This window comes from Telmatherina bonti (genome assembly GCF_933228915.1).
Source record: "Telmatherina bonti genome assembly, chromosome: 18".
In the NCBI taxonomy this organism is placed as follows: domain Eukaryota; kingdom Metazoa; phylum Chordata; class Actinopteri; order Atheriniformes; family Telmatherinidae; genus Telmatherina; species Telmatherina bonti.
Genome location: NC_136616.1, coordinates 11,197,393 through 11,341,571, shown reverse-complemented (window position 1 = coordinate 11,341,571; position 144,179 = coordinate 11,197,393). Strand labels below are relative to the sequence as shown.

The 144,179-nt window shown below is 41.3% G+C and overlaps 4 protein-coding genes across 4 annotated transcripts in view; 3 read left to right on the top strand and 1 right to left on the bottom strand.

Moving 5' to 3' along the window:
• usp12b (ubiquitin specific peptidase 12b) overlaps positions 1–6,467 on the bottom strand; it is a 26,174-nt gene extending 19,707 nt beyond the window's left edge. Inside the window, exons 1-3 of the mRNA XM_079257408.1 lie at positions 6,336–6,467; positions 1,876–1,956; positions 858–941 (exon numbers count right to left, since the gene is read on the bottom strand). Coding sequence (XP_079113534.1) covers positions 858–941; positions 1,876–1,956; positions 6,336–6,383 — 213 coding nt within the window. The 5' untranslated portion in view covers positions 6,384–6,467. The remainder of the gene's footprint in view (positions 1–857; positions 942–1,875; positions 1,957–6,335) is intronic.
• Positions 6,468–12,543: 6,076 nt separating this feature from the next.
• On the top strand, positions 12,544–29,306 carry rasl11a (RAS-like, family 11, member A). The gene is made up of 8 exons (XM_079257963.1): positions 12,544–13,052; positions 20,447–20,503; positions 20,622–20,704; positions 23,003–23,043; positions 23,148–23,277; positions 23,511–23,586; positions 26,224–26,300; positions 28,773–29,306. The coding sequence occupies exons 1-8, from the start codon at positions 12,896–12,898 to the stop codon at positions 28,917–28,919; spliced, it is 768 nt and encodes a 255-aa protein (XP_079114089.1). The 5' UTR covers positions 12,544–12,895; the 3' UTR covers positions 28,920–29,306.
• A 25,464-nt stretch (positions 29,307–54,770) lies between these two features.
• On the top strand, positions 54,771–87,141 carry gc2 (guanylyl cyclase 2; the record flags this gene model as incomplete). Its single annotated transcript, XM_079258084.1, has 23 exons — positions 54,771–54,965; positions 56,255–56,383; positions 56,527–56,706; positions 56,877–56,994; positions 57,179–57,480; positions 57,583–57,714; positions 57,841–57,944; positions 59,451–59,569; positions 59,759–59,843; positions 59,978–60,074; positions 60,176–60,298; positions 62,028–62,108; positions 62,385–62,561; positions 63,326–63,482; positions 63,599–63,748; positions 66,254–66,402; positions 66,500–66,663; positions 68,012–68,204; positions 68,292–68,466; positions 69,503–69,601; positions 70,124–70,218; positions 70,317–70,402; positions 87,012–87,141. The coding sequence occupies exons 2-23, from the start codon at positions 56,360–56,362 to the stop codon at positions 87,139–87,141; spliced, it is 2,940 nt and encodes a 979-aa protein (XP_079114210.1). The 5' UTR covers positions 54,771–54,965; positions 56,255–56,359.
• Positions 87,142–104,982: 17,841 nt separating this feature from the next.
• On the top strand, positions 104,983–130,690 carry irs4b (insulin receptor substrate 4b). Its single transcript, XM_079257611.1, has 2 exons — positions 104,983–109,387; positions 130,583–130,690. The coding sequence occupies exons 1-2, from the start codon at positions 105,313–105,315 to the stop codon at positions 130,585–130,587; spliced, it is 4,080 nt and encodes a 1,359-aa protein (XP_079113737.1). The 5' UTR covers positions 104,983–105,312; the 3' UTR covers positions 130,588–130,690.
• The last annotated feature ends 13,489 nt before the right edge of the window (positions 130,691–144,179 follow it).

Genomic DNA, 144,179 nt, shown 5'->3' with positions numbered 1-144,179 from the left:
CATACAGATATTATCGGCATACCGATAATTTCGGTTGAAATTGACATTAAAATGCAATATTGGAAATTATCGGTATCGGTTTTTATTTTTTTTAATGACATAACTTTTACACAGTGTGCTCATTTTATTTATTAAACTCTTCAGCAACGTCTCCTCAAAATGACAAAATATAAGAAATTTAATATTCATGTTGCTCCAAAAATAAGAGTTGGACAAAATGGGTATATCGGACATTGTAGAAAATAAGCTAATATTGAACATCCCTGGTTTCCACGCGTGAGGACAGGAACAACAACTACCATACCACCAGTCTCAGAGGGAAATTTTGACCAGATCAGAATCTTCCAATGTGTTTATTTCCACGAAGCATTTTTCTTCAGATGAGGCTTTAATCTGAATATTTGTGTTGTTATCAAATGGCTCGTGATCTTTCTGCAGTTATTATCAACCAAATCATCTCATTTTGATCAGCAGAAATTAATTTTCAGCTGTTTAATCAAAGCTTGAAAAAAGTATTTTTTTTATGATAAAATCCTTTTAAATCCAACTGTTCCCATTTTAATAAATCATTACAATCAGTCTGCCACAGAAATAAAAGTTTGATCTGTAACTGTAATAATAATCTCCAGGCTAGTTAGTGATGTGAAAACTAACAGGATGAATTTGGGCTCAGAATGAGGAAGAAAGGTGGAAAAACTAAACAGAAAACCTTCCTTAATCCATAGTTTCACTGTGGGCAGACGGATCATTAACAGACGTTTAGGTGTGTCTGCTATCTGCACGGCTTCTGAAGGACAGCAGATGAATTACCAGCCTGCTTGTCTGAAAGCTTCAACAGAACGTCGATGATCTCTTACCTTGTATGCCAGCACCTTCTCTCTGAACGGCCGACAGAAATACAGAGCCTGCAGCACCGAGTTGCAGTAGCAGGTGTTGCCAAACTGGAAAAGGAGACAAAAGATGGAGGTTTTCCATTTGATTTGTCTTTATTTGCAACAAATAAACTATAAAACCAGACAGACTCAACGACCCCCGACTGCAGTTTGGAGAATGGGGCGGGACTGGATATTGGGCGTGGTTGGATGTCAAATGGGCCTGGTTAGGGTTCGGGTTAGTCATAGACTGTTTATAGAGATGGACGGAGCCTCCGTGACATCACCCATAGGTTTCTGAAGAGCTGAATTGAAACTCAGTGGGCGGTTCCTACCATCGCCATCTTGGCAGGGGCAGGCGTCTCAATATACAATACAAATAAGGGCAAAGAGGTTGAGCTGAGAGGGGGGCCGTGAGCATCAATGGTGGATGATTGACATCGAGCGAACTCTGAGCTTTCTGTAGCTAAGAGCTAACCTGGAGATAACGGGAGCTAACCAGCTAACTGGGATAAAACCGGGCTTAAGCTAAGTCATGTTGTTAACCGGCCGAAAACCGCGGTTGTTCTACGTTCTTACTTGAAGCGGGAGATCGGGTACCTGTCAATTAAATTACCTTCAAATGGGCGAGTTAGAAAAAAATTCACTCCCCCCACAGTTGTCATGAAGGTAAACCTGACCTATTAAACCAAAAATGGATTTTTTTGTACCAGGCTGTAAATATGCTGAAGGAGTTGAAGTGGATGAAGGAGGAACTGCAGTTTTATACACTTCCGCATAGGCTTCACTTTTAACCGCCAGGAGGGGTTAGTGTCAGGGTTAATCCAATCAAAATGTTGAGGGGCTGGGCTGGATGTCCAGCCCCTCAACATTTCTCCAGTCTGCAGCCAAGACCCTCTCGACAGACTGGGCACCATTATTAGAAGTGTGAGAGGGTTACTCCCGGTTTTACGGATGGAAGTGCGTCACTGCTGAGTCTGTTGTGTTTCCTAAAGATACTTACATTTACCAATCCAAAGTAGTGTTCATTTACGGGAAACTGTTCCGGTCCAATCTCCTTTTCCAAGGCAGAGGCATTGGCGCCCTGACGGGCAAGAAAACAGGACAAACGTTTTCACATCGGTCAGGACAGTCAGACCACTGACATGCAAGATGATTAATGCAAACCAGTACAGCCACGTAGCCATTTCTCACACCATCATCCAACCTTTCTGAGCACCATATTCCACAAGAAAACATCCATTTCCCTTCATTTCCTCTCTGCTTCTGGTTTCCTGCTCTATTTTCTCCAAGCTCTGCTGGAAGAAAAACCATCATTTTCTTCCCTACAACCTGTTTCTCCTGTTGTGTTAGATGTCATTGTCTCCAGCTGATTACTGCTGGTCTGTTGCGTGTTCAAACGTTCAAACTACAAGTTCGTGTCCAGGACATCACTCATTAAAGATTTTTGCACAAAATTACAAAAAATAAAATGTTACAAGACAACATATAGTTTAACTTAATGTGTCTATGTGTAAAAAGATGGTGTATTATCTGTAACTGAGGACATCAGGCATTGCCACAAGCCACAGGTGTCTGAAGCCAGATGCAGCTGACAGGCTCGTATTTCTTGCCAAAGATGTGTAAATTAAACAAAAAATAGCAAGAATGTCATAATACATGTATGTTAGAAATAAGCTTTAATTAACATTCAGGGATTTTTTTTCCAAACAGTATTTTGTATGAAAGAGATAAATTTTCTCTAAACACATGTTAAGTGGAAAGAAACGTTCATTTTTATGACCTCATTGTCAAAGTGGGAAATTGTTTTGGTTATTTAATGTCAAAATACTCTAAAAGGAATAACTATTTTTCTTCCAAGAGGAAACGCTTTTAGTTATTATTTATTTGTTTTTTTTAAATTTTAGAATAAAGTTACAGACATGAAGTGAGGTAAATGTATGATCAAAACTTAAAAACTATCTCACAGTGGAAACGCTTGAAGAGCAAACATGTTGTTACTTATAATGTTTACAGCGGCAACGCCTGCATCTCTTTTTACAATATTGTTTAACAGCTTGTTTAGTTGCACTTTAAATTCAGGTGAACTTCGAGGCTGACTGCAATAAAAGCATTTTTTTTAAAAAAGAATAATTTTTGACGTCTGTAATTTATGACTATTTTTTTCTTGACATTTGGGGTAAAAAATAGATTAAAATCAAAAATCAGATTTGGTTTAAAAAAAATCGGAAATTTTATTTTTTGGCCATATCACCCAGCAATTTATATATACAAACAAAAACAAGCAGGATCCGGCATGAATTCGGTCATTCGTGGATAATCAGGTCATGTTAAGGTTTTTAAAATGTGACTTGATGTTTTAATGACACCAGACAGGCAGTTTTGACTGAAGTGAATCCGTAAAACGCTAAAAATTCGTAAAATCCTGATTTTAATCTAAAACCAATGAAACGTTCAGCCCGTACTGTGGAAAGGTGGTCTCCTGCTGCTGTAGCCCACCTGCTTAGAGGTTGGACGTGTTCTGAGACGCTATTCTGCACCATAGAACTGTGTGAGTTGTATCTTTTATTTATTTTATTGTTCCTTTTATTTTATTCTGTATTTATTTGTTTTTAATTGTTTTACCTCTTTTTATTATTTTAACAACATTACTATTTTGTGTTATTTTTATTTTGTGATGTTTAACTTTGTGCGACATTCTGATTTATAAAATAAAGTGGATTGGATTGGTTGGATCCAGTGGTTTTCTGACTTTTTGTTGTCTTCTTATAATCTCCAACCAGTTTGCCCATTCCTCTCTTCTCTCTGGCAACACCAGATGGTTGTGTGTGAGAATCTGAGATGTCCGATATTATTATCTGCCAATCGATATTATCGGCAAATATCGGCATTCAAATGATACATTGGATATTACCTGTATTGGTTTTTACTTTATTTTACACAATATGCAGATATTATTGACTAATTTTTTCTGCAAAGTCAGTTTTCCAGGTAGTTTAGAGCAAAATTTGCTCCAACAATATCAGTTTATTGGTTTCAGAAGTTAAGAGCTGGACAAAATCTGTGTCGGATTTCAGTAAAAAAAAAAAAAAAAAAAAAAAGTCAATATCAAACATTCCCAGTGAAAATCCCAGTAGGTCACCAGTTTCTGAAACAAACATGCCACATTCAAAGTATTCCTTACTCAGTTTGAAGTTCAGCAAGTCGTCTTGACCATGTCTACATGACCAAACGCACCGACTCGTGTGATTGGCTGATGAGTTATTTGTGTAACAAGCAACTGAACTTAATGAAGAATGTGTGTTTGTATGATTAATGTTCCACAAAAAGTTTTATTCACCACTTAACATGCATGTCTGAATAAATCACATTCTTTAACAGGTCTAACACATTGCATTTGGTTTAAACGCCACTTCAGCTTCCAGCAGAACGGTTGTGTCTCCTTTTGTAACTTGATTTATACTTTTATCTCATCAAGTATTTCAACCTGGAGAAAACGAGCACGTTTTAGAGAAAGTCCTGATCTGCAACGCTACCTTTCAGCTCTGCCCGGCTCTAATTCCACAGCTTCATCAGCCAAATTGATTTTCTGAAACAACAAATGCCTCCCAGGAAGCAGCTGGTGCGTCGCCAAAGTGGCGAACAAACCAGCACGCTCACCAGTGCCGGCTAATTTCAAGCCCGGCTTGTGTTTGACTGATAAGTGATGCTCGGCGAACATGGTGCGATGTAGAAACCCTCGCATCAGCTGCAAACTGAAAAAGACCACAGCAGACTTCTGGTGGTCATCTGGCGTGTCGACGGTACAGCTACATTCAGAGGCTTCCTGCTGCAAGGCCTCCAAAACACAGCTGGCACATCTGGAGCAAATAAAGCAAAGTCAAGGTGTCCAACTTCTTCAAGCTGGAGATCTGCACTTGTTGACTGACTTCTGAAGAAGCTTTTCCTTCTTTTCACTTGTCAGGTTACCAAACAGCTCAGAAACCAGCTTAAAAGGTGTGTTTTCTCTCCAATGAAACTCTTGTAGTGGTGCGTGTGTGTGTGTGTGTGTGTGTGAGCGCAGCTCAGCACAAACAGACTTAACTGTGTAGAAAGACTCATTTTAAAGAGACACATTCATCACTGCACTGTGCACTGTTTCCATCCTGGGAGAGGAGGTGGAGGTGGTGGAGGAATACAAGTATCTTGGAGTTCAGCTGGACAACAAACTGGACTGGAAATGCAACACTGACTACATCTACAAGAAAGGTCAGAGCAGACTGTACTTCTTAAGGAAGCTGAGATGGTTTAACGTCTGCACCAAGATGTTGCATATCTTCTAGAAGTCTGTTGTGGAGAGTGCAGTCAGCTTTGCAGCATCTGCTGGGGTAGTAGCATCAGAACCAGAGACTTGAAGAGAATCAACAAACTGATCCAGAAAGCTGGTTCTGTGCTTGGAGTAACTCTGGAGCTGCTGGAGCTGATTGTCCAAAGAAGAATGCTGCACAAGCTGATGAAGATGATGGAGGATTCTTCACACCCTCTCCACAACACTGATGAAACAACAAAGTGTGTTCAATGAGAGGCTTCTTCAGGTCCGATGCAAGACTGAAAGATACAGAAGATCATTCCTGCCAGCAGCCATCAGCCTCCCGAACAAAACCTCCTCAAATTAATTAGTATATATTACAATATTGAATTTCCCTTTGGGGATTAATAAAGTATTTTTCATTTAATTCATAAAACTTTCTAGTTTCAAATACCCTGATCTAAAATGAGCTTCTACAAACTAAAATAGCTGCAAATTTGGCGAACCATGACTCGGCATGAGAACCATGACTCGTTCTCAGCACGAGAACCCTGACTCGGCACGAGAACCCTAGCTCTGATAGTGAACCCCAACTCGGCACAAGAACCCTGACTCGACACGAGAACCCTGTGCAGAGAAAACATGCAGGCTGCGTCTTTTGACAGGACTCGTATCATTTTTCCATCAGCAACATGTAAACACACACAGCAGTGTTACCTGACTGGAGTGTTTCCGTACACAAAATGCTTGTTTTGATAGATATCAGTCATAAAACACATGATCAACAATAATTGACACAACTTTTACTTTGAAGTGTTAATAATCACATTTTGGGGCAAAGCGGTGCAGCCAAGCTAGCATGCTAAGCTAGCTGGTTTAATCCTGTCCTCACGTAAACAAACCAAAACTAGCTGATTAACTCTCCCACGCGCCTGCTTTAACCCTAAATATGCCCTGTTGTCGCTTCAAATACGAATATCTGAAAAGCTGAGTGACGTTCAGGACAGAGTACAACTTTCTGAAAGACTGGTTGTTTTTAACATGTTGTCCTGCGAGGTTAGCCGACAGGCTAACGGGGCAGCTAGCTCCGCGTCCAGGCTCTCCAGCCCGGCCAGCGGACACCTCCCCCCGCGGAGCTTTAAGACCAGCCGCAAGGACGAGTCTGACCTCCTTACCATCGTACAAATCGAGGCGATCTTTCGGACTGTCATCAGTATTTCCATCCGTAAGCCGCCATGCTGGACCGAACCGCGATGGTGAAATAATCAGAGCCGATCCGGCTGCAGAGTTCCGGAAGGGAGAGTCTGTCACTCCGGTCTGATAGTAGCGCCAAGCGCAGGAAATGACAGGACTCCCTTCCGGTGTTGGATTTCAAAATAAGTTGTTTTTTTAAAAAAAAATTTTCACACATCACATTCTTTATTATGTACGGAAGAGTATGAGGGTCACTGAATAAAAAAACAAATCTGTGAATTTTGACTTTAACCTCAGAATTCTGACATTAAAGCCAGAATTCTGAGATCAATTTAATTCAATTCAACTTTATTTATATAGAATCAAATCACAATGTTGCCATCTCAAGACGCTTTACAGACAGGAAATAAAAAACTAAAATGAAAGTCAATTCATAATAGCCTATAAAAGGAAACCAACAGATTGAGTTGGAGGGTCCAACTCAATCTGTTGAGTTGGAGGGTCCAACTCAATCTCCCACCCTGAGCAAGCACACTGGCGACAGTGGGAAGGAAAAAAACTCCCTTTTAACAGGAAGGAAACCTCCGACAGAACCCGGCTCAAGGACAGGCAGCCATCTGCCTCTGCTGTGTGGGAGGAAGAGGACAGAAAGACAACAGACAACAGGAACTGCTACTCCCGGCCAGGGAGACCTGCTGACAAGAGACATACAAGTTAATGATGCAACACTGTTATTGGGAAGGGGAAATAAGAGAGAGATAAAGAGAAAGACGCTCAGTGTATCAGGAAATGTCCTTCAGCAGTCTAAACCTATAACAACATAACTAAGGAATGCTAACCATCCCTAGCTATAGGACTTATCAAAAACATAAGTCTTCAGCCTAGTCTTAAAGGTGAGGAGGGTGTCCCTAACACTAACTTGGAGCTTATTCCATAAATCAGAATTAAAGTCAGAATTCTGAGGAGCCACGCAGCGCAAAATAACGCTGCGTGGTTACCTTGCATAAGCAGCAATTCTAACATTTCTGAACTGTGGCTTACACACTATACACAGCTCAATGGAAACACCTGCAAATCGCAATTGTTTTTTGTCAAAACTGTCAAAGGTTGCTTTCATTTTGCAAAAGAATGAAATGGGAGCACAGCTACTGGAAACCCAGGCGTTAAAAGTGTATTCTTAACTTGTAGTTAAACCTTTTAGAAAAAAAAGTCAGAATTCTGACTTTTTTCACAGAATTATTTATTTTATTCAGTGGCCCTAATACTCTTCCGTAATTATACAAGCAGTTTGCAGTATAAAACTGAGAAGTACAAAACTGAACAATACATACGCTATGGGGTTATAATTTCTTAGGAGCAGCTATTACATAAATAACAATAGTCACATAAATACACAAAAAAGAGTCTTAATGGCTTTCATGTTAGTGGAACACTTGATAGAATTAATATTTTGTTTGGCCTCATTACTAAGAATAGAGAAAAGCGGCTTTTGATTATTTCAAAATAACTCAGCTAACACGCATTTCCGTACTCGTCAAAAGTATATACACACCTTTGTTATTTTTTATTTATTTATTCATTTATTTATTTTTGTTTCCAGTACATTGTTGTGGTTTTCCCACCATTATCGATCTATTATTCTTTTCCTTTGTAATATATTGTTTAGAGTTTCTTATTCTGATTTTTTTGTTGGTTTGAGTGAATCTGAAAATCCCACAGGATCTTAACCCTTTCATTCTCCACCACCTTGGGAGGTGTCTCCCATTGGGACTTGGGGGTTTCCAGTCCATATTCTGCACAGATGTTTCTGTACTCGATGTAGCTACTTAGTTATGGTGTTCCATGCGTTCTTTACTTGGTAGTATTTTGGACCCTGTTGTGAGGTGCTGGATTGTTTCTGGGTTTTGTCTGCACCTGAGTCCTGCTGGATGTTGTAGATCTGACTATCGATAGTCATGGTACTTGCGCTTGTGCTGCCATGATTAACACCTCTGTGCTGTCCTTCAGCTCGGCTCTTTTTAGCCATTGGTAGAACTTGTTCATATCAACCATTTCAGCTGTCAGTGGACCATCCTATGCATGGCCTTTTCCTCCCATGATGGTTCCTCCATTTCATTCTCCTCCAGGTTCCTGTGACTGAGACGTTCATTGAGTGGTTCATCCTTTTGGGGCCCTCTTCCGGATGTATTCATGAGGTTGGATGTTTCAGGCTCACTAGTCCTCCTCCCTCATGGGATGTTTGGTGGAACACAAAATGCATGGTGAACAGCTTCTGTGTTTTAATGTTAAATCACTTTAAAAATGTTACTTTCTTGTCAATTATTTAATTGTAGTCTACTGAGATTGTTACACGTCATTAACGAAGAGAAGCAAAAGTCCAAGAAGTAGCACCCCATGTTTTATTTTGAAGGTGAAAGCGACAGACTTCCGGTATTGCTTTGGGTTACTTTGCAGTTTCCTGCTGTCCAGATGCGAGGGAGTGCCGCCGACGCACAACTCAGTTCGATTCCTGACACAGGGCTGGAATCGGTGGGCGGTGCGAAAGCGTGACAGCAAAGGAATTTAATAGCTAAGTACTTTCACTCAGCTAGTTCATTTCTGGAGGTATTTATAGATGTATGTATGCAGCATTTAAATAGTATTGTCTTACCAGCTGCCTCTGTGGGTATAACTTTCATCTGCCCACACCGTTCATATTTTTTAAAGTGGACGTAAAAGTTTTAAAAACCACTAGAAGTGACAACTAAGAGAGGTCAAACAGTCTTTAATACTGAAAAAACAAGAATAAAACTTGTGATTTGGCTTGTTATCAATGAAGTGTAAGTCTGTCGCTGTGATAAAAAACATGCAATGCAGTAAAAAAAAAAAAGTGAATGAAAAATATAATTTGATGTTTGAATTTACAAAACTGCCTTTACTTTTTACATTCAACAAAAACTTTAGTTGTAATAAACAATTATTTAAAGCAATTATTTCCTATAATCTAAGCATGCATGGACAAACTGCAGCTGTCTGATGGACTTTTTTTCCCCTAAATCCTCTGAGACAGCAGTCCTTTAATCCTCAGCATGTTCGGTGAGTGATAAGAAGACAAATTTCACATCTGACTTAACTGCTAAAATTCAGGTCTGAGCCGTACAACAGCTGCAGTATTACTGTGTTGCTACAGATTTATAGAACATAAATGATGGAGCTGCTGTTGTAGTTGAAGCTGAAACCTCAGATGGCCGCCGGATGCTGGTTCTGAAAGAGCTCTGGCCCCGATAGAAGGTACATTACACTGCAATGCATGCTGGGATGAGGGCGCTCTCTTCTGCCAGTCTCTAGAGGTGTAATGGCTCTGCCACTGTGGTCTCTGGTCTGACATGGTTCCATGCAAAGAGAAAGCTCATTTCCAGGGTCCTTTTGTAGTTTTGAAGCAATTTGTTGGTGTGATCAGAAGTTTGTCAACTCAGACACAAACTCAGCTTAAGTTTGTTGCAAGGCTGTTGAGACTCTCAGGCACATGCTTCAACTGGAATTTCCAGAAAAAGCCAGTGCAGAGACAAATAAATATCCAGCAACAGAGAGAAGGGACATTGTTCTCAAATGTAGTCAGGCTAAAGAACAGGCTACATCCATGGTGGTCACTCAGGTAAATGGAGACTAAAAAATAGTTATATACTGTATAGAATATGGCTGAATTATAATTTAGGAAAATAAGACAATGCTTTTGAATGTAATTGAGTTGAAAAGAGTTATTAAAGACAAACAAACATAACTATCCCAGACTAATTAGAACACCTTGCTGGTGAGTTATGGGCCAATAATGGTGCGCAAGTCTGAGAGTTGCAAACACACTTACACTTGCAGTGATCGCCACGAAGGACTGTTCTACAAAATATTATTTTAAACATTAATATGATTACATATATACATATATATATATACATATATATATATATATATACACACACTGCTAAAAAAAAAAAAAGTAAAGGGAACACTAAACTGACACGTTGTAGATCTGAATGAATGAAATATTTTTATTAAATACTTTGTTCTTTCCATAGTAGAATGTGCTGACAACAAAATCACACAAAAACTGTCAATGGAAATCAAATGTATCAACCCATGGAGGTCTGGATTTGGAGTTATACTCAAAATGAAAGTGGAAAAACACACTACAGGCTGATCCAACTTTGAACAAATCAAAATGAGGCTCAGTAGTGTGTGTGGCCTCCACGTGCCTGTATGACCTCCCTACTCCCAACTCCTGGACAGTCTGTGGTGCAACTTGGTGTTGGTGGATGGAGCGAGACATGATGTCCCAGCTGTGCTCAGTTGGATTCAGGTCTGGGGAACGGACGGGCCGGTCCATAACATCAATGCCTTCATGTTGCAGGAACTGCTGACACACTCCAGCCACATGAGGTCTAGCATTGTCTTGCATTAGGAGGAACCCAGGGCCAACCGCACCAGCCTATGGTCCCACAAGGGGTCTGAGGATCTCTTCTCTGTACCTAATGGCAGTCAGGCTACCTCTGGCGAGCACATGGAGCCATTACTGACCGACTGCCAAACTGGTCATGCTGGAGGATGTTGCAGGCAGCAGAACGTTCTCCACGGCGTCTCCAGACTCTGTCATGTCTGTCTCATGTGCTCAGTGTGAACCTGCTTTCATCTGTGAAGAGCACAGGGCACCAGTGGTGAATTTGCCATTCTTGGTGTTCTCTGGCAAATGCCAAACGTCCTGCACGGTGTTGGGCTGGAAGCACAACCCCCACCTGTGGACGTCGGGCCCTCATACCACCTCATGGAGTCTGTTTCTGACTGTTTGAGCAGACACATGCACATTTGTGGCCTGCTGGAGCTCATTTTGCAGGGCTCTGGCAGTGCTCCTCCTGTTCCTCCTTGCACAAAGAGGGAGGCAGCGGCCCTGCTGCTGGGTTGTTGCCCTCCCACGGCCTCCTCCACGTCTCCTGATGTACTGGCCTGTCTCCTGGTAGCGCCTCCATGCTCTGGACACTACGCTGACAGACACAGCAAACCTTCTTGCCACAGCTGGCATTGATGTGCCATCCTGGATGAGCTGCACTACCTGAGCCACTTGTGTGGGTTGTAGACTCCGTCTCATGCTACCACTAGAGTGAAAGCACCGCCAGCATTCAAAAGTGACCAAAACATCAGCCAGAAAGCATCGGAACTGAGAAGTGGTCTGTGGTCACCAGCTGCAGAACCACTCCTTTATTGGGTGTGTCTTGCTAATTGTCTATAATTTCCACCTGCTGTCTATTCCATTTGATTTTCAGTCAGTGTTGCTTCCTAAGTGGACAGTTTGATTTCACAGAAGTGTGGTTGACTTGGAGTTACATTGTGTTTTTTAGGTGTTCCCTTTATTTTCTTTGAGCAGTGTATAAATATGTAATTTTAAATTATGATTATTTTAGTAAATTTCTACCTATTTCAGTCACAGCTGTCCCCATCCCCTTTAATAGGTTTGGGTAGAAAGCTTTAATTTATACCACCCAAATAAATAAAAATCATAATGGATTCAAAACTGTCATTCAAACCACATGTAAAAAGGGTCTGTAATGTAATTTTACTCTTTTAGGGTGCCTTTTAACATCTGTGTATGGACTGCAGATGAAAAATAGCCTTCTGGCTAACTCTGGTATTTTGACAGATATGGTTATTTCCCAGTATTAAATAAGTAAATGAAATAAATTATTTGAATCCATATTTGCTGTATTGCTGGTGCTCGTGAATCTGTATCTTTTAAGGTTATTTAAGGGACCCTGGTTTTTTTTTTTTGTTTGTTTTTTTTAATTAGCCTTAAATAAAAACCAACAAACTAAAGATAAAAAGGAAACACATGTTGACTCTAAAATGCTACTTTAAATCGTCACAAATAGGTTTCCACACATTTCTCACACTTCAGCGAATAACGGTACAAAGCAAATCATGTGATTTGTTATGTTGATCTTTGTTGTTCCTTTTGCAGTTTTGTTATGATAAAAGCTTTAAATCCTGTCCTGTTTTTATGAAGTTTTGCTGTTTGAGTCCGGCTTAAAAGCGGAGCCCCATTTAAAGTGGTCTCACGGGAATACTTGGAGGGGACGGATCAAAGTCTACATCCCTCCCTCTCATCTGTCTTTCTGCCCTCCGTCCACAGCCAGAGGCATCTGGAACCGCTGCAAACCGGATTACTTTTCTCCTGGTTTCATTTTTTATTCCACAGGAATTACAACAACAATAACACGAGGTGGATCCCGGATCCACGCAGCGTCTTCTGTCATTCACTGGAGGGAAAACCTGGAAAAGGAGCTGGGATGTTTGGATACAAACTGGGAATTTAGGTCGTCCTTCGGTTTTTGAAGCTTTTAGAAACCATCTGAGGCTTCTCGGTTTCCGAGGAAAAGCAACAGGAACGCTTCAGCACCTCCGCAGAGCCCCTGCAGGAGTACCACGGAGGGATTTCTCCCATTTGATCGCAAGGAGTTTTATTCTTATTACTTTTCAACCTGTTGTGGAGCCGATCTGAGGGCAGAGGGGGAGCTAAATGCGGCTGACTGGCGACCCTGCACCGGGAACCATGAACAGCGGCGGGTCTGGCAACTTTCTGCTGGTCCCCATACCGGAATACCCCCTTCTGGACTGCGTGCCCAACAAGACCGTGAAGATTGTGGTGCTGGGAGCGAGCAACGTCGGGAAAACCGGTATGGATGGACGGATGGTGGGGGGCTTATGTTGTAAACTGTGGGAACCAAAGTTCAAATGTATGGGAGGCGTTTTTCCAGAGGAAATGAAGTTGATCTGTGGAATTGGGGGGATTAAATTGGGAAAATTGTGTCTAAGATTTCATGCATATCAACATGACATCTAACAAGCATAGTTAGTAGTAGCCTGCCTTATTTAGGCAGTAAAAAGCAGCCTTTGATTGAAATTATCTGCTTGCAAGCTAGTACATCAAAATATTGGAAATAAACTACCAATCCTGTACGGCAGGGGGCGACAATTCCTAATGTTCGTGCTGAAGGATTCCCAGTTAATTAAAATGCTTGATGTGTTTTTAACCAGCACGTGCAGGGGCGGTTCCAGAGGATTTTTACTGGGTAGTGGTGCCCAAACCTCTCCAGGCTCCACACTTAAGCCTGTTACATCCTCCACGAGAAGCAAGAACTGAGTTCTTGTTCTCGAGGCTGCAAGAACAAGAAAAAACTTCTTGTTCGTCAGGTCCATACATACTACATGAGAAGCACGTCTTCAGCTGGGAGGGATCACTGCTGGGGGCAGATGTCTGCTTTATGTGCAATGAACCCGGTTGTTACCTCCGCCGAGGAGGTTGTTTTTCTCTGCGTCTTTTTGCTTAAGATAACTTAAAAGGCTACGGAGGGATTTTATAAATATTTCAAGAGTTGTTGCAAACGTAAAAATGAAGAACTGATTAAATTCTGGTGGTGATCAGGATCATCGTTTGGATCCAGGAATGTTTTAAAAGAATTCTTAAACATTGTGCTTGGCGGAGGTTTCTGCTCTCCGAGTTTCCAGTTTCATATTTAACGAGCAGCTTCGTCCGCGGCAGGGCGGGTCGTGCACGCGGCTGGGTCCGAGTGTTTTAACGCGACGTGTAAAAATGTTCGTACTTTCTCACCACCTCGATAAGCTGTTTTATCAAAACAATCCGTTTTGCCGGCAACAGCAAACACACGGAAGCAGCAACTCCGCTTCATGCTTTCTCTGTGTTAACCACGCCCACCTCCAATGTCCGACCAATCACACGATACTTCTCGCAGCCCCGCAAGAAAAAAGTTCTGCCAGCCCGGTGTGTCAAGAACTGTCCTCAAACACGTCCGTGAGAACAAAATGACATCATTTTCTTCTCGGAGCCTCGAGAACAAGAAAAAAGTTCTCGCTTCTCGTGGAGTATGTAACAAGCTTTAATGGAGGAGATTACAAATCAAACTATGTAACAGAAAAAATAAAAATACAGAAGTTGTAAAAAGCTAAGAAGGCACTTTCTTACTTGCTTGTGATATTTTAGATAGTAGTTTTATAATAATAATAAATACAATAGTTATTAATTAATTATTAATATCTATTAACATTTTCATTTGTTTGGAGTTTTTGATAATGTTTCAACATAATGTGGTGCTACTTAAAGCCCGTCTAAGGCATAAAAAATAAACGTTATGGTGGGATAATTTAATTTCTCTATTATGTAGATGAAGAATAAAAACTTTTTCTCAGTAAACATATTGTGTTAAAATATGGCTTCAAATGTTCTTCCCAATAGTTTTTTCTTTTCAACAAATTTGGCAATTAGGAAAATTACATTTAAACAAAATAGGGAAAAACTAACTTAATACAGTTTGAGCAGACATGTCTATGAATTGTTCCTGTTTTACATGTGGAAGTTTTTCGAACATGTTGAGAGTTTTCAGTGCCTGTCATCAGTACAGATCAGACTAAACACCAGCATGAAGAGAAGCCACAGAAAGCTGCGCTACAAGTGGCTCATTTATCTGACCGGGAGAAAGTGGGACATTTCCAATTTATAATAAATAATCAAAGACAATAGTGGATAAACTAAACTCTGCACGTTTTTGCTCGTTTACACAAGTAGAAGTCCATGAAGTTCAAGGCAAGGCAGCTTCAATGTAAGCAGAACAACCATCAGTGACAGAAAGTAATCATCGCTTATGCTATCCGTCTGGGCTTGTCTGACATGATCTGAAAAATTGTTTCAGGTCTGTGAAGCAGACTTCCACTTCACTGTCTTTGGTTTCAGTGATAGACAGTCAGTACACCATGTCCCGATGACGTTGCAGCTCTACTTGCTTCATGTTTCACTGGAAGATATTGAAGCAAGTAGCGATTTTTTTCTCACCGTGGCAGGTGGCCAGTGTAACAGCTGTAAAACTGGAGTAATGTGATCAGATATCTTAGTTCCCATCCGTCCTCTGCAGAAACACACAAACAGCTTGTTGTGAACACCCTTTAAATAAATCCCTGGTAGAAACAACACATCCTACCAGTACCAGATTCAACCCCGTTTTTTATTAACAACTGCCTTCATTGGTATCAGATTCAACAAGATGTTGGAAACATTCCTGAAAACATTCATGAAGCATCACACAGTTGCTGCACATGCATGATGAGAATCTCCCATTCCACCACATCCCAAAGCTGCTCTGTTGGACTGGGATCTGGTGACTTTGGAGACCATTGGAGTGTGCCCATCACACCACTGGGATGTGGTCTACCCATACCACCAGTTGACTTTTTTCCAGATTCAATTGTTTAGTTTTTGTGAGTCTGTGTGAATTGTAGCCTCCCGTTCCCTGTTCTTGGCTGACAAGAGTGGCACCGGTGTGGTCTTCGGCTGCTGTAGACCATTGGCTTTAAGGCTGAACGTGTTGTATGTTCAGACTGCGTTATGAATACCTTAGTTGGAACCATAGAATGTATAAAAAGAGATGGACAGAACCTCCGTGACGTCACCTGTAGGTTTTTGAAGAGCTGAATTGAAGCTTGGTGGGTGGTCCCTACCATCACCATCTCGGCAGAGGCATGCACGTCGTCTCACCCGGAAAATACATATATGGGCAAAGAGGTGGAGCTGACAGGGGGCCTGTGAGTGTCATGGTGGATGATTGACATTCAGCGAACTCCAAGCTTTCTGTAGCTAAGAGCTAACTGAGCTAACCTGGAGATAACAGGAGCTAACCAGCTAATGGAGGTAAGCGGGCTAAAGCTAAGTCATGTTGATAACTGGCTAAAAACCACGGTTGTTCTACATTCTTCTGACTTGAAGCTGGAGATCGGTACCCTTCAATCAAAAGGACACGCCCCTAAATATGCTGAACTTCAAGATTAAATTCACTCCCCCCACAGTTGTCATGAAGGTAAACCTGACCTATAAACCAAAAATGGATTTTTGAACCAGGCTGTAAACATGTTTATTCCTGCTGTAAACATGTTTATTTCTGCTGTGAAGTTGGCCTTTTTAACATGGGAGTCTATGGGGATTTGCTATGTTTTGGAGCCCCTAGCGGATAAAGGGGGAACTGCAGTTTTATGCACCTCTGCATGGGCTTCACTTTTAGTGGAGGTTGCCACTTGGTTGGAACCAATGCTTATTTGACTTCCTGTTGCCTTTCTATCATCTCCAACCAGTCTGACCTCTGCCATTGATAAGCTGTTTTTATGCAGACATCTGCTGCTTACTGGATATTTCCTCGTTTTCAGGCCATCCTATTTTAACCATAGAGATGGTTGTGTGTGAAAATCCCAATAGAGCAGCGGTTTCTGAAAGACTCAAACCAAAAGCAGGCCACGTTCAAAGTCACTTAAATCTCCTTTTTCCCTCATGCTGACGCTCATTTTGAACTTGAGCAACTTGTCTTGGACATGCCTTCGTGGCTAAAAGCACATATTTGCTACCATGTGATTGGCTGTTTAGCTATTTGTGTTTGCAAGGTGGACCTGATGAGTGGAATCTGCTAAATACAAAGACGTGTGAATCTCTTTTAATTTTTTTTTAATCTAAATCTGCCAATGTTTTTAAGAATTACCTTAATCTACTACTGCAAAAACAAAAAAAAAAATTTCTTATAAACTCTAACTTAAAAGTAATCTGATTACAGTGTTTTGTTACCACATTGTAGCTTGATGAAACAATGGATAAGAAGCTGAACTAAACACATTTAGACCTTTATTATATCACCTCCCTACACAGTTTTTGGACATCTTGTGCAGTCCTGAATGATTTGGAAAGTTTTATGCTATGATTATTGCAGGTTACACCCCTATCTGGCAGAACACACAGACACAGAGCAATCTCAGACTGTGAACTTGGAAGTCAGACTTTTAGAGTTCCCAGTTGGAAAAATAAATTGAAACATTCCTCAAAGTCAGATTTTTTACCCAGAAAGTCAGAGGAACAACACCAACCTTGACCCTAAAATCAAATATTGGTGCTCCATGTATAGGAAGTGGTGATTACTGCACAATAATGAGCCAATCCTGCCACTAAATAGTTGTGACATTAAGAGCAAGTGGACTGTCGCATTACACTGGCGGTGACGTCAAGGTGACTAACATGTCATCAGAAGTGTGACGAAGTCTTTGTGTACATGACCATGCATTCAATATCAGCTGGCCATAATGTCCAAAGCTCTACAGTTTCCTGTACAGACACAAAAATAACACAAAAAAGTTGGCTATAAGGATGACTTGAGCATATTCCAACCCCAGGTGAGACATTTATAAGAGTAAATCAGTGGATCCATGAAGATCCATGTTTTTATTAAACATCAGTTTTCCTGATCAATGCAGCAAACATACAGCATCATCACACCAAGTGACCACATGTTTATAATCTTTTCCTGTCCAAAATGTTTATTTTGGACAGGAAAATTCATTGAGTAAATGTAAAAGTACTAAAACCACCAGAGGTGAAAACTATGCAGTTAATTTGGTGATAAAACTGGTAATTTGGTTTTAAAGTTTTTCTTGGATGGTGGGTGGCTGTAGTTCAGGAGGAAGAGCAGTCATCCTTCAACTGGAGGGTTGTGAGATCAATTCCAGGTTTTCCTGACTACCTGCCAATGCATCCTTGGCACACTGAACTCCAGTCCACACCCACATGGATGGTTGAATGTGCCATGTAAAGTGCTTTGAGTGGTCAACATGACTTATTTTGTGTCTGTTTATGTACTGTACTAAGGGCTGGGTGAAAATGGGACAGATGATATAAGACTTTATTTCTGCTGCTTCCTACATTGGAGATATTTTCTCATTTTGAGTTAGAGGAGACTGAGCTGAAGCGTTTTATTTATGAAATGTGTGTGTTGTGTCAAAGTTGTGTCATTAAAAAAGTAATAACCGATACTGATACTGCCTGAGATAGACAGATAGATTGATGTGGCGTCTGCAGTAATGCAGACTCTGTGCCAGTCTGTTGTGGAGAAGAAGGAGCTGAGCCAGAAGGCAAAGCTCTTGTTTTACCAGTCGATCTACGTTCTTACCCTCACCAATGGTCAAGAGTAGTAGGTAGTGACTGAAAGAACAAGATCTCGTATACAGGCGGCTGTAGTGAGTTTCCTCCGCAGGGTGGCCGGGCTCTCCCTTAGAAATAGGGTGAGGAGCTCGGTCAGCCGGGAGGGTGTCAGACCTGAAGAGCTGAACTGGCTCCAGTCGATTCTCCTCCGCATCGACTGGAGCCAGTTGAGGCAGCTCTGGTTAGGATGCCTCCTGGATGCCTCCCTGGTGAGGTGTTCTGGGTACGTCCCTCCGGGAGGAGGCCCTGAGGAAGACCCAGGACACGCTGGAGGGATCATCTCTCTCAGCTGGCCTGGGAATGCCTCGGGATCCCCCCCACGGAGTTGGCAAATGTGTCTGGGGAGAGGGAAGTCAGGGCTTCCCTGCTTAGGCTGCTGCAGCCGCGACCCAACCCTGGATAAGTGACAGAAAATGGATGGATGGATGGATAAATGGATGGATGGATGGATGGATAGACAGATGGATGGATGGATGGAAATGGATGGATGTCAGCCAATATCGGTATGCCGATATTGCTAATCACACTATATTGTATTGTTGCACCAGTATTGTGATACATGTTGTATCACCAGATTCTTTCCTTTACACACCTTTAGCAAAGCTACTTGAACAGACTGCCTGTTCAAGTAAAATGAGCAGCAAGTATCTAAGAATGTTTTTTTTTTCTTTGCCAATGTTGACTTTATGGTTAACTTGTAAGATGTGTGTGTTTGAGTGATTAACAAAGTTGTCTCTAGCTAGCTGAGATCTCCTGTGTCCCACTTAGTAAGGAAAATGAACTCAAACACCTTAAAGAAACTTTACAAAGATCTATTTCAAACTGCTAACTTCAGAAGATGAGCAGGTCTATGTGCTCCCAATAGTTTATTTTTATTTAGTCTGGAAAAAGAGGTCGGTTATACAAAACACAAAAACAATATCTAAAATCTGTTTTTCGAGAGTGTCCTGGCTCAGTTCAGCAGGAACAACAGAATCATTAACGCAATGTACACTAAACAATAATAAACCTTCCTCTAAAACAATGTCATATAAAACATAAAAACTTAAGATGCTAGAAAAGAAAATTTGATTGCAACCATCATCTGTCAGTGGCATTAATCTATAAATTAACTGATTAGTCAATGGTTGATTACTGACATTTCTGGCTCTAATGTGTTTGAGTTGTGCTTAAATAAGACTTTTTAGTTCATTTTTCAGTAAATTCCAGAAAGAAAATGGTGTTTATTTAAACCACTTCCCGCCTCAGGTCAGTGTGGACATTCAGTACAGATCAGAAATAGTAAAATACATGAGAATATGCCAACGTTGAAATATCTGGGAAGTTTCCAAGGGGTCATTAAGGTTAGTGATGAAACTTTATGGTCCATGTTGAACTGTATCCAATGCACATAAGCATTGCAAAGATGCGTGTGTGCAAACAAAATGAACATAACTCAGTTCGGAGATGAAAGTGGTGTAAATAAGTCTTTGTTTTTGGGAGATTATTGTACCTGGAACTCTAAGACTGCTCTAAAAGTTTTAACCTTTCTATGAACCTTCTTATACCTGGAAAAAACATGAAAAAACAATGCAAAGTACTGGGTCGTTGCCATTGTTTGATGGTTACAGTCTGTTAGTTGAAAAGATTATTCAAAAACTAACAAGTCAAATGTCAAACCCTTGTGGAGAGCTGAAGCTTGGTGCGAGAATGATACCTTGAAATTTGGAAGGGGAATCTGGAAAAAGGAAAGAAGTAGCATAACCAGTTTCTTCACAAACACCATACATGTTAAAAAATATATTGAAATAAGAGAAAGAGAAAAAATTCTCATACAAGGATTAAAGATAAAAAATATGTGTCAAGCAAAGGGAAATTCCTTCTGCACATTGTAAAAAAAGTGTTACATTGGATACTGGAGACGGCAGTAGTTTAGTGGTTTTATATGCTGTTGGAGAGGTTCATCACTACCATGTTACACAGATACTCTGCACATTATGCAACATTTCATATCACTATGTTATCCCTTCCCTTGCTCGCATCTGACTGGGACATTTTGTTTCTTTACAGCTTTGATTGTCAGGTTTCTGACCAAGCGGTTCATTGGTGATTATGAGGCAAATACAGGTGAGTGTGTGTCCATTTGTCTGCAGTTTCCCTCTACAGAACATTACAAAAAAAAAAAATCCATTATTGATCAATTCCATCTATTCATCCATCCATCCAAACCCCTCTGTCTCTACAGGAGCGCTCTACTCCAGAAAGGTCACCCTGGATGGGGAGGAAGTGTCGCTTCAGATCCAGGATACACCCTGTGTGGCTCTCCAGGTAGCTAGAAACGGACAGTAGAAATCTCACTTGTTTTGGCTTCATGTTGAACTTGCTTCTGGTTAAAAGGATCCATTATGAATGAAAACATTCAGTTCCCTCTATTTTTTCTTTAATTGTTCTGAATAAAAAACACAATAGGATAGGATAGGACAGGATAGGACAGAATGGAATGGGATGGGACGATACAGGATAGGACAGGACAGTATTAGCTTGCAGTATAAGATTGCACACCAGTATCTGTGCGACTCTCATTTACGCCTTTGTTTACATTGCATCTATAAACAAAGTCTAGATTGTGCTGGCGCTAATCTTGTTCAAATGTTTTTTTACAAGCCTGGAGGTTTGGCTTGGCTTCTGACAGTAGGTCTGTTTAGATGACCATCAAAATCTGATAACTGGAAGTAATAACCCAATTTGACCCGTCTACATGCATTTTGATATGCAATACTGGAAATTTTTTTCTCTAAATTTGTCTAAATTTTCTTGTCTACTGTTGGATTTCTTTGGTACAACACAGCAGCCAGACCACCATTCTGCTTGCTATGATGCTGAACAGGACAAGTTAGAAGAAAACAAAATAATCATTTGAAACACATTAACTTAAGTGACTCTTTCTAACTATTTTTACAAAGTAAAGCTGGAGTAGGTAATGTTGGGGAGCTAGCATGATGTGAAAGTAGCACCCTGTCTTGCCTCTTCCCCCTCTGGTTTTGCTCCTTGCTTGATACAAGGCTTTCTCACTTGCAGCTTTTTCCACCAACGATTTTCTCTTTCTCGGCTGTTTAGCAGAAGGAGGCAAATAAACCAAGCTGGATGCATTTTCTCAGCCATCTTTGACTTCAGAATTTCTTCTTCACTACTTAGTATTTTCATGCTAACATGCTATTTATATGAAGGGTATGGCTATCAGGTATGCACTGCGGGAGGGGAAGGAGGGGAGCCGGGAGAATAAACTTATAAAAATTGAGAAATGAACAACTTCAATTCGACCCGAACATTTTGATTGGTCAGAGTTTTTACAGATTTACAGTAAACTGAGAGGTCTAACTGTGTTTCTTATTATTCGTGATTACAAAATGTATAGACTACGTCAGGACGAGGAACCACTTCATCCAGACTAAAAATTGTCTGAGCAAGAATACCTACTAAAGCTTTAATGAGCAAAAGCTCAGAAGATCATCAACTTTGGTAGATACCTAGCTAACAGCCACTTTGCTAGTTTTTATAGTCTCTTCCTGTTTCCACTTTGTCTAATTTTTTTGCCATTTGCTTCATTAAAAGCACAGTTGGAGATGGTTCTGAAACATGAGGTGGTGGTTTTAAGTAAATGTCTTTTGACTTAAATGAATAATTGAATTAAACAGTACTAGTAAGACGCAGTTAGCAAACTTCTGGTATAGAATCGGCTAGCTCAGTGAATCAAGCTAGCTCCTTTCCAATCATTTTTACACGATTTCTAAATGTTTTTCGGAGTCTGAGTCGGTTTAAACAGGAAATTGACTTGTTTACCTGCCATTGGACATGAGATTACATTAACTGTAGTGTAAATGTGAAGACATGACAGGTTCAGTCAAGACACCTGTTTAGTATATTTGAACCAGTTCTGGGGAATTATTCGTATAGTTGTGTCTTGAAGCCTCTTGCATTTCAGGATTTATTGATTCAATAAAGTTTTTCTTTCACTGTACTTAGGCCTATTTGTAAAGGTTGGCTTTCACACACACACACACACACACACACACACACACACACACACACACACACACACACACACACACACACACACACACACACACATGATTAAAAAGATAAATCCAACAGAAACATGCCACTTTGCAATTTTGGAAAATGAGCTTGCATTTCTGGACGGTTTTTGTGAATTTGTTGTTTTTTTTTCTTTTCTTTTATTCTAATCAACATTTCTTTCATGAATCTTGAGTTTTAATAATAAAATGCAATGTTTCTCACTGCGTACCCTTTGCTGCACAAGCAGATAAACAGACAGACCACATAGGTGCTTTCTCACACAGGAGATAAGTGAGGGTGAGGAAGGCAGACATTACACATAAGTGTTGTGTGGAATTAGGAAAAGGTATGTGTGCAGTCAAGCACTCCAACATTTGTTGCTAAAGTATGTTGAAAGCTGAACTTTTTCAACATGTAGAAGGAGAAAAAGTATTGTATGTGTTCAGCTCGTATGTGTTCATACATTTGGCTTTACGATGAGTATTTCTGCAAAAAAACGTCCCAAATTCATGTGGTCTATAACTGTTCACTAACTGTATGTCTGTTTAGGATGATGCTGAAGGCCTGTACTGCCAGGAGCAGATCAACAGGTCAGACTGATATCCTACAAATGAAAACTTGGCTGAAATCCAGTGATCTGAGATGATTTTCTTTAATAATCCTGTAACTTTTTAAAATTTGTTTGGACATTCAGGTCAATCTACTGGGCAGATGGGTATGTGCTGGTTTTCTCCATCACAGACCACAACAGCTACCGTACCATCCAGCCTCTATATCAGCACGTGAGGCGGATACACCCATCAGGAAACATACCAGTTATACTGGTCAGTATGTGTGTTAAGCCATGCAGATGAATAAAGACATCATACAAAAAATTTTATAGTCTAATGTTGTGGAATTCTCTATTACGACAATTGCTTTCAAGAAAACTGATGTCTTTTTTTTATTAGTTCGTTTATCAGTGTAAAGACATGTTACGTCACTACAGAGCAGACAAGACATCCACTAACCCTAATCTTATAATCTAATCTATGTTATAATCTATAATCTGTTGCAGGTTGGTAACAAGAGTGACCTGCTCCGAGCCCGACAAGTGCCTGCAGATGAAGGCGAGACATTGGCAGCTTCACTAGGTGGGGCAGCTTTATGTTGTTCTGTCTTCATGGCATCTATTGTCATGATTAACATCAGCACAGTTATCAAAACAGATGTTTCTAAATGAGATCATAACGTCTGAGGAAAATACTGTACAGTAAGAGCAGAAACAGAAAGTACAGCCAGAGGAGGTAACTGCACAATAAGTAAATAAAAACAAAATGGTTTTAAAATCTCATAAACTAATATTTTATTCACAATATAACCTGGAAAACATATCAGATGTTGAAATAGAGATATTTAACTATTTCAAGAGAGATTTTAGCTCATTTTTTATATATTGGCAGGAAAATAGTGGGTTTTCCACTGTGTCCCATCCATTGCTCCTTTAACAACAGTCCACAAACATCTGGGAAGCATACCTGTCAAGTATCCCATTATGGCTCGGAAACTCCCATTATTTTCCCCGTCCATGCTATTTTCCCGCAAATCTCCTGGATTTTGATATGAGGAGAAAATATACCGATTTGAGGAGACAAATCCTCCGCTCCAGCAAAGTATAAGCATGCAGCAACTAGATAATTTCAATTTCCCAGGCCAATTTATACTCACACAGTGTCGGCATCAGGTCAGTTATGCTATGACTACCATAGTTTATGTGTAGGTCTGCAGAGGCTTGGCGCACACCTCTTCGGACCTATCGTCTATCTCGGCTACGCAAATGCAGCTACGTTGAAGTACTCCCTTGTGATTGGTCAGAGTGTGATTATGTGTTTCTGGATGTTTGGACCTTTTCACTGAATAAATGCTAAAACAGGAAATACATTTACAACTTCTAAAAATAAATAAATAAATAAATAAAAAAAATCTCCGCCTTGTGGAGTTTGCCAGCTGATACCAACTGTACTGCCACCTGCAGTATGACTGGTAACCATAGACTATATATAAAAGGTGACGTCACCTGTAGGTTTCTGAAGAGCTGAATTGAAGCTCAGTGGGCGGTTCCTACCATCGCCATCTTGGCAGGGGCATGCGTGTCATCTCGCCCGGAAAATACAAATATGGGCAAAGAGGTGGAGCTGAGAGAGGGGCTGTGAGCGTCATGGTGGATGATTGACATGGAGTGAACTCCGAACTGCCTGTAGCTAAGAGCTAACTGAACTAACCCGGAGATAACAGGACCTAACCAGGTAACGGAGTTAAGCGGGCTAAAGCTAAGTCACGTTGTTAACCGGCTGAAAACTGCGGTTGTTTTACGTTCTGATTACTTGAAGTGGGAGATCGGGTACCTGTCAGTCAATAGGACACGCCCCTAAATATGCCAAATTTCGAGACTGAATAACCTTTAAACAGGGAAGTTAGAAAAAAATTCATTACCCCCTCTCCCACAGTTGTCATGACGGTAAACCTAAAATAGATTTTTGTGCCAGGCTGTAAACATGTTTATTTCTGCTGTGAAGTTGGTCTTTTTAACATGGGAGTCTATGGGGATTCGCTCTGTTTTGCAGCCCCTAGTGGATGAAGGGGGAACTGCAGTTTTATGCACTTCTGCATCGGCTTCACTTTTAACCGCCGGAGGTTGCAGCTTGCTGGTAACACAACGCTTTTACCTGATGCTTGAGTATAAACACACAGTCCACTTGCGTCAGCTACACAAGCCCAACGTGACATAGACGCCACACCAATATAAACCAACCTTAAGGCAAAAGAATTCCAAGTAAGGATGAAGGAGCAAATGGTGGGTGGGATATAGTTATGTTACATTCAGCTGTTTGTAATGACATAGTTACATCTAGATAAACTAAATCACCATAAACACTTCCAGTCTTTGGTCAGTATAAGCATGCAGCAACCATATAACTTCTTACACAGTGTCTGCCTCACCTATAACACCCTCCAACACAAAGTCAACATCAATCTCACAATTTTTAAATGTAGATTATAAAACTAAAATAAAAACAAAAGTTCCTATTTAACAATTATTGGTTCATTGGAATGCAGTAATACATTTTACAGCCTCAACTCCAGATTTGTAGCTATTACCGAGGCTCATACCTTTCAATTAGCTTTAATTATTGACTGGCATTGATCACTGATTTTGTTTTCATAGTCAGTTCCATGAAAGTAGCTTCTGGCATGACTCCATCTGAACTACTTTACTTGAATTAAAAAGTTTTGGCTTTGCAAAATATTTCAACATCTAAAGAACATGTTGCCATGGCATTTGGTGGAGACTGTCTTGAAATTCTACACTATTTAACCAAATATCTAAAAAAATTATGCGAACATTACTTGAGATAATGACCAATTCACTTCCTCTCTTGTTGCCACCAGTCAAAAAATTCCCATTGGTCTTGTGTGGAACAAAGTTCTCACGTCAGCCAGTCTGTAAATGGACTTGACAGATGTTTATTGCAGCTCTGGTCACATCAACCAATTTTACCAGCTGTGGAGAAAATGCTGTGATTTACAAACACCCCCGCACACTCAACAAAGTCTAGGGAACATTTGCTTAAACTGCGAGATTCAAACTCAAACTGGTTTGTGGCCTTGCTCTTTTGCCTGCCCCTGCGTATCTTAACTACATCCTGCATGATGCCTAATGAGAGAGGAATGCTGAGTGTTATCAGGAGGATAAGAGTATTTCTGATCTGAGCGCGGTCTCTGCTTTGCAGGAGGGGTTTACTTTGAGGCCTCAGCCAGAGAGAACCACGAGGGAGTCCACGCTGCCTTCCTACATCTCTGCCAGGAGGTGAGGCTATCTTTTTGTTTGCTAGTCGGAAATGTTTGATTGATGAGTTTATGTATCCTGGGGAAAAATGCTATTAAGTTACGAAGATGTGCATTTTTAATCCATCAGACAAGGTTGTCATTTTGTGTGGGAACTGACTAAAGGGCACTTCCCACCGATGGCCAGAAAAAACAGCAGCACCACATGTTTGTCATTTTGGCCAGGAGGAGAAACCAAATGGACTCTTCCACATTCTTGTTTTCATGTGCTGCAAAAGATCGTGTCCATCACATAACTGTATTTGAGTGTTTTCCTTTTCAGAGTTGGGATCCTGCCACCAAACCTTAGTTTTATAATCCAGAAATGCTTTAATTGACACAGTTCTTTAAAACAGCAGTATTCAATGTTTTACCCAAAGAATGAATTAAACAAAAATGTTAATGTGGCGGGGTGTATTTGTGAGAAGCTACAAATCTTTGCAGATTTGCTCGATGTCTGAGCATCTTTCAGGTCAAGTTTCAGTTTTAATACCCACAATACAGTTTCAGTTGTAGGCCTCCTTTTCACCTACAATGGTATCATTAATTACTATTGTATCCCCCTTTGTCCACTTCCTCAGAGTGACTCTACACTCCCTTGGGCTCTACATTGTGTTTAGTGGGTAAAGGCAGGGATGTTGTGCAGAGAAACAGACAAGGGACACAGGGTTCGGACTTTGGGCTAAGACATTGGTGCTGGTTTATTCTTACAAACTGTTCTGTGGCAAACAGGACCTTCAGGATAGTAGGAACAGTCTACCCATTAGATAACGTTCCATTCCATCACACACAAACACATACACAAAAAAAACAAGGATTCAGAAATGCCACAATAAAATGACTAAAAGAGGGCACCGTAATAATAATGAAAAAAAAACAAACAAACAACTTACATTATAAGCACCTTTAGCTTCTGTTTGCTTTGTTGTTTTGCCTTTCGAACTAAAAATGCAGTAACGTAGCTCTTCGTGCCATTTCCACAGAAACAAAATTTAGCACTGCAGATCAAAACTTTACATTTGCCATTCACACCTCGTCCAAATTCAGCCAGATTATAAATTATTTTAACAAATATACAATAAACAAATGTTTGGGTGGTTTTATTTCGAGGGACATTTATCTAACACGGTGGAGAGCACCCTAGATGTTTACCTACAGGGTAGTCGGAACAGTCAAAGAACATGGCATCTTTCAGCTAAGAGTTCTGAACTATGGTGTCCCTGAAAGGACAAACATTGTGAAAAAACTACTTTTTTGGAAATACATAGTGCAGCAATGCCACCTATTGGCACATTCTTGCTACTACCCTACAGTATGATTACCGGCGGCTATAGCTCAAGAGGAAGAGTAGTTGTCTTTCAACTGGGAAAGTTGGGGCAATCGATTCCAGGCTTCCCCTGATTATGTGCCAAAGTGTCCTTGGGCAAACACTGAACCCCAAGTTTTCCCCCCGATGTGCCTATCGGGATAGGAGTGTGTGTTCCCACTCATATGTAAGTTGCTTTGGAGAGTGGCTGCTCAATAACTGTAGAACACAGTAATTTTTTCATCTCTTGGATGGTATACATGATGCACGATTGATGTAATAGCGCCTAGGTCAGGGTTTCTCAGCTGCTTCAATGTAACCTTGCTTCAACACACTTGACTACAATTAAATGGATCCAACAACCTATGATGTTATGCAAAATGACTTATTAGTTGAGTCAGGTGTGTTGGAACAAGGAAACATGTACTAATTAAACAGAGGAAACTCAGTGCTGCATCAATGTTTTCCCTCATGGATCGAGGCCAGCGCTACTCAATTCAGTTCGAAAAGAGCCACAAGTCTGTAGGTTTTCCATGTTTACAATATGAGCTGGGGCAGCGTAATGGACAGCCATGTTTTTTACACCAGTTCAGAACAATAAAGAGCCTTAAGGAGTGTGGGACTGTTTTCTAATGTGGTCACCATCCTTTTAAAGAAAAGAGCAGTTCAGCCGCACACGAAGATTGGGATCTTAGCAGATCTGGCCTTAACTGTGCCCGTGTGACTTTTATACATGCACATTTGTGCACCCATGTCAAAGAGCTGGGCATCGCATTTCGAGTTCACACAGGCCCCCTCCCTGCGACGGCTCTGGCCATCACATTTTATGTTGTTTTTCCAGATAATGCAAAACTTGAACAAAAATGATATATTCAAACATTTACGTCCCACATTTCATATTATGGGGACCTGAAAACTGCAACACCACTTTCTGCCTCCAGGGGCAGCAGTGTCAAGTTGAACTGGAACATTTTATAATGGATATGCTAACAAATAGTTCCTGCCACCATAACTAACATGAACTTTAGGATAATTTGTGGTTCCTAAACTGGATCAAGGAAGTTTTTATGTGTAAGAAAAACACAAAAACATTTGAACTACAAAACAAGATTCAGGAAAATACATTAAAACTTTTCCTCTCTTTACCAGGTGATCCGAGCGTTAGGTGGAGGAAACGGGGAGAAAAGACGAGGCGGCCTCCACCTGGCCAGGCCCAAATCTCCCAACATGCAGGAGCTGAAGAGGAGGTTCAGGCAGGTCCTCTCCTCCAAAGTCAAGTCAGCCACAACTATCTGATCTCAGGAGGAGATGAAATATGACAACACGCAGCAGCTGGACATGAGGCGATATTAAAGTCTTGTGGGGAAATTACAAGGTTGGAAAAAAAAACGACAAGAGGAGGTACTGAAGAGTTTTGACCTCAGAGTTCAAAGTCTGAAGCCATTCATGACAGAAAAAAAGCCCAGCTGAGCCGCTCTGAAGTGATCAAAGGATTTCAAAGAGCACATGGAGTCCTCATCAGATGGACAGATAAAGAGACTGAATGGAGCCTTCTGGCAGTGCAGCCTTTCCGGAAGAAGCTCGCCGTCGGCACCTACAAGAACGCAGTGCAAAGCAGACATGCTGAAAACTGAACCTTGGCATGTTTCTCATTAAAAACCTAAAGACACATGAGGACAGTTGAGGTCCTGACTGAAAATCACAGAGAAACATCATGACAAACCTGGAAAAAAAAGCCACAGAAACAATAAAGATTTTTATGAATTTATCCAGATGGTCTGATGTCCTGTCTGGAGTTTAATCTTTTTCCATTTGAACTCTTATTTATTTTGATTTAAGTGATAATCTAAAGGTCTTTAGTTATAAAGTTCTAGCCAGTTGACATGAGGTTGGTAACATTTTACTCCTTAAAAAACAAATAGGTGAAACTAATTTCATTGTAAATATTGGCATTTAGGCTAAAACAGGAAATTACCCCAAAATGATTTCATTTGTGGCCATGAACTTAAACAAACTAACATTTCACAGCAGGAAGGAAATCCCTTTTATAGCTGAGTGAACTGAGCATGAACTCATACAGTCCGCTACTGACATAAAATGGAGATAAATTCAACTTAACTTTTCTCGCTCAAGCTTACAATGGAAAAAGAGTAATCTCTTTATAAAGAGAGAAAAGAAAAAAGCAGGCTTATGCAACTTTAGCTAGTACATTTAATGTATTTAGTTTTTAAAGAAAATAATCTGGATTCAGTTTTTTAATGTAATTTTGATCAGTGATGGTTTAAAATCAGTATGATAACTTTGTCATTTGTCATCTGATTGGACACCTCAGTTGGGTGGTGGTTAGAGGAGGAAGACAGAAACACATGGATCAGCAGTATCATAATACCAGTTTGAAGTAAAATTGAAATACATATTATAATTATTCATCCTTTTAAAAAATTAACATCGGGCTGCAGATCTGTACAAGAGATTTTGTCCCTGTGTTACTAAAGTTATGAAAGGCTGCTAATCTGATGTTCACATGAAGTCACATAGCATTGCTAATCTAGTTATATGGTAGCACCATCTTAGTATTTGGACAATGTGGGGACGCTATGTCATATTTGCTTTTCAGTGAGTATATTTAGGGAATATGCATCAACACAGAAATAGCTGATCATAAATATAGTTGTTTATAGAACCAATGGTTTTCACCTCCAAGTTTTACATTTATATTCATTAACCTGAAGATAAGAATAAACCTTGGTGTGGCTAGAGAAATACTTGCACCGATTTAATCTCTTAGTCTTAACCATCCAGCAGTGATCAGCTAATTGATACTAATTAACAGTAAAATGGCCCTGCAATGGACTGGCGAGCTGTCCAGGGTGTACCCTGCCTTTTGCCCAAAGACTGCTGGGATAGGCTCCAGCTTCCCCATGACCCTTCATTGGATTAAGTGGTTAGAATAATGAATGAATAAATAACAGTAAAATGGACAGAAACAGTTATCGGCTGTAGTTCAGGTGGAAGAGCAGTCAGTTTGCTACTGGAAAGTTGGGAGATTGATTCCAGGCTTCGCCTGACTATGTGCCGAAGTGTCCTTGGGCAAGACACTGAACCTCAAGTTGCCCCAATGTGCCTGTCGAGGTATAAGTGTGTATGTAAGTCTAAATGACTGTAGAATTGAATAGATCAGGGATCCCAAAATCTGGTTGTCGAGAGCCAGTATCCGGCAGGTATTGGATGGTTCCCAGCAACAGCATACCTGGTTTTAAGAAAAAGGTCATTAACAAACTTGTGCAGAACTTGACAACAAGCTGTTTGAGATCTATTTTATTACTTTTTTGGGGGCTAAACTGATCGATAGCTTATTCTTTAGGTTAACTCTAGCTTTACAGGCATTTATATCTCATCCATGAGGTTTACAATCCAACTGCAAACGGAAGTGTTCATTCAGACTTTATGGTACATCCACTGAGTCATCTATAAAAAACATTATCTACCACATTTTTATAATAAGAAAGATCACTATCACTACTATGTTGTAAAGAGACCCTTAATTTTAAAGCAGGAAAATATGATGGAATCACTTTTGTCCAACGTTTGACAAATTAAATTAAATTAACAATAATGTTAAATAAGAAGAAGCCAAAGTTTAACAAGTGATAAAAAAAGTTCTATGTCTGAAAAGAAGAAATATAAAAAGCCAAGGAGACATTTTAGATTAAAAGCGAGTTGAAGTTTGTAAATAGTTGCATAAAAAACTGGAACAAACCAAGACTTGAGAGTGATATGCAGATGAGAAAAGGTCACTGTTGATCTCTGTGTTTTTTGTCCTCTTAGTATTTACATGTATAGTTAGTAATAAACTCTGACTTGTTTTAGGTTGACTTTTATGGTGCTATATTTATCCATAAATTATTTTTACATAATTTTAGCCACACACTCTGGAAACCAAGGCTGTCTTGAAAAAAATTATATTTGAATGCTGACTCTGGGTTGAAGGAGTTGATGTTTCATATGCAATATTAAAAAAATATCAGCCTGACAAAAACAAACAAAAGGAAAAACAGGCCTTTAATATACTTTAAATGTTCTTCTTATATTCCCTTATATTTCTGTGACTGTAAAAGATGACTGTGCATGTTGTCAGGGATATTGTTTCCAGTGATGTGCGTGACGGATGGCACAAAAATAGAAATAAGAAAAACCATAATCATAATAATCATAATGAAAATATGTTTAAAGTTTAAAAATAAAATTTAATCACTCTGGGCTGGCATGTCAAAAAACTCAAGGGAACCCTAACTCTAACCCCAACCCAAACACTGAGTTTGTCAACTACATCTAATATGTCACCCCTTTTGTTACAATATAAACTGCTAACGGATATAAACAACACCTAATTAATATATTTCCTGAAATAATATTAGATTTAACCAGTGAAATTTAAGTAATAAAAGACAGGAAACTTTTAACAGCGAGCCCTCTTCTGCATGCCCATGCTAACATAAGCAGGGAATTTAAGCTATACACTTAGCAAACTCAAAATTGGCTTAATTAAGTTGTCTTATGGTCACGTTTATTCTTCAGCATCATATTTCAAGTAGATACTCCTATCAGAGGTAAAGTAGAGTTTGGAATGATGTCATGTGTTAATAATTTAAAGTTACATAAACATGTAATTACTGTAAAAGGGTATTTCATTTTGTTATGGCTTTAAATCCCCAAACTATATTTAGATTTACTGGTATGTGTGTGAATTTAGCTTTAATTGTCTAAATTAAAATATACTTGTTTATGTTTTGGATTAAAGAAAAACCATAAATGTGCCAAGGTGGACTGAACACCAAAGTAGCAATATTGCACCGAACAACATAACAAAATAAAACACTTCATATCTCCAGAAAAAGACCTAAAACCTGTTAGCAATAGGTGACAGACAAGTGTGTCTTCAACCCTAACTATGTGTGTTTATCTTTAATTACTTCCAAGATACAGATGTTAAGGACTGGGATATACTTGCTGTGTATGTTTGTGTACGTAACAGCATTTAGCCACGTCTGTGTATACAGTCGCTGCAAACAACACGAGCATGTCGCGGCTAAAACGATCAATTCTGGAGGTCACAGCTAGGGGGCAGTACACATCGTACGTATCGTATTTCTGTGGCATTTCATTAAACAACAGTTACCAATCAGCTGCCAACTTTAAGAAACAATTCTAAAAATCTCAGTAGTTTGCGAACAAGGTTCAAGAAAGGCTCTTCAAAACAACCTTCCACTGTTTACCTCGGATATCATAGTCATGCTTTTGTTCAAGCTCTATGCTAATGCTAGTCAGCGTCCAGAGTGTTTGTGTTCTCCTGCGTTTAAGAGGAAATTCTCAGTGTTGTTTGGGACGTTGAGACATTCAGTTCTGTTTGTTGTTGAAATTCTGACTGGGAGTTAACACTTGAACATACAGTCTCTGCTCTCAGTTAGGAGTAAAGAATTGGTCCAATAGCGTAAAAGGAGGTTGGTTAGTATGGTATGTGTGGTGAGTGTGCCCATTCATGTGTGTGTGGTTTCTGCCGTTCTCATGACCTCTCCTCTCACAGCAATGAACAGAACTCCCAATAAAGACAAATTCCACAGCATCTGGAATTTCTTTGTTGGTCATTGAACTGCCATTCTCACCCTTCAACACTACTCACACACACACACACACACACACACACACACACACACACGCTTAAAAATTGTCTGCTGACCCCGACATGTAACCTTTTACCCTTTGACCTTTGAAAGCAGCAGGGCTCCATCACAGTCTGGAAAAACAACAACAACAAGAAAACTTTGATGATGTTTTGCCGTTTGTCTTGCCTGAAGTTTAGACTGAGCCAAAAACTGCCATTTAAATGCCAAGAAAAAGTTCTGTGTGTGGAAATGTGTGTTTTTACTGGTATTAGTCCAGCTGTTGGGACACTAATGTGTTTGCATAGTCATGCTGAGTGTTTTCATCACTTCCGTAGACATAAATTAACTTCCAATAACATTAGTCATCAGATTTAAACATACAAATGTGCAGGAAGTTGATACAAGTCAATGTCCACGGAAATAATCTAAACATTATGTGTATAAGAAAGACAGAAAATAAGGTTTTTTTACTACGTCAAGTCTAATTTCCTCCTGTGTTTTCATTTGAGCTCCAATTTCCCTCCCCTTTGCTCCCACACACACAAACACACACACACTCGTCTGGTTTAAATTGCTTGTGGGGACTCTGCATTGGCACAATGCATTCCTAGCCTCTTCCTTTAATCCTAACCACCAGAGCTGAATGGCTAACACTCGCTTTTTACTGTACACATAAGTGTGACGTAATTCTGACCATATATTAAAACCAAGTGTTAAACCACAAAAGTAACTGTAATGAAACTGTGGTCTCCACATTTACAGAAAGTCCCGATAAGTTGGTGTCCGGTCCCAATTATGAGCCTAAAAACAAGCATTCACCGACACACACACCGCCATAAAGAGCTCCTTCCTGTGGGCCACTGGAGCAAGTGCTCTACATTCTCAAATGACTAAAAGAGGATTTTTTTCTTTTTTCCCCTCTAAGCCACTTATCTGCTTCAGCATGGATTTCAAATGTGGGTTAATGTGATAGATGAAGAGTTAATGTGACATTTATGGAGCTACATTTAGAAGAGAGCCTCCTTGAACTGTTGCCTTTTTTGGGCAAGGGCAGAAAGCGCTACAGTCATCTACAGGGATCAGTTTAAAATGTAAAGAAAATTGACAAAACTTGGATGTTTGCTAAATTTTCAACTATTAATTATCTATAAACTAAAGTGTAAAGAAAAATTTCTGGACACAAAGTCATGTCATACAGGACTTATGTGCTTATTCATCCAATCACGTGTGGTTTAACAAACCTTATTTACCAAATGCTACATAACACTTCACATAACTGGATTACATACTCACTAGAGGCAATAATTTATTTTAAGGGTCCTTGTTAGAACCCCATTATGCTCTAAACTTTTTCCCATAATCACATAAAAACTACCAGAGATTAAATGATTTGGTTTGTTTGTTTATTTTTTTCCTTTTGCCTTTGACACATGGAAATAAAGAGTTAAATGCACCAGTAAAAATAAAATAACACAAAAACGCATTATAGAAAATAAATTGTTTACACAAACTAGTTATTGAATATCAATTATCTTGACCAAAAGTGCTCATTGTGAAGATAAATGTTGGCACGAATTGAGGACAACTTCTATTATTTCCACTTGCATATGAGGTTAACTAACTTCCTTTTATTTTCCAGTAAAATTGACACTGGACACAGGTGTTAAAGAATTTCTTATCATGCAGGACATGACAGTTGTGTTCAGGACTTCTAACCTAAATGATCATGTAGTAAAAGCATCTGAAAAAGTTGTAGTAAATAGCTAAAAGAGTTTTTATTCACATTACTTTTCTTTCAGCAAAATAAAAACACTCTGGGCTTAAAAGATTCTCCGGATTTTAAATAAATGAATTTTAATAAACTTGTCAGGGGTTTGGTCTCATGTGTGCTTTGGAAGTGAAATGATTCTGTTTGAGTTTGGCAGAGTGAGCTGCTTGTGCAGAAATATGCGTCAAATACCTAAAAGAGCGATGTCACAAATGTTCCTACTTTAATGAGGTCATGCTGTTTATTCAGTAACATGTGGAAGTTATTCGTCTTTCCAGGTGAGATAAAGACCAACAGACCTTCCCAAAGTTTCTAGCTGGGCCTCAAAAGAAGCACCAGATGTGTGACTTCAGTGTGTACCTCTGTCTTACCCCTCTCTGTTCGTCATGCTGCTGCTTTCAGCAGCTTTTCTCCTCACTGCCGGCTGCTCAAAGCACATTTTTCTGAGGATGAATGAAAAGTGAAGCAGAACGAATGAGTTTGTGTCCATTTGGTGCCACTTGTGAGCCTGGTTAGCGTGAAGCTTCAAGGCCGAAACAGGAAACAGGCTTTTGGATAAACACAAGAAGAAATTCTCCAGTGAAATAATTTGATAGTTTAAAATATAGTTCAAGCTGGAGTTTCTAAGCTTGTTTCTCTGTACTGGAACTGGGATGGACTGGCGACGTGTCCAGTATGAAATCTGCCTCTCACCAGCGAACTGCTGCGATGAACTTCAGCTTCCGGAACTCAATTCAATTCAATTCAACTTTATTTATATAGCGTCAAATCACGGCAATGCCATCTCAAGACGCTTTACAGACAGAGGGGAAAACATAATGAAGGCCAATTCATAACAGCCTATATAAGGAAACCAACAGATTGAGTTGAGTCCAACTCAATCTCCCATCCTGAGCATGCACAAGGCGACAGTGGGAAGGAAAAAACTCCCTTTTAACAGGAAGGAAACCTCCGGCAGAACCCGGCTCAGGACAGGCAGCCATCTGCCTCTGCTGTGTGGGGGGAAGAGGACAGAAAGACAACAGACAACAGGAACTGCTACTCCCGGCCAGGGAGACCTGCTGAGACAGGAGACATACATGTTAATGATGCAACACTGTTATGGGGGGGGGGGGGGGGGGTAAAAGAAAGAGATAAAGAGAAAAAGAAAGAAGCTCAGTGTATCAGGAAATGTCCCTCAGCAGTCTAAACCTATAGCAGCATAACTAAGGGATGCTAACCATCCCTAGCTATAGGACTTATCAAAAAGATAAGTCTTCAGCCTAGTCTTAAAGGTGGGGAGGGTGTCTGCTTCCCTAACACTAACTGGGAGCTTATTCCATAAGAGAGGGGCCTGATAACCAAAGGCTCTGCCTCCTGCTCGGCTCTTTGAGACTCTAGGAACCACAAGTAAGCCTGCAGTCTGCGAACGAAGTACTCTGCTTGGTATATAAGGAACAATGAGGTCTTTGATATATAGTGGTGCCTGGTTGTGGAGGGCTTTATATGTAAGGAGAAGGATTTTAAATTCTATTCTAGATTCAACAGGCAGCCAGTGAAGAGAGGCTAAAACTGGAGAAATATGATCTCTCATGCTGGTTCTGGTCGGGACTCTGGCTGCAGAATTCTGGATCAGCTGAAGGCTTTTCAGGGCATATTTAGGACAGCCCAGTAATAGAGAGTTACAGTAATCTAGTCTCAAAGTAACAAAAGCGTGAACCAGTTTTTCTGCATCACTCCGAGACAGAATGTCCCTAATTTTGGCTATATTACGTAAATGAAAGAAGGCTGTTTTAGTAACCTGCTTAATATGTGGACCAAAGGACAGGTCAGGGTCAACTGGAAAAGGTGTTGCAGAAAATGAAAAAAATTAATGTTTTAGTATTTTTATTCTGAAATCATGTAAATTATTTTGTTTGTTTTGACTCATTTATGATTAATTCATATATTCTGTGTGTTATTAAAGAAAAAGATGTCCAACTATAACATTTTCATTTGCATTTTAATCGAGGAACCTTTGTCAGCGCACAATTTCATGGTATGCCGTCTAAACTGATGCACACACTCCTTCTGCTACTAGCTTAGCCACATTGGTGCCATTTAGAAACACCTCCGGTGCATCATGTCAGTCTTCTCCTGGGAGAGTTTCTGCTAACTTCAAGTCCTTCACATTTATTAGTCCTGATGCATAAATTTACACAACAGGAAGCCAAAGATTGTAGACGACTTCATTCACACTGCAGGTTTTAATGCTCAAATCCAGTTTGTTTTTGCAGAAATCAGATTTTTTTTTTTTTTTTTTTTTTGTCTGGTTGATCACAGTTTGTGTCAAAAGTTTGGACACTGTTTCCCATTGGATGTCCCTATTGAGGAATAATTTCTGTCAACATTGGGGACATAAAGAGATAAGATATACGTAACATATAGTTTTCCTGTAATGTGAAAGTAGCTTTAACAAGTACTCACGGCAAATAAAATGAAACTATATGGAGATATAATAAGCATCATGTAGACCTAGTATATAAAAAATGACATTATTTAGCATGTCAGCTATAATACTGATGTAAATATTGTATTTTATTAAAAAGAAAAAAGTATATTAACATTTTAAATGTAGTACAAAGCTGAAAAGTTGAGACAGGAACACAGAGCCCACTTTATGTAATGACACAACATCTGTCTGATTACTTAGGAGACCAGTTGTAGTGAAGCACATTTTCTTTGTTTATACTACAAATGTTTTTATAGATCTGGACTGCATGTAGAAGAGTTCAGCACCACCTTTACTACAGAACTGCACCGCTGTGACATAAGCCGAACATTACTTTGTGTTTTCTAACTTAATAAACATGTAGACGTTTCCATATATCAGCCAACTTTCGCTTTTCAGTTTAGGAAATACTTTGCAGATATTTCTATATTAGTTTCTTCTGTTTTATAGAATATTTTATATTTTATTAAGAATATTTTATTCTGTCAAAAAATAAATTAAATAAAGTTTCTATTAGGAAAAAAATCAATGGCGACTGAGGTTAGTTTCAGTTCAACATGTGATTGTTAGATGTAGTTAAATGAAAACAGCTTGCAATGGAGAAAAGGAGACTAGGATGAATAAAATCTTATCGACAGCATGCGCGCACACACACACACACACACACACACATACACACACACACCTAAAACAAACAAGCATATTTATGTGGGTGTTCTAGTTCTGGTGACCATTATGGGAGCCTTTAATCAACAGCAGGACATTGGAAGACATAAACCAGCTGTGTGTGTGTGTGTGTGTGTGTTGGGGGGGGGGGGGGGGGTGTAGGTCATTCTGTTATCTATAAGAGGCGGCAGGAAGTTGAAGTCGTGTCTGAGATTAAGTCAAACCAGAATGAGACGAACAGAAAGTTGAGGAAGTGAAATCCGGCAGGATTGAGAAAATGAACAAGTGAAAAAAGATGAGATGATAAACAAAAAACAGGGAAGAAGAGAAGAAAAGATGGCGGGTGCTGAAAGGAGGAAAGGTCAGATCACAGAAAGAAGAAGAAGGTTATCGGTTCGTATTTCCAGACTTTCCACACTTTCATGCTCCCACTGCTTTTTGATAAAAATCAGATTTGTTTGATCATTCTCATCTGCAAAGCTGTGTAGTTATAAATGTTTTTCTTTTGTTTTTGTTTTTTTTTTTTTGCAGTCAGAACAAGCAAATTACAGACACACACCCACAGAAACAGCCGATTTTACAGCTGTCCTTTAGTTATGAACCATTCAACACTGCATTAATATCATCGATTACTGCATACTCCATCATTTATCTGTTGAGGTAATTTATCATGTATGTATCATCATAAAGTGTATACATATATATATATATATATATATATATATATATATATATATATATATATATATATACATATATATATATATATATATATATATATATATATATATATATATATATATATATATATATATATATATATATACATATAGGGGTACATAAATGAGTATAAAGGGGGGGTGGGGGGAGCTGGGTGTACCATTGCACTTTGAACCATACAAATACTAGTTTTATTAAATTCAGGTATAGCAACACCCTAATAGGTACAATATATAACACAAACTTTTCAAATGAAATACAAATAATCCCCCATTGATGAGGGAACAACAGCAGTGCCTCAGAGGTACAATGACAATTCTTTGCAATCCTAAAGGCCCATTAATGCTCTATGCCACTGTTTCCTAAATGGGGGTATGCGTAGCCCTGGGGGTACTTCAAGGCACTCCAGGGAGTACGTGAAATTTTTTGAAAACATGTATCTTTTTTTTTTATTTCTTCGAAACATCCATAAATAAAAACAAATATATGTCAATAAATGATAGTGTACATTCATAAAATGAATTTACATTTAGATTTAAACCATTTCAATCCTCCCAAATTCCTAAATTCCCACATTCCGACGTGAATTGAACCCCACCCATTACGAGCCAAATCATATCTGTCGCCTTGACAACGCAAACAATAGAGTCCTGGTAGAAGTGTAGTAGAGGTGTGTTAAAGTTTAATAAACTAAACACAGATGACAAAATGCTGTATTTCATGTTTTTTCTTAACTAAAAATACTTTGCAGTGGTTAGGGCTACTTGACAGAGTACTGGGGTTCTGTGTGGCAAAAAGGTTGAGAACCGATGCTCTATGCTAAACTGGTAATGAGCGTCCATCTTCTGTGTCCTTTACATGCATAATTTGTCCACTTTTAATGGGCTTCATGCACAAGCCCGCTATAGCAAACCATGTAGTACCACCCGAGACCATGGGGGCAGTGTTAAGGAGTATTATTGGCATGAAACCAGCAAAAGGAAAGAAGAAGAAGAAGCTACAATTTTTCAAATGGTCACTAAGCTCGCCACCACTTACTTGTACCCCCTTTATGTCTTTTTATGAGAATGCACATTGTCATTATCTCCACTGTGACCATGCTTGCTGTTAAAGAAGAAACCTTTATTAAATATGTGCACTGAAACCTGTTTGTCTTTATTTTAAGGTGATGCTCATCCTTATAAATGATCACATTATTATAATCAGATTATATAAAAGGAGTTTTATGTGTAAATGGCCAATAAATTACCCGCAGACATGAACAGCAGCCTGCAGTCTGGTTCCATGGGTCAAGATAAATATCTTTGTGGTGTAGTGGCTAAAGGGGTAAGTTGTAAACAATAGATTGAATTTTTTATTTACCTTGGGTTGCTGAACCTTCTACTGTTTGTAAAGCAAATTTCTATATGCTGGATCCAAACATGCCTAGCATCCTTTAAGGTGCAGTGTGCCGATGGAGTGAGTGGTGAATCTTCTTACGATTGGTCAGTGGCATTTTCAACCACAAGGACAGGGTCTTCAGTCTAAAATGAACTGGAGAGACGGAGCTTTGTATGCACACTGCTTTATTACTGACAAACTTGACAAAGTGTTTTACACCCAAAAAACCACTTTCCAGCCTAACTCCTATTCCCTTAGCGCCTTTACCAACATGATTACGTTAAACAGTCTGTGCCATCTTATGATAAACACTAGCAATGGTTCCGTCTGCTGGCTTGATCTGAATATCACAGGGCACAACCTCCAACTCCCAATAAAACAAATTATTATGATAAAATGTCAGTGTTGCAGTAGATTTTAATTATTACAACCACATTTGTGGATCTGGGAGTTCTAGGTGTCACAGTTTGGTGGAGGTGTTGATTGCAGGACAGGAGGCCAGAATGCAGAGTTATGATGTTTATTGAAACAAAAAGGAAGAGGCCTAAACTCAAGCTTACACAGAAGCTACAACTCAACACACTGAACCTGCAAAGTAAAACCACACAGGAGGGGTACAAATACACAGAACCAAAACGAGACCCAGGTGATACAAATGAACTAAATGAACCCAGATAAACCAATGAACAGAGACTAGACTAAGCAAGAAAAACAACAAAATAAAAAAAGGAACCACAAACTGAGAAAACCACCACAAAACATACATCATGACACCAGGTATGTTAGACATTTATGGAGTGAAATTCTCACGGTTGAGAGAATGAATGAATGAGTTTCCATTTGCACGTGTTTGTCCAGACTGAATGGTTTTACGTCGACCAGAAAGAGAACTGAATCTCCTCTTCACTTGTTCTTGAATGCTTCTAGAGGCAACGCGACACAAACGTTTGCAACATAATTCCCAGAAATTAAGTACATTTTAAAAACCTAATCATAACCTACAATTAAGAGCTTGTTATAATAATTTTGCCTCAACAATAAGTTTAAAAAGCACTTTACCAAAGTGAATAATGTCATGTTATGATTGTTATGCCAGGGTTTGAAGCCGAGTTTATGTATGAGTGATATCTGTGGCCTGTTGTCTCTATATTTGGCTCTAAAGCTCCCAGTGGGCAACCCATTTAGCCTCCCATTTCCCTTCTCCCAGCCTTCAATTCTTCTCTCTCATCCCCCCTTAGCAGCATTTCATGAGACTAAACAGCCCACTTGTGTTGCAGAGTAGCAGTACATCGCTGCTTTTTCAGTTCAACGATATTTTCCCTCCTTTTTTAGCGGATTCCAGCTGCACTTACGTCCTCATATCCAGATCTTTATCAGAAGTTTGTTGTGCAGATTTCTCTCTATCTTAGTCTCCATTGTGTTTTCAAGATAAACTAATGTCTTTTAAAGAGGTCTGATTCATTTTCACAAACACTGTGTTGCCATGTGTGCATTGGATCCCTGTCAAAACCAACTACTACCCCATCAGCTAGTAGAGCACATGAAGTAGATGTGTGCAACTACACACTTTAAAGGGTATCCAAAGCAAATGTTTTGAACGTTTGCTGACATAAACTGGGTTTTCTTTTCACTTAAAAGTAGCAAACAGAGCAAATGTTTCAAAACATAAATTTTGTTGGGCCTGGAAGGATGTGATATTTTTCCTCAGGTGCATCCTGACTGATTGGCTGCAGCTGTTCCTCGTTCCAGCCTGGCTGATAAAACTGAGGACTGCTCTCCAGCCATTGCCAGTTCGTCTGCTTGCCAGCGGTATTGTATGGCCAACCAGCGTTTGGTGTTGGTAGACTGAATAAGAGTCTAAAGAATCCTCCCTGTCTTGTTTTCCAGTCTTCAGCCCGTCCTGCCTTCCAGTCTTCAGCCTGCCTCCTGCCTTCCAGTCTTCAGCCTGCCTCCTGCCTTCCAGTCTTCAGCCTGCCTCCTGCCTTCCAGTCTTCAGCCTGCCTCCTGCCTTGCAGTCTTCAGCCTGCCTCCTGCCTTGCAGTCTTCAGCCTGCCTCCTGCCTTGCAGTCTTCAGCCTGCCTTGCAGTCTTCAGCCTGCCCCAACCAGTGACCAAAATAAAGGAATCGGGTTGAGAAGCATCTGTGTGCCTGACTTCTTGGAGGCTTTCCTGCACTATTCCTTAACAAATTTGGAATTACGCTTCTCAATGTATTCAAAAGTTACCGTAAATCAAATGTGCCCTACTGCACAATATTTTTTCCATTTAAATGAGGAGTTGATTTAAAAAAAAAAAACAAACAAAAAACTAAAAAAAAAAAAATCTGAAAAAGCTGACCATATTCTGTTATTATGCTAGCGATAGAACTTGACACCATCTCGGAAAAATGCTTGACCAGATGTTATAGATTCATGTCTTAGACCAGGTTGTTAAATGTACAGCCTAGGGACCAAAATCAGCCTGCCGGAGGGTCCAGTCTGGCCCACAGGATATATTTGGTGAATTTAAAATGACTTTGAGGACATTAAGTGGATTTTTTTTTTCAGAAAACTAACTCCAATTCCTTATTTGTCCATATGAGGAAGCATTTATATTATCTTCATCTTCTGCCACTTATCCGGGGTCGGGTCGCGGGGGCAGCAGCCTAAGCAGGGAAGCCCAGACTTCCCTCTCCCCAGCCACATTTGCCAGCTCTGCGGGGGGGATCCCGAGGTGTTCCCAGGTCAGGCAAGAGATATAATCCCTCCAGTGTGTCCTGGGTCTTCCCCGGGGTCTCCTCCCAGAGGGACGTGCCTGGAACACCTCACCAGGGAGGCGTCCAGGAGGCATCCTGACCAGATGTCCGAGCCACCTCAACTGGTTCCTCTCGATGTGGAGGAGCAGCGGCTCTACTCTGATCTCCTCCTGGATGACAGAGCTCCTTACCCTATCTCTAAGGGTGAGCCCGGCGGAGGAAACCCATTTCAACCGCCTGTATATGAGATCTCGTTCTTTCGGTCATGACCCACAGCTCATGACCATAGGTGAGGGTAGGAACGTAGATTGACTGGTAAATCGAGAGCTTCGCCTTCTGGCTCAGCTCCTTCTCCACCACGACAGACCGACGCAGAGTCTGCATTACTGCAGACGCCGCACCGATCCGTCTGTTGATCTCGCGCTCCATCCTTCCCTCACTCGTGAACAAGACCCCGAGATATTTAAACTCCTCCACTTGAGGCAGGACCTCACTCCCGACCCGGAGAGGGCAATCCACCCTATTCCGGCTGAGGCCCATGGTCTCAGATTTAGAGGTGCTGATTCCCATCCCAGCCGCTTCACACTCGGCCGCGAATCGCTCAAGCGAGAGCTGGAGACCACGACCAGATAAAGCCAACAGGACATCGTCATCTGCAAAAAGCAGGGACCCAATCCTGAGGCCACCAAGTCGGATCCCCTCAACACCTTGACTGCGCCTAGAAATTCTGTCCATATAAGTTATGAACAGAATTGGTGATAAAGGGAAGACTTGGTGGAGTCCAACCCTCACTGGAAACGAATCCGACTTACTACCGGCAATGCGGACCAAGCTCTGACACCTGTCGTACAGGGACCGGACAGCTCATACAAGGGGGTCCGGTACCCCATACTCCCGGAGTACCCCCCACAGGAGCCCCCGGGGGACATGGTCGAATGCCTTCTCCAGGTCCACAAAGCACATGTAGACTGGTTGGGCAAACTCCCATGCCCCCTCCAGGACCCCAAAGAGGGTATAGAGCTGGTCCACTGTTCCGCGACCAGGACGAAAACCACACTGCTCCTCCTCAATCCGGGATTCAACTATCCAGCGGACCCTCCTCTCCAGGACCCATGAATAGACCTTCCCAGGGAGGCTGACGAGTGTGATTCCCCTGTAATTGGAACACACCCTCTGGTCCCCCTTCTAAAAAAGGGGGACCACCACCCCAGTCTGCCAATCCAGCGGTACGGTCCCCGATGTCCACGCGATGCTGCAGAGGCGTGTCAGCCAGGACAGCCCCACAGCATCCAGAGCCTTAACGAACTCCGGGTGGATCTCATCCACCCCCGGGGCCTTGCCGCCAAGGAGCTTTTTGACCACCTCAGCGACATCAGCCCCAGAGATAGGAGAGTCCACCCCTGAGTCCACCAGCTCTGCTTCCTCATCGGAAGACGTGTTGGTACAATTGAGGAGGTCTTCAAAGTATTCCCTCCACCGACCCACTACGTCCCGAGTTGAGGTCAGCAGCTCCACACCTCCACTGTACACAGTATTGATGGAGCACTGTTTCCCCCTCCTGAGCCGCCGGATGGTGGACCAGAATCTCCTCGAAGCGGAAGTCTTTCTCCATGGCCTCGCCGAACTCCTCCCATGCCCAAGATTTTGCCTCGGCAACAGCCGAAGCCGCATGCCGCTTAGCCCGTCGGTACCCATCAGCTGGCTCCAGAGTCCCACAGGCCAAGAAGGCCCGATAGGACTCCTTCTTCAGCTTGATGGCATCCCTCACTGCTGGTGTCCACCAACGAGTCCTGGGATTACCGCCATGACAGGCACCAACGACCTTACAGCCACAGCTCCGGCTATTCCTCAGCAATAGAGGCACGGAACACAGCCCATTCAAACTCAATGTCCCCCGCCTCACTCGGGACATGTTCGAAGCTCTGCTGAAGGTGGGAGTTGAAGCTCACTCTGACAGGGGAATCAGCCAGACGTTCCCAGCAGACCCTCACAACACGTTTGGGCCTGCCAGATCTGACCGGCTTCCTCCCCCACCATCTGAGCCAACTCACCACGAGGTGGTGATCAGTTGACAGCTCCGCCCCCCTCTTCACCCGAGTGTCCAAGGCATGTGGCCGCAGGTCCGACGATACGACTACAAAATCAATCATCGAACTGCGGCCCAGGGAATCCTGATGCCAGGTTTACATATGGACACTCTTATGTTGGAACATGGTGTTCGTCATGGACAATCCATGACGAGCACAGAAGTCCAATAACAAAACACCATTTGGGTTCAGAGGGGGGGGACCATGCCTCCCAATCACTCCCCTCCAGGTCTCACTGTCATTGCCCACGTGAGCATTGAAGTCCCCCAGCAGAACAATGGAGTCCCCAGAAGGAGCACCCTCCAGCACTCCCTCCAAGGACTCCAGAAAGGGTGGGTACTCTGAACTGCTGTTCGGCGCATAAGCACAGACAACAGTCAGGACCCGTCCCCCCCCTTGCTGCTGCCCAGCTCACATTGCACCCTACAGCTCCTCCCGCAGATGGTGAGCCCACGTGAGGTGGGGCCCATGTAACCCTTTCGGGCTGAGCCCTACCGGGCCCCATGGGCGAAGGCCCGGTCACCAGACGCTCGCTCTCGTACCCCACCTCCAGGCCTGGCTCCAGAGGGGGGTCCCGGTAACCCGCATCCGGGCAAGGGAACATTCATGCCCAGGTTGGTCGTCATCATAGAGGTCGATGAGCCGTGCTTGGTCTGGTCCCTCCCCTAGACACCTGTTTGCCATGGGTGACCCTACCAGGGGCATAAAGCCCCCGACAACATAGCTGCTAGGATCTTCGGGACGCACAAACCCCTCCAGCACGTTAAGGTGACGGCTCAGGGAGGGGCATTTATATTATTATTAAACAAATAATTTTCAAGTGAGGAGAATGACCTATTATTTTCAAAAATGCTACAAAAATGCCTGAACTTTTCCAGCCGGTGCTGCTCAACTTTTTCTGTACTTTGGACCTTTTTTGTATGGTTAGTGCTGCTTTTCGTTCCATCTTTTGGATCCTTGTTTCCTTCTCTTTTAGCTCTCCTTTTCTGTTCACTCTCCCTTTTCTTTCATTCCGTCTTAGTGCATTTCATCTCAGAACCTTGGTGCTTTTTTACAAACCTTCTACAGTTCACACCAGTTTAACCAGTTTATCCCACCACTCGTCTGATGATTGCTGGGAAAGACTTTCGCTTCCCCGCAACCCTGAATTGGACTAAGTGGTGGGAAATCAGATGAATGATTGGATTAATTTTATTCAACAGGAACTGAGCATTCATACATTCATTCATTTTCCGAACCCCATTGTCAGATTGAGGGTCGCGGGGAAGCTGTAGCCGATCCTAGCAATCGTCAGACGAGAGGCGGGATACACCCTGGACAGGTCACCAGTCCATCACATAGGAACGGAGAATATGAAAACAGAATAACTCTATTAAATATGTATCCAAAGGACTCATTTTTATCTGTTGTCCCTGGCCATATAAAAAGGCTCCCTGGAATAAGGGGAAAAATGTGAGAAATACAATTATCAATTCATCTAAAATGTGAAGAAAAAAAAGACGAAGACAATAACAGAGATAATAATATTGTTAAAATCTAAACACAGAGACCAGCCACTAAATAACATAGAAAAACAATACACAAAACATTCATTCATTCATTCATTCATTATCCTAACCGCTTACTCCAATGAAGGGTCACGGGGAAGCTGGAGCCTATCCCAGCAGTGTTTGGCCGAAAGGCAGGGTACACCCTGGACAGCTCGTCAGTCCATCGTAGGGCCATACAAAAAACAGACAACACAAAAAAAAGCACAAAAAAGAATATGGATCATTTGATTTATCAGATGATAAGGTAGACACCGCTGATAATAACATTGTCATACCTACATACCATTGATACAAACCCACTAAATCGAAGCAATTACACAATAAAATTATACATTGAAAATTTAGACATTAAAAAAGTTAAAATAAGTTCAACTTAACCGTACAGAGAAATTAGTCCAATGTATGCTTCAAAATTGAGGTCGAGCCACCAAAAAAGCTCCGTAACCATCGATATGAAGCTGGAATAAGAAACCTCTAGAAGGAGCTCAGTAGTAGATCTCAGAGCTCTGACTGGAGCATGTTGGTGCAGCAGATATGCCAGGAATGATGGAGGTGAATCATTTAGGGCCCTAAAAACATGGAATACAACACGTTATGATCTGGGATGGACTGCACATCATGGTCCTTGGTCACCGTCCTTGAGGGCTGCAATCCTGAGGGTTTTTCATATGTCCATTTTCCAATACAACTGACTCAAGTTGATGAATCATTATGAAGAACTTCATTGGCTGTTGGATCCTTTAATGTAAATCAGGTGCGTTGGAGCAGGGGTTCACTGAAAACTTGCAGGACGTCAGCCCTCAAGGACTGACTTTGGACACCCCTGCCATTGATAGATAGATATTGTACATTTTAACAGGCAGCTGTTCATAGAGAATATTCGTCTTGGTAATGTTCAGAGAACATAAAGAGAAAAATGTGACTGACTGTGACATTATGAGGAATTCAGCTGTATCATGATTCGGTTTGTAAGAGTAGAGATTACTACAGAAGCAAGCAGAAATGAAAGTCTGGGGAAAGAGGCGTTATCTGATGACATTTAGCATCTTTTAGACTTTAGTTTAAGCCAGATTCCTTTGACTATAGTTGGCAAAGCTAACTTCCAGCATTGGAAGGTTTCAGATAGCCTTCACAAAGCAGGAAGAAATAAAATGTATCTACTTTTATTGCTAACGCACTGTCAAGCTCAAGTCACAACTATTTCTATCAATGTGGCCTCCAGCTGTTTTTCTTTTTCAAATTAGAGGCCCCCATGCAGCTGCTGTCACCACTGTTGAAATGTGAGAACTTACTTCATCCTGTGTGAACCCTTGTTGAGCCCCTCAACACCCCCCTTCAGCTCTGTGCATCATGTTGCCGATCAGTCTTGAGAATGACGGGCCCCCAGTCAGCAATTGTTAGGTGTCCATTTCATAAAGGTAAATGGTATTCTGAAAAGAAAGAACTCATGATCCATTCAAAGAGTTGCTTAATGCAGAGACTGTCAACACCTGGATATAAGGAGACCATTTGGATGGTATGGTGACCTGCAGCTGAACTCTTCCATAGACCTGCATCAAAGGAGTTCATGAACTTGAGGGGACACAGAGTCCATTTGAACTTGTATATTTATACTTTTACAATGGTTGGAAATTATTATTGTTTATACTTTGGAAACAATGAGCTGCTTTGTTTACATTAATTGTGCTCATTGTTTGATCATGCATGAGGACAGGGGTCAAGGGGACGTTTTTTATCCCCACAGGGGGACTGGCTTGACTAGACATTTTATATTTAGATTTGTTTTGGAGCCAATGATGCATCCATTAGACTATGAAGAAGTGCAAATTTATATAAATAAATTGGTGAAAAAAAAGTGTATATCTTTGAAGGCCTTGGAAAGTGTTGGTTTTTAATCTTTGTTGTTCACATAAGGGTTACTTAACCTCTTCTGATGTGGTAGCATTCCTAGCTTACCAGATCCATACTTGTGGAATACATGTTAGCATAATAATGTACTTTTCTGCAGGGGTTTTATGCTCCATCCATCCACTTTTTCTGCAAAGTCAACGGGTTCAGAGGAGAAACCCAGACACCCTTCTCACCAGCAAAGCTCCAGCTCCACCTGACTCAAAATGGTTAAAAGGCAACAAAAAAGCACAGATTCAGCCAAGGTATGCAGAATGCCATCACTGAACACCTAACACGTCCAACCTTCAAGCAGCAGAAAACCACACCAGATAACGCTCCTGTCGCCTAAGAAATTGAGGCTACAATTCACACAGACTCACCAGAACTGGACAATAGAAGATGGAAAATGTTGCTGGCCTGATGAGTCTCCAGTTCAGCTGCGACATTCAGAGGGTAGGATCAGAGTTTGGTAGAAACATCATGACAGAATGTATCCATACTACCTTAGAGCAATGGTCCAGGCTGCTGCCGGTGGTGTAATGGTGTGTGGACCACTTTCTTTGCATACTTTGGGACCCTTAGTACCAAATGGTTAGTTTCTTGAACATGACGATGAGTTCACTGCAGTCCAACGACCTCCACACTCACCAGATCTCAAGCCAACAGAGCAGCTTTGGGGTGTGGTGGAGATTCTCATCATAGATGTGCAGCGACTGTGTGATGCTTTATCTCATTGGGGAAAGGGGGAAATGGCTGATGAGTGGCTTATCCCCTCGAGTGAGTCCTGGGTCTGCCCTGGAGTCTCCTCCTTGTCTGGACCTCCAAAGGGAGGTGGCCAGAGCATCCTTATGAGATACCCAAATCCCCTCAGCTGACTCTTTTTGAGTACGAGCAGCGGCTCTATGTGAAACTCCTCACAGATGTGTGAACTTGTCACCCGATTTCTCAAGCTGAGCCTTCGGATAACCTTTTTGGTTGTAGCAATTTCTCATTTGTCATTGTATCAATGGGGACCAGCATCCAAGTTCAACGCTATGTCCTGGTTCCTGACCTTCACAACAAAAAAATTTTATTTGAAAGTAGCTCTATGTGACTTTTTACTGGCTGACATAGGCTCAGAGTAGAAGTAGGATGAAAGATGGATACAGAATTAGCCGTTGTTCGTAGATGCCCAAGTGAGAAATCTGCCAACATTCAGTAGTGTTTCCTCAAGGTAAAAAGAGAAGAAAACAACCAGTTTAACCTGGAGAACCTATTCTACGCTTCGGTCTTTTGAACTGTACCATCTACCAGATGACTGAATCAACAAAAAAATAATCAAGCACAAGGTTTTTTTGTGTGTTAAAGCAGTTTGCATTTAAATGTGTGCAGGAGTGTGACAGGAGTGGAGCCAATGAGTTCATCTGGCAGGCCAAGGTTTCACATCTGGACTGATTTTCTTTGCCTTTGACATCCTCTGCTTCAGAGAGGAGCATTATGGCATAGTGCTGTAACTGTATTTTTCAAACACTTGGAAAAGCTGCTTTTGGCCTCTTCTCCTGCAGTTTATTCAACTACAAACACAAATGCAGAGAAAACACACACAGAGACACTTCTACATAGTCTGGTATTGTCCCTAATTTGCTTTTGACATTTTTTGGATAAAAAAAAACTACTGTTTGGCTCAGAAAAGGTCTGAAACTGTAAGAGTGAGCTTTGCAAAACAAGAAAGATGCAGCGAAGGAAATAATCAATCCAACTGCACCAAAAGAAGTCCAGAACATGCACATCTACCTTGCACACACACGAGCAGTATGAGCAGGGGAAGCCAAAGATTTTTGGGAAATGTGGCCTTAACTTGGCCCTAAGAGTGTGACTGGAAGACGTCCCAGAGCTGGACAGTAGCTCTGGACTCTGCTGCCCTCTAGCTTTCAGAGCAGCTCTGTACTATAGCAAACTTACAGGAATCGGAAAGGAAAATGTGAATAATGTTATTTCAGTTGATTGTGACAGTGTCTGGTGTGGTTCCCACACATACAAAGCTACTCTCATTCTTGCTGAATACTTGCAGATGTTGCTAAATAATCGTTTCTAAATATGATGTCATGAAAACGTTTTCAAACACTTTTTGAAATTTGGAAACAGACCAGGCAACCTTCTTCCTTCTTCCATTGTCCAGCAGTTATGAGCCTGTGTGGTTTCCTGTTCTTAGCTGACAGAAGTGCTCCAAGGTTGGGTTGTGTGTTCAGAGATGCTCCTCTGCATATCTTGGTTGGAACCAGCAGTTATATGAGTGGACTTTCCATCATCTCCAGCCAGTCTGTCCATTCTCCTCTGACCTCTGGCATCAAGACATTTCGGCCCAGACACCTGCTGCTCGCAGAATATTTTCTTTCTTCCAGACCATTTTTTATAAACCAGAGCTGATTGTCCCAGTAGATCAGCAGTTTCAGACCAGCAACCATGCCATGCTCAAAATATTTAAGTCTTCTTTTTTCCTCATCATGATGCTCACTTTGAATTTCAACCATTCATCTTGACCAAGGCTAGTGACTAAATGCAGTGAGCTGCTACCATGTGATTTGATGATTAGTTATGCATATTAACAAGCAGTTGAACGATGGACCTGATAAAGTTGCTTCTGAGCGCTGGAGCATACTTTGCAGCCATCTGCTCTGGCCATTGTGGCAGAAAACAGTCAAAACAGAAATCCTTTGCAGATTTACTGCATCATGTCAACATTTGGATCTCTTTTATGTTGAAATTCTAGTTTTAAAGTTCTTTTTTTTTTTTTTTTTTGTCTTGTCCAGCATTTAGGCAAGCAGAATGATGGTCTGGATGCTGTGTTCTGCTCAGCAAATTTTCTCTGCCAAGGGAAGCTTTATAGATATAATGATCCCCTTGACTTTCTGAATTTTTATTTTATTTCTATATTTATTTTGTATAATTGTTTGAATTGTAGAGTTTGTACTGCTAGACCAGAGAGGACAGACGAAAGACAGAAAGAGAAAGGAGAAAAAACACCTCATAGGAAAAGTGAAAGAGATAAAGAGAGAGGAAAGGGAGAGAAAAAAAAAACAACTAAAAAATAACCCAAAAACAAAAAGAAAAAAACAACCTACAGATGTATACATACACACATATACATATACACACACACCTCTATGCACACACCTCTATGCACACACACACACATACATACGTACAAACATATACGCACTCGCCAGTATTAACACATATACATACACATACTTTAGATCATAGTAACTAAACTATGAATCTAAAAAGTTAAATATAAATGAGAGACAAACAGAAATGAGAAAACTAGCTGCTGTTAGTGAATAAAACTGCGTGACGACTCGGTGACTGTGTCACATGCAGAACATGCAGAGTGGAACGTGTTCCGGAAAAGGTGATCATGCCAGTGTGACCCTTCCCACACAAAGGCAAGAGGCACGCCAGGAGTACCCCCGAGACCCGGGCCATCGGCAGCCACCCCCAGGCGCAGACCCCAACTGCCCCACCCCGGAGCCAGCCATGCACCGACCCAGGAGGCGGCAGAGGGGGGTCCCAGCCAGAGTCCCCCCCAGTCACGGGGAACAGGCCCCAGCAGGCCCGGACCAGCGAGGACCGGCCCCGCCGGGCACCGGCCACCCAGGGCAGACAGAGCGCGGGCCCCACGGCCCCAAGAGCCCGGAAGCAACCCCCCACCCCCGCAGGCAGAGGGCCCAGCCCACACCGACGGAGGGCCGGGATCCCCAGACCGCCACCGAGCGGCAGCCAGGCTGCACCCCAGCACACCAGCAGCGCCTCCCGAGCACCAAGACCCTCCTCCATGCACGCGCGCACACACACACACACACACACACACACACACACACACACACAAAGTTCTTTAAAGGTACATGAGGATAAATCTTTCCAAAGCTAATGATGACAGGAATTATGATCACTTTCACTTCCCTTGTTCACCCGGTGCAGCTTACAGTTACAAAGATCCTGATAGGATTTAATATAATCTGACAAGGCAGGTCACACACTTGGTCCAGGTCGTCTGATGAGCACACACTGTACAGAGAGTGCAAAGCGTCTGCAGACCAGCAGGCATGTAGGCACATAATGCACAGTGGGGTTAGTAATGATGGAGAGGGATATTAACCAGACAACATCATAGGACCTTTTGGATGCTAAGGAAAGGAAAGCAATGAAAGCAGCAATTACAGTGGAGATTTCTATAGAAGACTTTCCTTGGAGAGACCAAACACCTGTCCATCTCATCAATGCATGGTAGGAAACCAAATATAACAATAAGCATAGAAGTCAGTTAGAAAAAGTTTAAAGAAACTAAATGGAATCAAACAATCAGGGAAAGTACCGGAGAGCTGCTTCTGGGTGGAAGAAGTTTCTAAAAGACCTAATAATGTTGGTAAAATGTCATCATTTGGCCTACTTTGGACCATGTGTTAAGCATCCCATTAGAATCTTAAAATTACCTAATTTCCGACATTCCTGCAAAACAGGGGTGTCCAAAGTCGGTCCTCACCTGCATGGCCCTCCAGGTTTTCGATGTACCCCTGTTCCAACAAACCGGGGACACAATGAATGGATCCAACAGCAAATGAAGTTCTGCATAATGATTCATTTGATTCAGGCGTTTTGAAGCATGGTTACATGGGAAACCTGCAGGATTGTGACCCAGAGGACAGGAGTTGGACACCCCTGCATAAATTAATATTTAAAATGTTTAAAACTCTAAAATTAAAGCATTTCTTTCTTTCTTTTATTTAATACACAAACTTGTTTAAGGTTGAGTTGAGTCCAACGATGAACAATAATCCTGTTCCAGCTGACTTAGCCTGCAACGGTCTCAATAGCTAAACCTAAAATTGTTCTTCTAGGTCATAGAATTAAGTTCAGATTATATTCAGGCTTAAAAAGTTTCATTTTTCATGTTAATTTTCTGCAAAGCAACTATGGTCCATCTCAGAAAACACACCAGCACTGCCAAGGTTTAGTACAAAAGACACCTAAATGCCAAAGCCAATGAAAATCTCCCCAAACTTGGACTGAAGTGGCGACAGTTGCATTCCTTAATTACATCCATACAACAATATAAAGTAACCAGTCATCTGCAACTTCACAAAAACAACTAAATATTAATGCTTAATAGGTTCATGTTTACAGTTTACCATTTGAAATTATACTGTTTGTTGTCTTGTTGCCACCTTTTCTTATTCAACATAAATTAGTCACATGAAGTTCTTGCGGTTACACTGTGACACACTGTACAATAATTCAGTTGAAACTATTCATTATTCACACCTCAAATAACTGCTTATGGTTTAATGAAAGAAAAATATCCATCTTTTAGCACATCTTTATAGGCTATTTGTGCTCAACATCTCAAAACTGTATTAATATCCAGGTGTCTGTAAATATCCAGTGTAAAACTAGGATGTTTTAACTGTATATTTAAGTGCAAACATGTTATCATGGCCAGAATCACAACAATCTTTGCCAGCAATGCTATGTAAACAAAGGGGAGTGCAATATATTGTGATGTTAATGGGAAACAACCAGACTCTGTGAGCCAAAAATCCTGTTTTCCAGTTCACAAATAAATATTTGTCATCCTGGAAGGTATTTTCCAAAAAGTTCAGCTTCAGTTTCAGTGCCCAAAACTGAAAGATTATTCCAAATAGCAAAAACAATATGATGGTAACAAGCCCATGTTGTATTCAGGGACTCATATGATTTATTAAGTAGTTGATTGCTTCATGCTTCATGCATGTATGAATTATACACAAGATTACATAATGAGTATGGTTGGATTAAGAAGCGTTGAGCTAAAGTAAAACTGAAACTAATTCACAGCAAAATCTTTCCTCTTTCCAATCCTTTCTTTAAGGGGACCAGTACCTTTGGACCTTTGACGCCTATCCTCCACTGAGCTCTGAAGGCGGTGAGCCTTGACATGCGACAGCAACGCTGTGCCTTCACCGCCTTGCCTCAAACATGGAAGCAGACACCGAACACGTCCTCTGTTGTCCCCCTGGCCATCTTCTCTCCTCATCATGGTCGCATTATTTCAGCTTCATTTCCGGTTAAACCACCTCTGTCTGCCTCTCAGTCATCCTCTTTATCAACTCCATGCCATCATTCTCTTCCTGTTCCTCTTTCACCCCTTTCCCCTTCTTTTCTCAAGCCACCCAAACATGGCATCTTGAGATCAGTTTTGGTCCTCCTGGCGTTACTGTGTTTCCTACCCTACCCAGTACAGGCAGCATGGTTTAAGGTTGGGGTGGTGGGACCATGGGGGTGTGACCCTCTTTTTGCCAAGGCTCTTCCTAATGTGGCGGCACAGCTGGCTGTTAATCGCATCAACAGAGACCCATCACTGGCCTACGCCGCAACATTCAACTATGCTGTGCTGCAGGTAGAACACAACACCAATGTGAATAATGTGAAGAAGTTTTGCATTTCAATCAAATTGTGATGTAGTATAATTTAAGAAGAGGAAGAGGACGAGTATTACATAGAAATTATTATTTATATGTTGGTGATTTACCTACAAGATGGAGTTTGAGTGTATTTAATGAAGCTAAGCTTATTTTATCTATCTATCTTATTTTTTATCTATCTATCTATCTATCTATCTATCTATCTATCTATCTATCTATCTATCTATCTATCTATCTATCTATCTATCTATCTATCTATCTATCTATCTATCTATCTATCAAAAAAATTGCATTTGAAGAAAACTAAGGGGAAAATAAAGACCCGACAAGCTTTGAATGAATATAAATATCTTTACCCTAAGAAAGACAACTGCGGGGAGACTTTCTGTATATCAATTGGAATCAAAATTTGTTTGACATCAGATCAGGGGGCCACCTGATTTTAACCCGATGACTTGCAGGGTGTAACAGCAAGGTCATTTGCAAATGTTCTCTTGTGTATTCTGTGTGTTGAATATCATGATCAGTGGGTGAGTTTAAAGTTCTCTACATAAGGACACATTTGTCCTGCCATGAATATAAGTTCCAAGTATTGTTTCCACTGGGAAAAGGACATTTGTGTAGTTTGGTATCTACAGAAAGAGGTGTATCTACCGTTAAACATGTCTGCTTGAAAACGACAGATGTTGGGATGCATACCTTTTGTGCAGCTTGTCATGGTGGTGTTATCTTCCAGATATTACAGGTGTATTTCACTGTAGTGAATGTGACAAGTGGACTTCTGTGTTTAGGTGGCCTTGTCCACTGACTTATTTTAAGAGGGAATCATATAGCTTTTCCCAGAGACACTGTAAGAGGAGCAACTACAAACCTGTTGTCTCTAGAGCCGTCACATCAAGTATGAATTAGAGGCCAGTTGTTACACTTGGCACTTGGACAACTGTAGGCAACTCATAAATAGTTGTTCTCATATCTCATAGGTAAAGTAAGTATAGAAGGATAGAGTTTGGTTGCAGGACCACATTTCATATATACCTGGTAAAATTGTGTCTACACAAGAGCTTTCTGAAAATATACCCTAAAAAAAAACTAAAGGAACAAATAAGCCAATACACATCTTTTGTTCAGAGCCTTCCATGTACCATAATCCAGGTAAATTACTGTACGAGGGATTCATGTTGGTCATTGACATTGATAAATTTAATTATTCTGACTTGGTTCATTGATAAATTTCTGAATATTTGACTGGATCTTTCTCTCTCAGGAACCTTGTGAGACATCCAGGGCCTTGGAGGCTTTCATAGGTTTTAACGCCAAAGCCTCTGGCTACATTGGACCAGCCAACCCAGGTTACTGTGATGCTGCATCAATGCTGAGCAAAGGCTGGAACAAAGTAGGCTGGAATACTTAAAAAATATTCGTCTTGGAAATAATTTAGGATTCATGTTTGAACATGCAAATTTCAAAATAACCCAAACAGATTTTTTTTAAAAATGGAAAATTAAGAAATATGGCTTCTTTGCTCACTTTTTAAAGCCATTGTTTCCATGGGGTTGTGTTGGCTATGAGTTGGACGATGTTCGCAGCCATCCAACTTTTGCCCGATCCATGGCTAGGCCCACCTCCGTGCTACACAGCATCATGAGCTACTTCAGGTGGGCTCATATTGGTATCATCTCTTCCTCCGAGGACATCTGGGTGGATACAGCAACCAAGGTTTGAATTTCTGCATTTTATATGCCCATCAATGCAAACGCCTCCACAAAATTTGAGTTACAGCTGATAAATGAAGAAAGCTGAGAATAGCTGAAAAGTTGCAGGAGTTAAGAGTTAACATGTCTCAGTATTTGCTCTGAAAGCTTGTGTGATTTTCTTGTCATGACTAGGTGGCAGAGTCCTTGAGAAGCCATGGTATGCCTGTCAGACTGGTCAGTTTTATGGAGAACACACCTCATGGTATTAGACGAACTCTGGCAAAAGTTCGCAAGATGCGAGAAATTCAAGGTATTACGGATTTAGCAAAGTGGGTTAAAAAGGAATATGAATACAAAAGGTTTTTTTTATATTTTCTTGGTAAAATATTGCTTCTTAAACACCTGACATCCCACTTTAACCTTGGATAGCATCAACATCTGAGATCTGAGCACATTTGGTCTATCCTTAAACTCAATGTCATGTCCTTTCCCAGTTGTAATTCTGTGCATGCACTCGGTGCTGATTGGTGGATCTGTCCAGAAACTGCTTTTGGAAACAGCGTATGACATGCAAATGATCGATGGCTCGCTGGTGTTTGTGCCCTATGACACCCTGCTCTACAGTCTGCCTTACCGCAATGTAACCTACCCAGCTCTGAAGAGTAACAGCAAATTGTTGCGGGCCTACGATGCTGTGTTGACTGTCACCATTGACTCACCTCATATTTCATTCTATGAGGCCTACAGAGATGCCATGGAAAGAGGCGAGGTGGCAAGGACACTTAAACCTCAGCAGGTAAAGCAAAGAAAGCATTGTCTGGGGTGAGTGGTGACTAACTATTGTTTCCCATGAACAATACCAGATTAGTTGATAATTATCTTTCTGAATGTGCTTCAGGTGTCTCCTCTGTTTGGGACCATTTACAACTCGATTCTCTTCATGGCTCATGCAGTGCATCGTGTTCGAGAGTCTGGAGAATGGATGTCTGGTGGAAATCTGGCACAAAATACACGTAATCTGGACTTCCAGGTAAGGGGGTCAGACATATGAGTGTTGAACATATGAGCTAGGGCAGAAAACCCCCCAATGCTTTGAAAATTCAGGAGAAGAAGTCTAAAAACCAATGTTAAAACACATCTCATTTTCTTTTTGTAGGGCTTCAGCCACCCTATAAAAACCAGCAGCACTGGAGCAGCTCAGCTAGACTACCTCATACTGGACACAGATGGATTCTCTGCACATTTAATGCCAACTTACAGGTAAAAGTGAGTTGAGGTGTTTCATTGTGTAAAACAAGCAAATGAACTGATAGCTCATCCAGAAATTATTCATCCTTGATGGAATGGATATGCTGTATTAAAAACTCACTTACTGTTTATTCAAGCAATAGCTAGTTGGTCATGTTAGTAGAATCACCTGCACACTTGATGTCAATACTACCATCCAGTACACTGACTCTGCTGTATCCGCAAATAAATTTGATAACTTTAGCTATAATGCTAAATGACATACACAAAGATAACCTACAAAGAGAATATTAAAATCATTATAATTTTTTAGATTGTATGCAGTCCCAATGAGCAGAAAGCATCTGAACTACTGCAAATAACCATTAGGGGTTTTAGTTTTTTTTTTTTTTTGGTGATTTAGAGGAATTATTTAGCAAGCTAACAGCTACTTATAATTGGGCCAGAGAAAAAGAGAAAATTTAAACCACATAAAATAACCCAAACCTAGAAAAAATGGTAAGTTTAAATAAACACTCTATACAATGATTTTTACTCCTAATCAGACACTTATATTTTTTGTCGTGATTTTCTTCAAATTGATCTGTGTTGCTCTTTGACTGCATGTATGATGGCTGCTCAACCTATCTTGATTTTACCTAAAACACACAAGTGTCAGTTACCATTACATTTTATTAATTATCCTTTAAATCTTGTTGCTCATACAGAAAGACATGCACAAGAGTTGATATGTGTAGAGATTTATTCAACAGGAGGTGCCCATTTGTGGTAGCAGCTCATGCTAATGGCTAACCTACTAACAATGGCAAGACAGAACACAACAGGCTGTGTTTATTTATGTTAAAAACAGCTTGATGAGTATTTTGTTGTGAGCAAACAGTAGAAGAAGAATGAAAAATGGTTGATTCAATATGAAGTAAATACTATGAGAGCTATGTGTCACTGCAAGCAGGATGGATGCCCAGGTTATCTTGCGGCTATTTGTGGTTTTAACTAAGCAGCAAAGGTCTCACTAACCATTTCAATAAACCTTTTTGTTGTCATTTTCCTTTAAATCTAGATCTTCAGAAAGATAAGAAAATTTTCCACTGGAGGGCTGAAATATCTGAGGATATATAAGCAAGTGGAAAACTCTTTGTAGATGCTAATGGTAATGGCTAAGCTCTCACTGACAAGGCAGGTTGCAATCCAAAATTATCTGAGTTTACTGATGCTGTGCAAAGCTTCATCATTATTTTGTTGTGAGCTACTTAGCAGGAAATTTTAGCAGAACAGCAATACAAAGTGGTTTATTTAACTTTCAGTGAACATTGTTGTAGACAGCAGAACATCCTTACACCATAGGTCTACTTCATTACCAAGATTTTTTCATTTTAAACAAAGTGAAGTAAAACTTGGGTATTCTATTATAAAGGATCAGGTTTTTATCAGCTCTTGTCATGTCAGTTAGCATCCTTTAGATTATAAAAAAAATTAATCAACCACACATAATTAACCCCCAATCAAACCGATTAACAGGATTGACATGGAGATCAGGATGGTTCGCTTCTTGGGTCAAGACATACACTTCCCACATGGTTATGGACCCAGGAGGGATGCTGCCTGCTGGTTTACTCCTGGAATCATCTGCTCAGGGGGTAAGAAGCAGACACAAAAATAATATGCATTATGGCATTGTAGTTCGGGCGTATCATACAATGAAAGAAAATGTTAAGCTTGTTAATCATTTGTTTGTAACCTATTTGAAGGTTTTGACAGGCTTTGCTAAGCTTCCTTTAAAAAACTAAATACACCCAGGATTAAAGTTTTTTTCCACTCTGTTGCAGGTGTGGATCTGTTCATGACATTTGGCTTGTTCTTTGGTTCGATTGCAGCCTCAGTTTTTGCTGTGGCTCTCTTGTATTGTATCAGGTACTGTGTCATTATGATATCTTGCACCCCTGTGCGTGAAAGAGTCTGGGGTATTTTTTTTAAAGTCTAATCGGCTATAAATGAGCAAATTCATCATTATCTGTTTCTTTCTTCTTCACTTTTCTGTTTTCAAGGCGACGAATCAATCAGATTCGTCTGGTCAGAGGTCCCAATAAGATCTTGCTGACTCTCGCAGACGTCACTTTCATTAACCCGTCACTCAGCAACAAGGTTAGCCTTTGTAGAGTCCTGCTTTCACTGAGCTATGAAGATTTTTGGAGCTGATAAGTTTAAAACTAGTTTAAACTAGAAAAAAACTTTTCCCTCATCAGAAACTGAGTCTGGATGACGGCAGGACCAGCGGTGCGAGGACTGCGTCTGAACAGAGCGTCAACACACCAGTATCCATCCAATCCCCAGCCACTTATGAAAACTCCAATGTTGTCATTTTTGAGGTGAGGCGGTTTCTGAATTATTGTGCAACGATAAAAACAACATGCTGACAAGTGCAGAAGCACATGGACCTTTATGTTGTACTCTGAAGGTCTGGATGGATTTCTCGTATGCACATGCTGAATCAAATAAACAGTTCTGTCTGCACGATCATCGCAACTGTCCAGGAGCATATTGTTTCCAACAAACTTCCACATCCTGATGATGACATTTCAGTTAAACACACCATGAGATCCTACAGGTACATCTCAGAAAATTAGAATATTATGAAAAAGTATTATTATTATTATAAGTAATATTTGTCGTCACTCATTTTAGAATGTGAAACCCATATAGATTCATTACACATAGAGTGAAACATTTCAAACATTTATTTATTTTCCATGGCTTTGTCGAATCTACCTGTTAGTTTGGTGAATGTGTCATTATGAGTATTCATATTCTGGCAGTGCTATTTCTACATTTCCTATAAACACTACTTCATATCCTATAAATTCACTGAAAAAAATGCAGCTGAGTGAGAAGTGAATTTTAAACAAAGCAAATGGTGCGTGGAAAGAGAAAAGAAATATGGCGATGGAACGCAGTAAAGAACAAGACTGGTTATAAGAACGGTAAAAGGACAAATTGTAAAGGTCAAAGTGGAGGTGAGAAATGGGCTTTGTTGTACCTATATGTGAAAATATGTTGTAGACCAGCAGAAACTAAACTATTATATGTTTTCAGTTTTTGTGTTACTGCGAACAATTAAAAGAGAAAATAAAAGAAAACTTGGAAATATCAAGGCTCAAACATGTTCTGATCGTTTGCTGGGAAGATCTGGTGGAGTCCTCTGTCAAAGCAATCCTTAACTCTCCCACAGAGTTTCAACCATCTCCCAAGTGAGGCGGTGGATCTTGGGTCCAACTAGGCTGTCTTCCATTATTGAGGCGGCCAGCCACAGTTGTGGCTGTAAGGTCGTAGTCAATATTCCCAAATCTCGTTGAGGGACACCAGCAGTGAGGGATGCCATCAGGCTGAAGGAGTCCTATTGGGCCTTTTTGGTCTGTGGTGCTCTAGAGACTCTGGATCGGCAGGCTAAGGCTAGTGCTCACTGAGGCAAAGCCTCAGACATGGCATAGGAGGAGTTCGACAAGGCCATGGAGAGTGACCGCTTCAAGGAGGTTCTGGTCCACCATCTGGTGGTTTAGGTGGCGGAAGCAGTGCTTCAACACTATGTACAGTAAGGGTACCGGACCCTCTAGTATGGCCTGTCTGGTCCCTGTATGTCCAGTTAAAGTTTGGTCCGCATTATTGGCAATAAGGTGGATTAATTTTCAGTGACTCCACCAAGGCTGCCCTTCATCGCTGATTCTGTTCATAACTCTTGTGGAAAGAATTTCTAGGTACAGCTGAGGTTTTGAGGGGATCCAGTTTGGTGACCTTAGATTGGGTCTTTGCTTATTGACAAGTAGAAGAATATGGATGGATGGATGGAGACGCAGACGCTTTTATCTAAAGCAACTTATATATGAATAAATATCTAGTACTTGAGGACCCACCTCCCCAGACCTTTAATAAATGCAGTCTGTGATTCTAAATCTTACTAAGAACACTTCCAAGTTGTTATAATGTCTAAAACATGAAGACATGTTTGTTTGGAAAGCAGTTATTCTACTGGTACACCTATTGTATGTAGCTTCAATAAAGCTTAATTCTAATGTTAATTGTTGTGATGTTGTTCTCTACCAGGGGGACTGGGCATGGCTTAAAAGACTTCCCAATGGAGAGTTTGGCAGGATCAACCCCAAAACCAGTGATGTGTTTGAACTGGTAAGTTGAACTGGTGTTGTTGAGAGCTTGCTAATAATAATAATAATAATAATAAAAACCTACAATAACTCAAGAAGTAAGTCCCAGTGATTACCATATGTCAACTTCAAAATTAAATTAAAATTAAAGAAAGAATATGTATGTATTAAGCCTAAATTTAAATAATCATAGATGATGTGACACAATCTTCATCTAGGTGCTGGACGTGCAATGCTTTATGGGAATGAATATTAAAACTGATTCTGTTTCCTTGATCTTGTGTTTCTCTAACTAAAGATGAAAGACATGCGTCATGAGAATGTCAATCCTTTCCTCGGCTTCTTTCATGACTGTGGCGTGTTCGCCATTGTGACAGAGTTTTGCTCCAGAGGCAGCTTGGAGGACCTGCTTCTCAATGAAGATGTCAAACTTGACTGGATGTTTAAATCATCTCTGTTACTGGATCTAATTAAGGTGAATTAAACCCCAAAATGAACACAAATAAAATATAAAAACTTGAAATGAAATGTAGGTTTCCTGTGTTCTGTTACTGCCCCTTAAGATTTGTCAGCATAACTCTAAACAATGTCCTGCCTCAAGCGGAGGAGTTTAAACATCTCGGGGTCTTGTTCACGAGTGAGGGAAGGATGGAGCGTGAGATTGAAAGACAGATCGGTGTGGCGTCTGCAGTAATGCAGTCGTGGTGAAGAAGGAGCTGAGCCAGAAGGCGAAGCTCTCAATTTACCAGTTGATCTATGTTCCCTCACCTATGGTCATGAGCTGTGGGTCGTGACCGAAAGAACGAGATCTTGTATACAGGCGGCTGAAATGAGTTTCCTTCCGGAGGGTGGCCGGGTCTCCCTTAGAGATAGGGGGAGGAGCTCGGCCATCCGGGAGGGGATCAGAGTAGAGCCGCTGCTCCTCCGCATCGAGAGGGGCCAGTTGAGGTGGCTCGGGCATCTGGTCAGGATGCTTCCTGGACGCCTCCCTGGTGAGGTGTTCTGGGCACATCCCTCTGGGAGGAGACCCTGGGGAAGACCCAGGACAAACTTGAAGGATTATATCTCTCAGCTGGCCTGGGAACACCTTGGGATACCCCCGCAGAGTTGGCAAATGTGGCTGGAGAGAGGGAAATCTGGGCTTCCCTGCTTAGGCTGCTGCCCCCGCGACCCGCCCCGTATAAGAGGTAAAAGATGGATGGATGAACTCTAAACACTTTCTGATGTCTTCCCTACAAGGGCATGAAGTACCTCCATCACCGCGGAGTGTCCCATACCCGCCTGAAATCTCGCAACTGTGTAGTGGACGGACGTTTTGTACTCAAAGTAACAGACTATGGCTACAACGAGGTCCTCGAATCTCAGAGGTTCCCTCACATTGAACCGCGCCCAGATGGTGAGCCTTACTAAAGTCATGTTCTAGCAGGGTTGACAGTGGTGCCTTGAACATTGTGGCAGAACCTTTGTCAAAATTTTCTTAACAACAGAAAACTAAATACTCATTTTTTCCAGAGCTGCTGTGGACAGCCCCAGAGATTCTGCGCAATGGGCATCCAAGGCTTCACGGGAGTTTACCTGGCGATGTTTATAGCTTTGCCATCATCATGCAGGAGGTTGTGATCAGAGGGCCTCCGTTCTGTATGTTGGACCTCTCAGATACAGGTAAGGCAATGGCAACATAATACCAGACAAATTCTAATAAACCATAACAGTTGTGACAATAATAAGACTTTTTAAGCACTATGTTAACACATTTCAAGCTGTTAGAGGGTGTTTTATCAGATGGGTATTTCACTGGAAGATCTCATAAATCCAACCTGACAGCTAAACCAAAGTTCGGGTGGCATTTTTATGTAAAGTGAGGAAGCCATATTTAATCATTTTTTCAATTTTCTTTATTATAATTGAGAGCAAAGGGAGATACCAAAGTCATAACACACTAAAGTCTCTATTAGTTTATATTAGGAGTTTTAGTAGCAATTTAGCACCATTTTTTTATGGTCATCATGGGAAAAGTTGCAGTCGAGATTGGTTATGTTTTCTCCCTGTTTAATAGAGTAATGTGGGCAAACACCAGAAGCTGACCTTCTGGCATTGCTGAGGTGTCATTTCTGTCTATAAACAGAACTCCAGAGAGATAGCAGGGGAGAAATGACATGCTGTTATGGCAGAGGAAACACTGGATTTTATTCCTAAACACAAAACCACAGTAACTTCTACATACCCATGTTGCCATCCAGCTTAATGGGATGTAACTGGTAATATTGGTTTTTGCTAGTTACAAAACAAAACCAACCGCATATGAATGTTCTGCACAACAAGATAAAATTAGGAATCTCAAGACCAAAGTGCTGCATGGGTCCAATTTTACACCCATCAAAACCACCAATCGCAACCCTCCTATCTGGACCCAATCCGACCCATTGATGTAGCTTATAACCCCCAACCAGACCCACATGTTAAAAACACACTACAGAACTTTTGCCATTTTTCCCGTCAGGTGCCCCCTATCCACAGCTAATTTGGCATCCATCTTGCATCGTACCTGACCTGTTAGCTCTCGAAGCCAGCAGAAGACGATCTGACCATGACTCTTGTTTTGTCTTTTTTTCTCTTTTAATTTTCTTGCGTTTCTTTGCTGAATCAGCGGCATTGCGTGTTCAAAACAACAAACCGCGAAGCAAAACGTCATGTTGTGTCCCGGATATAAAAGTTAAGTGCAATTTTTCAGCCTTGGGATGCTGCTGGGCAGCAGCTGTAGAAATTCACATGATGTCATTGAACAAGTCTAGGACGCAGAGTTTTAAGGTCAGAAGGTTACGTGATGCGTCTTTAACACATTAGGTAATTGCAAATAACTGTGACTTGCATAATAACGCACTAAACCAGTAAACTCCTTCCCAGTAGCCTGTTATTTTGCCACCTGGGGGATTTGTACACTTGATTGGGAAATTGCTCCATAAACCAGATGTCACCCATTGTTTCTGGCTTCAGCTGTGTTCTCCATTTCTGAATCACATAGCCATCAGCAGGAAAAATCGCTGGACATCAGGATGGTGAAAACTTTTTGCTCAATAAGGCAAAGTTTGGAAATACTCTTTCTTTTAAAAAGAAAAAAATCCCACAATCTGCCTGTCATGGAGTGGTAGGTCTGGACCCAAATGCAGGACACAATGGCAGGAGGGAGACGAGTTGTGGGAACAGGCTTTTAATCCTTAAATTGAACTGAACTTATCATAAAACAGAACAGAGACAAAACAGGCAACTACAGATAAGCAAACACGATGAACTAGCAAACAGAACTGAAACCAAGGGCTATAAATGCAGACAGACACAGAACAAGACACAGGTCTAGTGAATAGGCTGACTGAGTCCAGGTGAACTTAATAAAATGGGAAACAACGATAGACAGAAAAAAAAACATCTTCAAATTAAAACAGGGAACCGGGGACTTAACAGACAACACGAAACGTCACATCACGACACTGCCCATACTAAATACAGTGAATATCCATCCATATCCACACCTGTGACATATATATAGTTTTCCCTGCAAAACTGCGATTTTGCAGGCACATCGCGCTGTTGTGAGCAGTTGTTTTTATTATGTGACGTTGTCCAGCTGGTTTGGTCAACTCAAGTTAAGAGCAGTTTCAAAAGGAAGTGCGAAATTTTTTAGAAAGCCCTGCCCAATCGAACCGGGTCCCTAGTTCTATCCCGTAAATCCTAATGTAGCCCATTAGCATATAGCATACAGAATGTTAGCTTCTCTGTGAGTTTGACCACAGATTCTTTGTTTTATTATTTTAGCTTTATTTTTAATATATAAATACACAGTCATTTCCTGAACAGCTTTTTCCAATTAAGGGTTGCGGGAAGCTGGGGCTTATTCCAGCAATCATGGGGCAAGAGGCAAGGTACACCCTGGACAGGTCACCAGTCTATTTCAGTATATAAATACACAGATTAATAACAATGTTTCTTAATGAAGCAACTGTATCCAGATTCTAAACTACATTTGGATTATTTTACAGTTTGAACAAGATAATTTTGACCTTCCTGGAGACTGTAAAAAAAAAAAAAGCCCTGTGTCTCGCTTTTAAGATGTTTTTGTTGCTCACAATAGATTGACTTGAATATAAAACTTGATTTTATTTTATACTTCAGAAATAATTGAAAAGGTACGTAAGCCTCCTCCTCTGTGTCGTCCGGTGGTGAGTCCAGACTACGCTCCGATGGAGTGCATTCAGCTAATGAAACAGTGCTGGAATGAGCAGCCAGACAAGAGGCCGACTTTTGATGAGATCTTTGATCAGGTCTGTTGTTCTTGTTCTCATTTCGGCAAAATGACATCAACCATTTTTATTAACTTGTTCCAGGCGGTCCTTAATGGCTTTCCCACTCTTTTTTAAGTTTAAAAACATCAACAAGGGTAAAAAAACCAACATTATTGACTCCATGCTTCGGATGCTGGAGCAGTACTCGTCCAACCTGGAGGAACTGATCAGAGAGCGAACAGAAGAGCTGGAGATCGAGAAACAGAAGACAGAGAAACTGTTAACACAGATGCTGCCTCCGTAAGTTTACGCAGATGCACTTATACGAGAACATGTAAACGTGAAAACACGTGGAATACCGAAAATACAAACTAATGTCATTTTCTCTCAGTATATTGTTAAAAATTAGATCACAGCATGTATTCTTGTTAATGCACCTGTGCAGTGATAAAAATCTGATTTTTTTTCTACATTAGGGTTTTAATCATTCTGTATGTACAGATAATCCCCCCACTTAAGGACTTTGTGAGCCAATAGTGGCAAACTGGTAATTGTGGAGACTTTGTCTGAATGGTCTGAACTCAAACCTTTTTTTTTCTTAACTTTTTCTATTTATAAGAGTTGGCTTTGCAGAAAATATGTTCCAATATTGATTTGATGGAGTTTTCCAAGTCAAGCCTTGAACTTTTTTATTGTTGCCATGTGGCATCTTCATTTATCCTTCATCAGAAACACCTGTACGGACCTTTTCCGTTTTACGCAGTGTCTTTAAAGATCTCAGAAATATTCCCCTTCCCGACTCCAAAACTTGCAGACATCTCCGTTGTTGCAGATATCTGCAAAAAAGGCTTGATTTTGCAATAACTTTTATTAAAAGTTGCAAAAAATGTTGCAGTGAAATGTATTTATCACTTTGCCAATTAATTATTTATTATTCCAATTTTTTTAGACAAGCATGCTGGGTGATTATTTCACCATTCAGCAACTTAGAGTTTAAGCAGCATAAATATAAATAAAAAGTAAGTCCAAAAGCCTTATAAATATAAAGCCTATTCTAATAAAGGCTCTTTGGACATTGGCAGCAGATGCAGATCCACCAGAACTATTCAAGTTCAACGAGAACCTATAGGTTTTCAGTGTATCTCTGCTTCAACACACGGACCCAAATTAAATGGATCTAAGAGACAATGAAGCTGTGCACAGCAACTCTTTAATTTGAGTCAGGTGTGTTGTTGCAGGCATTTTTTTTGAAAACCTGCATGGTTGCGACTGAGTTGAATGGCCTTGTTGTAGACTCATCCCGGTGATTTTCCCCATCTGTTCGCACATGTCACATGTCTGGTGGCGTTGTCCTCCACCACAATGTTGCAATATAACATACTTTCATGGTTAACAATGGAAAAGTCCCTTAGGGTCTTTATAGCCAGAGATGTGATAGGAAAGTAGTTAGGAGAAAGGAAGGGAGTGACATGAAGCAACATACCTTGGGCTTGGGTTTGACCTGGGCCTTCTGCTTTGTGCAGCTGTGCTTTTCAATGTGAGGTGGCTGCTCAGCCAGTAAAGTTAAACACTTCTTTGAATGCAGGGAGAAGAGTCATGGACAACCTGGAGCTGTCAGATTTTTAACACAACATTCCTCTTTTCCCAGTTCGGTTGCCGAGGCCTTGATGGACGGCGGAACAGTGGAACCAGAATATTTTGACAACGTGTCACTTTATTTCAGTGACATTGTCGGCTTCACCACCATCTCAGCCAACAGTGAACCCATTGAGGTGGTTGACCTCCTCAATGACCTCTACACACTCTTTGATGCCATCATAGGAAACCATGATGTCTACAAGGTGATACTTTAGTTTTTATTTAAACCTGACATGGCTCTACTTTTCAGAGTACAGCAGTGTTGCTTATTATTATGTGTCATCCTTTAGGTGGAGACGATTGGTGATGCCTACATGGTGGCTTCAGGTGTTCCTGTCCCTAATGGGAACCGCCACGCTGCAGAAATAGCAAACATGTCTCTCGACATCCTCAGCGCTGTGGGAACATTTAAAATGAGACACATGCCTGACGTTCCTGTCAGGATACGTATAGGACTGCACACTGGTGAGGGGAAATAAGTTTTACTACCTTATAAAGAAACTGTACAGTGAAGGTGATGCCCAGGAGTTACATAGTTATGTTACATCAGTCTAGCTGAGCCAGAAGGCAAAGCTCTCAATTTACCAGTCGATCTATGTTCCTACCCCCACCAGTGGTCATGAGCTGTGGGTCATGACCGAAAGAACAAGATCGCACAAACAGGTGGCTGAAATGAGCTTCCTCCGGAGGGTGAGGACATCAGTCCTCTGGGAGGAGAACAGAGTAGAGCCGCTGCTCCTCCACATGGAGAGGAACCAGTTGAGGTGGCTCGGGCATCTGGTCAGGATGCCTCCTGGACCTCCCTGGTGAGGTGTTCCAGGCACGTCCCTCTGGGAGGAGACCCCGGGGAAGACCCAGGACATGCTGGAGGGATTATATCTCTCGGCTGGCCTGGGAACACCTCGGGATCCCCCCCCCCCGCAGAGTTGGGAAATGTGGCTGACGAGAGGAAAGTTTGGGCTTCCCTGCTTAGGCTGCTGCCCCCGCGACCCAACCGCCGGTAGACAATGGATGGATGGATAAAACTGTATAATGGTCAGACAAAAATAATTTCAGAAAAAGAGACCTGTCAATCGCTTTTCAGTAGCCATGGTTAGTGTGCTTTTTGCAAAATTCAGAAATTGTTGGAAGAGTTGCAAGAAATCCTGGTTATATCTCATCCTAATACTGCAACTCTCGTGTTTGGTACACAGGACAAACTCCTCCATAAATGGCAACTGGTTCAAAACTGTGCCGCCAGTATCATTTCCAGAACCTTTTAGTCGTATCCAAGCGGCAACTTCCAGCAGTTAAAAATGAAGCGAGTACGGAAGTGCCTAAAAATGCAGTTCCCCGCTCATCCACTAGAGGCTCCAAATGGGAGTCAAGTCCCAAATAGTTCCATGTTAAAAAGACCAACTTAACAGCAGAAATAAACATGTTTACAGCCTGGTACAAAAAAGTTGATAGATTGTCCTCAGAAGTGGCTGAAACGTGTTTTTATGTGTGCATTATACTTCAGGTCCATGTGTAACCGGTGTGGTGGGTCTAACAATGCCCCGCTACTGCTTGTTTGGAGACACAGTGACCACTGCCTCTCGTATGGAATCCAGTGGGATGCGTAAGTTATGAGAATCAGCACAACTCTTCACACCAGACAAAGAGGCATGCTCCATGACATGACAAACCCCAAACAACTACTTGTTCTAACATGAATTCAGTCTTCATATAAGGTGGTAAACTGAAAGTTTTATAGCTTTGCTCTTTTAGGCATATGAATGAAGACATTTAGCAGTTTTCACATGCTTCTTCTGAAAAGTATTATTTGTCACAGATTGCCAGAAAAGCAAGAAATAGATGCAGCAAATCAAAATCTGAGATCGGTGCAAACATAAATAAAAATACAACATATAAAGCAAAAAGGCAGAATTTATGCAACTGTAACAGGCTTGTAAGTTTTTTAACATTGTTTCCTCTGTGGAATCAATTGACAGCTATATATATATATATATATATATATATATATATATATATATATATATATATATATATATATATATATATATATATACATATATATATATATATATATATATGTATGTATGTATGTATTTATAAAGTTTCTACCTTTTTTGGGCTAAAGCCTACAGGATCCACGTCCATGAAAGCACGGTGAAAATCCTTCGTGAACTCAATTCTGGCTACAAGCTGGAGTTGCGAGGCACAAAAGAAGTCAAGGTACCTTGCTTCATAGAACAACAACAACTGATAATTCACCAACATGATCAGATTTAGAAGAAATACAGTTTGTGATTGTCTCTCTATCCCTCCCTCAGGGAAAAGGAAAAGAGGAGACTTACTGGCTCGTAGGGAGAGATGGGTTTACCAAACCTCTGCCTGTTCCTCCAGAGCTCAAGTCTGGGTAGGATTATATGCCCTTCATCCTTCTCCTGTGTTTGTCTTTCTCCTGGTCTTAATCCCTCCTCTTCATCTTTTCCCACCCAGTGTCTAAGTTCACTAAAAGTTCTGAGTCCTGCACTGGTTTGAAATAGTTACTGATTCTCAAAGACTGCCACTGTAGATAGTCCAATACGGACTTCAATCAGAAATCTCTAAGTTGCCTCTTACTACTTTTAACACCTCTAGGCCATAAGATAACCGTCAATTCATAAGAAACTACACTCCTTGTTTAACCATACTGCATGTTTTACTAAATCAAACTCTGTATCCTTGGAAATGGTGAATTATCGTGATGGTGTGTAATACAAATTGGATACTAAAGTAAAATAACTGATATCTGGAAGAATTCATTGAGCCTTGGGTGCCATGACCAATCATGTCCAAAGAACCACTTCATTTGAACAGAGGATTAGGCGACTTACCTTTAAAGTCACAGGTTTTACTTGAATAGTGCAAACAGTTTCTAAACATTGAAATATTAAAGTTTTTCAATACATCATTTACATGTTGAAATATCAATGTCTTCTGTAAATGTGGCAACTTTGCCAAAACTCCGTGAGGATGCTCCAACAGGGTATTTTTACAGTGGCCCTGAAGTGTCATAGCAAAACAAAAGCCACAACACATTAAGCCACAACACAACACATTAAGCCACAACACAACACATTAAGCAACAACACAACACATTAAGCCACAACACAACACGTTAAGCCACAACACAACACATTAAGTCACAACACAACACGTTAAGCCACAACACAACACATTAAGCCACAACACAACACGTTAAGCCACAACACAACACGTTAAGCCACAACACAACACATTAAGCCACAACACAACACATTAAGTCACAACACAACACGTTAAGCCACAACACATTAAGCCACAACACAACACGTTAAGCCACAACACAACACATTAAGCCACAACACAACACATTAAGCCACAACACAACACGTTAAGCCACAACACAACACATTAAGCCACAACACAACACGTTAAGCCACAACACAACACATTAAGCCACAACACAACACATTAAGTCACAACACAACACGTTAAGCCACAACACAACACATTAAGTCACAACACAACACATTAAGCCACAACACAACACGTTAAGCCACAACACAACACATTAAGCCACAACACAACACGTTAAGTCACAACACAACACATTAAGCCACAACACAACACATTAAGTCACAACACAACACGTTAAGCCACAACACAACACATTAAGCCACAACACAACACGTTAAGTCACAACACAACACGTTAAGCCATAACACAACACATTAAGCCACAACACAACACATTAAGTCACAACACAACACATTAAGCCACAACACAACACGTTAAGTCACAACACAACACATTAAGCCACAACACAACACATTAAGTCACAACACAACACATTAAGCCACAACACAACACATTAATTCACAACACAACACGTTAAGCCACAACACAACACATTAAGCCACAACACAACACATTAAGCCACAACACAACACATTAAGTCACAACACAACACATTAAGCCACAACACAACACATTAAGCCACAACACAACACATTAAGTCACAACACATTAAGCCACAACACAACACGTTAAGCCACAACACAACACATTAAGCCACAACACAACACGTTAAGCCACAACACAACACATTAAGTCACAACACAACACGTTAAGCCACAACACAACACATTAAGCCACAACACAACACGTTAAGCCACAACACAACACGTTAAGCCACAACACAACACATTAAGCCACAACACAACACATTAAGTCACAACACAACACGTTAAGCCACAACACATTAAGCCACAACACAACACGTTAAGCCACAACACAACACATTAAGCCACAACACAACACATTAAGCCACAACACAACACGTTAAGCCACAACACAACACATTAAGCCACAACACAACACGTTAAGCCACAACACAACACATTAAGCCACAACACAACACATTAAGTCACAACACAACACGTTAAGCCACAACACAACACATTAAGTCACAACACAACACATTAAGCCACAACACAACACGTTAAGCCACAACACAACACATTAAGCCACAACACAACACGTTAAGTCACAACACAACACATTAAGCCACAACACAACACATTAAGTCACAACACAACACGTTAAGCCACAACACAACACATTAAGCCACAACACAACACGTTAAGTCACAACACAACACGTTAAGCCATAACACAACACATTAAGCCACAACACAACAGATTAAGTCACAACACAACACATTAAGCCACAACACAACACGTTAAGACACAACACAACACATTAAGCCACAACACAACACATTAAGTCACAACACAAAACATTAAGCCACAACACAACACATTAATTCACAACACAACACGTTAAGCCACAACACAACACATTAAGCCACAACACAACACATTAAGCCACAACACAACACATTAAGCCACAACACAACACATTAAGTCACAACACATTAAGCCACAACACAACACGTTAAGCCACAACACAACACATTAAGCCACAACACAACACGTTAAGCCACAACACAACACATTAAGTCACAACACAACACATTAAGCCACAACACAACACATTAAGTCACAACACAACACATTAAGCCACAACACAACACATTAAGTCACAACACATTAAGCCACAACACAACACATTAAGCCACAACACAACACATTAAGTCACAACACATTAAGCCACAACACAACACGTTAAGCCACAACACAACACATTAAGCCACAACACAACACGTTAAGCCACAACACAACACATTAAGTCACAACACAACACATTAAGCCACAACACAACACATTAAGTCACAACACAACACGTTAAGCCACAACACAACACATTAAGCCACAACACAACACGTTAAGTCACAACACAACACGTTAAGCCATAACACAACACATTAAGCCACAACACAACACATTAAGTCACAACACAACACATTAAGCCACAACACAACACGTTAAGTCACAACACAACACATTAAGCCACAACACAACACATTAAGTCACAACACAACACATTAAGCCACAACACAACACATTAATTCACAACACAACACGTTAAGCCACAACACAACACATTAAGCCACAACACAACACATTAAGCCACAACACAACACATTAAGTCACAACACAACACATTAAGCCACAACACAACACATTAAGCCACAACACAACACATTAAGCCACAACACAACACATTAAGTCACAACACATTAAGCCACAACACAACACGTTAAGCCACAACACAACACATTAAGCCACAACACAACACGTTAAGCCACAACACAACACATTAAGTCACAACACAACACGTTAAGCCACAACACAACACGTTAAGCCACAACACAACACGTTAAGCCACAACACAACACATTAAGCCACAACACAACACGTTAAGCCACAACACAACACGTTAAGCCACAACACAACACATTAAGCCACAACACAACACATTAAGTCACAACACAACACGTTAAGCCACAACACATTAAGCCACAACACAACACGTTAAGCCACAACACAACACATTAAGCCACAACACAACACATTAAGCCACAACACAACACGTTAAGCCACAACACAACACATTAAGCCACAACACAACACGTTAAGCCACAACACAACACATTAAGCCACAACACAACACATTAAGTCACAACACAACACGTTAAGCCACAACACAACACATTAAGTCACAACACAACACATTAAGCCACAACACAACACGTTAAGCCACAACACAACACATTAAGCCACAACACAACACGTTAAGTCACAACACAACACATTAAGCCACAACACAACACATTAAGTCACAACACAACACGTTAAGCCACAACACAACACATTAAGCCACAACACAACACGTTAAGTCACAACACAACACGTTAAGCCATAACACAACACATTAAGCCACAACACAACAGATTAAGTCACAACACAACACATTAAGCCACAACACAACACGTTAAGACACAACACAACACATTAAGCCACAACACAACACATTAAGTCACAACACAACACATTAAGCCACAACACAACACATTAATTCACAACACAACACGTTAAGCCACAACACAACACATTAAGCCACAACACAACACATTAAGCCACAACACAACACATTAAGCCACAACACAACACATTAAGTCACAACACATTAAGCCACAACACAACACGTTAAGCCACAACACAACACATTAAGCCACAACACAACACGTTAAGCCACAACACAACACATTAAGTCACAACACAACACATTAAGCCACAACACAACACATTAAGCCACAACACAACACATTAAGCCACAACACAACACGTTAAGCCACAACACAACACATTAAGCCACAACACAACACATTAAGTCACAACACAACACATTAAGCCACAACACAACACATTAAGTCACAACACAACACGTTAAGCCACAACACAACACGTTAAGTCAAAACACAACACATTAAGCCACAACACAACACGTTAAGCCACAACACAACACATTAAGTCACAACACAACACATTAGGCCACAACACAACACATTAAGTCACAACACAACACGTTAAGCCACAACACAACACATTAAGCCATAACACAACACGTTAAGCCACAACACAACACGTTAAGTCAAAACACAACACATTAAGCCACAACACAACACGTTAAGCCACAACACAACACATTAAGTCACAACACAACACGTTAAGCCACAACACAACACGTTAAGTCACAACACAACACATTAAGCCACAACACAACACATTAAGTCACAACACAACACGTTAAGCCACAACACAACACGTTAAGCCACAACACAACACATTAAGCCACAACACAACACATTAAGCCACAACACAACACGTTAAGTCACAACACAACACATTAAGCCACAACACAACACATTAAGCCACAACACAACACGTTAAGTCACAACACAACACGTTAAGTCACAACACAACACATTAAGCCACAACACAACACATTAAGTCACAACACAACACGTTAAGCCACAACACAACACGTTAAGCCACAACACAACACATTAAGCCACAACACAACACATTAAGCCACAACACAACACGTTAAGTCACAACACAACACATTAAGCCACAACACAACACATTAAGCCACAACACAACACGTTAAGTCACAACACAACACATTAAGCCACAACACAACACATTAAGCCACAACACAACACGTTAAGTCACAACACAACACGTTAAGTCACAACACAACACGTTAAGCCACAACACAACACATTAAGTCACAACACAACACATTAAGCCACAACACAACACATTAAGCCACAACACAACACATTAAGCCACAACACAACACATTAAGCCACAACACAACACGTTAAGCCATAACACAACACATTAAGCCACAACACAACACATTAAGTCACAACACAACACGTTAAGCCACAACACAACACGTTAAGCCACAACACAACACGTTAAGCCACAACACAACACGTTAAGCCACAACACAACACATTAAGCCACAACACAACATGTTAAGTCACAACACAACACGTTAAGCCACAACACAACACGTTAAGCCACAACACAACACATTAAGCCACAACACAACACGTTAAGCCACAACACAACACGTTAAGCCACAACACAACACGTTAAGCCACAACACAACACGTTAAGCCACAACACAACACATTAAGTCACAACACAACACGTTAAGCCACAACACAACACGTTAAGCCACAACACAACACGTTAAGCCACAACACAACACGTTAAGCCACAACACAACACGTTAAGCCACAACACAACACATTAAGTCACAACACAACACGTTAAGCCACAACACAACACGTTAAGCCACAACACAACACGTTAAGCCACAACACAACACGTTAAGCCACAACACAACACGTTAAGCCACAACACAACACATTAAGCCACAACACAACACATTAAGTCACAACACAACACATTAAGCCACAACACAACACATTAAGCCACAACACAACACATTAAGCCACAACACAACACATTAAGTCACAACACATTAAGCCACAACACAACACGTTAAGCCACAACACAACACATTAAGCCACAACACAACACGTTAAGCCACAACACAACACATTAAGTCACAACACAACACGTTAAGCCACAACACAACACATTAAGCCACAACACAACACGTTAAGCCACAACACAACACGTTAAGCCACAACACAACACATTAAGCCACAACACAACACATTAAGTCACAACACAACACGTTAAGCCACAACACATTAAGCCACAACACAACACGTTAAGCCACAACACAACACATTAAGCCACAACACAACACATTAAGCCACAACACAACACGTTAAGCCACAACACAACACATTAAGCCACAACACAACACGTTAAGCCACAACACAACACATTAAGCCACAACACAACACATTAAGTCACAACACAACACGTTAAGCCACAACACAACACATTAAGTCACAACACAACACATTAAGCCACAACACAACACGTTAAGCCACAACACAACACATTAAGCCACAACACAACACGTTAAGTCACAACACAACACATTAAGCCACAACACAACACATTAAGTCACAACACAACACGTTAAGCCACAACACAACACATTAAGCCACAACACAACACGTTAAGCCACAACACAACACGTTAAGCCATAACACAACACATTAAGCCACAACACAACACATTAAGCCACAACACAACACGTTAAGTCACAACACAACACGTTAAGCCATAACACAACACATTAAGCCACAACACAACACATTAAGTCACAACACAACACATTAAGCCACAACACAACACGTTAAGTCACAACACAACACATTAAGCCACAACACAACACATTAAGTCACAACACAACACATTAAGCCACAACACAACACATTAATTCACAACACAACACGTTAAGCCACAACACAACACATTAAGCCACAACACAACACATTAAGCCACAACACAACACATTAAGTCACAACACAACACATTAAGCCACAACACAACACATTAAGCCACAACACAACACATTAAGCCACAACACAACACATTAAGTCACAACACATTAAGCCACAACACAACACGTTAAGCCACAACACAACACATTAAGCCACAACACAACACGTTAAGCCACAACACAACACATTAAGTCACAACACAACACGTTAAGCCACAACACAACACGTTAAGCCACAACACAACACGTTAAGCCACAACACAACACATTAAGCCACAACACAACACGTTAAGCCACAACACAACACGTTAAGCCACAACACAACACATTAAGCCACAACACAACACATTAAGTCACAACACAACACGTTAAGCCACAACACATTAAGCCACAACACAACACGTTAAGCCACAACACAACGCATTAAGCCACAACACAACACATTAAGCCACAACACAACACGTTAAGCCACAACACAACACATTAAGCCACAACACAACACGTTAAGCCACAACACAACACATTAAGCCACAACACAACACATTAAGTCACAACACAACACGTTAAGCCACAACACAACACATTAAGTCACAACACAACACATTAAGCCACAACACAACACGTTAAGCCACAACACAACACATTAAGCCACAACACAACACGTTAAGTCACAACACAACACATTAAGCCACAACACAACACATTAAGTCACAACACAACACGTTAAGCCACAACACAACACATTAAGCCACAACACAACACGTTAAGTCACAACACAACACGTTAAGCCATAACACAACACATTAAGCCACAACACAACAGATTAAGTCACAACACAACACATTAAGCCACAACACAACACGTTAAGACACAACACAACACATTAAGCCACAACACAACACATTAAGTCACAACACAACACATTAAGCCACAACACAACACATTAATTCACAACACAACACGTTAAGCCACAACACAACACATTAAGCCACAACACAACACATTAAGCCACAACACAACACATTAAGCCACAACACAACACATTAAGTCACAACACATTAAGCCACAACACAACACGTTAAGCCACAACACAACACATTAAGCCACAACACAACACGTTAAGCCACAACACAACACATTAAGTCACAACACAACACATTAAGCCACAACACAACACATTAAGCCACAACACAACACATTAAGCCACAACACAACACGTTAAGCCACAACACAACACATTAAGCCACAACACAACACATTAAGTCACAACACAACACATTAAGCCACAACACAACACATTAAGTCACAACACAACACGTTAAGCCACAACACAACACGTTAAGTCAAAACACAACACATTAAGCCACAACACAACACGTTAAGCCACAACACAACACATTAAGTCACAACACAACACATTAGGCCACAACACAACACATTAAGTCACAACACAACACGTTAAGCCACAACACAACACATTAAGCCATAACACAACACGTTAAGCCACAACACAACACGTTAAGTCAAAACACAACACATTAAGCCACAACACAACACGTTAAGCCACAACACAACACATTAAGTCACAACACAACACGTTAAGCCACAACACAACACGTTAAGTCACAACACAACACATTAAGCCACAACACAACACATTAAGTCACGACACAACACGTTAAGCCACAACACAACACGTTAAGCCACAACACAACACATTAAGCCACAACACAACACATTAAGCCACAACACAACACGTTAAGTCACAACACAACACATTAAGCCACAACACAACACATTAAGCCACAACACAACACGTTAAGTCACAACACAACACGTTAAGTCACAACACAACACATTAAGCCACAACACAACACATTAAGTCACAACACAACACGTTAAGCCACAACACAACACGTTAAGCCACAACACAACACATTAAGCCACAACACAACACATTAAGCCACAACACAACACGTTAAGTCACAACACAACACATTAAGCCACAACACAACACATTAAGCCACAACACAACACGTTAAGTCACAACACAACACATTAAGCCACAACACAACACATTAAGCCACAACACAACACGTTAAGTCACAACACAACACGTTAAGTCACAACACAACACGTTAAGCCACAACACAACACATTAAGTCACAACACAACACATTAAGCCACAACACAACACATTAAGCCACAACACAACACATTAAGCCACAACACAACACATTAAGTCACAACACAACACGTTAAGCCACAACACAACACGTTAAGTCAAAACACAACACATTAAGCCACAACACAACACGTTAAGCCACAACACAACACATTAAGTCACAACACAACACATTAGGCCACAACACAACACATTAAGTCACAACACAACACGTTAAGCCACAACACAACACATTAAGCCATAACACAACACGTTAAGCCACAACACAACACGTTAAGTCAAAACACAACACATTAAGCCACAACACAACACGTTAAGCCACAACACAACACATTAAGTCACAACACAACACATTAGGCCACAACACAACACATTAAGTCACAACACAACACGTTAAGCCACAACACAACACATTAAGCCATAACACAACACGTTAAGCCACAACACAACACGTTAAGCCACAACACAACACGTTAAGCCACAACACAACACATTAAGCCACAACACAACACGTTAAGTCACAACACAACACGTTAAGCCACAACACAACACATTAAGCCACAACACAACACATTAAGTCACAACACATTAAGTCACAACACAACACATTAAGTCACAACACAACACGTTAAGCCACAACACAACACGTTAAGTCACAACACAACACGTTAAGCCACAACACAACACATTAAGCCACAACACAACACGTTAAGCCATAACACAACACATTAAGCCACAACACAACACATTAAGTCACAACACATTAAGTCACAACACATTAAGTCACAACACAACACATTAAGTCACAACACAACACGTTAAGCCACAACACAACACGTTAAGTCACAACACAACACGTTAAGCCACAACACAACACGTTAAGTCACAACACAACACGTTAAGCCACAACACAACACATTAAGCCACAACACAACACATTAAGCCACAACACAACACGTTAAGCCATAACACAACACATTAAGCCACAACACAACACGTTAAGTCACAACACAACACGTTAAGCCACAACACAACACATTAAGCCACAACACAACACGTTAAGTCACAACACAACACATTAAGCCACAACACAACACATTAAGCCACAACACAACACGTTAAGCCATAACACAACACATTAAGCCACAACACAACACATTAAGTCACAACACATTAAGTCACAACACAACACATTAAGTCACAACACAACACGTTAAGCCACAACACAACACGTTAAGTCACAACACAACACGTTAAGCCACAACACAACACATTAAGCCACAACACAACACATTAAGCCACAACACAACACATTAAGCCACAACACAACACATTAAGCCATAACACAACACATTAAGCCACAACACAACACATTAAGTCACAACACATTAAGTCACAACACAACACATTAAGTCACAACACAACACGTTAAGCCACAACACAACACGTTAAGTCACAACACAACACGTTAAGCCACAACACAACACATTAAGCCACAACACAACACATTAAGCCACAACACAACACATTAAGCCACAACACAACACATTAAGCCACAACACAACACATTAAGCCACAACACAACACATTAAGCCACAACACAACACATTAAGTCACAACACAACACGTTAAGCCACAACACAACACATTAAGCCACAACACAACACATTAAGCCACAACACAACACGTTAAGCCACAACACAACACATTAAGCCACAACACAACACATTAAGCCACAACACAACACATTAAGCCACAACACAACACATTAAGCCACAACACATTAAGCCACAACACAACACATTAAGCCACAACACAACACATTAAACCACAACACAACACATTAAACCACAACACAACACATTAAACCACAACACAACACATTAAGCCACAACACATTAAGCCACAACACAACACATTAAGCCACAACACAACACATTAAGCCACAACACATTAAGTCACAACACAACACATTAAGCCACAACACATTAAGCCACAACACAACACATTAAACCACAACACAACACATTAAACCACAACACAACACATTAAACCACAACACAACACATTAAGCCACAACACATTAAGTCACAACACAACACATTAAACCACAACACAACACATTAAACCACAACACAACACATTAAACCACAACACAACACATTAAGCCACAACACATTAAGTCACAACACAACACATTAAGCCACAACACAACACATTAAGCCACAACACATTAAGCCACAACACATTAAGTATACACATTATTTCTGTGTTGCTATTCAATAAAACAATTATTAAAAATGAGGCTATCTATAGTTTGTCGCTGTCTTCACTGCAGCATTTAAAGCTCCTGTCTCCAATTTATTGATCTATTTTGACCCGTCTAGACCACCGATGCTCATTTATTTTCAGTATGCAGTGTTATCAACACTTACAGTATTTTACTCTGCATCGGATGACGTAGCGCAAAATCCCGGTAAATTCCAGTTGAAATCATGTTTAAGCTATAAATATCCGGGTAAAAGAGCACTTCTGGTCACCCTGAAATCAGCAAAGGTTTGTTTTTTGCTTTGTTTTTTTTGCATCCCCGTCTGTTTCACAACCAGTTTTCCATTTCCGGGACTTTATCACGGCATCAGGCTAAGACGGTCGGATTGGTCAATGTAAATAGCCACATGCCACGAACATACAATAACTCTTGATTTACACAGTTGAAACAATAATTATAATGCATACTGACATTATTTTAACCATTTTTTTTTTTCTTTTTTAAATTTTTTAACATCAGTGTTTTCTTTTCTTCTTGGACTTTTTCAAACGATCTCCCGCTTATCATCTGTCAGGACTGAAACCAGCTGATTTCCCGTGATGTTATGTAGGCTACGTCGCTGCTCACTTCAGATGATGTCAATTTCATTGCAGTGGTCCCGAGAAATAAAAAAATAATAATAAAATAAATCACTTCCATTGTGGCCTAATGTGTTGTGTTGTGGTCTCCAATGGTCGTTAGGCTTCTTGTTGATCTCAACAAGCAAAGATGGTCTTAAACTGTCCAAAACAGATGGGGAGGACATATTAGTTGGGCTAATTTACTGATTCAAGGGTAAGAATTAAGACTGGGCCTAACCCATCCATCAGTCCGCCTCAACCTCCTTTGTTGTTCTCTGGAGTCTGTCAGTGAGATCAGATTCCTGTCTGAGCCATTTAGAAGGGGTGAACTTAGTCGGTTTTGCACACAGAAGTGCTGACATATCTGTCTGGTAAAGTGTGAACCAGCTATGTCTCTTAAATGTTGATGTGATTGTGTTTTTTCTATTAGTGAGCATGTATCCGAAAAGAAGTTTGAAAATTTTGACCAGCGGAGCATTGTAGGAGAATTTTGCTTTTTGCCTTCTAACAAGCTATTGAATTTTCAACCAATTTCCCTCAGACCTGAGAACTAAGTTTAAAATAAGATCACAGTCTCATATCAGTTATCTTTTCAAGTTTTTAGAAATAACAATTCTTTTAGACTGATTTGATTGCCAGATAACAGACAGGTCAGTTTATTCTCTCTAAATGTTCTTCCTTTATTCAATCTTTCACACTAAAGCAATATAAAAATGGTCAATTGTCAAATAGTTGTTGAATCAAATTGTTTGAAATTAATTTTAACTGTAAAACTGGGACATTTGCAAACAACCAATATCTCATTGCCAATGGATCCGGTAACATTGTAATGGCTTATGTAATGTATAATAGCTAACGATCTCAAATTAATATATTAAACTGGCAACTTTGTGAAACTTTCTGTCCTTGTCACTGACATATAGTCATCTATATGCATCCAGCAGTGGGCCAAAAGGGCTAGCTAAACAGGAATGCTAATAGTATTTCTTAAGAAAAAAAATAAGCATTCAGACAGTCATGACTCTGGAAGGTAGAAGCTGCAAAGAGCACACCTCATAGTTGCCCATAGTTGCCAGTTCAATCATCCAACGGTGATTGAACTGGCAACCAGGAATGAGGAAGACAGTGTGCATGTTGGCCAGTCAGATTACTCATCATACTCTGAGGTTTCCATAAAACAGGCAACCTTGCAGCTTCTCTAAAGTTCTTTTGACTTCCTCTGGAAAGCTGTGGACTTCTACAGTGGTGACACCTATAAACCAATCTAACGGCTAGTATGTTCTAAGGAGAGAAACAAGCCAGTGCAGGACTACGGGAAGTCAGTGTGTGTGTGTGTGTGTGCTGTGATCATGCTGTTCACTTCGTCTCAACAGGCAAATGGCCCACGGGCTGCAGATGGCCGAGATAGCCCAGTACAAGAAACGGAAAGCTGAGAAACAACAGCAGGAACAACTTGCAAAGAAGAAAAACTGAGGTAATGTTATGCATTATAAAAAAATGTATAACATTACTGGCTTGGTTGGCAACGTTACTTGTCCTCTGGCAAACTTAGTCTGGGGAAGAACTGTCTGAAGGTGTTATTGCGCTTTGTTTGCATTTAGTTGATTCTTGAATGTAACCTGTTCAAAGTTTGCAAAGAAATCTTGGCCATGGAAAGAAGCTACTGGTCGTAAACTGGGATCTGGTGCAATATGTCCTTAACCCATAAAGACCCAACCCATGTTAAAACGACCAGATAAGCAAATCAAATCAAATCAAAGATACTTTATTCATCCCTGAGGGGTATTTCAAAGTTCAAACCAGCTCATCCAAGTTTGACAAACAGACATGTAACATTAATGACAAAAGAAGAATATAGAACAAAGCTAAAGCTTAGGCCACACAGCCAGTTTTATAACAGATAAGAACAGAGATACATTAGGATAATAGGGGGTCGAGGGAAAAATTGTCATGTAAGTCCGGGCCGCGCTTCTAGATGACGCAGTCCAAAGAGACAGAAAAAAAAACGTTGTACACTTAAGCACAAACTCAAACAAGACACACAAAGTCCAAGGAGGTGGTGAGTCATGTGGGAGGGGACCAGGAGTGGTTGAGGAGGGGGACAGAGCGTCTGTGAACATCTCTTCTTCCGTTCTCAGGGGGGATTGTGCCGGCCCAAGACCGTTGGGAAGCTGAATCCAGATATGATTGTTGTTTGGGTTCCAGGCGAGGAAAACAATTTGCCCTCGGCCTTGAGTCCATAGCCTGTCTCAGGCTGGCAGCTCCAAACAGCCGAATGGGGGGGTCAAGTTCCACTGATTCTAGCAGACATCTTCTCCACGTTTTTATCAATTCTGCGGACCAGCTCCAGGACCTCGACCAAATGACCAGTTTGGCCAAGACTGGCATCCTACTTACGGTCGAGTCCGGTCAACGCAAGAGTCTGTGCACTGCAATCCGGCCCATACCGTTGCAGAATTCAGGCAGCCTGCCAGTTGTTACCAGAATCTCACGGGTCTTGAGGTAGATCAGAAATCCGCCAGCGTCAATCAGCAGAATCCCGATCACCAATAATCCAAAGATGTAAACATCCTCCACGTCCTCAGAGGACAGAACCGCCAGACATATCGGTCTCCACCTGGCCCATGAGTCCTGAACGTATCCAGCCAGAAGCATCCCCTCGGACATGCAGGCTCCCCTCTACCCAATCTTTAGGTTGAGAAAATTTGATTCAATGCATTGAGAAACCAGCTGATCAGATCCATGATGTAAATTTGAGTTAAGAGATTTAAAAAGAGGCTCCAAGTCAGACAGGACAAAGTCGCAGACCAGAGTGGGAAGGAGCGAGGAAACAGGAGCAAAAGAGAAAAGCTTTCACCTTCGCTGAGAGCAGGAGTGGATAAATGTAAATGTAAAAATGTTTGCAGAGATATTTGCCATTTATTACCACGTGATAGCTCAAATTTTTTACAGTGTAATCTTCTGCTTTCTGGTGTCCATTAAGCAGCAGAAGACAAAAATCTGACTGTGTTTGAGCAAAGTTTTTACTATAAAGTCATGCTAAATGTCTCAGAAACAGTATGTATCAAATAAATTCTTATACGTTAAATGGGTTAATTGTGAGTGGTTGCAACATAACTCATCCCGACTAACAGTTTCCTGCAGCTGGTTAACAACAAAAAATTTCTTGTGTGATTTTTGAATCAAGTCATGTCAAGTTGCAAGTGAATGCAAAGAAAAAGCAGTAACACCTTAAAGACAGTTCAGCTGAGGAATGTGGGGATTTTGTCCATAAAATGATCTTTTTTTTGTCATTAACAAAACTCAGTTCTTCTACTTTACAAGTTTTTTTTTTCTTTTAAAGAAAGCATGTCAAAGACTCATCACATCACTGAAAACCTGTTTTCACACAAAAGCGAGGATCTTAAACTTGACGGTTTTGCTTTCAGAAGGGAAACAGGCAGAGATGTGTTGGCTGACCTGATCTGAAACATCTCAGTGCTTCTACTTTGCACAGCTTGTAAAACAAAGTGATCCTAAATTCAACCCTGCAATTTCTAATATGTGGCATTTCTTCATCTCGTTAATCTTGCAAATAAACGAGACATTTTTCCAACAAGTCAAGCAGATAGCTGGCTAAGTGCATTGACAACTCGGTTATGGTGACGTATCTCGCTGTGTTTCCAGTGTTTTCCCTGTTTTTGTGTTCTTTGTGTGATCCCTGATTTGACTTTTAAAGTACACACACCGTGTGAATCGGTCCTGCTTCGTGGTTTAATTTAATTTTAAGGACTAATTTCAATTTATGACCTTTAACTGAATAAATACACAGATATTAGATGTTAGATATCTTGTTTTTAGGTGTGGTGATACATCCGTTTTCATGTCTTTACCTCTGTAGAACAGAGATGGGAAACTCTGTAGTCCTGGGTTTTAAGGGTTTACCTGCTGCAACACACCTGACACACATCACACTTAATCAGCCGACTAGTGCAGAATTTGACATTAAGCTCTGCATTAGTCTGTTAATTAGCCATGGATTATAGTCAGGTGTGTTGCAGCAGAGAAACTCCTAACACTCACAGGACTGCAGAGTTGCCCACCCTGCTGTAGAGGCTAGTAAGATCTTCTATTCCCCCTGTGTGTGTGTCTGTGTGTGTGTGTGTGTGTTTGTGTGTCTTTGGTTAAAGGAATAGTTCAAAATCGTTAGATGAAAAGAGTTGGGGGGGGGGTTTTCGTTCATTTTTGGAAATACAGCATTTTCTTCAGATACAGCAGATCCCTGATCTATATGTGGTGATCACATTGTGATACAAATCATTGCTTCTGGAGATTTTATCAATTCCTGCAAGACTGGAAAATAAACGTTTTCCCCAAAGTGTTGAACTATTCCTTTAAATATTCTCGTGTAGAAGTGTTTATTGTTGTGGTCTTGGGTTAATTTTCTCCCTCCGTCCTCCCTTCCCTTTCTCCGTCTCAGCATCGCACGGAAGTCACGGGACATGAAGCAGGTGTTTCACAAGGCCGTGAAGAAGATCTCTCATGTCCGCGTCGTGACTCAGCTCTACACGCCGGAGGACGAAGACAATGTCATGATGACCCACCACTGACCAGACTGGAGCTCTGGCTGGACTTTTCTTCAAGGCTCGGCTCAAAAGCGCCGTCATGAACCTTCACTGATGTCTCCATACAGATCATCATCCAACAAGAGAGAAGGAGGGATGTGAGAGTGTTAGCTCAGATTAACAGCAGTTACTGTGTTTGTGTATTAACAGCTTAAGCTGAGGAGATGAAGGCCGATGTGGAACTATCTATAGAGGCCGACAAACGGTGACTCAGCAAAATGGGGATCAAAAGAAAGTGTTTGTCAGCAACGCAGCTAATTCCCCTCGTCCACTCCCTCCTCTTCCTGAGTTTCTTGGAGGAGATGAGTCAGGGGTAGGTTTTACGCTGCTCATTGTTATTGTAGAAAGAAATTCCAAGAATAAATACCTGACATTTTAGGAAAGAATATTTGTAAACTGTAGAGAGATGACTAGAAGTGAGCTTATGTTGTACAACTAAAGTCAATTCATTCTGACAAGCTGTTGTTTTACTGTCGTTGGTCTAAAATGTGTAATAAACTAGAAAAAGATTTCTTTAAAATGTTTGGAGGTTTATTGTTTTTAATCACACTTGTATAACCTCCCTCAAAAAAGACCCAAACAAGCAGAGAAAACTAAACGCATAAACAACAGGGGCCTGAAGGTGTTAAGGAAACCCACCGTTAAATTCAGTTTAGTTCTGTTTTGTTTTTTTTTGCCACAAAGTCGCCCTACAGGCACAGTTATATTTAGGACAAATCACTGGAGTCCAACTATTATCCAAATAAGTTCGTAGTTGTCCAGTTTATAATAAATTCTGTTCATATGGAGCCAGTTTATAAAAACATTAACTAAGGCAGTGGTTCCCAACCTGGGGGACGGGGCCTAGAGTTATCACGGGGGGGGGGGGGGCATGGCAAGCCTAAATAAAACTTGGGAGTTTTTACACTGGATGAATTTGTAAATGCACTAATAGAAAATGATGATAAATTAACAGGAGAGACTTCAAGTAATAAAAAAGAGAACAAACTATGATGGAGCATTTGTAATAGTAATAATCAATGGTGGATAATAATGAGAACGCAGTGTTTTGCATGTACCAAAATCTAATATAATGAAGTATGAAGCCAAATGATTTACAACACCTCTTGGGGACTTTTCATCCTGAACACAAAGAAAAGCCTGCAGGTTAGTTGGAAATTAACTATCATATAGAGCAAAGTTGTTTTACTAAAGCAGCTTCATCTCATAGAAAACTCCACTCACCTAAAGTAGTTTGCAGAAATTCCTGGTTTAAAATGTTTCACACTGAAGGAGAAGAATGGATAATAATACTGACACGGTTTTAATTCAATTCAATTTGATTTAATGCCCCATCCTTCCTACGTGCATGGTGAAAGTAGGGAGAAAAAAACTTCTTTTACAGGTCAATTTGTGCTTCTTTACATACACAAAAGCATACAGACTGGTCTGGTTCAGACACAGGAAATACTCTGTATTCAGCATTTACACAGAACATGTGTAGCATGAGGGAAAACAAGGAGACCCATGTACACTATCCCTGCAATGTTAACCTGTACCACAAGCTCAACATAAATAATAGTTTGTGAACTACTATGTTTGGTTTAATGTCAGAATATGCGGTCCACACCCCAATGTTTGCATGGATGTGGACTGGAAATTTTTAATAAACTTTTAATACACCATCTACAAAAAGTTTGGAAAATCAGCTTTTTGTATGCTAGAAAGAAGCTAAAATGCTTTATTACCTTTAAGTCAACTTAACTTTCAATGTTAAAGTCCTTATTGCATGAAATACTAATATTTAACATGGTGGTTTGCTGCAAAAAACAAAACAAAAGAAGTGTCTGAGTTGCGAATTGATCAGTAAAACTTAGGGTTCAATGATAATAAACCCTCCTCTGGAGGCTCACATATGCATTTTCTTTTCATTTAATACTTGTTTGATATGAATTATTTACCCTTATATTCATCTTCATCTTCTACTGCTTATCTGGGGTCGGGTCGCGGGGGCAGCAGCCTAAACAGGAAAGCCCAGACTTCCCTTTCCCAGCCACATTTGCCAACTCTGCGTTCCCAGGCCAGCCGAGAGATATAATCCCTCCAGCGTGTCCTGGGTCTTCCCCGGGGTCTCCTCTCAGAGGGACGTGCCTGGAACACCTCACCAGGGAGGCATCCAGGAGGCATCCTGACCAGATGCCCGAGCCACCTCAACTGGTTCCTCTCTATGCGGAGGAGCAGCGGCTCTACTCTGTTCTCCTCCCGGATGACCGAGCTCCTCACCCTATCTCTAAGGGAGAGCCTGGCCACCCTGTGGAGGAAACTCATTTCAGCCGCCTGTATACGAGATCTCGTTCTCTCGGTAACCCACAGCTCATAACCATAGGTGAGGGTAGAAACGTAGATCGACTGGTAAATCGAGAGCTTCGCCTTCTGGCTCAGCTCCTTCTTCACCACGACAGACCGGCGCAGAGCCGGCAATTACTGCAGATGCAGCACCGATCCGTCTGTTGATCTCCCGCTCCATCACACTCGGCCGTGAATCGCTCAAGTGAGAGCTGGAGATCAGGACCAGATGAAGCCAACAGGACCACGTCATCTGCAAAAAGCATGGACCCAATCCTGAGGCCACCAAGTCGGATCCCCTCAATCCTCAGCTGCACCAAGAAATTCTGTCCATGTAAGTTTTGAACAGAATCAGTGATAAAGGGCAGCCTTGGCGGAGTCCAACCCTCCCCGGAAATGAATCTGACTTACTACCAGCAATGCAGACCAAGCTCTGACACCTGTCGTACAGGAACCGGACAGCTCGTACAAGGGGGTCCGGTAGGGCTGGCCGATATATCGAATATACCCGAGATATCGTGGCTAGTCCCCTGTGCGATATAGAAAATGCCTATATTCGTCATATTCGAGTATCCTGTTGTCACGCAGTTGTTTTTAGCTGTGGGCGGGGTTTTCTCACTCCTCCTCGACTCTGCACCGCTTTGCACAGAGTTAAAGCAAGCGTACCTAGTTACATACATAACGTGAGCTACGTGCTACGTCATAAGAGGCAGCATGTAGCCACTGTTGCCAACTTGGTGACTTTCTTGCTAAATCTGGTGACTTTTTTTGTGAAAAGCGATTAGCAACAAATCTAGCGACTTTTACTGGAGTTATTGGAGACTTTTCTGGTGTTTCAGCGACTGACTTTAAAACGCATATTGTAAAGTTATTGTCACGAACGAGAGTCTCTCCCCGTCCTAAAGCACACAGTCGCTCCGGCTGCAGAGAGCCAACTGTGTGCAGAGAGGACACCTGCACGACTCCACCTACAGTCAAAATGAACAGCCAAATCCGCCACTGATCCCGCTCTGGATTACAGAGTGGGACGTAAATTGCAAAGTTTTTCACGTCACGCAAAAATAATTAATTCTATTTGATTACAGTCACAGCCTCTGTCACTTACTCACCTCATCCACAGTGTGTGTGACACAAGCATATTTATCTAGCTCGTCATGTCTCTAGAAAGTACAGAAAGGAGTGGGAATCAAACCCTGAATTCAAAGGCTGACTGAAGCCGTTCATTGGAGACGATACGAGGACATTCTGCCTGTATTACAAGACTGATTTCGACGCTAAACTCTGCAATTTAAAAAAAATACACGACAACTCGAAAACGTATCCATAAAGCAAAGCCTTATCATAGTTCATCATTTGAAAAGTCACCCCCTAGAGCACCTATTTTCATACGTTGCATTTATTACATCATGCAAAGTCACTTTTTTTTTTTTTTTTAAATGACATGTTTCTGCCACTGCTTTAACTGTTCAATAAATACGATTTTGATCAGTTTGCTTCGTTACAATTTCATCCTTTTGGCATGAATGTTTAAAATCAGCATATCTTGATGCAGTATGAACAGTTATGTTTTTAATGGAGACACAAAATCATTTTACTGATGTGATTGTATGCACCAAAGCATTAATTCAAGGCTAAGGTAAATATCAAGATATATATCGTATATCGTGACATGCCATAAAAATATCGGGATATTACTAAAAGATCATATCGCCCAGCCCTAGGGTCCGATACCCCATACTCCCAGAGTACCCCCCACAGAAGCCCCCAGGGGACACGGTCGAATGCCTTCTCCAGGTCCACAAAGCACATGTGGACTGGTTGGGCAAACTGCCATGCCCCCTCCAGCGCCCCAAAGAGGGTATAGAGCTGGTCCACTGTTCCGCAACCAGGACGAAAGCCACACTGCTCCTCCTCAATCCGAGATTCAACTATCCGGCGGACCCTCCTCTCCAGAACCCTTGAATAGACCTTACCAGGGAGGCTGAGGAGTGTGATTCCCTGTAATTGGAACACATCCTCCGGTCCCCCTTCTCAAAAAGGGGGACCACCACCCCAGTCTGCCAATCACTGCACTGTCCCCGATGTCCACACGATTCTGCAGTGGCGTGTCAATCAGGACAGCCCCACAGCATCCAGAGCCTTAAGGAACTCTGGGCGGATCTCATCCATCCCCGGGGCCTTGCCGGCAAGGAGCTTTTTTATCACCTCAGCAACTTCAGCCCTAGAGATAGGAGAGTCCACCCCTGAGTCCACCAGCTCTGCTTCCTCATCAGAAGGCCTGTTGGTAGGATTGAGGAGGTTTTTGAAGTATTCCCTCTACCGACCCACAACATCTCAAGTTGAGGTCAGCAGCTCCCCATCTCCACTGTCCACAGTGTTGACGGAGCACTGCTTCCCCCTCCTGAGCCGCCGGATGGTGTACCAGAATCGCCTCGAAGCCGTCTGGAAGTCTTTCTCCATGGCCTCGCTGAACTCATCCCATGCCCGAGTTTTTGCCTTGGCGACAGCCAAAGCTGCATGCCACTTAGCCTGTCAGTACCCATCAGCTGCCTCCAGAGTCCCACAGGCCAAGAAGGCCCAATAGGACTCCTTCTTCAGCTTGACGGCATCCCTCACTGCTGGTGTCCACCAACGAGTCCTGGGATTACCGGCAGGCACCAATGACATTGTTGAGGCTGGCCGCCTCAACAATAGAGGCATGGAACACAGCCCATTCGGACTCAATGTCCCCTGCCTCATTTGGGACATGTTTGAAGCTCTGCTGAAGGTGGGAGTTGAAGCTCGCTCTAACGAGGGCCTCTGCCTGACATTCCCAACAGACCCTCACAACACAACACACCCCTCTTCACCTGCCCCTCTTCACCCGAGTGTCCAAGGCATGTGGCCGCAGGTCCCACAATACGAATACAAAATCGATTGTCGAACTGCGGCCCAGGGAATCCTGATGCCAGGTGTACATATGGACACTCTTATGTTGGAACATGGTGTTCGTTATGGACAATCCATGATGAGCACAGAAGTCCAATAAAAAAATAAAAAAAAACACCATTTGGGTTCACAGGGGGGAAACCATGCCAACCAATCATTCCCCTCCAGGTCTCACTGTCGTTGCCCACGTGAGCATTGAAGTCCCCCAGCAGAACAATGGAGTCCCCAGAAGGAGCACCCTCCAGCACTCCCACCAAGGACTCCAGAAATTGTGGGTACTCTGAACTGCTGCTCGGTGCATAAGCACAGACAACAGTCAGAACCCTTCCCCCCACCCGAAAGCGGAGGGAAACTACCCTTTCATCCACCAGGGTAAACTCCAACATGCAGGCACCAAGCTGGGGGCTGATGAGAATGCCCACACCTGCTCGGCGCCTCTCACCATGGGCAACACCAGAGTGGAAGAAGGTCCAGCCCCTCTTGAGGGTACTGGTTCCAGAGCCCAAGCCATGCATTGAGGTGAGTCCAACTATATCTAGTCAGAACCGTTCAACTTCACGCACAATCTCAAGGGAACATTTATGCCCTGGTTTGTGGTCATCATAGGGGTCGATGAGCTGTGCTTGGTCTGGTCCCTCCCTTAAACACCTGTTTACCATGGGTGACCCTACCAGGGGCATAAAGCCCCAGACAACATAGCTGCTAGGATTTTTGGGACACACAAACCCCTCCACCACGATAAGGTGGTGGCTCAGGGAGGGGTACCCTGATATTATTCTTTTTGAAATGTTCTATATTATAAAATATCAGTGTTGCATCAACTTTTTAAATTCCACCGGAAAGTTTAACATCTCATTTTTTTCTTATCTTTTTTTTTTTTTTTTTTTTTGTTAAAAGTGCTTATACATAAGTGTGTAATTACTGAGCAACTACACTGACAACAAAAAGCAACACTTCAATGAGCCAATGTGATGCCAGTCGGATTTGGACATATTGATTTGTGTTTGCGGGACCTTAAAGGGGTGTTTTCTGAGCTTTCTACAGTGTTACAGTGTTGAATCCTCATCAGACATGTGAACAGCACTGTTTTTTATCACCTAAATGCATGTTTGAGTTTGAGTTTGAGTTCCAGCACGCTCTCCGTTCAGTTTCCATGGCGACGAAACACGCATCGTTTTAGAGAGTTTTTTCTACTTGGAAATCCTTGTGACGTCCCGGGGGATAAGGTTCGGTGATTGGTTACCTTCTACTAGTTAACAAGGGCATGTACAAATACATCAGGCGGGTGGAAAACGTCAGATAAAGTTATTTCCAACGATGGCTGGTGAGTTTACCAAAGAGAGACATCCTGCTGCATTCCTTGCTGTGGGTTGCTGTTTTCCACTTCGTTTTCAGGCTCTGATTCAGGTTCCAACATGTAGGGCTGTATGCTATGTGTTGACATTGTATTTTGTTTTTTCATTGACTTCACATTAGTCTAATCCTTCTGTTTATGAGATGTTACAATGACGAAAGCGTCATTGTAACATCCCGATGTAGTGCAGTGGCGGGAGGCGGGGCTAAATGCGGAAGAGTCTCAATCCACTCGTTTTGTCCACAGGCTGATCTGACAGCCTACGGAGAGGGTCGGTCTGAAGTAAATAAAGCGATTTGTGACAATAACTCGATCAATCCCAGCTCTTCTGGTCTCAGAAATAAAAAATAAATTAGCCTGAAATGCACATAATAGTTCCACTTTAACAACAAGGTGGTCCATGCCAAAGAATGGCTGGAATTTTCCAAGTCCAGGACACTACTGCTACATTTGACTGAGCTGCTTCACGTGTCCAGTTAATCCATTGGTACCAGATATCAGGGCATGACAAATAACTATTTATTTTACTCAGATGGTATTCCAGGTACCTGCATGTTACACACCAATGGAAAATGAAGATTTGTGACATTCAAATGATATACGCTTTCCCAGGATACAAGCATGACTGTAGATTCAATAAACACCTTATTTTTTACCAGTTGTGAATGTAATTTTTCTCTGAAATCACACTGTGTTCCAGTAGCTCGGCTGGGCAGCTCGATCCCAATATCGATATTGTCGATACCAAAGCTCAGAGAAAGCAAAGGTAAACCATGGATATATGTATGAACAGAGCAGCAACCAGTGTCTGTGTAGGGGTGGAGGAAATAACAAAATAAACATATTTATGATATAAAAAATAACGAATAAAGAATAAAATGTAAGAATCAAGGGTAGTCTCATATCCAGAGGGCTCCCCGTGGAACAGTAAATTTGTTCAGTACAACACGGCCGCCAGACCATCATTCTGCTGTCATGATGCTGGACAGGATGGGTTGAAACAAAAACTTCATTATTTTACTTAAATATTTTGACAGATACTTTGTTCAATATCAAATCGTTCAGTTGTCTCAAAAGAAACTTAAGTATTGATATCAGAGAACAATAAACAAATGGACTATCTAAACTTTTCTCCAAATTCAAAATTTTTTAATGTTTTTAATAATGATATTATGGATTTTACTCATATAACGGTTCTAAAAGCTCAAAAACATAAAACACACAGAAAAGGCAAACTAAAAACTGGATAAAAATGACAAAAAGCACACAAAGAACAGAGAAAATTAAATAAAAAATATACTAGTTCTAGTATTTGCTCGGTTTAGTCTAAAAGATGCATGTAGTTCCTGCTGGATCACTTCCTGTGACTTACTATTGGCTTAGACTGCAAAAATACTCCACATGGACAGAGTCATACACAACAGAGCTGCCCTCAGACATGTTTGTTTGCTTGCATTCGCTTCTGGTGCGGTGCCTTTACAAATGTCTCTCTCAATCATGCATAGAGTCAGTTTCAAGCAGCAAACCAACAAAGCTTGGTTAAGAGAGGTAAAGAGCTATATATCCACTGTGTTGGGTAAAAGGCAAAAAACTGAAGAATCATTGAGTATTACAAAGGATCTTTGGATATTTGTGCTGTTTTAAGTATTTATGGGTTTAATCTGACCAAGACAGGCTTGTTTCAAATCCCCACTACTTTGTCCTGCATCCATCACACCTTACTGTTTACTTGTTTGTGTTTATTTTTCTCGCAATTCTCGCAATTTTTCTAAAGTTGTCATTCAGATCAATGGATACAGCTTTTTCAACAGCTTTTCAGCAGAGAAAACAGAGGAAGCATCACTGTAACAATCGGAGACCTGATCAGGCTTTTTTCCAATGTTTTATGTATTTAAATGAGATGAACGACTTTCTTTAAGATTCAAAGGTCAAATTCCCATACCGTACAGCTGTGATCTGATTTCAGAGCTGTCGTTCTACTGCAGGAAAATTCATGTTTATACATCTGAATAAGCAGCTTAAAGGTGGAGTATGTAAGATTTTCAATATTTTCAAAATAAATTAACTAATAAAATAACTACAATCATAATTAGACAGTTTTTTTTAAACATGTAGGTTCCAGTCTGTCCTTATTTGATGCGTTGTTAAATTACAAGTTTAATTAATGACAAATGACAAAAAGCACTTTTTTTTTACTGGTAGGCAAACATTTAAGAAGGGTCTTTGTATTATTAATATTACATACTCCACCTTTGAGACAGCATCAATCTGTGCCATTGTTTCCGCTTTTAGAAGACCACTAAAAGAAGCTTTTTCTCCTTTGGCCGTCTGTTTTTAAAGAGATCCACATTACCCTCTAGTGGTGATTAAGAGAACAAACTGGGCTTTCTCTCCACAGATGGTGCCCTGGATACCTCTGAGGATAATCCCTGCTCATCCACAATGTATGTTTGTGGTGTCTGTTTAAATTCCATAAACTGACTGGCAGCTTACCTCGTTCCTTACTGTACATGTAAACGTAATCACACATTCGTTACGCACGTAGGCGTGTTACAGCAGTTCACCATGTTTCTTGCCTTCATCTCTGCGCTGAAGTCTCATGTGCAGCTGAATAAAATAAAATACAAGTAGCTCATTTAGATGAATTTCAAGTAGGACAGAGTAAACTTGTGTTTTGTTGTTGTCATTGTTGATGAGGATTTTATTGAAAAAAGTTTGCGCTAATTTTATTTCTGTCAAATTTCTCCATTAAATAAAGGTCTTTTCAAAATGCTTTCTATATTGGACAAATGATTTCTGCTATCAGATGACTTTAAGTTTTCTGTTTTTGGATATTTTCAAAGACTTTAAAAAATAAAAAAGCTAAATAGGATAAACACTTCACAGGAACATACTTACAACCTAAAATTCAACACTGCATTTGCTAATCAGAGAGAAATGTCTTTGTGGTTCATGGTACTCAGGAGTATAGATAAATGTACTAAATGAAATTAGGATGGACGACTTGCTGGATTTGGGTTGTTCATGTCCACTTTTCCAAATACCAAGTCCAAAACTTTGTCATGTAAACAGTAAAGGTGCAGAAATTGGGAGATTATAGTTTACAATTGGCCAAAGGAGCCCAAGGAATGTTGTTTAGAGCAGTGTTTTTCAGCCTTTTTTGAGCCAAGGCACACCTTTTTTCATTGAAAACTCACAAGGCACACCACAAACCGAAATGTTTTTTGTTTTTTTTTTAAACGCCATACTATTAATATAAAGTCATCTTGTCAAAGTGCCTTGAATAGAAAGAAGATAAACATAAGAAAAAGGAATTTTATTATCTTTCACCTGGGCCTCTTTGGATGGACACAGAGCTGCTCTTTAGACCAGTCAGGTGAAATTTGATAATTTCTTAGGGCACACCTGATGATGGACACAGTGGTTGAAAAACACTGGTTTAGAGTAACAATAATCCAGACAGGACCATGGATATGTAAACCTAACGATGTATTATTTACGTCTAGCAGTTTGGATGGTATTTACCATTATCTTGCTTGATTTTTAAAGAAATATCCAAACAGTTTTTGCATGTCGTAGTCGTCCAGTTTCTCAGTTTCGTGTTGTTGAAAATTTAACTTATTGTAAAGGAATACCATGTAACTTGTCGCCACTAGGGACGCTAAACCTGTAACTTCCCACAGGCCACAAAACACTTTGGCAAAATTAAGTCTCCATCGTTGTTTTGAATCATGTTTCACATTAGCTTTGGTCTGTTGCTGATTAGCTTCAAAGAGCCACATTTAGCTTCTACTAAACAGCAAAATAAAGATACATTTGTGTGTCGTGATGTTCTGCAGGTCATCAGGCACCTAATGCCATCATTTTGAATAAACACTGTTTTTTCTTCAGACTCCAACAAGCAAATTCTTTGTCAAGGCCGATTAGTGTCTTTCTTGTGGAGCGATCCCTTTTCTGCTTTCTCGTTCTGGCCTGTTCACACACAGTTTTCACCTTCTTACTTTCTTCAGCCATGACAAACTTTCATTGGAAGTGGAGGAAAAAGTAGCACAAAGCAAAGCCCTCTGTGCCATAAACAAAGAATGTATATAAAAGTATGGACGTAGCCTCCGTGACGTCACCCGTAGGTTTCTAAAGAGCTGATTTGAAGCTTGGTGGGTGGTTCCTACCATTGCCATCTTGACAGGGGCATGTGTGTCTTCTCGCCCGAAAAATACAAATATGGGCAAAGAGGTGGAGCTGAGAGGGGGGGCTGTGAGCGTCATGGCGGATGATTGACATTGAGCGAACTCCGAGCTTTCTGTAGCTAAGAGCTAACCGAGCTAGCCTGGAGATGACAGGACCTAACCAGCTAACGGAGGTAAGTGGGCTAAAGCTAAGTCACGTTGTTAACCAGCTAAAAATGTGGCTGTTCTACGTTCTTCTTACTTGAAGCGGGAGATCGGGTACCTGTCAATCAAAAAGACACGCCTCTAAATACACCGAACTTCAAGATGAAATTACTTCTAAATGGAGGAGTGAGAAAAAATTCACTCCCCCCACAGTTGTCATGAAGGTAAACCTGACCTATTAAACCTAAAATGGATTTACCAGGCTGTAAACATGTTAATTTCTGTTGTGAAATTGGCCTTTTTATCATGGGAGTCTATGGGGATTCGCTCTGTTTTGCAGCCCCTAGTGGATGAACGGGGAACTGCAGTTTTATGCACTTCTGCATGAGCTTCTCTTTTAACCGAGGTTGCCGCTTGGCCATAAAGCAAAGCGCTCCAGGTCACATGATCCCATTATAAACGGTTCTGCTCCTGCAAAGTTACAATATCTGGTTTCTGAAGAGGAAAGCTCAATATGTGTCAAGTATACTGACCCCAGAAATCATCTAATATCACTCCCATTAGCCTGATGTTTGGGTCAAAAGTTACACTTTTCCCCTTAATTTAAATATTGGCATGTAATAATGATAAAGGACAGATGAGGAAAATATATATTGCGGCTTATTAGGTGTCGGAATCGTATAATTTTGGAGCTGGAATTGTTTAACTATTAGGTTTTGTGCTGTACTGTCGCATAACTCAGAATCTCCCATAATTCCTTTATTTTTTTATGATCTTCCAAAGCTGAAAGTGTCATTAAATACATGGAAAATGCAGAGTCTTATAGGACCATAGTTTGCCCAATATTAGCAACAATATTCTCCAAACCAGTGGTTTTCAACCTGGGGTCTCTGGACGCCTGAAGGGATCCCACCAAAGAGCACAAGGCGTCACTGGGGCTTTGACTGCTCAGAGCCAGAGGAATTTAAATGAAGACCATGTCCACACAGAGACAAGGTAAGGTCCACTTCTTTTGAGTGCCTGGTTCACATAGAGCTGGTGTTTTGGGAGCCACCTAACTTTGCACCATTTGACTAAAGAGACAAGTCTGAGAAATGCCACGGTGCAGATGTCTCAAACTTATCAAAAAAAAGAAAAAAGTTGTCGGTTATTATCTGAACTTTGGTTTTATCTAAGGAAAGGAGTCTGTAAGTATGGATTATTTGAAGAAGCTAATGAAAACATAAAAGCACACGTAGTTACAACACGGGGTGGGCGAGGGTCCACAACTCTTTATCGCTGCATGACTCAATTCGTGCAGATGTCCTGCAGATGCATGGTTTACATCTCCTCCTGCTGATAAAGATCTCCAACAAGCTGTGTGTCAGACGTGTAGAGCAACAGATCATGTCCATGTCCAAAGATGGACATGGTTAGTCTGATGTTCATGGCTGGCTGGAATAGATTACGCCATTGTGATATTGCATTCAAAGAATGTGGATTTGACAGCTGAGCAGACACTGAGGAAAGGGGGATTGATCAGATTAGATGGGATCATTAATGTGAATATGATACACTGCTGTGATGTTTAACGGACATACAATTAGCTTAAACAATGTGAAACGTCTTTTACACCTAATACTAACTCTCAGATGTGATTTCCTTGTAAATTCCATGAGTTTTCTCTATTTAAGTGTGTTGTTGGCATTCAGTTTGATTATATTTTCTACAGATGCTGGTTATAGAGGGCATAATAAAATAATTCTCTTTTCATTTGTGCCTGATAATTAATGGTTTTTGGAAATTAAATTCATAGATGAAGATTGTTTATACTTTGTATAAGTCACATTATGCCGTACTCTTGCTGTGCCATTTGAACGGAGGCATTGTTGTCCAGGAAGAGTCCTCTTCTGTCAACAAAACCAAGTTTCAACGAGTGCCATTTGAACGGAGGCATTGTTGTCCAGGAAGAGTCCTCTTCTGTCAACAAAACCAAGTTTCAACTCAAGATGGAGATGATCACTCATTATAAATATTTATTGATTCGTAGTGACCAATCTATTTAATGGAACAGTTTATTAAAGCAATCAAATTACCTAACTTACGTTGCTAAAAAAAAATCCACAAAAAAGATGAACAACTTTACTTATCACCACATTAACACAAGTCCTTAAAAGCACATAATAAAAAACAAAAGATATTAAAACTGAATATTTAAATTTTTTCTTCAGGTTGGGTTTTAAAGTCTGTTTAAAATGCAAAGTCAACAGCTGCAACTGCTTGTTCTGAAAGAACAAGATGAGCCTGTAACAAAAGGAAATGTGCCTTCCTTTGTGTTTTTGCATGTGCGTTGTAGCTTTGTTGACTCTGCTCCTTTGTTTCAAGTACAAAAGCACAAGAGAATTCACTGCAGGGTGTATTTCTGACCAGCAGAGGGGGATGTGTCATGGTAAGAGTTCAGTAAGACAGACTAAAAATTGAACAAATTGAGAACAACTTGGATTAAATGACCCATTTTGAAGAAAACTACTTAATTACTACATTAGTTTACAAAATTACCATCATGCATGAGCACAAGTAAATGTGCATAATCAAGTCCAAACAGTGGCTGCTAATTTAAATTAGAATGAAACACACCCTGACACAATCATTGAACATTTTATCACCCAGCACTTGTAAAGCAGCAGATAACTTTCTGCTAATGAAAAAAAACTGGTTTCACCTTTGACTCTGTTGTGACGTGTCTTCCAGGTTACGGGATTGTGAGGAATTTCAGCGGTAGAAGAACCTGAACTGCTTCTTTCTGAGTGGTAAATGTGAGACACAAACTAGGTGGAAAAGGCAGAAAGTTACATAAGTCCATGTGTTGTCACACTTAGGCAGGTTTAGCAGATGAAATGATGAAAGCTTGAGGGGGCTTTCTGCAGGTTTGACTGATTTCATTCCACACAGAGGTTAGCAGAACCAGCCTTCCTTTGAAAAGCAGCTGATATTTCCCTCGGGAAGAATTGGGTTGCCCGTCAACTTGGCTGTTAACTGAGTATCACTGTAAGAGTCTGGAGCTGATTGTCTTAATGTCACTATTGTATCTGTTTATACAAGCAGGTTTATGAGGTTGAAGTGATTATGTGTTTTACAACACTGCCTAATTCGATTAAACCATAATTAATTATTCGCAAACTTGAATTCCCCCAGAAACATTTGGTTTCTTTTATTTTAGGTGTCAAAAAAATTCCCCTTTGAGGATTAATAAAGTATTTTTCATTTCATTTCATTTCAAAACAGGCTTTAAAATTTTGTTTTAGCTAGATTTTCAACGTCTTTGCAGCTAGCAAATTAAATAGTACCACAGTTTGTTCAAAGGTGAACAAACTGTTCACCTTTGAACAAACTGAACAAACAGAAATATTAGAGGTAAATGGAAATATTAGAGGTAAATGGAAATTTATGTTAGGTAAGGTTAGCTTGGCTTTGTGCTAATGCCCGTTAGCATAATTTAATGTTAGGTAAGGTTAGCTTGATTTTGTGCTAATGGCTGTTAGCATAATTTAATGTTAGGTAAGGTTAGCTTGGCTTTGTGCTAATGGCCGTTAGCATAATTTAATGTTAGGTAAGGTTAGCTTGATTTTATGCTAATGGCTGTTAGCATATTTTAATGTTAGGTAAGGTTAGCTTGGCTTTGTGCTAATAACCGTTAGCATAATTTAATGTTAGGTGAGGTTAGCTTGATTTTGTGTTAATGGCCTTTCACATCATTTAATTCACTTTTAAAAAGTTATTTGAAAAGAGTCCAGAGTAGGTCCAGAGAAAGGACTCTTCCTCCGCTCTATTACATTTCTGTTCAGCTGCAAATACAATACTTAAGCTAACATAGCAACAGTTTCATATGGTTGTTATAGTTATCTTAATATTTATCATCAGGGTTGAACAGTATTCTCTATGAATTGTCTCAAAGTAACAGGAGTAGGTTTACCATGTCTCACACACACACACTGGCCTTAGCACAAAGACTGATTTGAGATTAAATGTTAATGCTTGAACTGACAAAACAAAATGTCTTTAAACTGTTTATTTTTTAATAAAACCAACATTTATATGTCAACAACAGTCTATGGTCAACAAGGAGAAAAAAGTATTTTAGTCCATTTCACAAATGTATTTCATGTGTAAGTTGCCTTTTTTATGCTAGCTTGTCAGGATGAGGAAATGGAGCAGCACTGTGTCCGTCATATTAAATACAGAACAATGATTTTTTTTTTTTTTTTTTAGTTACAAGATCTTAACAGAACAGTCAGATATTTGGAGTGGTTACTCCAAATATCTGTCAGCGTTTCTGGACATGAACAAATGACGAATAAATTGTAAGATATGTCTCTATGGCAGGGGTGCCCAAAGTGTGGCCCACGGGCCAAAATCGGCCCACCAGCATGTTGCTTTTGGCCTGCTAATTGTTGTTTATAGCAGAGCTTGATGAAAAGACAGTACTTTCAGTGTCATGAACTTCAATAAGTCCAGACTCAGAGAGACCCTGACTGACTCACACCTCAATGACATCCTCACCTTGTCAATCAGCCAGGTGCAACCCAACATGGAGAGACTGGTAAAGATCAACTTCATGTGTCCAACTAAGTATCAGTATCTTGCTTTGTTCAACATGCTCTGTTTCTTCTTGTTGACATGTTGCTCTTGGTTGAAGTTTAGTGGCTGTAATTACTGTTTCTTGCCCCTTTAACTGTGACTTTGTTGTTCTTTTGCCATATTGATTTTTTATGTAACATTTTATTTGCCCAGATATGAAAAATACACTGTATTAGCTATTGAACAATAAATAAGATAACTTTATACATTTACTCGTGTTTCATCCTAAAGCTGTACCGTGGATCCCCAGATCATTTTCAGTTTGGCCCTTTGAGGCAAAAAGTTTGGGCACTATGGTATTCATCTATATGGCATTCATGGTATTCACTTTGAGCATGTGAGGAAATTCAGTATGCTTCATTACCATAGAAGTTTAATATAAATATATTTTTAAAAGGCACATTTTAAATCAAAATAAACCTACATAGAGTTATGCAGATATTCCGATGTATAAAGCAAGAGTTGCCCAGAAAAAAATAGTGTTCTGTATGTGCACAACAAATTAAGTTTGTAGAAAAGTCCATGTGGAACAGCAAATCCAGAAGCGTATGGATGTCTTCATACAACCCAGGGTACACCTTTTGATGATAACATCACATCATGCTGTTGCCAACTGATTCTCATGTTCTCATAAATGGAAAAAATAACACACTAAGGAAAGGTCATGCCAAATTGTTTTTCCTGCTATCTCTGCTGACTTTCACTTCTTTTCAAGAAAACAGAGAAACTAATTGCACATCCCTGTATGTTAAATCAATAAAATGTGATTGTATCACACACTGCACTGTCATAGAAGTAGAATGAAATTGCAAAAGTTATTTATTTGGTCTTTGCCATGATCAAGGACACATTCAGCTGCAGACAGTGGTCTTGCATAGAGTTAAAGGTTTAATTCCCATTCGGGCCAGCTGTACAACATATGAGCCTGTTCATTATACTAGAAGATACTTAGGAGATAAGGAATAAAATACATGTAGCAGTGGCTTGGAAAGCCACATCTAGCATTGTTTTCCGTGTGAAAGAATATGCATACCCCCTGTGGGAGAAAGGATAGCCCTTCTCGATTCCAGGCTTAAATCTCTGCTGTCAGACATGCATGCACTCTCAGTAAGTGTGTAGGTCAACACAGCCAAACTGAGAGCTCAAAGGGAATTCAGGATCAAGAGCTTTATTTCTTTATCTTAAGACAAACTTCAATTTATGCTCAATAATAGTAGAAATCTTAAAATTCCATGACATACACAACACTAATGTTGAAATACTCAGTAACACCCAGGAGTAAATTAATATATTCATAAATAAACCTCATAACAATACTTTTTAAATCTTTTTTTTTATCACAACTTCTATCATAATAGAATATTTCTCTTCATCTTCAGCTTTGTCTTCTTCTTCTCATGATTATTGGTAGTATTAGAAGTATTGCTGCTGCTACTGACACCGAAATAAAAAAAATCACCCTTTCCATGTCTCATATACATATAAATATATATATATATATATATATATATATATATATATATATATATATATATATATATATATATATATATATATATATATATATATAAAATATATATATATATATATATATATATATATATATATATATATATATATATAAAATATATATATATATATATATATATATATATATATATATATATAAAATATATATATATATATATATATATATATATATATATATATATATATATATATATATATATATATATATATATATTTATATGAGAGGCTTCTTCAGGTCCGATGTAAGACTGAAAGATACAGAAGGTCATTCCTGCCAGCAGCCAGCAGCCTCCGGAACAAGACCTCCTCAGGTTAATTATATAGTGCAATACTGAAATTCCCTTTGGGGATTAATAAAGTATGTTTAATTTCATTTCATTTGTGAAGTGAAAAAACAAAGAAAATAATGTAAAAATAATGAAGTTGACGTCTGCAGGTCTGAGATCAGTTTTCTATGTTAAACGGTTGCTGGATCACCTAACAACAGGCTTCGTATAAATCTACAAAGTCACCGCTTATTTGTAAACTTCAGGAAACTCACTGGGACACGATTGGCCAGAGCCATTGACGCAAAGCGCTAATCTCTCGTAACAATTGGTCCAGACGAGTGTCAAAGAACGCCAGTCAAAGCCAACCACCAATCACGTCGTGACTTTTTACTTCTTGTTCCGCCTACCTGCTCAGTGACGCAGGGGTCATGTGTTGTTTGTGCCGTGGCCTGTAGATGTGTAAAGTAGTAGAAGGGAGCGGGTTGCTAACGGAGCTAGCTGGAGCCTCCTGGTCACAGAAACACGGCTGAACGTGGTCATGTTGTTTACGGTAGGATTCATTTCGTGACAAAAAAAAAAAAAAAAAAAAAAAAATGCCTGCACTGGAATACCAGCCTCGCCGCTAAAGGGGTTTTTAGAGACGGAGTAAAAAGCCGGTCTGTGAGGACTGCAGGTCTGAGACGTGCGAGTCAACGTTAGCTGGCCTAGCCGGACTCCGGAGCTCGACTCCCGAAACAAGAATGGAGTCTGGGTCCACCTGGATCAGCTCGCTAGTAAAGTGACCTTTGATTGTGTTTTTCTGATGGCGAATTTCACGAATTACCAGGAGGGTAAGGCTGCGATGTTGATGGTGGAGACTCAGCAGAAACCGGCGGCCGCCAACGCAAATGGAGACGGCTCGGTCGGGGAACCCCCTTCCCCGTTAATTAACATCGGCGGCGGCGGCGGCGGCGGAGGAGGAGGAGGCGGCGGCTCTCGTTTCCACCAACATTTGCCTCCCTCTAACCACCTCCATCACAACCTCAGCCATCATCATCACACACCAAAGGATCAACAGCAGCACCATCACTACCAGCTGGCTCCACAGCAGCATCTTTCCGAGGAAAACATCGCCGAGTCCCCGGGCAGGAAAGCCGCCGAGGACCCCCCCGCTCCTTCCACCGTCAGCGGCCATGTATACGCGGCTGTGAGCGTCGCAAACACCTCGGACGTTGCTGAAGATATTAGAAAATGTGGCTATTTAAGAAAGCAAAAACATGGACATAAGAGGTTTTTCGTGCTTCGAGCTGCCAGCCACCTGGGGCCGAGCCGCCTGGAGTACTACGACAGCGAGAAGAAGTTCAGGAGCAGCCTGCGCACCGCTGCCGCGGCCGCCGCAAGCGGCGGAGCGGTCGCCGCTTCCCCCCCGAAAAGGGTGATTTACCTCTACCAGTGCTTCACAGTAAACAAGAGGGCGGACTCTAAAAACAAACACCTCATTGCCCTTTACACCAAGGACGAATACTTTGCTATTGTGGCTGAAAATGAGCAGGAGCAGGAGGACTGGTATGTGGCTGTAAGTGAGCTGATGAGCGAGGGTAAAAGAGGACACTTGGATTCAGATGATTTAGATGATGGGTACGGTACAGTCACTCCTGGTACTGTGTTTAAAGAGGTGTGGCAAGTAAATGTAAAACCTAAAGGACTGGGTCAAACTAAAAACCTCACCGGTGTTTACCGTCTATGCCTCTCCACTAAAACCATTCACCTGGTGAAGTTGAACTCCGAGACCCCATGCGTTAACCTTCAGCTCATGAATATCAGACGTTGCGGACATTCGGAAAGCTTCTTCTTCATTGAAGTGGGTCGCTCCTCCTCTATTGGGCCAGGGGAGATATGGATGCAAGTGGATGATTCAGTCGTAGCCCAGAACATGCACGAGACCATCCTGGAGACGATGAAGGCCCTGAAAGCTTTTGCAGAGTTTCGGCCACGCAGCAAAAGCCAGTCTTCGGGCTCCAATCCCATGTCGTTTATCACAACGCGGCGCCACCTGGGCAACCTGCCACCAAGTCAGACAGGGCTGCAACGGCGGTCGAGGACGGAGTCTGTGGCCGGGACACCACCGTCTAGCAAAAGCTCCGGAGCAAGCGGCTACCGTTTCCGTACATCCAGTGAAGGCGAGGGGACGATGAACCGGCCGTTCCGCTCCACCACGGGAAGTTTGGTGCACCTCAACTCGGCACGTGCTCATCACGGGCGCCATGAGGGGGTCAGTGGCAGTAACGGGAGCGCCGTAGTTACAGGAAATGCCGGCACCAGCACTGGCAGCGGACGCTACGTCAGAGCTGTCCCTGGATCGTCATCCACCTATCACACTCGCTCCGCCTCACTTCCCGTCTCCCACTTCCCCTCCACCACCAGCCCGGTAAGCGTCTCCTCAAGCAGCGGCCACGGATCGGTCTCGGACACGCTCACCCGCCCATCCAGCGCATCCATATGTGGCTCTCCATCTGACGGGGGCTTTAACTCGTCAGACGAGTATGGCTCTAGCCCGGGTGATTTCAGGTACTTCAGAGTGCGGAGCAACACGCCAGACTCTCTGGGCAACACCCCGCCAATCAGAGAGGAGAACTGTCTGAACGATTACATGGCCATGGGTTGGAACCGGGAAGTGTTCGGTACAAGCGTGGGCTCTGGAAGCAACAGCGGCGGCGACACACCGCGGGATGAGAGTACATCAACAGCAGAGGATGAACGCTTTTCTTCATCGTCGCTGAGGAGGAGGACGCACTCTTTCTCCAGACCTACTGGCGGTGCGACGGGAGGATCTGGGGTGGCGGTTTATCAGAAGATGACTCAGACCAACTTCTCCTTGGAAGAAGGGTCGGACGTGGTGTTGCCATTCGGCAGCGGGCTCCTCCGAGGCGGCCCGTCGTCCTCCACGTCCTCGCTCCGCTCCGACTACAGCTCCTGCTCCGAGCACAGCCAGCAAAGTCGTCCCTCCACGCTCTCGCGGACGGAAGCAGGAGCTGAGCGACCTCCCCTTTCCTCCTCTTCTTCTTCTGCCAAGGAAGACAGCGGCTACATGCCCATGATGTGTGGCGTGGCCGCGTCGCCACGGGACACTCCGCCCGACTACATGCCTATGCAACCCAGCTCTTACCCCCACCTCATCTCCCACTCTCCTCAGTTCCACAGCCCAGCTTTAGCCGCCCGCTCGGCCCACCACCAACAGTCCCAGTCCACTACAGACTCCCATGGCTACATGATGATGCTCCCGAGTTGCAGCGGCAGCTCCCCGTCCCCAGTTCAAGCCTCCCCCAGCCCTCACAGCGGCGTCTGTCGGAATGACAGCATATTGGAAAGACCTGAAAATGGAGAATATATGGACATGTCCTACAGCGGCGGCGGTGGAGGTGGTGGCAGTCGCAGACTCCTAAATGAAGGCAGCAGCTGCCATTACACCCCATGCACACCTGAAGGGACGCTCAAGTCTTACAGCCCTTATTTCTCCCTCCCTCGCTCCTACAAGGCTCCATCCAGAGAGCGTGATGAGAAAGAAGATGGAGAGTACGTTCCGATGAGTTCTCCTGCCAAACCAGTTCATTCATCAGTCGCAACAGCTTCGATGTCCATACCGGAAAAGAGAGAAGGGGGGGGTATCACTCCATCTCATCCACCTCCACCGTACGGAGCTCACCATACGACTGCTGCCATGGCAGACAGACGCGTTGTGAGGCCGAACCGCCTTCCTTTAGGCAGGAGGAGTTTCCATGGACCGCTGCGGGTTGGCGTGCCCTCCTCGACGTCGGTCCCGCCCACCGAGACCCCGTCTGAGGGGCCGTCCAGTCCTGGGGAGTATATCAACATCGAGTTTGGAGATCACTTCCCACACCAACATCAGCCCCCCGCCGATCCGCTCTCTGCCCACGATGAGGCACCATCCGTGGGGTCCGGTGTCCACCGCTGCTCGTCTCCCCAGGACTACATGAGTGTGGAGGTGGGGGCAGACCATCAAGATACAGATGGATGCCTGAGTAAGAACCAATCACCTCGGCCCAGCCTTGTCGCACCCTGGAATCCCCCCAGCTACATCCGGCCCCTGGCTAGCAACCCCGGAGTGCTGGCGTCCCCCGGAGTCCAGGCGGGGGGTCACTGGAGATCAGTCGGAGACGACTACACGGACATGACGTTTAACCTCAGCAGAGGGGAGCGGTCCCAAAGCAGCCCGACAGCCATGCTGCAGCATCTCTGTGTGATTGAGGGGCATTACGGCCCCCCTCCCACAACTTCTTCCTCATCCATTTCTACTCCTCTTCCTCCGCTGAGCCCGGACAGAGCGCCGACACACCAGCTGGAGCCCAAAGTGGTGCGAGCCGACCCCCAGGGCCGAAGGAGACACAGCTCAGAGACATTCTCCTCCAATTCAACCCTCTCCGGAGGAGGAGGAGGGCTCGGCTCTTCCTCCTCAGCCACCCACCCTTCTCTGGCTAACTCTTCCAATGGATCGTACCAAACGGAGGGACAGGCTTCCAGATGGGCCAGCTCAGCATCTTTCGACAATGTGTGGATGTCTGTGGAGGGCGTAGAAGACGCGTCGGCTCGCCAAGCCCAGCAAAGACCTGCAGAAATGGGCTCCGGGACCCCGGCTTCCTCAGCCTCCACCTCTTCAGGGGCCGGCAGAATGTGCAGGAACATGTCCATCGGCTACCAAAACGGTCTCAACTACATCGCATTGGAGCTGCGGGAGGATGGAGGTAACGTGGGAGCCGTGGTGACGACGGCCAGTAGCAACGGCAGCACAGCTGGGACGGTGGGAATGGTGCCTCTTCCAGAAAACGGAGCGTACGCCAGTATAGACTTCACCAAATCAGACGGAGTCACGACAAGTAAGGGTGAGTCTGAACTTTTTCATGCCTGCTTTTTGTCATGTTCAGCTTTCACCTTCACAGAGGAAGGAAGCATTTTATTTCCCTTAATCCTTAAAAGTCCACTAGATTGCTGGTGCCTTTATCCCGTCCAGGTTTACAGTCCAGCTGCAAAATTAAATGTTTATTTAGAGCGACTAAAGGAGTGATCCATAATAACACGATTATTGTATTTTTGGAACACGAAAGACTGCTATCACTACTGTGTTCATAAGAGAATTTGATTTCACACATAAAAATGATGATAAATCTACTTCCCTGTCAAACTTCAGACCAATCATATCGCTTATATTCAGGCTGTTATCCAATCAGAAGCAGGTAAAGATCAACAAGTGACAAGAATAGGGGTGGAAAAATAAAAAATCTGGATTTTTCTGCTTCATAATTTTAAAATTGATTTTTTTGTTAAAAGAATTAGATTTTTTTCAGATAAATAAAAATAATCATTATAATATTTTGGTCATTTTTATTGTTTTTATTGATCTTTTTACTTTTGTTCTTGGGCATTATATCAGCAGATTGATGGTCTGGCTTATTGTGTTGTTTTTTCCTAATTGAAATCATGAAAAATGAAGAGCAAAAAAAAAAAAAAGTTTTATACATTTATTTAGTTTTTAATCTACAAAAATTAGCAAAAAATTGTGAGAATCGCAATTTAAATCGAACCAGCACCCAAAAAATCTGATCAAAATTGAATCGGGACAAAAGTGCATCATCACAACCGAAGTCATATCGCTTATATTCAGGCTGTTATCCAATCAGAAGCAGGCAAACATCAACAAGTGACAAGAAAATTATATGGCAGGAAAAAAGAAACAAAAGGAACGGTTTTGTACGGCTGGAATGAAGTCGGAAGGATGTTTTTTAGGATGTTTTCAGACTGGCTCCAAAAAAGCCGAGTTGGTTTCACGAGAATCGTAAGTGAATGAATGAAGTTTGGCATAAATAACTGCAGATATCAAGAAAACATCTGGACAAAAACAAGCTGTAAAGATGCGAATTGTTCCTGTTTTATGTTTGTTTCACTGACATCTTTATTTTTTCTGAAAGCCAAGATTAAGAGAATGAATGTAGATAAGAAAAGACGTTGTCACTGTTGATCTGTTGGCCTCTATTGATATAACCCTTTTACATAACTGTGGCCTCACACACCGACAACTGGGGTTGTCCTGGAAAAGTAATGTCTGTATGTTTGCTGGGGTTAAATTGGCTGCAATGTGCATTTTTTTAACAGAAAGGAACATCAGATGTAGCCAAAAAGGCCAGAGTATTGTTGTATTATTAGTCCTACAATACCAGTTTCCGGCTTTATGTCTTAAAACAAGTCTGTGATCATGACTAAGTTTCTCTGAGGCACCACAAGTAGCCAGCTGTTGCCGTTTCAAGGCATCTGCCTCCAGAAAGAGAAGTCTGGTCTCTAACAGTGCTGGTGCAGGAAGTGGCAGCACGACGCCGTTCATCTTGAGATCCGTACGCGTCGTGTGCCAAGCAGTCTGGTAGACGACGTGCTTTCTGAATGAACAGAGGTTTATCTCAGGTCAGCTGCACACTGAATCTCCCCCAAAAAAGCCTCGCTGGCGGCGGTGTCTCTGTGCCTGTCTGAGCACATGCTGCTGTTTTGTGTGTGTCAGCATGTACGCCGAGTGTACTAGTGTGTGGGCGTTTGTGTGTTTTAAACTCTTTTGTCTGCTGTAAGAGACACATTTCTGCGTACTGGAAACATGTTTGTTTATATTAAAAACAGCAAAGGCAGTTTAGCATGAGGGCAAAACACATGCAACACTTTTACCATAGTAACCTTGCAGTCATTCAGCCTTGTGTGTGTGTGTGTGTGTGTGTGTGTGTGTGTGTGTGTGTGTGTGTGTGTGTGTGTGTGTGTGTGTGTGCAATGAATATGAGTTACTCGGAAATCCTTCGGATCCCCTTCAAACACACCTACTTCGCAGTAGTAGCTGCCTGAATTTGTGTCGCACACAGTTCAGGTCAGGCAGTCACAGGATGACCTTGACCCCAGCTCACCAATGATGCCGATTCAATAGAACTTCTAACTTAGCTTAGCCAGCAGCTTCACAATGATAACACCTCCGTCTGCAGGTGTGTGTGTGTGTGTCTGTCAAGGATCATCAGTGTTAACGTCCGCTGATTCCCGGTGGCAAAACGTTCATGATGACTTGTATGGATGTCTTTTTTTTTTCCCTATCTAATTCTGGAGAAGATACAGAATCTTCATATTTATTGGGCATAATAAGATTACGATCTTCATATTTCTTCTTTCGCAGAGTTAAAATAAGTTTTGGGTTCAGTCTGACATTGTTCCTCGAGTCAAATATCTTCTAATTTGGTGTATTTTGCTTTTGAAGCCTTTATTATAATTTTCCTGTCATCTGATTTTCTGCTTCTTTTTTTTTTTTCTTTTTATCTGTAGTCCTTTCTCAAAATTAAAGTCATGTGCAGAAAGTCATATTATTGTCTTGAAGAATTTTGTTGAGCTAAAAAACAATAAAAATAGCAATATCATTGGACTGCGGGATGAAAATGAGAATAAAACTCTTATGGTTGTTTTCTGTTGGCTTGCTGCTGTTGTCTTTTAACGTGGCTGCTTTGTTCAGTGTTTTATCACCTTCAATCATGCTTGAGTAGAAGGGCTGAAAAGTTTGGGGTAACCCTGATCTTGTTAAACTACTGTGTATTTTTTGGAGATTCCAAGATATTTTCATATTTTGACTTCATCAGTCATTAATATTAAGAATTAGTTTATGTTTGCTCACACAGTAGCCGAACCTTTTTATCCAAGTTAAAATGAACTATTAAAACATTTAAAGTTACTGAAACTTTTAGGTCTGATGTGTAATCTCAATGACAAAATGAACATTTCAAGGAAACCATTAAGCTTGTAAAATGTGAGCTCTTCTTAATTGAGAGTGAAAGGTACCAAACTGCACCAAATGGCCTTTTTAGCGTTCGGGGATCGACATAAATTTTAATGCAAAAGCGCAGGTGGTAAACAGAAGTTGTTTGCTCCAGAAAATAATGTAGATGCACAACAAAACTTTATGAAACCCTAAATCTAATCCTATATTGAGTAATCAAGACTAAAATGGATATATGATAGTGCTTTAGCTTTGTTTTCAGTTTGGTTTTTAATCAGTGCTGGACACCAATCCCAAATCTTTAATCAGGATTGATCATGTTGTTACACAAAAAATTCACGAATGATTATTACTGATGATTAATACCTGCATATTACAAACTCTCATATTAAAAGTACCACTTCATGAAAAGCGGTCCAGTAACTTCTGGTTTAAAAGCACTTGTGAACAGATGAACTGCTTTTTAACAGCAGTACTGTCTTTATACAGAAGCTGTTCAAAATATTTCCTGTAATTCTCAATGTAAGATAAAATTTCTCATGAAGAAGAATGAAAGTTTTGGGAATTACTAGTTATTAATGTAAGTCGGATCATTTTCAAAGTTGTGAAGCTGCCAATTTTCTAAACTTCATCCATCAGGTGCTTCCCTGCTGGAAGAGACAAAAAGATGGATTATAATCTCAGATTATCTGAGGGAAGAAGTGATCTTTTAGGAGAAAAGTAAAGATTGTGTATTCAAACTTGTATAGATATGAATTTAGTCTGCAGTGAGACATTTTCTGTTAAAATTTGCAATATGATGTAGAAGTAGTAAGCGATAAAGTGTAGGGATGCTCAATACCAAGCATGTGTACTCGTACTTGGTATTAATAAAAGTGTACTGATACCACACTAGTCAAGCCAGCGCAGATGTGTTTGATGACATGCTTCAGACATGTTTTAAAAGAAATAAATGCCTTAAATGTCAAATGTGACATTTTTTGTTACACTAAAAGCAAGATCTTTGTTTCAAAACCATACATTTATAGTTGTATTTAGGTAAAATGTGCCAAATCCAAATAAAACTCGTTGAATTTGTTAGGTCTGTAATGCTATTATATTTGTATTGGTGAGGTAACTTCAGAAAGGATGGGTCATTTATTACAACCTAATGAAATCTTACACAGTTATAACTGCAATAATAACCATAGGCACAATAATGTTCACATAAACAGATTTGGTATCGGCAGATATCGGTTTCGGCAGATATTAAAATTTCCAATATCGTATCTGATCGGAACGCCCAAAAAGTAGATCAGGGGACGTGATCAGTAACAAGACTAGACATTTTAGCCTGAATACAAGCCAGAAAACTTGATACTCATTCAGTATAGCAACAAAATAACAAAGTTAGCAACACTTTAAGTTACCGGCTGTCAAGCATAATATGCTGAAGTGTTCATCTTGTTCATAGACCAGCTTTGGTGGTTTGCTGAACAACGTAGATTGTAGATAATAAAAGCAGGTTCTTAAACTGGTGGCTGATGCCACTTGTTCTTATACTTCTGCTGTTCTGTTATTGATAGTCAAGTCACATAAGGACAAAGATTAATCATTTGACCCGGGTTTTTCCATACTTGGAAAGGTGCATGTGCAGTGTAAAATGACATGCACCACTCCAAATTGTACGTGCATAAACTTGCTCGTGGTATTTTGAGCCCCGTCACCTGAACTGTCTGTGCTAAAGCTACTTTGTTCTGCTTCACTTTGTCAGAGTTGGCCTTTGCAGAAATAATGTTTATATATTGTACGATGGTTTTATAGAGGTTTCAAGCTGTAGCTGCATTTTTCAAAAGGACATCCATTTTCATGCCACCAGGTATTCAGGTCACAGTTTTTCTCTTTGGTTTGGTTTGGGATTGAGCTGTGGTTCGGGGGCAGAAGATTTCACCTCCCAAAGCCTCTCCAGAAGATGTAAAAAGAACTGGCTAGCAGTGGTTGTTTGGACTTTGTCCATTAAATTCTTGTGAGAACGTCTTCACTCTGTGACTCCAAACACATTTACATCAACCGTGCAGTTGTAGAGATATATACTCATCTCATAATGTGTGTTCATGTTATCTTTTCGAGCTATTGAGTTCATCTTTTACGCTACCTTACTAATGTTCAGACTTGCATGTCAGAGTTCTTTAGGAACTATTTTGTTTATTTTTTATTATTTCAGTTTATTTTTATTGTCTTTCCTCCCTCATACCTACATTGTTAGCTAAAATTAACTCCCAATTCAGCAGGCTGCCCTCTTCTAATATACAATACAAAAGTAAGAGACTGATTGGTTTTCAAGTTGTGAGTTCGGTCTTTGATCCGTAGATCGACTTGACACATAAAGCAGCATGTAGTAGATGGATAACACCAACAAAAGCATATTTTTCCATGTAAAAACTGATTAGATGAGTCCTGTTTGTTTTCACTTTGTGCAGTTGGGTTAAACGTCACACTTTCCCAAATAGTTTAGTTTCTTAGGGCCGCTGTCGATGCTGTTTATATTCTATTTTCAGGGCGAAATACATTTACAAAGATGATTAGAAAGCAGAGGTGGTGGGGGTGTTAAAGTACATTATTTGGAAAAGAACCTTCAGAATGAAGGAGTAACGAATGCTCCCACACGGACGAGTAACATCCTTCTCACGTAAATAACAAAGGAGTGTAGCCCAGCGTCTGGCTAGCGGACATTATGGCTAGCAACACATTTAAGGAAAAAATGCTGTGCCTACTGTACAAATCTGTGGGGGCAGACTATGATCTGGTTGCTGCAGTTTTTTACTCAAAGACTGAAGTCTGCTGACTACCTGAACGATAAGGTTATTTTAGGGCTGGGCGATTAATCGGATTATAATCTCAGTTACGATCTGGGTTTTCAGCGATCATAAAAATAAAAGGGTGGGATTATTTTTCTCTTTGCAGTTTCCTCACCTGCTGTCTTCAGTTGCTAATCTAGCGTCTCTGGCATCACAGCGCTGTGCTGTAAACTCCTCCCACAGCCGCTTTGCTTTCATTCAGACACTGATCTCACTAAATCTGGCAACTTTTTTGTGAAAGCAACTAGCGACAAATCTAGCAACTTTTACTGGAGTTATTGGAGACTTTTCTGGTGTTTTGGCGACTGACTTGAAGGCACATCTTGTTCTGCAGTTACTGTAAGGAAGGAGCAGCGGGAGCCTCTCCCGTCCTAAAGCACTCCCAGGCGGCCAGTCTCAGTCGGCTCCGGCTGCAGGTCAATGTAGAATAACTGCAGTAGGTTGTGGAAGTTCACCTAAACATAGTTTATACCATCGTCAGCGACAACTGGCTGCAATATTTTCGTATAAGCGCACACGTAGTTCGGTGAGTAAAACACTGTAATATCACTCCATTACAGGGTGTTACCATAGCAACGCGTTAACCAGCTGGTTCAGATCAGCCGTCTTTTAACAGGTGAATGAGAGAAACGCGCTGCAGCCTGACAGCGGTTGTGTGGCATAAAACGTACATCGAGGCCAACATGAAATAGTTCCTATATAAGCGGTATAAGCGGATTAAACAACTCGGAACCGTGCATTAGACGGTTATAATGCGCGACACGGAGTCTAGAACACCACGATGCGCAGCGTTGTTTAAAAATACTGGAGAATTGGTTAAATAATCGAAATCTCAATTTTAGTCAAAATAATCGTGATTATAATTTTTGTCAAAATAGAGTAGCCCTAGGTTACTCCATCAATGGATTTAAATATATATATATATATATTTTATTATTATTCCAAGGTGCCATTCTTAATTCATCTTAAATTGTGACAGAGTGGTTCAATGAGGACGAGACATGATTTCCACACATGGATTAACCACCACAGAGTTCTGACCTGAACCCCATTGAAGGTCTTTGGGTTGTGCTGTAGGAGGCTTTGCTCAGTAGTCACAGTCTCCCATCATAGATGCAAGAACTTATGTTGAAAATTAATTAAACACTGTATGGAAATAAATGATAGCAGATGCATTTTAAAACAAGGATGCAGCAAATGCTGTTGTAATCAAAGCTAAAAGTAGTCCAACACAAAACAAGCAGTCCTCGGTTTATGGATGAGTTCCATTTCGACACTGCGACATAACCCAAAATTCCACATAAGTAAGATTTTCATCCTTAAATACCCCCTTAATAACTAAAATAGCTATCTTAATACACGGATTATACATCATATTCATGGGAAAATGGTAAAGGCAATTAAATGAGACATTTCAGTGAACGTACACGCACTGATACATCGTCTCCGCCTCTCCATCACGTGTCGTAAGAGCTCATATGGAACCTTGTAACTTCAAAACTTGCTTTATTCTTTTTTATTTACATTTATTTAATGAGCGTTGTAAAGTCTGAAATATGTAAGTCGGGAACAGTGTAACCCGAGGACCACCTGTACTCGTGTGACTTTCTTTTTTCTTTTTGGTGGTGACTTTTTGTTGACAGAGCAGTGTATTGAATGACTAAAACAGCTGATATGAGCCAGTTCCTTTGTTTTATCTCCATGATGCTTTAGTATATTTATATATCTCAGTGCCGTTAGACATAAAAGCTGAAGGCTCAGACAATAATCAATAGCACGTTTACATTCTGCCTTTTACCCAAAGCCAGCTGGGATAGGCTCCAGCTTCCAAGCAACCCTGAATTTGATTAAGCGGTTTAGAAAATAAATGAATGAATGAACGTTTACATTCAGCCTTTCACCCCAGTCAGTTTAAAATCATCCTGATTTAAGATTTCATGGCAGCTGTTTCCATGGGAACTAATCTATTCCTATCTGGTGTGTGTACTTGCGCTAACAATTAAACAGAGTGGTCCAGTTTGACATGCGCAGAAATATGTTTACGTCACAGGATTTATTCAAACTGATGGTCACCGTGTGGTTTCAAGCAGCAGCGTGATCCGCTTCTACTGCAAACAGCGAAGAGAATAAGGCGTAGAGATGGAGTTTAGGGAAAAAAAAAAATGCCGCACCATCTTCCCTAATAGGCTGGGCGATATGACCAAAATCTCATATACCGATATAGCTTATTTAATATTCCCATAGCGATATACATAACGGTATAAAGTTGTTTGTGTAATTTTGTGTCGGATGTGCTTGGCAACTGCAGCAGTGATCTCCTTCCATCTGCAGAAAGTATGGCGGACGTTTCTCAGGTAAAAGCCTGTTACAGCGTTTGCATCTAGTTTATTCTGAGCTTTCGCCGCCATTTGACGCCACTTTTGCCGCTTTTGCCGCTTTTGCTCGTTGACTTTGTTTTCTTTATCCTAAATCTTGTGCAGGTGATAAAATGAATTAGTTGTATTGGAGTCCGTTGTTGGGACTGTGAGCTAGTCTGTTTTTGGCTGCACGTCAGCCTTTTTGTATCCAAACCGCATCACGACTGCTACGGTCTTCCATGTTTGTTGTTGTATTGCGTCATGCATGCTGTAAAGCGTATCTTAATGTAAAATACTGCAGTAAAGCACCTTATCGTGTCATAATCGTTGGAGCCTCATATGAAACAATAGACATTTTCTATTGTCCAAAGGATGTATATTGTCATATCGTCCGGCCCTATTCCCAAGTAAGGAAATGTCACTTGTTGCGCGTTTACGTCTGGTCAGAGCATCGCTGTAAGAACGCAACCTGACAACTTTCTGATTCAGTGTTTGCATTTTACCACAGTTGTTTCGGGAAAAGGAACATTGTACCCGTCTGAAACCGAATTAAACCTTTCAGTTTGGCATTTTTCATTCAGAATGAGGTGCATACATGAATAATTTTCATTCCGATTGAGCCTTTAAACTGATTGCAGTCGGTATATTTGGCTCCATGTAAACGCAGTAAGTCTCAGGTGAGCATTTAGTGATACAGTTTTCCAGATTTGCTTTACTTTCTTCCAGAATGGTTGCTCCATCTGTGTTTTCGTGTGTCTGAACAAGAGTTTGACCGATTTGCTTAGAAAGTCACTGCTGAATCTTCCAGGTAACACGAGACATCGGCTCAAAGAGCTTAAAGAAATCCTGTCATTTGTCTTTATCCTCCTTTCTGTTTGTACTTTTGTTTGTAGTACAAACCTGGCAGCAGGTTCGTTTAGTTCAAGGTAGCAGTAAGAAACAAGGCTCACACATACACATGCTTACAGAGAATGAATAATCTAGTGTGTGTTGCCTTGTTTACAGTACGTGCTTTGCATCTAGGTAGGTGTGTTTATGTGTGTGTGGATCCATTGAGTCATGGAAGGCAGCCTTTGATGTGGCGTTGTAATTTACAGCAACGGCGTGTCAAGGCACACAGCGAGGCTGAGAGGAAACGCATCATCATCACTCAGGAATGCACTTCCTTTCAGCTGCGGTGTTTAACAGATACAGGCACACCTGGATCCTTGACCCGGAGGAGACAAGGAGGCAGGAGGAGGAGGGGAGGAGGCGCAGGCTCTGTTTCCATCCAGCTGGCAGGAGCATTTCATGTCTCTCTGTGAAATGTTACTGGGAACATGAAATAAACTGGGTTTCTGTCACTTCGGCTTGATTTCAGGAAGTTATTGCAGCGAGATGACGAGGCATAAGAATGCCTACAAAGGTAGACCATCGCCTTCACACTTAAGACACAATCATGTCCGCCTTTTTGTATCGAATCCGAGTCCGTTTGATCGGAAAGTCCGCTTCGTTTGGGGAAATGTGAATTCTGATTCCAGCAAAAGAATTGGACTCTGTCCGCCAACAAATGCAGGTCTCTGCTCGTTTCAAGCAGAATAAGTACAAGAAGTGGATTACAAAAAAAAAGTCCCATCCTGCATTTGGCGTACTGTTGCATTGTGGGTAAATACATAGCAATTGCATTAAGAGTCCTCTGCCTCGTCTGTTGTTCATACTGCGTCTGTTGCAGTGTATCGCTGCAGTATACTTGCATAAGACAACATAAAAAACCTAAAACAATGATAGTTTCGTCTCCATATTTAACTCGCCAGAGTTTTTTTTTCTTCACGTGGGTCTTGTCCTGTCCTTTGCTAAATGCTAGTGCAGCGCCACCTTTGGTGGGAATGGGGTTATATTATTGTAAAGGTTTGAATGCAATGGTTTGAATGGATACACCCCCCTACAACTGAGTCGAGTCCCCAATCGGACCGAGTCTAGAGGACTATCCTGATCTGAATGAACCTTTAGGCTGGAAATGAATGGGTGTGTTACATAAAGGAAAAGGAGTGGGTAATTTGGTTGTTAATGGTCTAAACACTTTGGCAGGTAATGAAAATTATTTATTTTTGGTCATGTTTGCTTTGCATAAGCATTTATCCTTGAAATGGTTATGTAGTGATTAATTCCCTCTCTGCAGTTTGGTGCATGGAACAGTGTTTTCTTATAGATTCCCCCTGTGAGACGTTTGTTCATCAGTGTGGGAGTGATGGCTCGAGTCATTGTGCAGAACTTCATCGGCTGTTAAATCCCTTTAATTTGAGTCAGGTGTGTCGAAGCAGGGATACGTTGAAAATCCACAGGAATGCTGCCTTTGTTGGACCAAGTTGAATAGCCCTGTACCAGATCAGCAGTTTCTGAAAGTCACGTGAATCTCCTCATTCTGATGCTCAGTTTCAACTTCAACAAGTCATCTTGACCATGTTCACATGACTACAGATAGAGGTGCTGCCATGTGATATGATGTTAATAAGGAAAATACACACTGAACCTCATAAACTGGCTGCTCTGTGCAATAAATATAAAACAAATTAAAATATTAGAATATAAAATGATAGTATTTTTTATTTTTTTAAATAAATAAAATAAATATTTGTTAAAAAATAAAAGTGTAGTTGCTCAGACAGTTAATACTCACAGGTATAAGGGCAAGCTCGTGTACATTAGCATTTGCTGATTTAAAATGGGGAAATCTACTACTGTTGACCTTCGCGCAGCACTTCGATTCAGCAGCCCTGACATTTTATTTCTCTCACACACTCATGTTACATCAGCCCGTGCCACTTTAGTCCACACATGCCATCATTTCATCATGGTGCAAACATGGGACAAATTACTTTAGACATGCATGTAAACAACATCAAAATCCCAGAGAGGAACATCCAGATAAAGTAGTTGGGGATAAAACTGCTTGTGCTGGTTTACAGAAGATATAGAGTGTAAAAAAAAAAATAAATTAAAAAAAAAACGCTTTTAAAATGCCAGGTTTTTCTGACCTTTTCTCTACTTTAATGTGACTTATGCATAGTTTACCTGATTGACAAATGTGCTTGGGAATGAATATAAAAATATTGCATCAGCAGGTACATCCTGAAACTAATACCTGCTTGAAGCACCTTGTTCATCAGTTTGTGGCGTTAAGCATTTCAGTACTGTTCCTTATAGTTTAATCAAATTCGGATTTTATTTCCGGTAACTTTAAGATGACGTGAGCTGGGAATGGATTGGTATCAGGTCAGTCAGAGGAATAATAGTGTAGGAGACTTTGTTTAGGAGAGTTTGCAAGCTGACAGATGCCACTGTAATATTTCATTATTGCAAATCTCCCCAAATCACAAGCTAAAAGGTTAAAATCAGGTCATGAGAAAGATGTGTAGAACATCATGCAGAGAGGTGCTTTTTAGATGTCAGCGATGAGAACCTGCCCTTTCCATCCCACTCCCCGCCCTCTCTTCTGCCCCCTCCCATCATGTCTCTGGCAAGTGGCGATGAGGTGGTGAAGGGTTTGGTGGGGTGCGATGCAGGGTTATCACACAGGAAGCGGGTAGAGTAGTAAGATGTACGAGAAGATGGTACGAGGCTGCCCTTTTCCTCTGTCATTCCCACCTCTACGGCCAGGCTTTCTATATTTACAGATCTATTTCCAGACTGACATGAATTTATGGGCTGCTCAGAGGCATGAACTGCTCGTAACAGGACACCCCCCCCCCCCCCTCCACACACACACACACTCACACTCACTTTTTCACAGAGTGTGTGTTGCAGACTCCTCTGCCTCCTAAATAGCCAGATATGTTAGCACACAGATGTTAGAATTATTAACCATCAGGCAATTTTAGTTTTAAGCCCCCATTCTGACTGTCAGGGGAAATGTATTTGTGGCTCTTAGACACCCCACCTTCCAAATCCTGAAATTTTTCTGCTGCCTTTTTGTGTCCATTTAGTAAATAAATCACCTTGGAATAGCTTTCGCTGTTGGAAGAGCATGTCCGTTTCCAGGACTGATGCGTTAGCAGTGCTTTTAGCACGAGCGGCCTCCACTGAGGAGGACCAGACAGCTTGCTGGGGACCATTGGGTTTGGCAGGGATTTAAACTTTTGACTTTTTGAGAGTTGGCGCCAGCTTGGCCCTCAGTCTGACACACGGTAATGATAAAGTGAAATTTATTAGAGAACCTCTATACTCACTGGAATGCGACGTTGGATAGCTTTATGAGATCAAGTCCCAATGTGTGTGTAAACGCGTGTTCAAGGCTTTTAACATGACACGTTGGGAATCTGGTGAAGGATATTTATTTAAGATTTTCTGTCATCCATATAGCTAACATCATTAAAACCAGCGTGATAAAGTAACTACTAACTGTTATAACAAAATAAACTGACAATCTTGTAGGCCCTGTTGAAATAATTAGAGCACTGGTTCCCAAACTGGGAAGAGTTTAATAAAACTTGGGAGTTTTGGCACTGGGCAAATTTGTGAAAGTATCAATGGGGAAACAACGACAGATAGATAGATAGATAGATAGATAGATAGATAGATACTTACTTACTTTTCTTTCTTTCTTACTTTATTTATTTATCCCCAGGGAGGAAATTTAAGGTATTTCAACAGTTCCTTTAATTTTATCTATTTGTCTTTTTTTTTTTTTTTTTTTTTTTTAAAGAATAATATTAAACAGTCTAACAAGATAAAGCAGCAAAGGAGAGTTTAAGCACTAAAAAACAAAAGAAAGAAAATACGGTGGGGTATATCTGGCCCTGGGCTTGACCAGGTAATAGTAATGTAGTTTGAAGAAGTTTGCAGAGATTCCTGGTTTGAAATGCTTCACACTATAGCAGAAGAATGGATATTAGTACTGACACAGTTTTAACTATATTAAGCTAATTTACTAATGATTTTGATGGTTCATTTGATGGGAGTGCGAGTGCCTTGACAATGGCTTTTTGCGGCAAAAGTTTGTGAACTTTTGTAAAAAAAAAAAAAAAAAGTTTTTCGACAGATTGACTCTTCTTTTGCCACGCCGTCCTGCAGAGGTACGCCTCTTTCATGCGGCAACCTCCAGCGGTTAAAATGGAAGCCTATATGGAACTGCATAAAACTGCAGTTCTCCTCTCATCCACTAGGGGCTCCAAAACAGAGAGAATTCCCATAGACTCCTATGTTAAAAAGACCAACTTAACAGCAGAAATAAACTTGTTTACAGCCTGGTACAACTTCCCTGTTTAAAAGTAATATAATTGCGAAATATTTAAGGGCGTGTCCTTTTGATTGACAGGTACCCGATCTCCTGCTTCAAGTAAGAAGAACGTAGAACAAACACGGTTTTTAGCCGGTTAACAACGTGACTTAGCTTTAGCCCGCTTATCTCCATTAGCTGGTTAGCTCCTGTTATCTCCGGGTTAGCTCGGTTAGCTCTTAGCTACAGAAAGCTCAGAGTTCACTCGATGTCAATCATCCACCATGACGCTCACGGCCCCCCTCTCAGTTCAACCTCTTTGCCCATACTTGTATTTTCCGGGCAAGACGACACTCATGCCCTTGCCAAAATGGCGATGGTAGGAACCGCCCTCTGAGCTTCAATTCAGCTCTTCAGAAACCTACGGGTGACGTCACAGAGGCTCCGTCCATCTTTTTATATACAGTATATGGTCTCTTTAGCAAATCTCCTGGAATAAAAACAAAGCAGCACAAGCAGCAACACATTGATGTTCCTTTTTACCCTGTGTGCGCAGGGTGAGTCTTTCCTCAAAAATGACCACAATAATCAATAATTATGATTAAATGTGACCATATATACTGTAGTTAATTGTATTTTCAGCTACTAGTGACAGCCCTAGTCGTATCTGGTCTTCAAAACGCATTTTTACTTTTATCCACTCAGTGATCTTGGAGTTGGTGTAATCGGTCCATTCACTGCCCCCTACAGGTCACTTTCATATTGCAGCTTGCAAACATGTGTCATTATTTAGTAAGTTGTGCACACACAGTTTTTTTGTATTGAGGTTCTTTATAATCATTTTTTTCCTTAGAATTCGATTAAAGCTACAACTTTATCACTTTTTGGATGATTTTTCTGTTGACTCGTCCATCTGATAATAATCAAACCACTCTTAAAAGGCAGTTGCCTTAGTTCTCGCACATGTCCATGTCAGATCAACATGTCACACTGGCCGTTTATTCCCATGATGCCTTTCATCTGTTGTTCCAGCTGGATGAATGGTGCTTTGGGACAGAGAGACTGAAAGACAGACTGTCTGGGGGTCAGGGAGGGCACAGGGACGAAGACCGATAGAGGCGGGTGGTGGGGCCGAACCACCTGCATGTGTTGCAACTGCACAACAAGCTGTTGGCTCATGCAGGTGTGTAGCAAACGCTGTTTTCATAACCTGATTTTGCAGCGAGCCCATCTGGGTTTGTGAGTGTATGAACTCAAGCGAGTTCGTGTCAGGTCAGTCTGGCCCATGTCCTGGGAGTCTTGTTTTGATCAAAGTCCACGTCTGGGATTGCAGAGAAACAGAGAGACCTCAGACTTTCTCCCAGCCTCTCTGCTTCTCTTGCACACACCCATGTTGAAATCCAAGTTTGTTTTATTGTCATGACCATAATTAAGCAGAGTTTTGCCAACACTTGTTGAATGCGATGTAAATATATATTGTTTTTGTTTGATTGAAAATGTTAAGAAAACCAGTGACAGACTTTGACATTAACTATATTCTTAACCAGGCACAAAGCATGGAGGTCATGTGGCCATGTTTTGTTTGTCAAGGCTGAAATCAAAATGTGCACATTGTCAATGTCTACATTTACTTGCTTATTGTAATGTAAGGTTAGTTTTTAAAATTTTAAACAATTTGGCACCTCCACCCCTAAAACCATTTGTCCGACTCTGCTCTGAATGGACAACCAGGACCACCCGCTCCATAAGCCATAATGGCTGCAGACTGCCTAGATGTGGCTCAACATTCGTGCAGACAGCCTTCTTAGTTAAGGCCACAAAAACATTGGGAAAAAAAACTCAGAGAGAATTTGAAACTGCACAGATCTGAAGGACTTTTCTCTTAAATTTAGAAAACCAGCAGTGTCAGCACTGAGTTATATGAATGGGTGTATGTTTTAGGGCTGTGACAATATGCTTTCACCCCAATTCAATTCCATATTTTTTTGGGTGACAATTCGATTTAAATTGCGATTCTCATTATTCTTCAATATATAGCTAATTTTGTAGACTAAAAACAAAATAAAATGTATAAAGCTTTTGTTGCTAGTCATTTTTCTTCATTTCAATGAGGAAAAAACAACAGAGCATGCTGAAGACAGCAGTTGGAGATGATTTGAACTTTGTGACATGGTGCATTATCTTAGCCATGAGAAGGTGGTACACTGGTCATACTGGGATGGACATGGTCAGAAACAATACATAGGCTGTGATGTAGGACTGGTTAATGTGACCTCAAAGCAGTACTATGATTAATTGAACAGGTTACCTTGGTTACGATTAAATAGCTATATCTTTAGTTTTATTTTTAGCCTTCATAGTTTATTGAAATTTGTTGTTGGAAATATTTTCATTATAAAAGAGCAGATATTAGTCATTAGTGAAAGGAAACAGGCAGTTTATTTATAGATGATCATTTAATGCATATTTTTTTTTCTATTTACCAGAAATTTAAATGTTAAAAAATGTAATTGTTGACTTTAGCGAGATTACATAAATTATGTTTCTGAAAGTCTTTTTCAATTTTTTATTAATTGCCCAGCGGTACTGTGGTGTGTAAACCAGGTCTGTTGGTTGTACAGAGCCCTAAGTGTGCCAAGAAAACATATCACAATTCATTCCTGCAGCAGCCTGAATTGCTGATACAAAGCATACTTTCGTGTAGATTCCACCCAAATCTGACCTTCTAAATGTTACAGCTCAAATGGAAACTCTTCACACCAGATAATATTATTCGATCTTCTTTTGTCAAATATATGAATAGAAGCCTCAGGCCCTGTTGACACAACCGTGTTTCCACACTAAACCTTTTCCTTTGCATGGGATTTACATAACAACATGATGAAAACCATCTATGTGCAGTGAAAAATGCATATCAGACCAGACACAATGTACTGTGTGCATGCCATGCCAGGTCTCGTTATTGGGGACCTAAATGAGATTTAAAATATTCTGAAATGGGGTGAATTGTTGAGATGGTAATGTTTAAAATGAAAATGTCTTCTTGACTTTAATACTAACCAATTTAATGAAGCGTATTTTTGACAGTAAGAATTTCTACAACGGGTGACAACTCCGGTGATCTAGGGCCGCAATCCTGCAAGTGTTAGGAGTTGCCCTGCTGCAACACGCCTGACTCAAAATCAAGGAGTAAACATGTGCAGAGTTTCACTTCAAGCTCTGCACCAAGTCTGCTAATTAAGTCTGATGTGTATTTTCAAAAGTAAAGGGAGGTCTGACCAGGAAGGGCCAGGGTGTCCTGGAGCGTCTGGTATTAGGGTGTCAGAAATGGATACTTTGGATCATTTTGGACTTTTGTGGACCAAACTTAGGTCACATTCACATAAGCCTTTCTGATTTGAATCCAAGTCCATTTGCTCCGAAAGTCTGCTTCATTTGGGGAAACTCACATACGGCAAATGAATTCTGATTCGAACCAAAGAAGCGGACTCGGTCCTGCTTAGACACAAGTCTGTTTCAAGTGAACCAGCGCAGCTTCTCCTTTGGTGGGAATGGGGATAAATAAACGGTTTGGATCGTTTGACCAAAGTGTAACGTGAACACAATGTCCGTCCGCGTGGATACACTCCCCTACAACTGAACCGAGTTCCCAATCGGACCGAGTCTAGCGGACTATCCTGATGTGAATGCGTTGTTACTTCCCAAAGAAAGGGGGCATCACAGGGGGGGTGAAAGCAGGTGAAAATCTCAGCTTTGTTGTTTAAAACCTTGTTTATAACAAAAAGTGAAGCGTTTTCTCTGTTTTTGTCTATCCCAACCCATTAAATCTCCAGCATGTTATCTGTTTTATTTTTTCCTCCTAAGTTTCTCCTGCCTCAGAATCGACTTGTTGGTATTTGTCTGTAGTCGTGTTAAGAGGTTGATGTGCTTTTTCCCTTTTCTGTTCACCAAAACTGTTTTTAGTCCTTGCTGAGTTTGTGTACTGTGACTCCTCTTCTCTGTAGTGTGTACTTCTGTCTCTATCAGTCCACACATTCATCTCTCCGTCTATCCTCATGGCTAACAAACAGAGGAGCAGCATTCCAGCAGTGCCCCCTGTTAAAGCATCTGCATTGTGGAGTTGTGCTCGCATTGTTGTGTCAGACAAAGCCTCACTCTGAGTGGAATAACCCAACTGGAGAGCAGCCATGGCTCAGGTCATTCAGGGTAGCCGGGCTGCACCACAGCAGCCGACCTGACAGTCTGGGCCTGGCCTTGATAGCAGAGCAAGAAACAGTTTGTTTTTTAACGTGTGTGTTTGTTGGCAGTGAGCAAAATCCAAAGTTCGTTGTTATCCTCACTTATTTAACAAATAGATTTTTCCCCAGCTGCTTCAGACACATTCCAGTCTTCTGTCTTTGCGATGTTCAGTCATGGTGGAGACCAAAACCTGAGAGAGCACAAACATACTGTGATAAGTACATTTTCAGGCTTCTGTCTTTGTTTTATAAGCTTAAAGTTGGGCTGTAGTCAGATTCAAGGTTAAAGACAGACTATGGTTAACACAAAGGATCGGGGGTGAATCAACATTTCCCACTATGGAAATGTGAGTGTGACCGGTCAGAGCAGTTTAATGTATGCATGTCGTTATTATGACAGCAGCTAGTAATTATCATTGCCGAGCAGCTTTTTTCAAGTAAATCATGTATCAGCATTTGCCATCGTTACCTCATATTACTGGGTTAGTACTCAGTACTAGCATTAGTAATTACTGATTAGTGAGAGTTTGAGTAATTTTTTTTCCATCTATGTCGCCAAATACTTCAGAACTACCGTATTTTCGCGACCATAAGGCGCACAAACGTCTTTTATTTTCTCCAAAATAGACAGAGCACCTTATGTGTGTACCGAGTTTCAAAATCTGTAAATGTTGTTGTGGGACTTTGATGAGCGCTCCGCTTGACTGACTGAGGGCGTTTCCGACACGCTGCTGATATAGATAAAAGGTGGACGTAATAGAAGGCAGCATATGAACGTTGAAGGGGGGAAGTGTGGGCGTGAAAGAAGACGCTAAAGACATGTCCTCAGTAGGTATATAGTGCCGGTATGTGAATTATGCAAAACATCGGTTTGGCCAATGACCCCTTATTAAAATGGCTCCTGCGAAGAGACACGCTTACGAAGCACAGTTTAAACTGCAACTCAGCTTCTCGGACAAACACGGGAATCGAGCAGCAGTGAGAGAATTCAAGATCGATGAATCCGTGGTTCACAAGTGGAGGAAGCAGGAAAACGAGCTTTGCCAAGTCAAGAACACAAAGCTGAGTTTCCACAGAAACAAGGCGAGGTGGCCCGAATTGGAAGACCGACTCAAGCCGATTCAGGCTTGACGAAGGAACTCCAGCCGCTGGACATCGGTATACACAGGCATTCAAAGTGAAGTTGTGAACGGCGTGGAAACGATGGATGACGGATGGCGAACACAGTTTTACTAAGACTGGGAGGCAGCGCCAGGCGAGTTACGCCACAATTTGTGAATGGATTGCAGATGCTTGGCTAACATGTCTACTTGCACCGTTCTTCAAGCTTTCACAAAAGCCACCATCATTTATGAGGAGCCGCACGGCAACAAGACTGACTCTGACAATGACAAGCGGGAACCCGGCGTGTTTGATGGAGAACTAGTGCAGCTGTTCATTTCGGATACAGAAGATGAGCACTCTGATGGATTTGTCAATGAGGATTGATCAAAAAACAACATGCCTTGTTTAAAACACAAAGGAACCATGTTTTATGCTAGCGTACTGGTATATTTTACCATGCCAGCTCCCTAAAATCTGTGGTGCTATATGTACGTGTTAAATACAGAAATGGCACCCATAACTGAGACTGCACCTTTTAATACAGTGCATCTTATGGTCGTGAAAATACGGTAAATAATAGTTGAACGGCAACATCCTCTCCTCTGCTTAAATTAACAAAAGAGATGGAGCACCTTTCTTAAAACACCAAGCTTTGGTGGCTACATACATGGCAAAAGACTGCAAGAAACACACAAAGCAATCCCAGGTATAGTGCAGGATGGTGACAAAACTGTGCTGAAAGTTCAGTGAATCCACCATAATATTCATGCAGATGATCACCAGATCAAACCTGTTGAGTCATGTGAGTATGGATTCAGCTTGCAAAGGAGGATCACAAAGCCATTCAGAAACTCACTGAATAACACAAAACTTTCCAGTTTGATCCTCATTTCCAAGCTTCACCTCACCCCAAGACAAGCTTGATTTTAATGGCACTCTTTGGATGGAGAGAGATGAAGTAGAGGAGACGGAGGACAGAGTAGAGCATAGACTCATTACACTGATGCAGCTCCATCTACAAATTAAGCAGTGAATAAAGTTTTTATAGCAACGACTGATATGTGAGCAGGTTAGGAGATCATGATGAGACGAGAGAGCGCTGTCTGAGATGTGACTGAGAAAGCAGGGACGTATTAAAGCTGAAGAATAATCTGGCATACGAGTAGGACACCACACGACCCGCTGTTAAGCTCGCTGGTAAATTCCTAAATCAAAGTGTAAATGCAGCTGATTGTGAAGCATGAAAGCGGGGAATTTCTTCTGCTCTGAAACCTTCCTTTCCGGCACTGGTAGGGGTAGAAAAGCAAAAAGACACGTTTCTACTGACATTTCTTTTTAAATACTGAAATATAGGAATATGTGACTGAAGGTTGCATATGTTTCAACCACAGGGAACATTTACAGGTTTAATCTGGTTTAAATGGTGGAAATTTGCTCCTGTGTGGCACAGTTTTGAACTTTGCTCCCATTAAAAGTACTGATGAGATTCTCCTTGTTGCAGATGCTCTGACAGCAGTAAAAAACAGCACTTGGTGCGTTTTACACCTAGAATTTTGCAAAAACTAAATATCGCCCAAAAAAAAAAAAAAAAAACGAATGGAAACACCTACATTGTGAAAAAAGGTCTCAAATATTGCTAAAAAGTTTTTACATTCTCATGAGGTGAAAAAAAAAAGTAATGGAAACGCAGCTACTGTCTTTGGATTTTCAGAAAATATCTTTTTATAAAGTTGAAAGGACAATTTACACCCAGGTTGAGAAGTTTTCTGTTTTCAGTCAGCATCATGTGTGCTAGCTTCCAGGATAATAAAAAGAAATACGCAAAGATAGGTATTACTAAAAGAAAATTTACAATTAGGGCTGTGACGGTATGCTTTTGTCCCAATTCCATTCGCTTCCGATTTATTGGGTGCCGATTCGATTTAAAATACAATCTTCACGATTCTTTGATATTGCATATTTTTGTAGACTAAACGAAAAAAAAAAAAGTCCACTCCAAAACATTCTTCGTCATTTTCTTTATTTCAATCAGAAAAAAACAACACAGTAGCCAGACTGTCATTCTGCTGCTATAATGCCCAAGAAGACAAATAAAAAGATCAATAAAACAATAAAAATGACCAAAAAAAATTAATGGATATTTGTTTTTTTGTTTTTTTTTTTTAAATGTTTTTTTTTTAAACAAAAAATCGATTTTAAAATTGTGAAACAAAAAAATCCAAAATTTTTATTTGATTTTCCACCCTTAGAAACAATAATGATCATATTTTATGTTGGTTTTCATGTGTTTGATTTTTGTTCAGTATTTCAAGTTATGACAACTTGATTTTTACTTTAAAAGTTAAATTTGAAGACTTAATTTGATGTTTTTGGTATTGTGTTTTATTATATTATTTTGTCATTTGATTTTATTCTTATCTTATCTTGTCCGGTTTGGTCCAGTCCGGTTTGGTCCAGTCCGGTCTGGTCTGGTCCAGTTTACTGTAACGTTAATGATCTTACTGTACGGAAGCCTTTAATGACAGACTCCTAACGTCTTTCTGTCTCTGATTCCTCCCTCAGACTGAGCTGCAGAGATCCAGCGTGTGCCGCCTCCTCATCCTCATATCTCTTCTTGGGGCACTTGACTCTTCTTGGGACCTTTGCCCTCCCCCAGCAGTGACCTCTGACCCCCCCCCACACTACGGAGCTGCTCCTCCGGAGGCCGACAACATCATTACAACGTGACAGAAAGCGCTTGCAGTTGTTGTTTTTTCTCAAAGTGTTTTTCATTGTTTGTTTTTGTGGTTTATATGCATATCCTCGTCTTGCTAATCACCCCTAACGTCCTCCCCTACGACGCCTGCTGCCAGTACGTGCTGCCCCGCCCCCCCCTCGGTTGAGGTCAACACATGTATTCAGCAGGCAGCAGTCATTGAACTCTGACTTTGACTGAGGGGCATCAACACAATGCTGGCCTTTATTTTCCCCCGGTACTCTGATAGTTCTGCTTTTCGATGCGGTATTAGAAAAGAAAGAAGGGAAGTGGAAGTTTGAAGCGAAGGCATTATAGATCCGTCTGACATAGATCAGACTCGGAGGTTTTTATGCTGCGCTGACTTTAGAAATATTATTTTCCTCATTTATCTTTGATTTTTTTTTTTACCCTATGCATAATCCAGAATTCGCAATTATTTAATTATGAACATTTTTCTGATAGAAAAATATATATTTTTTTAGATTTATTTACACCCCTCTCCAACTCCCACCCCTATATACGGTGCAAACTTGTGGCTGGGTCCATTTTTGCTTCAGAGTTGCATTGCACAGGTCTCATGCTTGTTCCCAGGTACAACACAGTCCGGCTCATCGTTCTGCACGGCGCTGTTGCCCCAGCAACGCAGCAGCATCCGTCGCCGCAGCGAGGTGGTACGGCGCCAGTATAAATGCAACAGGAAATGGTGAAGCATTACTGTATTCTTTTTACCGACTGCATATTATTTATTTCTCACAGCTGTTCCGGTACATTTCATTGTTTACATCTCTGACTGATGGTACGTCGCAGAGTGGGGAAATAACATCCGGCCACCGGTCGGCTGCCTGAAGCTTCTCTGTCCTGATCGGTGGACGCGGCTTTCCTATCTGGTAGCGGCTAGTTGCAGCTAGCTTAGCCGACTGATGCTAAGTCTCCGTGTGCACAACGATGTTTTAGATTCTGCGCTTTTGTCATTTTGAGTCGCACTAGTTCACTAATTAATATGAGACCCCGTCAAAGAATCCCTTCGGTGTCCACATCGCAAGGTTTTCCTGACTTGATGTGTCAGAAAGCAGCAGCTGGTCTGGAATTCCAATAGTTTGATCATTTTTTCTTCTTCTAGTGAGGCTAAATGAAGTAAGAACTAGCCTCTTACCTTGTACCTGTAGACACAAGTTGGATTGTTCTGTTTGGAAAAGTCAGGGGAATCTTTACTGGCAAGCTAAGCTAAATGCTACCTAGCAGAGGGAATTGGAGTCAGGTACTGGACTGTAGTGGCCATGAGAAGCTATAGGCTTGTTGTAATTTGTTCTGCTTTATCAAACTGAGAGGGTTTTCACCGCTCTGGGTAGGCCTATGACTGCTCAGAAGTACTTTACACGGTACTGCTTAAAAAAGAAATTAGATGATATTAAGCTAACTAGCTGTTTGCACAAACTACTCAGTCTGAATGAACGAACGTCACAAAACTTTCGGTTCCGCTCTGGTTGGGATGGATGTTATTCCCCCCGCTCTGCTGCTCGCTGGCATGTCTCCGTTTTCTGCACAAAGCACCATCGGCTCCGTTGCAGTCATGTAGATTTTACCTCTGAAATGAGTTGTTTAGCGTTTCCACAGACAGTTCGGGTCGCTGTGAAAGGAAAAGCACAACCTGCAGGCTGACACTGGGATGCACAACTTGATACACTAAATAAATGCAAATAGGTGGTGTGTTTTACTTTGCAAGCAGCATCACACACATACACAAGCGTAAGTCATGTGCCATCCGCCATGCCTGCCCTCATAATGCACACACACATGCACACTCTTCAGTCTTGTGCAGACTATGGGTAAGCCCGTTTTTAGTCCTTTGTCAAGGCCGCGTGATTACATGTGGGATTCTTTCACACACACACACACACACACACACATGCACGCAAGATGTTCGTCAGTAGCTCTGGGTGACGTAAAAGAGGTTCCAGTAACCTGAGCTGCAGCCCCAGGTGCAGCAAGCTGGACATACTTACCCCATGACAGCCTCTCACACACACAAACACACTTCAGAAGGGCAGCAAGCACCCACATCAAACTCTTACACACTTTCACACACACCAGGATGACCACAATGATCAGTCTCTAATTGCGCTGCTTCCCCATAGCTAGCCTTGAACATGGAGGCTGACAGCCGGCTCTGTCCTTTTGGTTTTTTTTTTAGCTCATTTAACTCTAGTTTTGTTATTTTCTGCTCGTTTTTATTTGCTTTGCCCGGTGGCGGCTTGTCGCGTCGTGATGCAGAGCTGGGAGGAAGCGACGGAGGTCTCGGAGCTCCAGAAAGCGCTTAAGGTTTGCTTCAGAGAGGATGGACGGGGTTTTGTCTCGCTGTCAGCTGATTAAAACAACTCCAGGTTCACATTTTCTGTGTTTGTGATGACTTAGACCCGGGATGTCCAATTCTGGTCTTCACAGGCCACCGTCCTGCAGGTTTAAGATGTTTTCCTGCTCCGTCACACTAGATTTCCCCAACAGCTTGTCAGGTTCTGGTCCATTCATTTCAGGCAGGCGTGTTGATGCAGGAAAACGTCTAAAACCTTCATAACGGCGGTCCTCAAAGACCCGGAACAAGACGTCCCCGACCTAAACTGTACCGGAAATATCTTGTTAGGATTTACAACCAGTTAAATTCATCACAGATCAACTGGATGTCTTGAGACTGAAGCAGTTTGGAAAAACTACTGATCAAGTTGTGACCAAGTTCATTTCAAAGAACTATAATCAGCTAAAAAATGAGTCGGACTGATTTGTAGTATTTGTTTTTATTGAACAGTCATTAAAAATACAAATTGCAACAGAAAATAAACAAAAGCTGTGGTCCTTAAAACATTTACACATGAATCAGTCCTGTGGGATGACTGGACCTGTACGCATACAGGAATGTCAGCTTTGTATCTGTACTATTAAAACTTCTGGTCAGCTGACTGATATTCTAACCAGCTGATCAGTCGGCCTCATTTGCCTGTAATGTCATCGCGATTTTAAGCCCAGAAAATGTCGGAAAATCAGCATTTTTCAAGTCACAATTATTAAATCTGTAGGACAGACTTTAAACTCAAAAAAATGTATAATAAAGTTTCTTCAAAGGATCTCAGCTCTTACGCTTTGTTCCCTTTACGGCCATGAAGACTAATCTGTGTCAAAAGTGATGACAAAATCCCGTTCATCGTCGCTAGCAACCATCCGCGCTTGCGTTTCCTGTGATGGCAGAGCCAGAAGCAACAGATTTTCTCCCATTTTCTCCTTTTTTTTTTCTTTTTTTAAAAAAAAATTCATTATTTATTTTCCTTCAGAACGAATGTGGAGATAAAACCCGAACCTGAAGAAACCCTCTTGCAGGTAGACCCGTGTTTTATATTGTCTGGATTACAGATAAATGTCAAAAAAATGCTGTTTAAAGATTTTAAGTTTGTGACGTGTATTATATGTACACAAGGAACAATGCCCCCCCCCCCCCCCCCCCCACTTCTTTTTAATTTATTTATTTTTCCCTTTAAGCGAACAAATCTTCGTTTTAAACAATATAAGTGACCGGGAGCGGCCCAGGACAAATGCATCTGTTTTAGTTTTTCCTTTGTGTTTGCAGAATGTTTTGTGTATTTACTTTGCTGCAGCGATTTGGGTTTTTGATGCAATCGCAGAGTTAATGAAAAGTATTGCTAGATTTTGGGGGAAATTTTTGGAACGAATCGCCTTTAATTTATTTGAAGCATTATTCAGAAATGTTCATGTCGAATTTTTATCCTGTTTAAATCTTTGTCAAATCTGAATTAATTTACACATAAACATTGTATTTTGGCAACAGTTCAACCTCAAGTCTACTTTTATTTTTTCCTTTTTCTGGTTTAGAAGTGAGATGAGATGCATAGGATTATAAATCTTTATGCAAAGTTTGCTTTCCCTTTTCAGCCAATGTCTTTTATTTCTTTTGTATTCTAGTTTACAGAGGGAAAAGATCATCTTATTCTTGGTTGTTTTGTTGGATCAGGGCTTCTCTGAAAACAACTCGATACCAGCTTAGTTTGGTTTTTTTAAGAGTACATAGGCATTTTGCAGTTATTTGTATAAAAATGGGTTACAACCGGCCCAGTCTTTATTTTTTGTAACTATAAAACAGTAAATTTGCTGCTGTGTAGTACAGTTAACAGTAAGTGGCAAATATGAGAATGAAGATAATGATTATTTACCCTGCTATCAGTCGCAGATCTTTTTTTTTTTTTTTGTTCCCTTGTTCTCCATCCTGAATGCTTTTGAAACTTCAGAGAATTTCAAAGAAATTTCAGGTGACGAAGCGATTCCCAATCTTACCTGCTTCATGTGTTCTTGTTTTCCGAGTTGGATGCTGTTGTTTATTAGCTTTACAGGAAAGAGAGTTAAAAAAATTACTGTGGAGGTGTGTATCCTTCGTATGTGCATTATTTTTCAGCGACGTGCGTCCTGTTGAAGAAAAGAAAAATTAGTTTGAAAAAAGAGAAAACTGTGTTGAAAATGGAATCCTCCTTGTGTAAATAAGTAAAGTTGTTGCTTTTTCATGTTAGGGTTGGTGCCTGGGTTGGTGCCCCATCCCCTTTTTGTTTTTTTTTCTCCCTCCCTGTCTTCTCCTCATGAAGGGAAAGGGGGGCAGGAGGGGGGTACTCAGAGACAATTTGAGCATCGGCATAGTGTTTATATTTATCAAAACCTTTTTGCTTTCAATAGAGCTATTGCAATAAAAATGTGTTCATGTAACTGCTTCTGTCTCAGGTGTCTTTCTGTTTTTTATTGGATTTGGAAATTCATTGTTATTATACACAAATGTACATGTACAACTCAATTAAAGTGCACTGTCAGGATATACACCTAAAAAACACAATATAACTCCAAGTCAACCACACTTCTGTGAAATCAAACTGTCCACTTAGGAAGCAACGCTGACTGAAAATCAAATGGAATAGACAACAGGTGGAAATTATAGACAATTGGCAAGACACACCCAATAAAGGAGTGGTTCTCCAGGTGGTGACCACAGACCACTTCTCAGTTCCGATGCTTTCTGGCTGATGTTTTGGTCACTTTTGAATGCTGGCGGTGCTTTCACTCTAGTGGTAGCATGAGACGGAGTCTACAACCCACACAAGTGGCTCAGGTAGTGCAGCTCATCCAGGATGGCACATCAATGCAGCTGTGGCAAGAAGGTTTGCTGTGTCTGTCAGCGTCGTGTCCAGAGCATGGAGGCGCTACCAGGAGACAGGCCAGTACATCAGGAGACGTGGAGGAGGCCGTGGGAGGACAACAACCCAGCATCAGGACCGCTACCTCCTTCTTTGTGCAAGGAGGAACAGGAGGAGCACTTCCAGAGCCCTGCAGAATGAGCTCCAGCAGGCCACAAATGTGCATGTGTCTGCTCAAACAGTCAGAAACAGACTCCATGAGGTGGTATGAGGGCCCGACGTCCACAGGTGGGGGTTGTGCTTCCAGCCCAACACCGTGCAGGACGTTTGACATTTGCCAGAGAACACCAAGATTGGCAAATTCACCACTGGTGCCCTGTGCTCTTCACAGATGAAAGCAGGTTCACACTGAGCACATGAGACAGACATGACAGAGTCTGGAGACGCCGTGGAGAACGTTCTGCTGCCTGCAACATCCTCCAGCATGACCAGTTTGGCAGTCGGTCAGTAATGGTGTGGGGTGGCACAGAAGTTTGGAATTTGATTAAATAAATTTCCCGGGCTGGAAAAGTTCATGTTTCTGTAAGAATTGCAAATCAGATATTACTTGGGCAATACAATACACCTGCAGTATGATGTACAGAGTGTGTGTGTGTGTGTGTGGGAGAAGAGGCACACTGATGTGCGCATCTGAAAATGACTGCCCTGAATCACTGATGTCTATTATAAAGCAGTAAAACTGGATTGTTTATTAAATGCATCCTGTTAATGTGAATCCCTATATATTACTGAATGCAGGGAGGTGTGTGTGCTATTCCTGTGTTACACACACTCCTGGCCTGTTCTTTGGCATTGATATGTAGACAGAGACATTATCAAACACATCAAACTTTATTCAGCACTTTTCATACAATATGTGCCACAAAGTGCTTTGCAGGTATTAAAATGAATTGTCTGTCCTGATTGGCTGTTAAACAAGCAAATGAACAGAACGAACACACACACGTTATGAAACCACATCACGCGGACTTCTGACAAATACAAAGCTTCCGTAACCATTACTGTGTTTTAGTGCTTAGTGACCCTTTGGCTCATGACACCTGTTATGGGGGGGGGGGTCATCGTAACAAACATGGATTTCCTCATTCGCTTTGCTTTTTACACGAGAGGTTTCAGACAAGAACAAACACTGTTTATCCATCTCAGGTGACAAGCCACAAAAACCAAAGTCCAACTGTCAAAACAAGCCAAAGTCCTCTTTGGTGAAAGCAACTGAAGGAAATTTTTTTTCCTCTGCAGCAACATAACAATCTAAGTGAAGCTGCATATTTTATTTTTTACTTCAAAACACACAATCAGAAAATGCCTCTGGTGACGTTTATACTTTCTAACTACACATGCTCACCTGATGCTTTATTAGTTCAGCCAGCCAATACTAAGTCAAAACAAACACATTGATTTAAAAAACAATTATGTTCATTGTGACTTTACCTAAATGTATCAGAATATCACTGCGGTACTTTGGTGGTTTCTTTTGGTCTCTTTTTGGAATTTGTTGACAATAAAAACAAATAAAACTTCTCAAATAAGTAAGAACTCCTCCCTGAGCCGCCACCTTATCTTGGTGGAGAGGTTTGTGTGTCCTGATGATCCTAGCAGCTATGTTGTCGGAGGCTTCATGCCCCTGGTAGGGTCACCCATAGCAAACAAGTGTCTAGGGGAGGGACCAGACGAAGTGCGGCTCAAAGATCCCTATGATGACACTGACCATGGGCAGAAATGTTCCCTTGCCCAGTAGCGGGTCAGCAGGGTACCCCTCTGCAGCCAGGCCTGGGGGTGGAGCAGGAGAGCGAGCATCTGGTGGCCAGGCCTTTGCCCATAAGGTCAGGCGGAAAGGGTTACATGGGCCCTACCTCCCGTGGGCTCACCATCTGTGGGAGGAGCCATAGGGGTCGGGTACAATGTAAGCTGGGCAGCAGCAAGAGGCGGGGACCCTGGTGGTCTGATCCTCGCCTGCAGAAATGATAGGTGGACTCACCTCGATGCATGGCTTGGATTCTTGAACCAGTACCCTCGAGAGCTTCTTCTCTGGAGTTGCTCATGGTGAGAGGCGCCGAGAAGGTGTAGGCATTCTCATTAGCCCCTGGCTTGGTGCCTGTACGTTGGGGTTTCCCCCGGTGAGACAAAAGGGTAGTTTCCCTCTGCCTTCGGGTGGGGAGATGGGTCCCGACTGTTGTTTGTGCTTTTGCACCGAACAGCAGTTCAGAGTACCCACATTTCCTGAAGTCCTTGAAGGGAGTGTTGGAGGGAGCTCCTTCTGAGGACTGCCTTGCTCTGCTGGGGGACTTCAATGCTCAGATGGGCAATGACAGTGAGACCTGGAGGGGAATGACTAGGAGGCATGGTCCCCCCGCCCCCCCTTAAACCCAAATGGTGTTCTGTTATTGGGCTTCTGTGCTCCTCATGGATTGTCCATAATGAACAACATGTTTGAACATAAAAGTGTTCATATGTGTACCTGACATCAGGACTCCCTGGGACACAGTTCAATGATTGATTTTGTAGTCATATAATCGGACCTGCGACCACATGCCTTGGCCACTCAGGTGAAGAGGGGGGCTGAACTGTCAACTGATCACTACCTGGTGGGGAGTTGGCTAAGGTGGTGGTGGAGGAAGCCGGTCAGATCTGGCAGGCCCAAACATGTTGTGAGGGTCTGCAAGGAATTCAGAGTGAGCTTCAACTCCCACCTTCATCTGAGCTTCAACCATGTTCCAAGAGAGGCGGGAGAAATTGAGTCCGAATGGACTATTGTTGAGGCAGCCAGCTGGAGCTGTGGCTGTAAGATCATTGGTGCCTGAGACTCAGGAGGGGGAAGCAGTGCTCCGTCAACACTGTGTACAGTGGAGGTGGGGAGCTGCTGACCTCAACTCGGGACGTTGTGGGTCGGTGGAAGGAATACTTCGAAGACCACTTCAATCCTACCAACACGTCTTCCAGTGAGGAAGCAGAGATGGGGGAATCAGGGGTGGACTCTCCTATCTCTGGTTTTGTTGTTTGTTACAATGAGTCACCAGCTCATAACTTCTATCATGTTTTTGCTGGTAATTAGCAAAACTGGCCAGATTAACCAACTGGTACTAGCTAGCAGACAGCCAATGTAAGCTTCTCAGCATTGCTACCTGTCTAAATAAAGTCTGCTGTTTGGTATGTGATGGATTTCATGCAGGAATCTAAATATTTCAGACTCTTGACAAACAGACCATGGAAGTTTTGATGACGTTAATAAGTGAAGCATATCTTATCTCTGTCCCACATGCAGCTGAAGAATTGTGTTTTCGTAAAGTTTTTCTTAAGAACTGTGTCAGTTAACAAAATATCTACATTACTATGAAAAGCTTGGCATCCCAAGCATTCTGCTGACGTATTAGATCAAATTTCGTCAAAAAAGTCGGTAAATGATGAGTGCAGTGAGATGTTTTAATATGCCAAATTGATCACCGTGTGACCTAGGCACCCACAAAAAGCATGCAGATTGTCATATTAGAATATGTGATTGGTATTTTTGGTCAGAAATAATCAAAACAAACACAAAAAAAATTAGAAAGCAGCTGCAAGCCATAAGAGGGCAGGTGAGGGTCATTAACAGTCCTGACTTTTAGGTCACTTTACGATAGAGCTCATTTCAGCCAAATAACTTTGGGCATTGCAGTAAAGTACCTAAACAGCAGAATTAAAACATCAAAGGTCTATTTATGAGCTTTGAAACTGGACTGCCTCATCTGCTCATGAAACAACTTAACTACTTCCTCATTCTTATTTGGCTGAGGGCAGGATGGGGTTTATAGCTCTGAGACTGTTTTACTGATTCCAAAAGTGTTCTATGTTATTACATGACGAACTCTCATTACATGCCAAAGGTCTCCTGAAAACAAAGATAAAGGATGATCTAAAGACTAAATGGAAAATCGGTAACTTGGAGGGATGGAAACTCTTAAATAAAGATGGTCTATTATTTTTAACCATTTAAAATCTGAAGTCCCCAACTGGAGAACAGATGATGAAAACTACCAAAGTGGCCATTTTAGAGACCTTGCCGGAAATGTGTGTCTGATTTAATTGTGGTTCACGGCTGCTGCATTATTCCAAAAGTACATTCATCCTTTATGTAGTGCTGGGTGTTGCACAGTGGTATAGTGGTTAGCTCTGTGGCCTCACAGCCAGAAGGTCACTGGTTCAATCCTTGGCTGGGACCAGGCTTCTGTGTGTAGTGTAGTTTGCATGTTCTCTCCATGTATGCGTGGGTTCTCTCCAGGTACTCTGGCTTCCTCCCACTGTCCAAAAACATGCATGTTAGGTTAATTGATTACTCTAAATTGCCCATGAGTGTGAGTGGTTGTTTGACTCTGTGATGGACTGGCAAGCTGTCTGGGGTGTACCCTGCTTTTCACCCAAATGACTGCTGGGATATTCTCCAGCTTCCCTGTGACCTTTCATTGGACTAAGTAGTTAGGGTAATGAATGTAGCTGGTTAATTTGTGAATAAATATTGCAAATATTAACTAAATAGGAGTAGCTAACACTAACGTTAAGTCACACTGTTTTTTTAATTGTGTAATTGGGAGTTTTAGAAGTGATGGTCGGGCTGTGGGAAGCCCCTTTTGATAGGTAAAGACGGGTTTCTTTATAAACATTGTCCGTGTATCCTACAAAAAAGAACTACAATCCCACTTTGCTGAAAAACTACTGCCGTAAGTTGTCTGGGCCAACAACAATTGTGTACCCAACCTCCAACCATTCGCATGCTGCAAAGTCATTGGCAGGCACAAGGCTCTAAGCTGGTACCTACACCGGCTGTAGGAGCCATAATGTTGAGGAATATGTTGATGTGTGCACACTTGATTGGCACTTGGGTGGAGGGTGTGCCACTTTGGGTGTGTATTCTTAGGTTACACTTAGATGTACATACCAGAGTGCATCACTTTGTCTTGGAGGATGTATGGGTGGGGGTGAGCTTGGGATAAACTTTTTGTTCACTGCAAATTAGGTAACTTATGCATCTGGTACTCTGCATGTTGTTTAGTTTGTTGTATTAGCTGATTTATTTCACTTTGAAATAAAAAATAAACAAATGTAGGCTACACGGTGGCACAGTGGTTAGCACTGTGGCCTCACAGCAAGAAGGTCACTGGTTCAATCCTTGGCTGGTTTTCAGCAGCCTTTCTGTGTGGAGTTTGCATGTTCTCCCTGTGTATGCATGGGTTCTCTCCAGGTACTCCAGCTTCCTCCCACCATCCAAAGACATGCATGTTAGGAGTGAATGTGAGCATGAGTGGTTGTTCATCTCTGTGTGACCCTGCAACAGACTGGCAAGCTGTCTGGGGTGTACCCTGCCTGTTGCCCAAAAGCCAGCTGGGACAGGCTCCAGCTTCCCTCACAGTTCCCCTGTGACCCTGAATTGGATTAAGCAGTTCAGAAAATGAATGAATAAACAACTGTAAGATGAAGAGACAACTTAGTGTACATCTTCATATCTCCCATGCTTAGCTTTAGAAGAAAGTGGAGTTGGACAGTTAGCTGCAACACCGGCTGTTAGCCACAATGAGGTGGAGGGGGTTGATGTTTGATTCAGCTTCCCCACTTGCTGTCGCTGATCTAACCCATCAGGCTGGCCAAATCCTCCCCACTATGCTCCAGAAAAAACCTATAAACTCATTTTTCCTACTTTCATTCATGTTTTGATAGGTTGAGAAAAGCTATGCAAGTAATTGAGCATGCCTTGTTTGAATCTGTCATCTCACAGGAACTACATCACTACAGCATTAGCATCACTTCCTTCATCTGTCACTCCACTGCAAGGTGGACTTCCTGACAGGTGTTGACTTTGTCTTTGACCCTGCGGGGGTCGTGAGACTCCCTTTGTTTTGTTTCTGAACAGGCGTAGCAGGCTGTCTCGAGTCTGTGGTGGAATTGCATTGTTTTCTACATGCTGTATCTTAAGTCTTTATACCTACAAAGCTCCTCTTGGCAAAGCAAATTTGTTCAGCAGAACTGAGCAACCAGACCATCATTCTGCCTGCTTTGATGCTGGATAAGACAAGTTAGAAAAGACAATGGATGCACAAGTTCAGGTTTTTGCTTTGCAAGCTCTCTTATTGTTCTGCACAAGTTTTCACAGTTTTCATTCATAAACTTATATTCACAATAATTGTTTCCTATTTGTGTATTATTGATGTTTTTGGGTTGTGCTGGATGTGTGCGATTCCTGCCAGCTGCAGCAGCTTGTTGTCTTTGTGAGAACTCACTTTTTATTGCTTTTCAACATGTTTAGACTGGTGAATGTATGTGTTTTGGAAATACATAACATGCGTCTTACGGCTGAAATAAATTATATTATAGCTTGTTTACTTTTTATAATAAATAAAAGATCTGAATGAACATCCTCCAACTGTGGTTATTGAAATAAATATGCCAGGTGTTGTAAGTTTTAACATGAAAGTTGGCCAACTAGCACAGTGCGTCTAAGGTGGGTGTAGCAGTAGCCCCTTAAATGGACACAGGAGAGTGAGTTAGATCACCTACTTATGCACAGCTAACACCTCACCACATCATTAAGGGTGTGTAGAAGAAAAACATTCAGAGGTTGAGTGAGTAGCCTTACGTTTGCTGAGTCACCATGACCTTTAGTTGATGCTAATCCTCCAGATGAAGCCCTGGATGGTTTCTGCCCAGTGAAGCTCTCTTTGCTGCCTGGTGGAAGGTGGCCACCAGTTCCCTGCTGACTGACAGACCTCCACAGAGAGGTTTGTGCATACGCATGAATGATGAGAGCCAGTGGGCCAAGCAGGGGGTATTTCGCCACCAGCATGTGATCTGGTAGGGTTCATTACTGATGGATGAACCAGTGGACCCACTTAGGATGTAAACTTGTTCTAGAGTTTCATAATGACATCCAGTGTGTGTTTGAGTGTATACATGCCTGATTGCATCATGTAGGCCAAGATTCAGTCCAGCTGGCCAGTATGCTGAGTGGATCTGATGTTCATGGCTTTTCAGCTCCTACAGCAGCCATTAGCCATGTCAGAGTTTATCCAAAGTCCCTGAAACCCCCCCCCCCCAACTAATTCCCCCCTTGTAAACAAACACAGATGGCTTACCTAATTAGAGATGATCATCAGAAAATCAGCACATCTTGTTACCGTGTCATTTAGCAGAGGGCACATCTTCAGTGACCATCATCAACAGGGTCCATCTTCACGAGACAGTCCGTCTCTGGTTCCACTTCATGTCCTGAAACGTTGCCTATTAAGGTAGCAGGCAGGCAGCGGACCTTCTAGGAACCGTCCAGTTCAGGAGCCATTTTCCCAACTGATCTTATAAGAACTTATAACAGAAGTTTCTTCCAGACACAATATATAAATTATACTCTCTTCCTTGAACATCCAGCTTTTAACCATCAGTAGAGGCTGAATAGTCATTACTCAGGTGTTCTTCCCAATAAACCACTTTTACCACTTCAAACGCCTAAAACAGCATTATGAATGGATGCAACCAGTGGCTTCAGGCGCAGCAATGGCTGTACTACAGGAAACTATTTTGCAGGAGACTGTACATATGTACTTTCTCCTGCAATGGTTCTTTTCAGAGGTCACACACCTAATAAACAAAGCTAGCACTGTAGTTATATAGCTAAGTGGGTTCTCACTTCACATAGAGTTGTTTGTCCAGCCAGAGACACCGTAGTAAAAATTAGCACATCCTAAGAGAACAGAAAAGTTAAGTTTATTTTAGTAGTGTTTAGATGCCAATATAAACACTTTTTTAATGAAATCTTACATTTTTGTCCCTTTATCTTAATCCCCAATGGTGATAATCTTTTGAATGCAGCTGTCCTTTAGTACGCTTACAATCCCATCAGGTTACCAGCTATCTGTATTGTCTTGTAGTTTTATGCCACAAAATTATGTGATGCAATTTGTTGGAGTCAGGTGTAAACTGAGTAAATGCTATTATAAGTACTCAAACACCACACAGAGAAAATGTCCTCTCGTAAAACTACCAGATTAACCTTATTATTTTAATAAAATAATTACATGCTTTTACATATACTTAAAGTAATAAAAGTAGCAGGACTTTTTTCGAAAGTACAAAAAAACAGTTTTTGTTGAACAATTTCTTGAAGTAATTTTTGTGTTTTTGTGTTTTTCCATCATTCATTGCCATGTCACTTTGTTTACTTTAACAT

What these genes read in the sequence shown, in the direction of transcription:
- irs4b (XM_079257611.1), top strand. Translation starts at nt 105,313, where the DNA reads ATGGCGAATTTCACGAATTACCAGGAGGGTAAGGCTGCGATGTTGATG.
- rasl11a (XM_079257963.1), top strand. Translation starts at nt 12,896, where the DNA reads ATGCGGCTGACTGGCGACCCTGCACCGGGAACCATGAACAGCGGCGGG. An exon ending in GAGCAACGTCGGGAAAACCG is followed by an intron (nt 13,053 to 20,446) that starts GTATGGATGGAC and finishes GTTTCTTTACAG; the next exon opens with CTTTGATTGTCAGGTTTCTG. An exon ending in GACATTGGCAGCTTCACTAG is followed by an intron (nt 23,587 to 26,223) that starts GTGGGGCAGCTT and finishes TCTGCTTTGCAG; the next exon opens with GAGGGGTTTACTTTGAGGCC.